The sequence below is a fragment of the Vidua chalybeata genome, chromosome Z (assembly GCF_026979565.1).
Source record: "Vidua chalybeata isolate OUT-0048 chromosome Z, bVidCha1 merged haplotype, whole genome shotgun sequence".
In the NCBI taxonomy this organism is placed as follows: Eukaryota; Metazoa; Chordata; class Aves; order Passeriformes; family Viduidae; genus Vidua; species Vidua chalybeata.
The window spans coordinates 47,308,257-47,452,435 of NC_071570.1; the positions used below are offsets into that span (position 1 = coordinate 47,308,257).

Consider the following 144,179-nt stretch of genomic DNA (forward strand, 5'->3'; position numbering starts at 1 on the left):
GCCCACATGCTTCCTCTGAAATGGAAACACAGGTATCTCCAGCGTTAGTAGGGTAGAGAATTTTGGTTAATTCCACTTACTACATCTGATCTAGCTGATAATCACTACTAGTGGTGCTTTTAATTTATGATATACAATTGTGTTAATGGCTACAAATATAAAGATCACAAGAATTCAGATATAAATTGAACAAAACACTTGGCAAATGTGTAGTCATTTTATGTGATATATGTTCTGTGGAGTCTAGACTCTCTAATAGCTTGAACACTGAAGAGAGAAACTCAGTATCAACAACTCTTAGTGCTCTCTGACACTATGGAGAGTCTACTTAACTGTTAATAGGACACCTTATTTACCTAGGAGAATTGCAAATGAACATTTGCTAGGTCGAGGGTTTTACATATTTGTCATGACATGATCTTTCACAAGCACTCAAAACTGGCAGGAAATTTTTTTCCCCTTTTTTTGTCACTGAAGAGGAGAGAGCATCCCCAAACATTAACTTGTCTCTTGTCTGTGAAAGGCAGAGAATGTGGGGTTTCTCATATTTTCAGCACCTTACTGCTCCATTATTATGATGACGCCAAAATTTCATGCCAAGGGTCAGAGATTTGGTTGTAGAACAACTCAAACTTTGGCCTTGCCCCACGAAACAGTCTGTGGTTAGCTTTCCTCATCCCTTCCCTCTGATCTGTGTCAGTACTAGAATAGAAATTTCATCCACATGTCTTTGGGTTTTACTGTCTCTCAGACAACAGGAAACTCATTGCAGACCACTTTGTTCCTAGACTAAGAACTGTACGTTTGTATAAAAAAGTATCAGTTTGCTACACAGTGAACTGTGCTACAAGACCAATGTATTTGCCCCAAACTGCCATGCCAGAAAATAGCTGGGCTAAGAGTCATTTAGTCAAACTGCTGGGACTGTTGAAAGTTCTGCTTGACAAGGAGAAAATTTTCCATGTTATTGCAAATATTTATTGTCTTTGTGCATCAAGTCCTTCTTTATAGACTAGAGAAAATAACACACCAGTCCAGAGAAGAAGGATTTGAATATTGTGTTAATGCCAGTATTTGCAATTCCTCCATCAGAACAGGTTTCTTTAGTTTCTTGTAATTAGTTGCTAAATTTAGCATGCCACAAAACAGAACAGTAGAACCATCACTAGTACAACACACCTTCTATTATCTTTTATGCTTCATAATTAAAAAAAATATTTTATTTGATTAGTTTACATCTCCATTTTTTAGACCACCTGGAGCATTTTAGAGAGGTGGACCTCACTACAAACTGTTTGCCCATTCTACCATGTTGAATGTCACTGTATGTGCTGGCACAGTATTAGAGTTATAATTGACAGGTGCCTCTAGGGGTGGGGGGAGGGAGCACAGGCAGATATTTTTACAGAACTCATGCAGAGGTAGCAAGATAAGCTCTGGAGGTGAGGAGGCATGAGCATGCAGAGGTATTGTCCAGAAAAGAAAAAAAGAGTTATTAATATGCCAGGTCTATATAATGATGTTTAATAGCATGTGCAATGTAATAGTTTATGCAACTGCAATATATGAATATAATGCAAGCATGACAACAGTATTTACAATTATGGTGTAGCACTGTTCAATTTTAAGATAACTAAGAAATTACTTTGATGATGACAGTGGGTATCTACAACAGCCTTTGCAGAATGCAGTCATGGAAGAGTTAGCAGTACCCTGCTATGGGTTATGATTGCTGCACCCAAATTGCTGCATTTTTTTGGTGCTAAAAGGTCTGCAAGATCCTGGTTTTGTTCATGAGCATCCCTGTTGATGGCTTAAGGTCTCAGGATGTTGCATAAGGCCAGGGTAATCTGCTAAAGTGCACAGCCACCACAGCAACTGATGCTCACAACCTGGTGGTAACAATGCTGGCCCTCTTCTGCTGACCCCACCCTTGTCATCCTTGGTTTTTCCATTTAACTGCTTAGACAACATGACCTGTAGCTCTCTGGCCTTCATTCACTCAATTTTCTGGATGGATTCATCATTACTGAGTCACTTGCTGAGCTGATCCAAAAGTGACAAATCACAACATCTTCCTATTACCATGTCTTCATCCTGCAGCTCCTCCCCAGGGGAGACCATTCCCTGAAACCACTCAGAGGTCAGAAGTGATCTCTGCTTTCTTTGCTCTACACAGCCTAACCATGCCATTTTTACACTTTTTGTCCTAAGTCCTACAAATCATGTTAAATGAGCAAAAGAATAAATTTCTTCATGACAATATCAGCAGTTTAATTGTTGTCTTACAAATACATTGGTAAGGACAGTAGAACAGAAAAAAAAATTTACTGTGATAAAGACAGAATAAAATAGCACAGCTTTGGAGAAAAAAAAGCATGTAATTTAAGCAAACAGAAGTAATGCAAAGCACAACAGGATGCCAGCTTAGCTTTGCAATGCTGACAAAGCTGAAGTTATGCAAAGCAACGATATTGCACTTACTCAAAATGAGAGTTGAGGAACAGCCACCTAAAAAGAACACTGGACATTGAAGACAATCCCCAAATAACCATATAAGGATTTCCAATAAGGGGTGCAACTATGTAAAATAAAGTAACACACATACATCAAGTAAGCAGGGATAGCCAATGAGTATGTCATCAGTGCGTATGATAAAAACTCACAGTTTTGAGCATTTACCCTATGTGGCAAGCACATTTCTCTCTCTCTCAGGATTTTTTATTGAGGTGCACAGAGAGAAATGAAAGAGAAAACAATTTCTATTTCTGCTCCTTGTTTTTCTCTTGTGGAATGTATTCGGAGAATTGTTTACCCAGAGTGAGCGCTTGGTTGGACCATGGTGGATTGTTTGGGCCTGATGGCCAATCGGATCCACCTGTGTCTGGACTCTGGCGAACAGGGTCACGAGTTGTGAGGAGTGAGATATGATAGTTAGAGAAAGTAGCATGTAGTATTTAGTATCCTCTTTTATATAGCATATTAATGTATTATAACATAATTATAATAAAGAAATCATTCAGCCTTCTGAAATGGAGTTAGACATCATCATTCTTCCCATTGGGTTCGCCGACATCTACAACAACCCAATGCTCAGGGTACTCAGTTAGAGGAAGGATTCTCTGAGTGACCAGCACACTGCAATAAAGAATGCTGCTTTCTAATACTCAGAACTGTGTTTGAAAGTTTTTATCTGACTGATTCCTATATCAACGTTGAGGCTTTATGGTTAGGCTGGGACAATGATACATTAGTATATTAGTTTTTCACCACAGACAATTCTAAACCTGTTTCTTATGTTAACATAAGTGAAGTTACATTAAGGTTTTATTGTGTGTCAGTGGTACTCTCCCCTGCTGTGAACACAAACCCCTACAGACATTGTGTTTTCTCTTCCATAGTTATATAAAGATTTTTGCTTTCTTTGATTCTTCCTGATATCATTTGCAATTTACGAAGTATGTCACCTTATGAGCTATGTGACATAGCATGGACATTTAAAGTGGGCCAAGTTTTTTTTTTTTTTTTTTTTTTTACTAAATATTGATAGTAAATCTGATCCTATCTAAGTGGTTGCAGAGTTGGGGCTGAGCAGGGCAAAACACTGACAACAGAGTGTATAACTCATCAGGCTGGTTTTGCTAGGAGAGGAGATGGTTATTATTGAAGGTTCTGAGAAGGAGAACTCAGGATGCAAGACCCCCATCCTTGTCACTCCTTCAGGGCACAACTGATTGAGTTCACTGGTGCTTTTCATCTCACCCAACCAGAGCCCAATGAGGCCAAGAGCACTTCAAGCCTGATTTCAACTGCTTTTAGGTTGTGTTTTGAATGAACTTAATGATCTTTTCTAACAAAAAAAAAAAAACCCCACTCTTATTTGAATGGAAAATATCTTCCATTAGATCTTAATAGGAAACAATACTTGAGCAATGGTTTCCCTGTATATGACCTTTCAGCACTCACATATTCATTTTCTTGTTCTTCCAAGGCTATGGGAATGAGTAACATTCCAACCTGTAATCAGTAATGATCCCTCTGTGAAGCTAAATACAATTTCTAGAAGAGCAGCTGCCTATCTACTGCCTAGTAAAATATATGCCATGTATTATATCTAATACATTACATTATATAATACAATCTAATGCATTTCATTGTATTATACAATATATTGTACTTACTACAATATGTTGTATCATATATTGTATTGTACAACATATTGCACTTAATAGAATACATTGTATCTTTTTCCAGGTGTGTATTTATAAAGACATTTTGAGTTTTTCTTGCTAGTATTTCTAACAAAATTGTAAAATAAAGAACAGTAAATTTTCCCCAAACCCTTTTTTTTTTTTCCATCCCACTTCTGCAGAAATTGAATGTTTGGTCCAGGTAGAACCTGTAATTTAGCTGTTCCATGGCTCCCATCAGGTTTGAGTCACATTCCCAGAGGGCACCACAACTTGCATGATTGACTCCCCCTACTGCCTAGCTGTCTTTTGAGTAATGTTATGTCTCCTAGCCCATATCACAAAAAACTCTTTTTTCCCTGGGAAGCTGACTCTAAAACATAAAATTGGTGAAAAAGGTAAGGTATCTTAACACACAGCAGAGTGGAAAGTTAGGCCTATGCCAAAATATATTCTTGATTAGATTTTAAACTACATATATGCTTCAAACACTTGGTAGCTTAATGAGGTACCTTTGATGGAAGTAGCCATTTTTTCAGTATGATGATTTTGAGCTTTTTTTTTTTTCCCCACTTTTCAGTTACAGAGTATTGTGGCCTTAATGTGTTTTAATTACACTTGTGTAGAAATATCTCCCTACAAAGATAATTTCTTCTTGGGAACACTGGTATTTGCATATTGTCGAGTACATTCATTAATGTATGTATGTGCCCAATATTTAGAGAAGACATTAGCTGATCATTAATAATTTGCTACATTTACTGCTAGTTTGGTTGAATTTATGCCAGCCTTAACAGAATGAGCTGTCACACAGCATTAGTCACTTTTTTTGCATTATGTTGATGACAGAGGGAGTAGAACTTCTGGGAACTATCCAAAACTCTATTAGTGGTGGTGGCAGGCTTACACGTCTTTCAAATACCTCCAGGGATAGTGACTCAACCACTTTCCCTGTTCTAGCCTGTTCAAGTGCCTGACCACCCCTAAGCAGAGAGATTTTTCCTAATAGCCAATCTAAACATCCCCAGGTAAAACCTGAGGCCATTTCCTCTCATCCTGTCACTTGTTACTTGGGAGAAGAGACCAACCCTCATCTCCCTACAGCCTCCTTTCATGTAGTTGGAGAGAGTGATAAACTGTCCCCTGTGCCTCTTTTTCTCCAGGCTAAACAACTTCAGCTCCCTCAGCTGTTCCTTATAACCCTTGAGCTCTAGACCCTTCAATGCACTGGCTCTTAAATCTGAATTTACTAGTTTTTTTTTTAAATTATATCCAGTACTTTATAATTTACAAGACTCAATAACCTCAATAACTAAGCTGTCAATAAACTGGATAAAGTCAGCATTATACCAATACTGATCCTCTTTTACCAGTTTGTAACTTGTCTCCACCAAGAATTTCAACCCTTAATCATTGAAGTCTTACTAAAAAATCTTGGTAGTAACAACCATATATCTGTGTCATGTAGGAAGACTTCCAGATCCTCCACATTTTCTTGAGCTTTATGCATTAATATGGAGGTGGCATATATTAATTGAACATTTTGCTTGTAATAATCTTACCATTCAATTATGATGATATTCTTCCTTCACAGTTCTCAAGCTCCATCAATGAGATGAAATATTTTCTGCCTGGAAAAGTCATTCCAGATTTGTATACAAAAGTAATCAGAGTATCAACTGGTAATTATGAAATGAATGTTTTAAGTAAATTTATTGGGTTTGCACTGTCTGGTTTTGGTAGTGGAGGGGCTACAGAGATATCTTCTATGAGAAGCTGCTGGAAGTTTCTTCCATGTGCCTGGAAAATCCCTGGTGGCTCCAAAGATGGACATGCTGCTGGCCAAGGCTGGGCCAATTAGAAATTATGGTAATACCTCTGTGATAACACACTTAAGAAGAATTCAAAACCAAAAGGGGTTGCAGTGTTGGAATTTTGACTAGAGGAGAGCAGAGAGAGAGCCTGTGAGAAGAATAACTCTGCAGACACCAAGGTCAGTGAAGAAGGAGGGGCAGGAGGGGCTCCAGGCACTGCAGCTGAGATTCCCCTGCAGCCTGTGGTGCAGCCCATGGTGAAGCAGCTGTGCCCCTGCAGCCCATGGGGATCCACAGGGATGCAGAGATCCACCTGCACACCATGGAGGTGCCCATGCTGGAGAGGGTTGATGCCCGGAGGAAGCTGTGACCCAGTGGGAGACCTGTGGAGAGAGGGGTCCTGCCCCTAGACTGGAGCAGCCTGTCCTTGGAGGACTGCACCCCATGGAAGAGTGACCCACGCCGCAGCAGTTTGAGGGGGACTGGTGCCCCTGGGATAGACTCACATTACGGCAGTTCACAGGGAGTTGTTGCTCCGAGATGGAGCCACATTGGAGAAGCTAATGGAAAACTGTCTCCTATGGGAGAGTCCCCACTGTGCACCAGGGGAACAACTCCTCTTTCTGAGCAGTGGGAGAAGCCTCAGATGATGAACCAACCAAAATCAAAATATTTTAGTCAATTTCCTTTTATGGAACAGTTTTCCTTAAAAAAGTTTTCCTTAAATAGTTTTCCTTAAGAATTGTTTATCTCCTCATGCACAAAGTGACATTACACACATTTATGAATAATAATAACATCTTACATTTTACAAACTTTTATCAGGAAATACTAATTAATCAACCAAACAGCAACTACTCATTCTGTTTTGCATTATTATGATGTTGGCATGCAGCTAAGACGGACAGAATTCTATTGGAGAGATGGACAGAATATTTAAATATCAAATACATTTCTTCAGCCTAGTCAGAAAAGTTGCTCTGCAATAAAAAACATTTCCCAGGCTGAAATAATTGCCAGGTAAATTTGTTGAAAATTTGTCAGGCAGCAAGTAGTTTATTTGGAATCGGTATGATCAAATACCTACACAATGTTAACACAAAACCATGAAGTCACAGAAACTATACAAATTAAAATTTATTCCAGTGCATAATTTCTTGGGGAAAGCTTGTTGTACAAATGTATTTGCCACAATACTGGAAATAGAGTAAGGCATTGTGCATCAAATTGTTATCAGGAAATCTGGGGGTTTTCCGATTTTCTTTGGAGTTTACTTTATTGTTGTTATTATTGTTGTTTTTTTCTAGACACCTCAAAATAAATGTGGAAGAATTCATGAAGCAAACTGGAAATATAAAATGAGATTAGAAAAACAGAAGACTAAAATAAAGGAAAATGGGAAGAATGGTTTAATGGTGGCAATGTTTGATGGTCATCATTGCATGGTGATGCTATGTTGATGGTTGGACTTAATGATCTCAAAGGTCTTTTTAAATCCTAATGATTATATGATTCTGTATGATAGGAACATATGATCTGAGTTTTACAATGAAAGTGAGGGAAAAAAGTACAAAAAGTAATGAAATGTGCTAATAGAAAATAAAAAAGTAGCGGGGCTGCCCAAGGATACATTTTTCCTACTTTTAGCTTGTGGTTTAAATCAATAAGAAAATGTTTTCAAGATTTTCCATTTTATTTTATGTTGTCCAGTCATTACATCCTGGAGACATGAAAAATATTATCACTGTTCAGAAAGGGTACCAGTTGCTCCTTTGGCCAGAATATAACTAACTAAAAGAAACCTGAAGAATGATTTTCAGTAGGTTTGGTTTTTTTTTTTTTTTTTCTTTAACAATAAAATGACAGTGCTTTACCCTTCTCCTTTGGAAGAAGACATTGGAAAGAATTGTTTATTAACTGTCTCTCCCTATTCTACCCAGCCACATGTTTTCATAGATCTCAAAGGAACCAGTATCTTTGAGACTTCTGTCCCTCTTGGATTGGAATAGCATTGAACAGTAATGTAAAAAGTCAATAGGAGGAGGTGAGAAAGATGAGTGCAGATAAACAGAGAGGCATAATGGTCAAATATGTCCAGTTGTCTCCAGGAAAATCCCCTAAAATAAGTATGTGGAGCAATACTTAAAATTTTTCTATCCCCATATGCCTCCTTGCTCTACTTTGTAGAGAAATGTAGAGGCCAAAAACTATTGAATAGCTACATTTGTCTGTAAGGATCACAAGACTCTTCTCTCTGTACAAAGTGCAAAGATCCTTTCACAATAATGAGCACATGCTCTGTTTCCATATGTCTTGTCATCTTCCTTTATGGTCCAGGACATCAGAGCACATGCAATTCAGAGCATGAACTCATAGCAAGAATACTTTGCTTCCTATTCAATTTCTTAATGGCTTAGAGAGATAACTAAACAGAAGTTTCCCCTAACAAAAATATCAGCTAAAAAATAAATCAGATAATTAGCTCAAAGTAGCTCATCAAATTTGCTGTGTATTCTAGTTGCTTGTTTTGCTTCCCTTCCATAGCCAATACCTTTTGTCTCATATAACAAGCTGTTATTATTAGGCTAATGTCACTCAAAAGTCTGACTCAGCTATTAATAATACTAAAGATAAAAGAGCACTTACTGCTGGCTTTCAGATGGGTTTTAAGTTATTCTGCTCCCACTGAGTCAGGAGCTCTTTGCCAAGAGCTTTTGAAATCTTCCACTTCTGCCATTTGAACTTGTGCCTTTTTCACAATAGTAAGCAGCAGATTCAGACCCTCAGTATGTACACCCACACACCATGTCCTGCCTGCTCATACATCAATTTACATTTACTTTGTTATTCTGCCAACCTTTCTTAATTCTACCAGTCATCCTTCCTTTCTGCAATTTAAATGAGTCATGGAATCCTTAGACCTGTTGTAGCATAAGAAGTTTTCTTACATTCTTGTTGAAAATGGTTTCCTGAGAGCCTCACTACAAGCAGTGACTTTAAGTATTTTCTAAATAAGGTCTTGAGAATTATTTCTGTAAATGTGTCCTCATTTAGCAGCTGAAGTACCCTAGCTCCATATAATGCATCCCCAAACAATATTTTTGTGTTTTAGCTCCTCCCTTAATTGATAAAATGTGGCATATCCTGTTTCAGGACTGGGAGAAATGCTCTTCAACCACGTGGTCTCTTAGACTGTAAAGCTCTGTATTTGGTCTGGCTGAGATAGAGTTAATTTTCCCACAGCAGTCCTCACAGTGCTGTGCTTTGCATTAGTAGCTGGAAAGGTGTTGATAACACAGCAACTGTGTTATCTGTGGCTGCTGCTGAGCAGTGCTGAGCAGTGCTGGCACAGCACCAGCCTCTCTTTTCACCATTAGGCTGGGATGAGCAAGACCTTGGAAGGGGACAGAGCCAGGATGGCTGACCCAAACTAGCCGAAAGAATATTTCATATTATATTATATCTGGTCAGGAATACAGCAATACAAGCTAAAGGAAAGGAGGAGGAAATGGTGGGGCAGGGGGGGCAGGGGAGACGACATTTTTTGTTACGGTGTTTGTCTTCCAGAGCAGTTTCACATAGAGAAGTCTTACTTCCCAAGAGGTGGCTGGACATTATCCACTGATAGGAAGTAGAACATAAATCTATTATTTCCCTCTGCTTCCACATGTAGCCATTGTTTTTATTTATTAAACTGCCTTATTCTTGACCCATGTGATTTTTCCATCTTACTTTCTCCTCTCCTCCAGTCCTCTGAAGGAAGGAAGTAACAAAGTAGCTTGGTAAGCACTTAGCATCCAGCCAGGGTCAACCCACCACAAACTCTTAATTTTGTACAAATTTTAATCACAGATCTTCTGTGAGCATACCTAAAGGGGTCTGCAACATGTTTCTGCATTGTTCGCTTCTAGACCTCTGCTTTTTCCTCATGACAGGACTAAACACACAAATCTTCTTTACAGCTGCCGAGTTGTACACAGGTAACAGCTTTTCAGTTTGCTAAAGCTTGCTAAACTCAAATGCTCCTTCTTTACAGTAACAAGACACATCAATCATCACAGCATAACTCTCCCCTTTCTACACCTAAAGATTTCTATTAATTGCTTAGAAAGGCAAGTTGATCTTGTTAAATAAATCTACTCCTATTAAATGAGAAAATAGGGAAAACAAGACATTTTTAGAAGCATGGTGGTGATGCCATGGGGCTCAGAAACCTCTTAAACAATTTATCATGGGTGTTTTTAGGCTCCTGTTTCATTCAAGCATATAAACTCTGGAGATTATCAGTCTTCTGCTGCTTCCCTTCTGCTTTCCAGAGTTGTTTGAGAATTCTCTGAAGTAATTGAAATTTAAATCTGTCTTATGCATTGTCCCAGGGACAGTTAGGGAAGGTTTGGCAAAGCTCTCTTACATCTCTTGGTGTAGATGGTTGGCTGACTGGGGAGGTGTAATGAGTGTACAGCAGCATCAGGGTGAATCCTTAATTTAAAATTAGTTCAAAACTAGGATTTGGATGACTACTACTTGTCATTGCTTAAGGAAGCTTGGCGTCTGTAACTTTGGCTCAGTGGAAGAAGTATGGGATTGGGAGAGATGAGACATGGGATTCTGTTTCCACATTTTCATTGCTCAAGTATCTTCAATTCCTTCTGTCTCTCCTCCCTGCCCATTTGGATCGCCATAAACAGTAAGCTCTTTGAAGCAGAGACCATCTTAACACATTCTGTGCAATTACAAATCACTGTCTCAACACTTTTTCTCATCTACACAAAAGATTTTCCCTTTTGAAGATATACTGTGGCTACAGCACAGCATACTTTCAGAAGAGAAACCTCCTACACATCAATATTCTTGTTAATCCTGTTCATCTTATTTAGCAGCTAAAGAAAACCAGAAAATTATGTTGATCCCAAGAACCCTGATTTTTACCTTATAGTTTTCTCTTAAATCTTGCTCAAAGACAAATAGTGAAAATTAGATGGATTTTCTTCATAGACAAAATTTCAGCTGCTGAAAACTACTTTTGTCACACGAGCATCTGATAGATGTTAAATGCACTCAGTGCAGGCAGCTGAGTGTGCAAGCTGCAGTTCAGGCTGCAGACCGAGCTCTGCTGGGACACGAGCCCCAGCCCAAGCACAATGCAAGAGGCCATGAACTGCCGACCCTTTGCACATCAGAGAGCACAGGGACCTGTGGCCTGGCCGAGTGATGGGACACTGAGACACAGCAGGAGCCAAGGGCTCCGGATGAAAAGGGAGACTTTAGCATGTTTAGAGTGTGAAAGTATAGAAGCCCAGGAGTTCCTTTGCTCAGGGTCCCTCCTCAGAGGCACCGGCTCAAGTTGTCATCTTGTTATTTAGTTATCGAAACGAGATTAAACTGTTTCAAGGATCTTGATATGTGAGACTTTGTTATAGGAAACTTGGGGTAGAGACGGTGAGGAATCCTGGTCTGAGTGTGAGCGGGGGGCTCTAGCTGCAAAGGGGCTTCAGTCCCAGCTCAGGTGGTGCAAATGTAATGGCCAGAGTGGCTCCTGGGTGGTTGAACAGGGAAGCTTCCTTAGCATGGAGATTCCCTATTACAATCAAAGAGTTTTTTCCTTGTGCCCTGAAACTGGATAAGACTCAGATGCCTGGGCAGTGATGTCTCAGGATGTACCTCGGTGATTGATTGAGAATCAGAGAATACTCCTGAAAACTGATCTTAGGAAATTCTTTCCCATCTTTTTGCAGATGTGCAGACGATGGCAGAACTACTTAGTGTGATACCACAGCTCACCTGCTCAGGTTTGCCAAATGACTCACACTGTAACAGGGACAGCATGAAAGTTACTCCTGCAGCTCTCTCCATTAACTGATCACCTATTTAGAGACATGAGCACCAGCTGAGATCTTCAGTATTTTGACACACCGACCTCTTTTTTTTTATCAACCCTTTAGTCCAAAGTTCATTCATAAGTAGTTTTACCACCTCATTTGGGTGTTGTTAGGAGATGCATTTTTAAAATATTGTATATTTCTAAACTACAATAAGATGAATGTCATAGACAATAGATACCAGCAGACATCAACTCATTACTCAAAGCATTACCCCTTTACTCAGCTAGAAAGTATATGTTTTCTCATCAGGGGGTTTATGTTACTCCTCTTATGACACTAGATCAATTTAGATCAACTAAAATATTAGGCATAAAATTTTAAATACCTCTTTAGCTTCCCTCCAAATATTTTACAATAGTTAGTGAATGAAACTGTATTTTAACCTGACACCTTCTTATCTCAAGCTTCCTCTATTATTTTGGAAGATGGCAATATAAAGATGTTTTAAAAGCCTCTTTTTCCATTTAACATGCACAGAACTAATATTTAATTGCTATTTAAAGCTGAATGATGAGCTAGAAGGTGGCATACACCACAGTTTAGCCAACATTGCTACACAGGCTACTTTAGCAAAGAAGCCACCCACACAATAAAAAGAAGCTATTCTGCTGCTACAGGTAAATCACCTTGCTGAAGGACATAATCTGTACCTGCAATGGACACACATGTAAGAGTGTTGTGGGTTTTATTTGGCACAGAACTACCACATGTTGACTAGAAGCACTGGCAAACCACAGAACAAAGCCTTAAATGCGCACAACATACCTCCAAAAAGGACCTGCTGGACCAGGGATCTAACCACAGGGAAATGGTACTGCAAGCCCACTAAATGGAAGCAGGCAGAGGCATGAAAAAGATGAAGATCTGGTCCCATCCAGAGCACAGCTGTGTGGGATGGGCATGTAATAACTGAAGGATGCATTAGGTCAGCAGTGAGTACCTGCATGCCCATGGCCAGGAGGAGGCAAGGAAGCAGTCTCTGAGTCACTGTGCCTCCTGGGCCAGTCTCATGGGAAGCATTTTACAATTTCCAGGACCTAACTTTTAGTCATCAAGACCATTCAGAAGTGATGCCTGAGCAGAGCCAAGGAAGACACCTAAAGTCAAGATGTAGTCAAAGAGGAGTTATGTGAAAACAAAATCCAGATGGGGCTTGAATAACCATACCTCGGCATAAACCAATGAAATACTTAGGCCACTCTTTTTCACTCTTCTCCTTTTAATACCTGTGTGGTGGGAGCTAAGCTGACATGTATGTCAGAAAAAATGCTGGAAGTACAAACATCTGGTAGAAGAGCAAGTTCCAGCCGAGCCACATGGGAAGGCAGCTTTTACTCTAGCTACCTACATTTGTTTTATAAGCACTTCTGTGCACAGGTGATATGGATGCACTCATATACTTTGTGAACAAAAACTAATTAACATCTTAACACTAGCAGACCAATGCAGCTATTAATTAAAATAATGCTCATATTCTGTAACCATTTCCTACATGATCTGAGATTCCCTTTTCTCTGTAGCATTACTGAAGATAATGGGGACTTTGAGTCATTACATTACAATCAGGAAGAAAAGTATGACTGCATAATTGCAGTTTGGATTTTATTTTCTGAGCTAGCTTATGTCAGTAATGTCAAAAGTCAAGTTTCTGAATTCCACTATCTTATCTTGCAGATTTGACATACCAGAGCTCACAGTGTGTGTTTCTTCGCATGGATGCTTTCAGAATTATTATATCAGTAAATTATCTGTAAGATGAAAAATTCTCTTTTGTAAATGCCAGAGTTGCTCTGTCTGTGGACTGTGCAATCTTCATTGAATTAAAGTTATTTAGTGCACAAGAAGCATATCTCAGCTTTGAAGATGATCAGGTCATCTTCTTCATGGTTCCTCCTTGTGAAAAATATCATGCTAGAGAAGCATTTTTGTTTTGCGAAAATGGTCCCTTCAAGATACTTCCACTTGTTTCAAATTAGGGAAAACCCAACTGCTCATTTTACAAATGGATGGACCAACATAAAGTGTTACAATCCCACAGCAGAGTCAGTGTAAAGACAGATGTTTTCAGCTCCTGCTAAAGGTATTTTGAACTTCCTCAGTTATCCTTTTGTGGGCATGCTTTTGAGGCTTCACAGACCCCTCTGCTCCACAAGATATCTGTAGAAACAATAAACTAGCAGTTTAGGTAGTGGATCACAATAAAGAGTTGGAAACTTAAGTTTTTTCCTGAACCTGACTCACATGCTTACACACAGTAACCTTTAAGCTTATTTATGCTTTAAAAGTTATTCTTCCCAACACCAAACATAAAAATTATTTTTTTTTTTTTTATGTCAGTTGAAATCACAAACCATTATTTTGGGGACAAGGGTCAGAAAATTGTTTCCAGTATACAGGAGCAAAGATGAAAGCTACATGGAATGTGAAAGAGAAAGACAGTTTCACAGTAAGAGCAAATGGCAAATAGGGACTTCCTTTTTGGGTCAAATTTTGTCTGACACAGAATACTCTTCTTTTAATGCATGCAGTATTCCATCACTACTGAAAACATTCTGTGAACTTTTAGGGCAGAAACAACAAAGCCTACAAGCAGTACAGCGTAATGGGAACTCTTGACAGTGAGATTGGCATGAATAAATGGAGAAGGTAAACTGGACTTGATTGAAGCTTTATTTTCCCTTCTCTCATGCAAATACTGTTTCTTTGAAGTAACATTAGCAAAAGCAATTCAAAGCTCAGCTATGTGTACACAGCACTGTTATTTCTTCACAGAAACTTTTGTTGTAATAAAAAAAGAGTAAGACCTTTTACCTTGATACAGAGCTTTTCGTCTTCAAAGCATTCTCACAGATACATTCTAGCTAATCTGAGCACCACTTAACACAGTTAAGGTTGATTACCATCACGATTCTGACTTCAGGAGGGACAGGGTTTAAATTACCTATTTTCATCCAAAGGTTCTTTTGTATTTTTGGAATGGTGTAATGTGTAAATGATTTTTACACATTATTTTAACTTCAGCTAAGGAAACACTGCCCATGAAACAAAGCCAACAGAAATACTGAGAAATCAAAGCAGAGAGATTCCAAGTAATTGTGCATTTATTTTCTTTTTGAAAAAATGAAACATCATTTAACTGTTCCTTTTCCTTCAGATAAATGGATTTACAGTTCATCATTTAGAAAATGAAGTACAAAGTGCGATCTCTGGGAAAATACAAAGCTATCTCTTTATTTTATGGTGTTTTTTTCTGTAATGCCACAAATGGAATTGTGAACTGAAAATGCAACCTCTCTAGAAATCCTGTAACAAGTGTCTTTTTAATAGTTTATGTTCATTGTGTTTTCCTGAACATTCTGGTTTTGTTGGGATGGTGTTCAATTACCTGCTTCCAGTTTCAAATGGTTGCTGCAGAAAGCTGACTACTCACAATGATAAGGGAGTGTTAAAGATTTCTGGATTAGGGTTTCCTGATGAGCAGTCACTGAACTGGATTCCACCTCTCAATCCTGTAACAGTATTTTAATTTTAAGCTATTCAAAACTGAGATATCAAAAGCATATGGTGTACAGAAATGAAAGCATTTAAAATGTTCATTTCACAAAGCACTGTTTCTTACCTGTGACTGATCAGTTAAATAATTTTAAAGGCTTAAATACATGTATGTCTTAATCTAGGTTATAAGTTAAGTAATGGGAACTCACTAATTGTTGATAAACACCTCACTTGAAGAAGTGCAAAATTTCATATTGATACAGGTTTTCCTTCTAGTAAATTGCTAAACTGGAATTCACATGGTGTTAAATGTGAAAAGGTACTTCAAGAGTGCAGTGTTTTAGCTCCTTTTCTAACTCTGATTCTAAGCTGTCCATCCATTGTCTAGACTGTGCCAAAACAGTTGCTCAGACCAGCCATCTTCAGAAACTCCATCCAATGAAGCTTCTTTTGAGCTTCCAGCTCAACATTTCTCCAAATACCTTTGTCATTAACAATCCATCGTGAGCAGCCTTCTCAGCTTGCTGCTCAGTGTTCAGATTTAATGTGGATATATGGAGAGCATTACGCAGAGCAGTACTCCTACAAAACACACAAAGCACCAGAGAATCCACAGGTGTGAAGCTGGGCATTTTAAAGAGGAGTAAGAACCAACTTTTAACTTCCAGTCCCTGAGAGTGCAAATAGAGAATACTTTTCTAAGTATAAATAGTTAAATAGTTTAAGCAACACAAACTCTCATACGCATATGTATTTGCAAAAATATATATACAATATATTTGCAAATAGCAAATACATTGCAAATATATTGCAAATAGCAAATATATTGCACATAATTTTGGTCAAAAATGAATACTGCAACACAACTGACACAGCTTTTTATAAGCAATTAAAACAGAGGAAAATTGTAGGATTAAACAGAAAGAATTGCAAGAACTATTCATTAAAAGATTCTGTACACTAAAAGCAGAATATATGCCTTCAACAGAACAAGAAACGCGTGGTAAATTTGAGTCATATTGTGGTATTACAGCTACACACTGAAGCCATAAAAGAAGTTAGCTACAACTTCACCTGAAAAACTGTAACTTCAGCTGAAGAAGTTAACATGTAGCATCATTTATGTCCTTCTTTCTCTCTTTATATCATGATTTTCCAAAGTAAATTTGTTATCAGTATGCTCTACATTTTGACCTGCAGTAAGAAAGTTTCAGCCTTTGTAACAAACATCCCAGCAGTGCACAAAGATCCCTAGCACACAGGGAACAAAAACCAAAAAGTGTTTAAAAGTGTTTAAAGCTGCACAGAGAGCACATTCCAGGTGAAGCATGAGTTCAGCACTGCTACTGCCTTAAATTATTGGGAGTATCCCTTCCTTTCGGTATACGAGGAACTCCCTCAAGATCTTAGCAGTTAAAATGTAGGACATATGTCCAGTGACAAATCTGAGCCTGCCTTGTCTAACAGATGCGCAACAGTTTTTTAACAGGCAGGTAGCACTAAATGGCATGTGAGAATAGCATGACTGGGTGGATAAGGTGTCTCCAGTCGATAAAGTTGCTTTAAAGAAAATATATCAAACACTTGTATGAGCAAGTACTTCCAATTAACAAGATAGTGGCTGTTTTTGAAAGCTATACATTTTATGAAAATATATAGAGATCTGTAATACCTACAGAAATAAAATGCATACATATATAAAAACTATTGATGTGTCTCAAAATGTAGGATTATGGTACAGTAAAACAAATGTTCTCCTAAATGTACAGACTGGTAGCAACAAGAAAAATACGACAGATAGGAAATTTTTAATTATTAATACACAATAAAAGTGTTTATCTTTTTCTATCACTTGAAGCTCTATTTAGCTTGGAGAACCAAACATGTGTAAACTTTCTATGTATGTGTACTTCAAAAATAACTATTTTTCTTTTTTGCAAAATGTGCTCTAGTTTCTTCTCAGACATCTTTTTGGATATTGAAAAGACAATATCCAAATTCCTTAATAAGAAATCCTTGAAAAGACAATATCCAGTATCCTTAATTCAGAGCACATTAAAAATCTAAATTAATTAGATATTTTAATTTAAAACAAACCTCTTTTACTTAGTTAAAAATATTCTAAATTAGGAATTTTCATGTTGGTTAGAGCTAGAATTTAGGTCTCATTTTGCCGTTTCTGGCAGTCCAAGACTAATTGGCACTTTTTGGCTTCAAGTTAAGTTTTTTAGGATGGTTCAGGGATTTTGTGGTGCAGTTTAGCTCTACCTCTGTTGGCAAATTCAAGGATTTTAACTGGGGGGGAAAGTCAAATAAACCGCTGTGTTTCCAGGATATGGAAAGATGGTCTGACTGAAATATAGACCCTCTGACAATTATGTTTTCAGAGAAGCCGAGGCAGGGCTTGGCAATCTGAGCACAGAGTTGCACCTTTAAGTAAACAAACTATTTTCATCACATCACCCACAGCACCACTCCGGCTCCACGCAGCGGAGGCTCCCGAAGTCGCCGCGGAGCGTGCAGGTCGGAAGGATTAAGAAGCAAGCAAGACGGCCTTGCGGCCTTAAGCACGACATTCCCCTCACGGCCCGGTGCTCCCCGGGCGCTCCCACAGCACGGGCGGCTGCTGCCCCCTGGCGGCTGGAACGCCCTTCCCCGGCAGGCTGAGCGAGGCCCCGGCGGCACCGCCCCACCCTCTCGCCATCATGGCTGCCGCCGCCGCCTCGGTGCCTGTGAAGGTAAGCGTGCTTCCGCCGAGTGGCGCCTCAGGAGGGCGGAGGTGGCGTCCATCGCCGCCCGCGAACCCTCCCTGCCGCCGTCTCGCGGCGGCTGCGGGAGCGAGATGGCGGGGGCCGTGCTGCCGCCCTCTCGGCGCTGCCGAGCGCGTGCCGAGAGGCGCTGCCTTCTGTGCTTGCTTGCTTCCTTCTTTCCTCCTTCCCTCCCTCCTGCCCGCGGTGTCTTTCCCCGCTTCCTGCCGCCTTCCCACCCTCCTGCTGCGCCGCCTATCGGGAGCGGGCTCGGGGGCGCGGCGGTGCCGCTGTTGGGGGCGGCGCCCGCCCGAGCGCGCCGTCGCCCAGGCCCATGCAGGGGCGACCGCGGCCGACCCGGAAGAGACGATTTTTTTTTTTTTTTTTTTTTTTATTATATAATATTTTTTTTCTTTTTTTTCTTTTTTTTTTTTCCCTGGAGAAATCTCCTTTTCCGGGTATCTGACCCGTGTGCGGTGTGTTGGATTTGTCAGTGAGAGGGATAGTGGCGGGTCTGTAGCTGTGGGCTCTGTTTTTAAACGTGCATGGAACTCTAAGCTTTGGCAGAAGTAAGGAGTGCGAAACTTCCTCTCTTAAGACTCATTTCCTGCGTGTTTGAAGAGCTGCTTAGAGCGGTGATAGCACCAGGGGCGGGCAGGCTCAGGCTGAAATTTGACTTTTCACAAACTGTGCATTATTTTTCTGCCATGAAATAGAAAAATCCGAGTCCTTTTGGGTGTAGAAAATAGAACCTGTCTTCAAAGTACAGATTTATTCTCTTAGGTGTAACTTATACACAGCTCGAAGTTTATCTCCTTTTAAGCAAAATTATTCATAATGCCATGCTCGTCCCTTTCTCAGTATCCCCAAAACAGAAGAGAGGAATACAGAACGGTTTGTTGGTGGTTAGTTGTCAAAAAGACCCACAGGTGATCATGCCATGTTTAAGACATGTTTAAGACATGTTTAAGACTTGTTCATGATGAACAAATGTAGGCTGTTACTGCACTGATACCTCTATGCCTTTGGTTTAAACCTTGGAGAAGTTCACCAAACACCACATGAAGAAAGGCATACACTTCAGTGTGATTTTTACTTGGACTTTGACAGGGAAATGGGTTTGATTTTTGTAGTTACTGCTGTGATAACTTTTTGTTAGATTTCACTTCTGTTGCTCTTCATCCCATTGTTTGAGATTCACTCTGTTGTAATGCCATTTTACTTGAGATTTAATTCCAGATAACCTTTGATACAGGGTCCTTAAATTTTGCAAGTTATATCATTTGTGTCCCTTTGTAGGATGCAAAGTCTAGAATGGAGAATACAGTCTTACATATTTCCATTCTTGAAGTCATTCCTAGGTGTGAGGTCAGTTCTCTGGCATTTGAGGAAAGGCGAAACTTGTTCTTCCTTGGTCACATCCTCTCTGCCTTCCCATATGTTCAACTCCTGGACTGGTAGCTTGGAATAGAAGTCAGTGCCCCTGACGAGGGTGTTGTGGTTTAGACAGGATGCTCTCCAATTTACTGTTCCCACTGAAACCACTCCAAACCACACATCTCCCCATCCCCTGCAGCAGAATGAGAGGAGAGTTGGAGGCACAGAAGGTGAAGATCATGGGTTGAGATAAGAACAATTTACTGGAAACAACAATGAGAAAAGAAAACAAACAGTAACAACAACTATATGAACGAAAGAGATGAGCAGCTAATATGCAACTGCTCACCACTATGCAGAGCCCAAAAATACCCAATTGTCATGCTACCCTGACATGGGGACCTTTCCCCTGTTTTTGGAAAATGATTCAAAGTCATGTAAAATAACCTCCAGGTCCTAGTCAAGGCCCTCCCAGACTACTGCAAAAATTAATCCTGTCCTGGCCAGAGCCTAGAGCATTTGCATTCATTTTGATAATTTACTAGGAGGTTTGGAAAGCAGAATTTAGTATGGAATCAGATTTTTTCTGTCTAGTTCCCAGATACAAATAGTATTTCTGGAGATGATGTAAACTGGAGGAAAAATAATTATCAAGTAGAATTAATTTTAGGATTAGAGCTGCCAGCTCCAAATTGACCTTACATGATCAGAGAAGCAGTTACTTCAAAAATCTCTGCTGCCTAACTTTCCTTCCACTGAAGTAGCTCTCCGGTAAATTATAAGTGAACCCATATTTCTCTAGCCAGTGTTGCCTCAGGTGGTCTAACAGTTGTCCAGACTGCCACTGTGGTATGCTTGCAGTGGGTAAGAAAGCAGAATAAACTCAACATAGTCTAGGTCTTCTGTGCTTTGGGTTCTGCACCATGGGAGCTGTGAATATTTTGCAGGTTCATTGCAGTCTGCAATTTCTGACAGCATGGCTAGTGGTATAAAAGCCTACGCAGGAACTGAACAGTGCAGCCAAAGTACATATTGATGCTGCTGCAGCCCCTGGGTCATGGAGCCTGAAAACAAATTTGAGAGCAACCATTCCAGGCCTATGCTGCCACAGGCCAGGCATGCTGCTTTCTGTACAGGAACAGTCTGCTACTGTGATGGATCTGTGTGTTTATAATAACCTTAAAGCACTGCAGTTCAAAAGTAACTTTTATATTGTGCATCTGTAGCTGCTCTCTCCAGCATTGCATATTTTTCCTCAGTCCCAGCAACTTGTACTTTGCTAGATGTAAAAGCTCAGTTCCCTTTTGAATCCTAAGTCATAGGATGTTAGTAAAACAAGTGTAATACCCAGCTAAAACGAATAAAATGGCTGAAGGAACCTTTTTTTTTTCCCTTAGATTGAAAAAAATAAAAAAGGCTCCATTTTGGTCCTGTCCTCTGACAATGTAGCAATCATCAGTGTTTACTGAATATATGCATGAACAGTGTTAAAGATAGTCTTCTTGATTGTGAGTTTTGTGGTTGTTCCTGTTGCATACCTTTCACAATTCTTAAGGCAATTTGTTATTAATCCTAAAATGTATAGTAGTTTTCAGGATTTTCATGAGCAATCCAAGTCAGAACCTTTGTGATAGCTAAGCAACACGAGTAACACGGGAACAGACCCATCAATATTACTGCAAAGAATGGTCTAGGTCTTCGCTAAAGCTTGTGTGTGTATTCAGGGTCAGAGCATGTGGGTTAGCACTGCTGTTTTTCTTTGCACTTCTCCTCGTGCTCCACAGAGGGGGTAGCAGAAGGAAGTAGGAGGCCGGTTAAAACTATCTCATGTATGAGCTTTTATACCACCGGCTATGGAAAACTTTGTCAGAGAGGTGTTTATATGTAAACAAGAACACGGAGCCTCTGCTTGTTGAAAAGAAGTGTTTAGTGAGCCAGTTAATACAGTGGTTGAACAGATGGGGTCTCTACGAATGTAAAAGTAAGAAAAAGCTGAAGTAAGAGGCAGCTCTCTGTGTGTTGTGGAAGGAGGGTGTTGTATATTCAAGTCTGGAGGTTTTACTTGAGAAGTTTTCAGTCTTTGTGGTAATAAGTTACGTCAGAAAGGTTGATTTTGATGCAAATCAGTCATTATGTGTATTCAACTTGAAAGTGATATGAACTTTGCTACAGCTGATCATATTGAAGACAAAAAAGCACTCATTTTCTCTATGTGTGATAAATGGTGACATCACTTTTAAGTGCCATTACTAAGCATTCAGTTGTGAAAAGCTTGACAATAACAATTCTGTCCGAAGAGTTACAAGTGTTCTGTACTCAAGAAAAATCTTGACTTGATTGAATATCTAATTATCCCTAGAGAGACAAAAACCAAGTTACTTTTCAATGGTGAACTAGAAACAAGAAAAATCAGATGCATTTTTCTTAGCTGGAATATGCAATCATAGGCAAATCAAAACACAACAGGGATTTTAGTTGGGAAACCTCTTAGATTTTGTTGAGTCAGCACAAAAGACTAATTTTTTCCCCAAAAGTTTTCTTTCTTTTGGAGGTATAATACCATATAGAAATGCCTGTGTCTTGGTTACAACTATAGTAAAAATAATTTCCCCTCAATAGCTGCTCCAGTGCTGTGTTTTGGATTCAGAATGAGAATAGTGTTGATAACACACTGATGTTTTGGGTTTTGCTGAGTCATATTAATCCTAAATCAAGGACTTCTTTTTTCCCTGTCTCATGCTGTGCCAGGGAGGGAGTGGAGGGGATATGCAAAACTGGGAGGGAGCATAGCTGAGACAGGTGACCTAAACTGATTGAAGGGATATTCCACACCATGGAATGTCATGCCCATTATATAAACAGAGGGAGTTACCCAGAGAGTGGCCATTCTGGATTTGGGAATGGGGTCTGGCATTAATCAGTGGGTGCAGAGAAAGGGTACTGTGCATCACTAGTTTTTCCCTTTTTTATTATTATTACTATCATTTACCCTTATTATAATGTTTTCCTTTATTTTCAGCTATTAAACTTTTCTTATATCAACATACAAGTTTTACTTGGATTCCAGTCCCCATCCCACCAGAGTGTAGGAGGAAAGAAGCAGAGTTTGAGCAAGTGGCTTAACTTCCAGCTGGGCTCAAAAATATGGCAGCCTGATATTCAGTATGGTGGTTATATGTAAGACTTTTTGTCTATATAAACAAAAAGCCTTTGTTTTAATGGGCTTTCTACATGTATTTCTCACTCATTACAGGCATTCCCAAATAGTCTTAACTTTTATCTTGGAAATAAATATTTAATGGCACATCTTTGTGCATTTTTTCATAGCTTTTTTTTTTAATTTGGTATCTTAAAGAGGAGAATCATGGGGAAGAAATTGGCAAGCTAAATACAGTTGTTTAAAATCAGGTATTTGAAATTTGCATTCTGGAAAAGTGTAGTGGGCATATTATGCTTTGTTGATCTGTTGTCTATCCTCATCTTGAGAAGAAGATACATTTTGTCACTGCCTGGTTAGTTTTTTAAGCATGCTGTTAAATGTGAATTGCAAGAAGACTAATATGTACTTTCTGTGTAAGATTGGAATTATCGGTGGAACTGGCCTGGATGATCCGGATATCTTAGAAGGAAGAACAGAAAAATATGTTGACACTCCTTATGGCAAGGTCCGTATAATCTTTTTATTTATTACTGAAAGTTTTTGCCAATTCTCAAAATGTTTGTATGCTTTAAGAATTTTCAGACTGGTAAATGAATGTATAAAGGAGGTGCTGGCACAACTGTTTTTAGTTGCTATGTATTGTGGGATTCTTACTTTGTAAAAACAAAGTATTATTGCAAAGATGATGTGCAAAGGAGACTATACCTCTTCTCATTTGTAGATTGGATGAATTTAGAAACTCACTGCTGAATTTACAATCAAGGGATAAACCCTCTCTTTCAAATTTGTACTGGTATGTGAACTGTATATCTGTCACCTTTCTGAATTGCAGAAAACTCTCCTTTGAGGTATATGAGACACAATTTTCCCTGTAACTAATGAATTATGTTTTACATGACAATATAAGATCATGCTTATAACCACATAATTTGAAAATTATTTAAAAATTAAGCTCTGAAACTGTGTTTGTGAGACTGGTACACCTGAACAATTCTCCTTTACATTGCTTCTGTCCTTTTCCTTAGCAGAAGGGAGTGCTGGCTAGGGCTGTTGCTCTAGACACAGCACTGGGTGTGTTTTGAAGGATAATTCCTGGCACAAAGTGTTTATAGTACAAACAGACAAGACAAAGGATGAGGGAGATTTATAGGCAGGACGTCAAGGGGGAGTGATGTTCTAGTTGTCACACGAAGCTCATAGGAGAATTTGTTCTTAGGTAATCATGTCGTAGGACATGGGGAGTCCAGGTGCTTTATAACTGCCATTGGAATTATATCTTACACAGTCTACCAGTGTATGCTGGTGTGCATACACAAAAATCTGGTATCTGGAAACAAGTGCTATTTTGTGACTGGAAGCTTGCCAGAAAATTCAGTAGTATGGTGTGTGATTGAAAACCGAATCCATGCCTCCACTCAAAAATGGTTTAAAATGGAGTGTAAAGAGCGAGAAGAGTTTGTATCCACACCATTAGGAAGGGGAAGTATGTTAAAGGAAGTGAAAACATAATCAGAAGAATGCATTTGACTTTGCCATCCTCTTTCAGAATTAGTTAACAAATTGTAATAGAATGAAGGAAACTTACTTCCTCTGTTTTCTATACTCTGGTTTCCAAAAGTAGTGAGCTTTGGTCTGAAGGAGAATCCACTAGCTAAACCAAACTAGTTGCCATTGCATTCCCTATTTCTTGAGAATCATGGATGTTCATCACAGCATGGATATGTTTGGAGACTGCTGACAAAGCAGAAGTAATGTATGCTTGTTGCAGATATTAACTGAAGCTTTCCTGTCTAAGACAGATGGAACACTTCTCCCTCACAGGGTTCTGTTCAGATCAGAGTTAAGGGCACAGTGGCAGCACAGCATTTGAAGGTCTGTTCTGTCACAGCATTGAGGTGCCACAGAATTTGGGGAATGCAAATTCTGCAGTGCAGTAAGTGGCCTACATTAGGGCTCAGTATTCCTGGGAAGAGTAGGAATACTTTCAGGATGGCTCCTGCACAAAGGAGTGAAATTATCTTCACCAGCCATGCACCTTTGGTCAATATGGAAGGCTTTTTTACTATTATTTTTTAACTAGTAAGTAGCTTATCTAGTGGGGTTTTTGTTCTGTGTTCTTCATAGAATGCAACATAAATAGCAGAAAATTAATGTTGGTGCCTGTTGTGGATAGTGACAGACCTTGATCAATGAACTGCCTGTGTCTGAGCCTGCATGTTATGCATTTAGCATAGACAGAACTTAAAAGAGCTCATGAATATTTTTTCTTTGTGTGAGGAGGATGAGAATAGAACTGAGATACCATGGTATGAATCCAAGCCTGAATTCGAAATAATGTCCTGAGTTGAACTGGGACTGTTAAGCTGACCTGAATGGAGTCAGGTCAGTCAAAGAACGACAGCACAGCCAAACAGGAACCTTTTATCCTTTTACCTGAAATGGCTTGTCTTCCTTCTTTCTCTCTGTAGATCTGAACTTCTGATAATCAGGCCATTGACCTGATGTTTTTTTATGTAGATTTCCTCCTGTATAGAATCACATTAACTTCAGCGACTGAATGCAGTTTCCAGTTCAGCAGCTGATGGATTAGCCTTAGTGTAAGATGTGCAGAGCTTAGTCCACAAGTTGCAGTTGCACAAAGTACAATGGATTTTGATTGAAGCAGAAAAAATCCTCAAGTTCAATTAGTATTATTAGGTGGATCAATATTCACTTGCTTTGCTGCTGAGACTGTTTAGTATTCAGGAAGGACGTGTTACACAACCTACCACTCATTTTAGAACTACATAGTTGAGAGGAACAGCTATTGCTGAATGGAAGAGGGCAGTTCTATTTTTTTAAGTGTGCCTGGAAAAGTTTAGAAGTTTATGGTTTCTTACTATTTTTTCCTAAAGGTATGTTTTGTTCTTGATTGTTACTGGAATAAAACCAAAATAAGACTTTTCTGCCATAAAGATACTTTTTCATAGAGCTGTGAAATCAGTAGAGAGATAATCTGCCTGAAATTTTAAGAAGTAAAGGGCTTAATTTAAATAAATTTTGGAACTTTGTGGTCTTTGATTTCCTGGGAGAAACATCAACCTATTTAGTTCAAGCAAAACTAGGAAGAATGAGAATGAAGAATGAAGGAAGGAAAATTGCAAGGCATAGTTACTAGAATGTATGTCCATTTCCTTCTGTCAGGTAAAAATGCAAAGCATACAATTCCACTTCGCTTAAATCTTTAATTCTTAAGTTTCTAGGCAAGGAGACTTCTGCCAAAAGATGTTTGACTGAAAAGCTTTCTGGAGTAGATGTTCCTTGGGACCATTGACATTTGACAGCAGCAAAATAGATTTTTGTCTAATGAAAAATGCTTTTTCTTTTAAAAGATAAATAATAGCTTACATTTTCTTCATACAGAGTCCTTTAATTGCCTTCTGCTTTGGCCTTGTTGAATAGTAAGAATCATTTAACTACAAAATTTAGCATAGGGAATGTGGGAAAAAATGAAAAGTTTAAAGGAAACTATTATGACAATTTTTTGTTGTTCTCTATGTTGGCATTGGTCCTCTATGATTATCAAGTTACATTAGTAATAGTGAAAATGCAGAACAATAGTTTTTTAAAAAACTGAGTAAGCTTACAGCTCTTAATATTCCAGCTGTCTTTTCTCCTTGTCTTCCACCATTTTCAGTACATCAAAAATTTGATATTCTGTGGGAAATATCCCACAGAATATATATAATGTCCCAAAACCTTTTGAGATACTATCTCCAGATATGGAAAATATTAGTCTCCTACAGGATAATAGATGCTGTTCCAAGCAATTTTATCTTCATCATTGAATTTTGAAGCTCCTAAAAAGCTTTGTTCAGAGTATATTTTCAGTTAGATTCTCTTCCTTTCTGTATGACGGATCTTGATTCTGAATCACCTTCCTTGGTGGGCACTCTAGAAAATTATTCTAGGGGCTCCGTGTTTTTTTCAGGTCATAAATGTATCAGGCAAACAAAGCAGGGGGCAATTCCACCTTTCAATTGAGTGTTTTTTTGCTTGCATCAGGAAAACCTGACTGTGTAACATAATACTTAAGCTCATCTTCTACCTCCCCAAAACAATGTACATTGTTTGGTTCCTAAACTAGCTCACAGGTTGAATAGAGGCTTGCAGAACCTCTGAAGTATTTTTTCATCATGAGTGTTCCGTATTCATTCTGTTTTCTGTTCCAACTACCCTCTGAGGTGAGATCAAGGGAAAAATGAATTCTGTAGACACCACATGAATGGTACTTTGTGCATCTTTACATTATAGGCAAAGGGGATTTATTCCAATTGTTTGTTATTGTAATAATTTGGGATTAATTGCCCAGGGTTCTAGTCTTTCTTTTCTGTTTGCAACAATAAGTAATATATATAACAATATAGATCTGACTTGTATTTTGTGAAAAGAGGGAAGTAGTTAAAGACATTTATGAAATTTTAATGTTTGAGATTTTTATTGGACCTTTTATTAAATTATCCTTTTTAAATACAGTATTAGAGCTTTGACTTCAAATTGTTCCATTGAAAGTTTTTATTATTTTATCATCACTCCTGGCTATGACTGAGATAATAGTAGAGAGATACAGCACTTGGAAAGAAGTAGTGGGAGAAAGAAAGCAGAATGGAAGTATACATTAGCTATGTTACCTGGTTAACACATAGTTTGAAATGTCTGTTTCTATAACTTTATGCACATATCAATAGTTGGTCCAGCTATTCAATCTCTTTATGAGCAACCTGGATGAAGGGATAGAATGAACCCTGAGCCAGTTTGCAGATGACAGAAAACTGGGGGGAGTGGCTGACACACTTGGAGGCTTTTCTGCCACTCAGAGGGACCTTAGTCTGGAGAATTGGGCATAGAGAAACCTAATGGGATTTAACAAGGGCAAGTTTAGAATCCTGCACCTGGGGTTGAATTCCCACATGAGGTGAGAATAACCCCAAGTACCAGCACAGATGGGGGCTGACCTGCTGGAAAGCAGCTCTGTGGAGAAGAACCTGGGGTGATGGATGACAAGTTCAGCCTTGCAGTTAGGAGGGCTAGCGCTGTCCTGGTGTTCAGCAGCTAAAGTGTGGCCAGCAGGTCAAGGGCTGTGATTCCCCCTCTCCCTAGCCCTGGTGAGGCTACGTCTGAAGTGCTGTGTTGAGTTCTGGGCTCCTCAGTACAAGAGCTACTGGAAAGGGTCTGGCAGAGCCATAGAGGTGATTCAGGGTCTGGAGCATCTCTCTTAAAAGGAGAGACTGCAGAAGCTGGGCCTTCTTAGTCCAGAAAAGAGAAGACTGAGAGGTGATCTTGTCAGTACATGTAAATATTTTAACAGTGGGTGCCCAGCGGATGATACCAGACTGTTTTCAGTGGTGCTCAGTGACAAGATAAGCAGTAATGGCTGTAAACTAAAACACAATATGAGGAAGAATTTCTTTACATTGAGGGTGGCAGAGCACTGGAACAGGCTGCTCAGTGAGGTCATGGAGCCTCCCTTGCTGGAGATGCTCAAACCCCCACCTGGATGTGTCCCTGTGTAACCTGCTCTAGGCGAGCCTGCCTTGGCAGGAAGGCTGGACTAGCAGATCTCCACAGGTCTTTTCCAACCCTAACAATTCTGTGATTGTGTGATCTATATTTAATGTCTTTTAATGAAGCATGATGCAGTATCTACAATTCTTTTATTAAACTGTCCACTCATCATTTAACAGTGCTCTCTTTGTTCCAAGTATTTCTTTTTCTCTTCCATTTTTCTAGAAATCATGTGCCAAAAAGATTCGGTGTATCATGTGGAAAATGTGCAGAATGCATTTTGTGGAAATCAGTGCAAAGGTGTCAGCCAGACTCTTACACAACCATCCTGAAGCCTTTTGAAGTGCTGGGATATGAGCAGATTGGGAAGGAAACCCTAGCTGCAGCAACTAGATTTTGAAGCCTGTGAATTTCAAGGCTGTTGTGTTCTTTCTGCATCATCAATGTATGCCAGAATTCAGTGGCGTTCTGCGATGGAAATGAATATCAAACTACCCCAGTTCTTTTGAAAATTGGTATAAACTTAAATCTACCTCTTGGAATAAACTTAAATCTGTAACTTATAAAGCAAAGAGCTCAGTCTTTAATCTGCTGATCTTTTTAATACGAGGCAAGAACTTTTACTGGAAATCCTCTTTAGTTTTTAAGAGTACTTTTGTAGTCTTTTGGAGACTTAAGTCCACAATTTTAATAAGTGCTTATTACTTAACACAACAAATGTGTGTAAACAAAACAAACTCCCAAATGCTAATTTTTGTGAACCTTCCTTATTATGGAATGTTGCAATGGCAAGTTGCTGTGGCCACTAGACAGCAAGGCTTTTGCCCTATGTGAAATTTCACTCTTAAAGCCATGTTTGTTTGAGAAGAGTGTATGTAAGGTAAAGATTAAACACTAAATCATTTAATATTAAATTGATACTTGGAAAGAAAAAAAAAAAAAAGAAGGCAGAATAACTACTTTTTTAAACATAAATGTTCTGGAATGTTCCCTTTTTTAAAAAAGAAATAGTAGGTGTCTGCCAGAATTTCAGCCTTGGTGATTGAGTAAGTTATGGTGCTTTAGAGAGCTTTCTCTCTAATTAATTGACTAATTACCAAAAAGAGCAATGCAATAGGAAGTAGAAAGTGGTTTTTGTTTTTTTTTTTTTTAGAAATGGGTATCTTTGACATGGGGTTCCCATATCACTTCACTGTCAACCTCTGCAAATTTTCAAGTGTATAATAAAATCAACAGCTGTAAAATAAATGCTAATTGAAATCTTGCATTGAGCATTATAATTTTATTTCTTTTCTATCAAGTAGCTGGCAGCAGAATATTTCTAAGTGCAAATGTGTGAGTCAAGACACTTGCAAACTTGTGATCAGTAAATAAACCATGGTTTTGTTAGTAGCTGTTTTAACAAAAAGGAAAGCTATAGCATAGTATATTTCAGATCCCTGAAGGCCAGGAGCAGAACACAGCCCACAGAGCAGTTAATTTCTTGTAATGACGGTTGATGACTTGGAGGCTGCCTGTCATGGGCAGGATGACCCGTCTCCATGGCAAGGTACACATTCCAGCTGGACAGCTAAAATCAAAATGCTCTGTTGTCCTAGCTGGTTGGTAGTCAGGAAGATTGTATTTTCTTGTTGTGTAGCTGTAAGAGAAGTCCCTGGGCTGAGCAAGTACAACACTGCTTCTGCCACTTATGTACCAGAATTTCTCTGTTATATCACATTTCATTCCCCAAAAGCAGGACTCCCAGCAGCAGGGAAGAGAGAGTTTTTCAGGAAGCTAAGGTTGAGTGAGGGATGGGTTGGAGGAATCCATAACTCTTCACACCCTACTGCGAGCCCCAGTTAGAAAGGGGACAGAGAAGAGAATGTCGAGTGTTATGGGAAAGCACAGATTAAATGGGTTTTATGCTGGAAGAGGGCTTTAGTAGAGAATGGCAGCTATTTAGCAAAAAGAAGCTGACGTTTACAGGAAAGAGTGAGTCGTGCTAACCAATTTGATGGTAACATGGATGCTACTATTTTTGTGTTTGAAATACTCTTTTGTTATATTAGAAAATATTACAGTTTCAAACACCAAAGTAAAGAGTTGCAATGTTAATTTTTGTATGAACTCAGAAAATTTGTGGTAATCCTTCCTGTTTCAAGTTTGATCTTCCTGTTCCAGGCTGTTTTACTAACCTTTCATATCAAATGGCACAGCTGAGCTCAAGAAAAACTGGTTACAATTGTAACAGGTATTTTTCTTCTGTAACTGTTGCAGTTATTTTTAGGTAGTAAAAGTTTATAATGTGATTGTCAAACGGTAACTCATTCTTATGTGCTTGTGTTGCAGCCATCGGATGCTCTGATTTTGGGAAAAATCAAAAATGTGGACTGTGTGCTCTTGGCAAGGTAAATGAGCATTTTAAGGGGGTTTGTATTGTACATCTTAAAGTCTTCTCAGAATTTTTTCATTCAGTGAACTGAATTTCTGCTCTGACATCATCTTGCTCTCTGTGGTTGCTAGCAAAGTCCAGCGCACATTTGGGTTTTTTCATAAGCAAGTTTGATGCTGCAAGGACTGAGAGTATTAAAAATGCTGTCTAGGTTAGGTAAAAAAATCTAGTGGGAGGTATTGCCCTAGTGAGAATGGCAGCCTGCAGGGCCACCTGCTCTAATGGTGGGTAGGTGATGCTGATAACCTTACTAATCAATTCATCTGCTCACTATGTTTGCAGATTTCTTTTGTGAAACAGAGAAAATGTCTGCTTCCAGGTGAACTATGCTACCACTGTAAACTCCTCCAAATCATTCCCTTAGATTATTGAGTCCTCTTGCTGTTACAATAATTGCTTAGGGGGCTGCATCCCCTGCAGTTCTCCCTCCCTATATAATTTTTATTCAGACATTTTTACTATACTTGAAGAGACTGTGGAAGCAGGATCTGCAGATGAATGTGTGGAAATATTACACTGGTGTAACCATGGGTGTCTAGGACCAACATGCTACTGGATTAAATGTAAGAATACTATCACAGTTTGTGGCACCTGGGCAGAATGGACAGAGCAGGTGCTGATGATAGGGCCTCTCAGCAGGCCAAGTCAAGGTAATTAGTCAAGCACAGGATCCATCCAGGGAATCCAGGCAGGAACCTTAGGAGGTGAGATACGAGACTGTAGCATGTGTCTAAAGCCCATCTCGCTCTGGAGACAAACTACAACATACATCTGAAGTCTGTGGGGTAGACCAGGCTGGGTACTGGCACACTGTGACATAGCTCAGGCCAGAGGTGAAGACTGGGGCCTGAGCTTGGAGGCTGGAGCACCCAGGCTCACAGGCATCAGGAGTTTCTGTGGAGGCTCAGGCTGAGACTGGCCAGGGCACTTAGGACCCAGTGGTGGACTCAGGGCCCTGATTCTTTTTATTCCATTGTTTTTCCATTAAAGCTGCTGACTGCTAACATCTCTGCAACTACACTTTTGTCTGTGGTTTTACTTTTCTTATCTTTCATGGACTTTGCTCATGTATTTTATTACAGCTGGATAACATTTTTCTCATTTTCTCAAATGAACTGCTACACTGAGTTCTCATAGCTGTACTGTTTCAAACTAGTCTTTGGACCAAAGATGTCTGAACAACTTGCCTGTGGCTTATCTTCTCCCTGGCATTTATGACCATTCATATAGAAACCTCACAAGTTTACTTTTAGTGCTAAGGTACCTGTAAATTTTTCTTTGTGTTTTGGCTTCTGAATCAGATTGGAAAAGAAGAGGCATGTATATTCTATAAGAAGTTTATGACAGCAACTGCAATAAAGCAATAGATCTGTGTGCCTAGTAGCTTATCAGAAATGCTAATGACAGCATGGGAATCCTGACTGACAGTGCTTAATCATGTTGTGTGCAGTTCCTGAATGATCAAATTCTTAGGGTTTTTTGGCCTCTGAAAAAGATCAGTTGAGAAATTAAGTTCCTTCTTTTCTCTTACATGGCTGAAAATCATTTTCTAATGTGTTTAATCATGTAAGTGATGTGCTTCTGTAGCAAAGACAGAGATAGCACAAAAGCTTGTGCTTATAAGACCAAGTATTTCCTGTCTTGGTGAAAAAGAATACTGCATCAGTGTGAAGTCATACTTTTAATTTATGAAAGCTGTCAGATCACTTAAAGATCAAAATGTGATGATTCTACTGTTTCCTTTGGAAAGATGACAGAACACAATGTTCTGTGATGTGCCACTCTTTGTGTAGGAGAATACAAGCAATGCTTCTGGGCAGAAAATTTGTGGAGGTGTATATAAATTTTTCCTGTAATGTTTGGAAAAGGGGTTTCAGAATCTATGGAACTGACTTAGAAGATTCAGAGAAAAATGCTTATTTTTATCTAGAGGTTGCTGGTGTATATTTGATTGTATTTTTAAGATTATTTTCATTACAGTCTTGAACTTAAAATTTTGCATTTGAAAAGAAAATTATACCACTGCTTCTTAAATTGAATTCCAGGAGAAGCTCAATACATTTAGGAAAACAAAATATACCAGAAGTAGCTGAAATGGTCAGTTCCACTTCCAATTTTGTTAGGAGAAGTATGTTTCCTGAAATTCTCCTTACTTGAGAGAAGGAAGGCCATTTCAGTCTGATTTATTTTACTCTCTTGCTTCGTGTATCTTTGCAGACATGGAAGGCATCATACAATTATGCCATCAAACGTCAATTACTGTGCCAATATCTGGGCATTAAAAGAAGAAAATTGTTCCCATGTATTAGTGACTACTGCCTGCGGTTCATTACGAGAGGAAATACAACCTGGTGATCTTGTTATAATTGACCAGTTCATTGACAGGTGAGTAAGAAGGAGGAGAAAGAGGAGGAACAGGGTTAAACCATATAATAGCATGTTCATGTTAAGTTAAGTTTTTGTAAAGGAAGATGATAGCCTCAGTTCTTCTGTCAAAAAGTAAGATTCATACAAGAAAATATGATAGGAAATGGGAATGTGATTATAAGAAGTTCCATTTTAATGGACACAGAAGTACTAGTCTTTGAAGAATGGCCGTAAATGAGCCAAAGTGTAGCTCTATGGGAAGATTGTTCAGAAGTAAAAGAGATCTTCCATTCTCAGATGTGGGAGAGAAACATGAATAAAAGCACAGGCCATCCCAAGCTTTATGAAGAACCTGAAATGAGATGGAGTGGTACAAGAAAGCATAGTAGGAGTCAGCTAGGTAAATATATGTCATAATCATGTGGTCCTGCAGAAGAGAGATAAATGCAACACAGTCGCAAAAGAGAGGAGGTTGTTTTAAAACAAGAATAGACACTTACATATCTTATTTTTTAAGAATCATAAGGAAATAAATTTGTTTCCAAAGTCTGTACACCAGCTGGGCTTTTCCTCCTTGATCATCTGACTAGAAAAATTCAAGCAAAGCTGAGGGCAAAATAAAGCTACATTTAAAGATCACCAGCAACACCAATAATTCAAAGATCTGGCTGCACATTTTAAAGGTAAATTTACTTTTAATACTTGGAGGAGTATTATATCTTGAAGTCTTATTTCAGTATTCCACATAGTTTGAAGTATTTAAAATGGCTTATGCAGCTTCTTTGGGCATTTGTGGTGCTGCTGGTAGTATTTCAACTGAAATTATTGAAAATTCAACTGAAAGTATTGCCAACTGAACATATAAACGTAGATTTGTTCCCCACACTGCAGTGCTATTCAAATTTTGACTTATTAACTTTTTTTTTTGCATGTGTAACTGAAATGCTTTTTTTCTTGTAAGAGTAGGTTTTAGGTACAGTGTATCTAAATTACTAAGTACCCTGAAGGGGCAAGCCCTGTATAAAATGCTTCTTGTTATACTAGAGTTGATTTATGGGTGAATGTGAGCTATATCGCTGACAATACTCTTTTTTTTCAGTATTGATACTGATTTATGTAGGAAAGATATTAAACAGACTTGGGGACATGGTTTGGATGATTGTAAGTCAAGCAGCAGTTATTTTGACTGCATTATGACCTGACAGACTCCTGGGTAAGTGACAGGAGCCTCTGTTTGCCATTGGTGAACCACACCTGGAATACCGTATCCAGTTCTGGGCTCTACAATGCAATTTGGAAATGGACATTCTAGAGAGAGCCCAGCAGCAGACTATGAAGATGCTAAAGGACTGGAGCATCTCTCCTAAGAGGAGAGGCTGTGGCAGTGAGACTGTATAGCCTGAAGAATACTAGACTCGAGGGGAATATCATTGATGTGTAGAAATATCTGAAGGAAGGGTGCATAGAAGAAGCCAAGCTCTGTCCAGCAGCACCCAGGATCAGAGGCAGTAGGAACAGACTGAAACACAGGAGGTTCCCTCTGAGCATCAGTAAACACTTTTTACTGAAGGTGACTGAGTACTGGCACAGGCTGCCCAGAGAGGTGGCAGAGTCTCCATCCTTGGAGGTACTCAAAGCCATCTGGATATGGATCAGGACAGCCCATTCTAAGTGGACCTCCAGAGGCCACTTCTACCCTCAACTGTTCTCTGATCTCTGTTTTCATTTAGAGTTTATTCAGATGGTCACCAGTAATAAGTTATAGCCTATTTATGAACAGTGTTTTGTTTGGGCAAGTAAGTTTCCATTTTGATATAGGCAAGTGGAAACTTTTTGTGACTTGTTTAATGGCATCAGGAAACCAAAAAGCTTCTCAGAAAAGCATGTGAAAATGTTTCAGTGTGGAAAATTATATGTAATATGAATTTTTAAATCATCCCCAAAGTACAATTTAATTCAGAAAACTGATACATTGTAATAGTCTGTCTCTTTTGACAGCTGAATTTCTGTGTCAAATCTTTTTCTCATAATGTTCTATTCCAGGGAGTGTTGGACTGCCAGGTCTTTGGAGATAGAGTCTGCATTTAGCCCTTCACAGCAGTCTAAGAGTGATTGCATTATATAAGTCACTATGCCAGCAGTGCTACTGATGGGAAGATATTTTCATGGGACAGAATATTTTAATTGTCCACCAAAGTCTGAAAAGATGGAATTTTTCTGAAATACCTTCTAATGGACAGTCAGGGTCATGCAAACAATGTTAATAGTCTTGAGAAGATGGAACTGGTTAAATTTGCAAAAACAGTCAGTTATTTTTCTTCAAAGGTATTCTGGCTTCTATATGGTGGTTAACCCATGCCAGGCATTATATAGGAAAGAAGTTGTGGTCTAGGTGGCAAGGCTTTACTCAGGCCACCATTAAAATCAGTGCCTTCTGGTGTCCAGGTACCTTTTAGTATCTGGACTCTCTCTCTCTATATTTTATATATATATATATATATATATATATATATATATATATATATATATAACAGGGAGAAATCTTATTCTCAATTACCCTTATAGGTGTGAAGCAAAAAGAAGGAACAGTGAATAGGAATTGGAGAAGAGCTAGAACTCTACTAGCTAGAACTGTAGGCAGCTACTGTAATTTGCTCTCCTTGGGCATGCACACCATGAAATTAATGACAGGATTGCAATATAAGGAGTTGTGTAGGACTTCTTCCTAGAATAGGTTTGACTTACAGTGTGAAACACTGAATAGGTGTAATTAGAACTGTGTAAGATTTCCAAACTTTTGAGAGCCTAATTCTGCAGGTCATTACCACACCTAGTGTTTGATTCCATATATATTCTCTGCTTTCTTTATGCTTATTATTTTGTGTATTTAAACAATAAAACATACATTTTATTAAATAAATATAAAAATACATATATTGTGTTCTCCTTGCTTCCAAATCCAAAAATAACCACTTGCTACTGTAGGCTGCAAAAGTTGTTCTCTTCTTTTAAAAGGTACTTTAAAAATCTAGGATATTTTTTTCTGCCTTTGACTCCTGTTAGTAAATTGCAGTACTGTTAGTCAGTTGACTACATCAGACTAATTGAGGGCTTTAGAATACTTTCTGTTTGGTTTGCTGCTGCTATTTGCTAGGAAGAGAAGTAACTACTTACTTGAATGACTCAGCTCAGTTGGGGAGATGCAGAAATTAGCTTCCTGTAACACCTGCCAGTTTTATTGTTTCAGTTCTCTGTGTCACAAAACCAACTACAATTACTGCAATATTGTCAAACTTCATAAATTTTTTGGTAGAATTTTCTTTCAGTGTCCCTGAAGATGCAGAGCATACTGAGCCTGCTTTTTATACACATATGCCAGTCTGAATTTACATTTTGTCTTTTAATTACCAGTACTTTGATAATTCAACACTGCTGGAAGAAGGGTGAAGGTGATGATGGAAATGGTAGAGGGCTGTTTGTCACAGATGGAAATGACTGGTTTGTTCATTTGTTTGAGTTGTATTTTGCTTCCTAGAATCAGTCACAGTCAGAATTGCCAGAAAATCTTTTGATACTGTGATAAAACCAAAAAGAAGGAGCAAAAGCCACCTTATTGTCAGATTAAAAGTGTAACTGTTGCTGTAGGTACAGGGGCTTAATGGGGTTTAATTTCCAGGTGGGTTTAAACTACAACAGATGGAGAAGATAAATTATCTAAGTGCAAACACATGTGGTCTATTGTTCAAAGCATTTATAGGTCTTACTGTTGTTACTTAGCCCCATGCAGTTTGTATGAATGATGCTAAACATAGTGGGATTTCTTTATGAGGCCATTTAATGATGTAGCCATTCTCTTCAAAGAACACAGAGTGTCTGAAAGTCAGATATTAATATTTATGCATATGAGATCTTTCCTTGGGCTTTTCTGATTGAAAGTGTCTGGCTAACAGCATCTGAATACCATAATGCAAGAAATGGATTGTGGCTTTTACCATTTCCTCCAACTCTAAATAATTCATTAGCAGACAAAATAGACAAGTGTGAAAAACTGGATATATTCTATTTGCAGTTTTTCAGTATCCCATAAAGGAATAATTAATTTTAGTGTTTCAACTGATTTTAACAGCTGTATCCCATTTTCCAGATGTTTTTAATTTGTCCATCCTTTCCTGTTTTATAATCTCATTCTTAAGAATTGGTGATTGGCAGTACTTCACATTCTTAATGCATCCTATTGATGAATTTTTTTTGTTCAAACCTACTCTAACATATCAATTGTATTTAAAACCTTCTTTTAAATATTTCCTAGTGACTTTACTGGGGAACTGTTATAAAAAGTATTACCAGCAGATACTTTGTCTTTCAACTGGGGATTGAATTTGGCTACTGTCTTTATTTTCCCCTGTAAAGCACAATATGTGACATACTGCAGGGAAGAAGTGAGTGTCTAAGAATATTATTCCAGATGGTTTGCACCATCCAATTGGGTGGGTGCACCAGTGCCATTGGGTGGATTAGCTTGAGGCAGTGCTTTTGAGGGTGAGGTGATAGTGGGTTCCATGTGTTCCAAAATGGCATGCTGAATGGTGATTTCAACATGGTTTGACCATTTCCATCCATTGAAAGAAGACAGAAAAAGGATTATTTTACTTGGAAGCTAGAACTACATGTGTGTGTGATCTTTCTGAGAAAATGAAGTTCTCAGAACATCCTATTTCAAGGTTTTTTCTAGTTGAATTCACACTTCCTTCATGCTGGAAGCTATTTCTGTAAATTCCTATCCTTTGGGATGTAGGAATGCAGTGATACAAACAAGTTCTATTTTGACTAGTCTTGTGGTAGTTGAGATTTTATTCCTTCCCTTTCTTAAAGCTTACTTACATGTTTTTCCAGAGGTTACATGCCTGACTATTGAATTAGCTGGCTGTTTTGCAGTAGAATCGCATCACAATAGGGCTGTTTGTATTATTTAGGAACAAATCAGCATTTCACTGTCTTGGTTAGCAAAAGATTTTCGTAATGAATTGACAATGGACTAGTGAAGTAACAGTTTTATAGTGTCCAGCTCAATTCTCAAAGGTTTGTACAGAGGCAGAACAGGATTACAGGTGGTCACTAATATAATTCTGATTTTTTCTTCTGCTCCCAGGGATGCTGTGTTTTTTGATTTGTATCAGTTTGTTGCTTTCTCTTTCTGTTCTCTCTAAGCAAGTTTCCTGCTTTTCTAGGACAACTAAAAGACATTGTACTTTATATGATGGACAGCATTCCACTCTCTCAGGAGTATGTCATATTCCAATGGCTGAGCCTTTCTGCACCAAAACCAGAGAGGTTAGTGAATTCTGTAATAGTATTAAGAAATATTGTTTTTATGGCACTTATTTGTGATAGTTCAATTGTGCATTCTTAGAATATAGAGGCAATATGCACCTCTTTATCCTATTTCTCAGATACATCATGGTATTAAGGATGAATGTAACATTTAGAAAGCATGGGAAGTAAAAGAACTTGTGTCTGTCTTCCTAAGTCAGTTGGCAACGTATTTTCCCAGAGTCTTAATAACAGGACAAAAGATTTTTGTTTTAATCAGGTAACCAGCCAAGAAAGCAATGAAGTGAACAAAGCAGATAGGATTAGAAATTAGTTCAATTTTTTTCTGAATAAAGCTGCACCTATTGTAAAGGCACTCTATGTACTCAAATATTTAAACAAGTAGTGTTTAAAGTAGTGTTTCACAAGAATTGCAGTATTGCATTTGTGCTTTTGTGTATTGTAGGGGTGGGTGGTGGTGGAGAGTCAAGGCTTAGGATGTTAAGCATGGAAACAAGCCAAATTGTATTTGTTTTGCCAATTGTATTTATTCATACTTGTTGCTCTTCGTGGCATCACTTCAAGATTTTCAGGCTTCTCAGACTACAGAGTATGAAACACGTCTCTGTTTCTCAGCACCTTTATAAGCTTCTGGGAGGAGTGCATCTGATTAAATATATCACCTTAGTGTATTCCTAGAGTTGAAGAAAAAGGAAGGTGAAGATTAAACTGCATGTTTTGTGGTGTTGTGGAATGCTCTGATCAGTAGCTGCAAGGAGGTACATTCTTCAGAGGAACAGGAGTACTTGCAGAATCAGTCATATTCATCTAAGAGACCTGCTCTCTACAATCAAGACAAAGTTGAATTGTGAAGCAGGTGGCTCACATAACCAGACCATGTACAAACATTTGCATTACTGAGCTATTCTGCTTTTGTCGCCAATTCGCTTCAGCATCATTATGTGCTATTTTTGTTAATTGGCCACACTGTGGTTTAGAGATACCCGCACCGGGAATCAAGGTGTTTTACAATGAGCTAAAGATATTTTACATCTCATGAAGAAACAAACCACTGCATATTATACATATGCATGCTTTTGCCCTTTTTTCAATGAACAGTAAATTATGCAAAATTATTGCATTTTTCTTACTTTTCTTTCAAAAAGAGCCTAGCTACATGCTCTTACCAAAGATTAGTAGGTATTTCGTTGCTTTCTACTGTGAGCATGGTGTCATGTTGCAGCAGATGCAAGGAGTTTATTAAGAAATTGATTAAAAAGTGTTATTACTTTGGTGATTGGCAGTACTTCACATTGTCATTTTTTTTAAATGTAAGTACTCATACATAAGACATTTCCTGAGACTGCAGGAAACAGTTTTCTTTCGGCTGGTAACAAGCTAGAGATGTTATTTGGGTTTTACATTTTTTGAAAAGCCAGCAGAGAAATGTACCTTTTCAAACAGAGAAAAAACATTTAGGTACTTCCCAGTCTCACATGTGATCATTATCTCATTAGCCTGTGCATTCTAATCAGCCTGAGAGATGTTTTAAAGAGCATGTGGGTTTTGAGCTCTTTGTGAGACTGAGAAGGAGTATTTTCACTTTATTTTAAAATACCAGATAAAAGTGATATAAATTTTTTCCTGAAACTATGTCTGAAAATTATTCAGCACAGTTTATCCCAGTTCAGAGGAATTTCATAGATAAGTGCAGTAATAATAATTAAAAAAACACCAAAATTGTGAATGTAATATATTTAAGGAATTTTGCAACAAAACATCTGAAACCTTCATATTATACTGCATGTGTGCAAATACATTAAAATTATCTGGTTTAGTTGGTTTATGCATTGTAAGTTAAATGAGAATCTAAATGGAGTTTATCTTTTCCTCTAAAAGTTTTGAATAATATAGGGTATCTTGGGTACTGCTGCTACTTTTAGAAACTGAGGCCCAACAACAACTTATAGGCAGTAAAGTTGGAATTTCGTAAAGAGTTTCATAAAGATACTGCTCATGTGTGGTTATGTCATGTCAGTTGGTCTGTTGATTTATTAACAATGCAATTAACTGGCATTCCTCTAAACATATATTCAGAATTAATAGCATCCATAAACCAAAATATTTGGTGTGATTAATACTAGATCAACTTACAGCACAGAACAACTCACGGAATATTAAGGGGTTATTAAGGACCTTGAAGATATCTAGCCCCAACTGCCACTGCCATGTGCAGGGGTACCTTCCACTAGAACAAGTTGCTCAAGGCCTTATCCAACCATGCCTTGAACCCTCCCAGTGTTGCGGCATCTACACGGGCCTGTTCCAGTGTCTTACCACTCTCACGTTAAAAAATTTCTTCCTAATATCTAACCTAAATTTCCACTCTTAATTTGTGGCTGTTACTCCTTGTCTTATCACTACAGTTCCTGACAAGGAGTCCCTCTCCACCTTCCCTGTAGAACCCTTCAGATATTGGAAGGTTGCTATGAAGCTTCTCCACAGCCTTCTCTTGTCCAGGCTGAACAGCCCCAACTTTCTCAGCCTATCTTCATAGGGGAGGTGCTCCACTGCTCTTACCAATTTCATGGCCCTTCTCTGGACTTGTTCCAACAGTTCAATTTCTTTCTTACAGTAAAGACCCCAGAGCTGGATGCAGTATTCCAGTAGGGTCTCGCCAGATCAGAGCAGAGGGGCAGAATCCCCTCCCTTGCCCTGCTGCCCACACTGCCCTGGATTCAGCCCAGGATCCCATTGCCTTTCTAGTCTTGGAATGCTCATGGCTGGGTCATGTTGAGTTTTTCATCAACCATCACACCCAAGTCCTTCTCGACAGGGCTGCACTCAATACTTCTTCCAACCTGTAGGTGTGTCAGGTGTTGCCACAACCCAGGTACAGTGCAGACTTACCCGTTTACATGCATCTGCAGCTTTATGTTGTTGTGCTGCTCCACAAAATCCAGGACTGAGGAACATCGAGCCCACAGCAGAAGAAGCAGGACCGAGCTGGGCTCTGGTGGCAGCAGCAAATTTCCTTTCCAAAACAGCAGTTCGGACCATCCTCCTCTGAAGAAAGAAAGCTAGCAGCTGCCCCAGCCCTACTTTACCTGTCCCACTCCCCTGAGCCTGGCCAATTATTTTGTTTTTCTTCAGTACCCTGTTTTTCCTTAAGTACTCAGTCATTAAAGTTTCCTAGCAACTTACAGGAAAAATTCTGTAAGTAAAAAGGAGCAAAAGGAAAGAGACCTAACCTCCAACAGACTACATGCTATATGTCCAGTATACAGCTCAGCCACTGGCATGGAAAATGTGGTAATAATTTCTGCACAGATTCCCAGGGTACTCTTTGAAGTATGTGCTTGTAAAGTTTTACTTTCAAAATAGAAATTTCTTACTACTGTTTTCAGTGACTCAGCTCCACCATGTGATAATGTAGTGCTCAGTGGAATGCTTTACCTGCAGTTCTGCCTGCAATGTAGGCACAATCTAAATGTGCAAAAAATTCTGTTTCCCAGTTTTCTTGGTCTGCATTGAAAGCAGTAATCCAACTGATACTAACACAATCAGATGAGTTCAAGTTCATTCCTGTTGGTAGGACTATTCATTTTTCTTGTTGGGTGAGGAAAACAAAACTCATCTTTAGTTTTGGACAGCTGTAGTCATATGAAATATATGACTACTCTGCATAAAGCTAACTTCTTTTGTGTGCAAGTTTTCGATGGAATGCAAAGGCAGTGCACGAAGGGAATTATTTCCTTTCCTCAACATTGGCATGTTTTGCAGGTTCTTATTGAGACTGCCAAGAAGCTAGGGCTCCAGTGTCACTCCAAGGGGACAATGATCACAATTGAAGGCCCACGTTTCAGCTCTCGAGCAGAAAGCTGTATGTTTCGCAGTTGGGGAGCTGATGTTATCAACATGACTACAGTGCCCGAAGTGATTCTTGCAAAGGAAGCTGGAATGAGTTATGCTAGTATTGCCATGGCAACAGATTATGACTGCTGGAAGGAACATGAAGAAGCTGTGAGTGAAACTTTTTTCCTCTGTTTTTGCCCTGAGGGATTTGGATGAAAATGTGTAGGTTTTGATCAGAGATGACATACTGTACTAAATGTATTCTTAATTACGTTAGAATCCCTGAGTTATTCTTGATGAATTATTGTGAAAGTAAAAATAGAGTCAATTGTTGCTATTACATTCATTTTCATGAGCCTGCCTCACTACTAGCAAACCTTGTGTTTCTCATTGTCTGAATCAGGGGGTCTGTGGATATGAAGCTCATGAATTCTGCGTGACTTGTCTTCTTTGTGACTCAATTGGTCTGGTTATTTTCCTTTTGCAGCTCTGCGCAAAACAATGTATATGCTTTAGTTCTCCTATTTGTTTGCAATATACAAGTATAAACCATACACACACAGAGGAAAAAACATTTGTACTATCTAAAAAGACTAATAATCTAAGGCTTCACTTTTACACTTCTGAGTTAAATTTATTTGGGTGTTTAAAATGTGTGCCATCAAAATTGAAAGACACCACTCAGTTGTATTGTATTTCTAGGTTTCAGTGGATAAAGTTTTAAAGACACTGAAAGGGAATGCAAATAAGGCTACAAGCATACTCCTTACTGCTATACCTCAGATAGGCTCCATGGAATGGACCAGCACCCTGCACACTCTGAAGGTAAGTATGCGAATGAGGCAAGGGACAGTGTATGTGTATGTGCACACACAACACAGGTGTATGTTACAGGATGTTTTTGTTTAAATCAAAATGTTTCAGAGTAAACACTTCAAGAAACCAAATTTATTCAAGAAGGGCAGACAGATTCTACATGATTCTTGCAAGTTTTATTGCCAAGATCTAGCTTCAGTTTTACAAGGAGTTTTGGAAAAGGTTAAAAAAAATGGATAGCTATATATGATTGATGAAGTGAGACATCAGCCATAAGATGTTCATAAGATACAAATAAATGAGATACAAAGTAAGATACAAATACGTATGTGAGTATCCAATTGAAACCCTGATTTTGGATCTTAGCACTAAGAAGAATCAAGTAGAAGAGACTGAACCAAACCAAAAACATTATGCTTACTTTAATATGTAGAACAGGAAGAGTCTTAAAAGATATGTGTAATAACCAATTTAAAATTATTAGAATTGTGTTCTCTGTAGGTTTTAAGTCATAGATGCATGAAAAAAACTAGGGAAAAGAAAACTTTTTAAAATATATTGGCAAGGGAATTCTTAAGCAGAATTTTTCTTAGACAAGGTTTACTTGTGTTTTTTATCATCAGTATATCACAGGCATACTTGAGATTCTTTTATGGATATAACAAAGAGGGGAAAAACAATGTTAAAACAGTTTGGATGTCTATCCAGCTTCTCAAAAAACTTTTTTTGACTGGGTTGAGATAAGGACCAGGAGAGATCATTCATCAAATACTGTCACAAGCAAAACAGGCTCAGCTTAGAGATATTAATTGAATTTATTACTGACAAAATCAGAGCAGGATAATTCCACTCCTGGCTTCTATGAATATTTAAGAAATATTATCAAAATTATATATATATATATACAAAAATATATATATATATATATATATATATATATATACACTCAACATATAATCCTTAGTTAGAACAACAAAATCTACCAAACTAAACAGAAGAGAAAATTCTCTACACTTAATCTAAGGTACAGTCACTACACAGAACCAAAAAGATAAATTACACAAAAAATCCACCCCTAGATTTTCACTACAATTACAATACAAATTTCCCACTATCATTCTACTCAGTTTGTGATTTAATACTTGTTTTGCCCATTATTTCTTCCACTTAATATCCTTAAGTCCTCATGTTTGCCTGCATTCTCCACCAAAAATGTCGGAATTTTGACAGTGGCCAAATGCTAGTCCACCCATGAAAAATCATTCACTTGTTCTTCTCTGCTATAGTTGAGCAGAGGAGAGAGAATGAAAAAGAAATTAAAAGGCTCATGGGGTGAGATAAGTATTAGGACAAAACACTCTAAGGGCAAAACAGGCTCAAACTTTAAAAGGTATAAAGAAAAACTTTATTAACATAATTAAAAGAGGATAATGAGAACTAAAACCTTGAGAACACCTCTCCTGCCCTACCCCAGCCCTTCTTTCCTTCCCACCGACAGCAAAGACACACTAAGCATGGGGGTTTTAGTTTTAGAGTTTGTCACCTCTAAAAATCTTCAGTTTGCTTAGGGAGGGGAGTCTCTTTTGCAATGCCATGGGATCTTTCTCACAGGAAACAGTTCTCTGTGAACTTCTCTAACATGGTTCTAATTTTCACAAGTAGCAGTCCCACCCAATCTGCTACAACCTGAGTCTCTCCCAAGGGCAAACAGTTTTCCCACAACTGTTTTTGGTGGGCTATTCTTGTTCAAGGGGTATAGTCTTTTAAGGATGAGTTGTCCTACTTTGGAAGCAAGACTCCTCTTCCTCTATCTCTGGAAGCAAGGGTTCTCTCAGTTCATGCCTCTGTTCAGATCACAGATCACAGCTTTTCAGCATCCACATGCTCCAGCGTGAGTACGTTTTTTCTTACAAGCTGCAGGTGAATCGTGCATCCCCCATGTACTTCATGAATTACAGGGAAACTGTTTGTTGTATTATAGTCCTCACCATGGCTTGCAGAAGAATCTCAGCTCTGATGTTTGGAGCATCTCCTCCTCCCCCTCCCTCCTTTTCACTGACCTTAGTGTTGCTGTGCTGTTCTCTTCATGTCTTCACCTTTCCCTTTTCTATGACTTGGGAGAGAATTGGTGTTCATAGGTTTGTTTGTTCTCAAGTTCTATCAATTGAAAAGTTCTTAAAGAGTTGTGCTGAAAGATTGATTTTGTCCGGGCTCTGCATCAGGGAATTGCTTGCCATGCCTCTCGCTGCTGATCATGTGGTCCCCACCGGCACCATGTGGGCCGTGCTGGCCACCACGGTGCCAGCTCCACTTAGTGCCTCTCTTTGTGCAGGGTGCTGAAAAGGAGAAGCTGCTGCTGCTGCTTCTCCCATTTTGTTTGTAGTGCAGCAGGCTAGAAGTGGCCAGGCAGGCAAAGTCCATTGCTGGCCGTGCCATGATGGCAGCAGCCATGTGGCCACTCCTGGCCCCAGCCACTCCAGGTCTCATCTGCAGGGCCGCTCCCAGTTCTGGCTGCAGGGCCGCTCTCCGCTCCAGGATGGCCCCTCCCGGCATGGTCTAGTGGACCTGCCAGGAAGGGGACCGGTGGCCCCCATCACCACCCCTCCAAGCAGAGGAAGAAAAGAGAGTTCCCATTGTTTTGTCTTTCTTAAATATGTTATCATAGAGGTGTTACCAGATTTTCTAATGGGCTGCAGGGCCAGAGCTGCTTCACAGTGGGCTGCACCACAGCCTGCAGGGGAATCTTGGCTCCAGTGCCTGGAGCACCACCTGCCCCTCCTTCTTCACTGACCTTAGTGTCTGCAGAGTTCTCACAGAGTTTTCTTGGTGTCTGCACATGTTCTCACTCCACTCTTCTCTGGCTTAAATTACAACTACACAACCCCTTTTAGTTTTGAATTCTTTAGTGTTATCACAGAGGCATTACCATAATTTGTAATTGGCCCAGCCTTGGACAGCAGCACATCCATCTTTGAAGCCACCAGGGATAGGCTGTGCTGGGCATGGAAGAAGCTTCCAGCAGCTTCTCATAGAAGGCACCTCTGTAACCCCCCCTGCTACCAAAACCAGGCCACACAAAACCAATACGTTGTATCAGTGATTCTCATCTCTAGTTTAGTCAATGTCATGAAGGGAAGACATATTAAGTAAAATGCACCTCATCCACTTCTTAAGCATAAATGGCCGGGTCAGGTTTGTAGAATTCTAACCCAAATTCTTGAAATTAGTCTTCTGCTAATTCTTTACTGAAAAACCTATTTTTCTTTAGGAGTGCCTGAATTATCTTTATGAATCTTCCTCACCTGGTTATCTGAAACAGTTATTTTAATGTTCTGTCTGTACATATGACAGAGGTAACTGACTATTTCCTTTCCCTTCTGCATTCATTAGGAAGTTGTATCATTGGATGGATAAGGGAGGTACCAGAATCACTGTTGCTTCTTCCCTCCAATCCATGGAAAACATTTTCAGAGAATGGGGCTGCACTTTTTAATACAGATGCCTATCTATACAGCAAACTCAGAGTTTGAACAAATAATATAAAATGTGCTAGATATTCCTCAGGCATTTTTTTTTCATACTGGCATGAAAGGAAATGGTTCCCAAATATATTATGCTGCTTGAGTACTGATGAATCTGCCTTGGTTTCTGGCAGGCATATTTTAGTGAGCGGTGTCCTTCTGTGTTCCTTTTTGTGATTGTCCTGAATCTTCATTGGGAGTGAAAAAGAGCTGGCACTACATTTGCAATATTCCCCTTTAATGAACACCAGCTGTTCTTTCAGTTCATTGTCAAGTGCTTCTTCCAGCTTAGTCCCCTAAGTACTGTTTGCTGAAAAGAAAATGTAATGCACCAGAGGAAGGGTGACTCTGTCCTAATGTTGCTTCTTAACTCTTTTTCTCTTAAATATGTACTGCCTCATATCAATGATGAATAATGAAATAGTTTCACTTACAATTCTTAGGTGGTTATATTCTTTACATATAGGTTTGAGTGATAGTGTACTGAGAAAGAGAGTTGATCTGAAGGCAGTGGAAGAGCTGGAAACAGGCAGTGGGGATTGAATTTTTATATCAAGAAAGTAGGAGCGACAAATGTTCATGATTTGAAAGAACAAGAACTCTGGAATAGTGAGAAATTCTGAAGCTCCAGAGGCTTTGGAGGCTTCCTTTAATTTTACATAGGAATATCAAGAAAGGCTACAAATGTTCCTGTGGGGAATTCAGTGGTGATAAAGCAGATGAAGGATTGACAAATGAGAGAGGCAATTTTGCAGGGAAGCAAAGAGAAAGACATATGTATATGCCTCTGTACAGCTATGTAAGTGAACCATAAAGAATTTTTTAAAACTATTGTCTTGTAGTGTACTTCAGTGTATTTTATAGTGTGAGTTTTGAAGGCTGGATGGTGGAGTTTTTTGAACTGTTTTGGAGCTCTTTTCCTAGAGCTTGAAGGCAGCACGTCTTGCATGCACTGTGGAAATGTGTTAAGGAACACAGACAAGGAGCAAGCTGAGTAAGACTGCAGCTGGACTGTCACTACTATCAGTGACAGCATATATCCAAGCCATAGCTGTGCATATCAAATGGGCAAATGTCTGGTTCAGTGTTGGGGAAGCTTGTGAAACAGTAAAGCTCTGTATAGACACAGATTTTCTTTTCCAAGATCTGTAATCAGTCTGCTTTGACAGGAGGAACTTCACCTGGCAGGAGAAAATGTGCTATCAGTGTCTGCCCACCTGTATTTCTCTGTCTCCTTGTGTGGAAGGATTAATCCCAGATCAACACACATGCCAGTGGTGTCACCTCTGAATCTCGCAGTAATCTCGAGGAAAGACTTTGGTGTTGAAACAAAATATCCAAGGCCTGGTTTTTGTTTTTTTTTTTTTTTTTATAAAGGATAGGCTGCTTGCCATTGCTTCTATTTACTCTATCATTTAATCTTTGATATGTCAGTGAGTGTAAGTGTACTTTGAAAGTTTCTATTTTTTAACTGGCTAAGATGTCTTTAGGGCCAGTATTTCATGGCTTTCTTGCTGTAAAGAGATAATTTTCCAGTGTCAAGTTAAAGCCCTCACTCTTTCAGAACAGGGTATGACCACATGGTATTTATGTCATGTGTCAGGAAACACAGATGATGCTTTTGATCACAGTGGTCCAACTGATTTCTGATTGGTGTCAAGGAAATTTCTGCATAGGCTGGTCAGTCATGGGTGATATACAGCTGGGTATGCTGTTTACTGAGAAGAGTTGTTCAGTGAGGTGAGACTTACTGACAGTTTTTGCTTTAATCCTCATGAAATTGTGGCATTCAACATCCTATGAACAGCAAGTAAGGCAATTAACAGTACAGTTGCTGGAGTTCAGGTAAGCATACTTGTTTTCAATCAATGAATTAGTATGTATAATCTCATAGGAGATAGCTCTGAAGAGTCATGGAGCTCCAGAAAGTTGGCAGTTCTTTAAGGGCAGCATTCTCCAAGCACAGTACCAATCCACAGAAAGACCTTGACTGAACAGGAAACAGCTCTAGTGCAAAAATCAGCATTCAAGGGTTGGAAACAGAAACAAGTTGCAAAGAGAGAACCCAGATTGAAGTGCAGGTATGTTAGGGATGCTTTCAGGACAATGGGAGCTTGTTTATAGTTGACAATTGGAAGATTTGTCAAAGACAGCAAGAACTGCAGCCAATGCATTGATAACAAAAACTTACCATGTAAAACAGGGGCTCATTGCCCATAAGTAAATGAATTGGTGGCAGCAGACAATTTCATATGGGAACTGATAAAGTAGAATTTTTTTAATCTTTGCTAAGAAAAGTATGAGTTAGGAAAAAACTGTACTATAATGGTAAAAGGAATGTCCTGTTAGAACTGTTTGTTTTTTTTTTTTTTTTTACAGTGTAAGATCAGCTTGTGGTAAGGTGTCAGAGCTTTTGTGAGTGCTTCTTAGGTAAATTTCTTAGCTCTGCAGGGAAACCTGCTGGTACTGCCTGCCTTTTTCTTGAACTTCTGTACTAGCCTGTGAGAAATGTATTTGTCAGATCTCTGATACAAGAAATAATGCTGTATTTTGAGAGTTGTGGTAAGTGAATACTCTAGGATAGTTTAGATTGGGTAAGGTATCTGTCGATGTATTTCAATGCACTTCATCAGGGAGTCACTTGGGCATTTATGTGATTTGACAGGTAACAGGTTGAAGGGCATCAAGCTTAGTATTTTTTCAGTCATTTTTTCTAGTCTATCTCAAACTGAAATTTACATTCCTAAGTTCTCTATATAAAACTCTAATCTTGTAAATATCTTTGAGTAATTTTCTTCCTCAAAAAAAATCTCATCAGTGATACTGGTCAGTGAATGTACATATATGATCACAGTATATTGGCTCAGGTGAGTAAAGTGAAGGAGGAAAATTCATCAAGGCTTCACTTCAACTGTAGTTCCATTGGTCTACATGCAGGGGTACTTGCAGGACAAGGACATCTCACAAAAGCTGAGATTAAAATGTTTCTCAGACCCTGCCCCTGAATGTGGCTAATGTCAAAGTTGCCTGTCCCTACATAACTTGAGTATTTCATTCACTCAGTCAGTGCCATCTGGCTGGTTTCTGTTCTTGATAGCTGTACTTCAGAAATTATAGAAAGTCATGTAGAGGTCACAGAAAGCATGCTGCACAGTTTTTGATTTGCCATCTGTAAGCCCAAAGTTCATAAATTAATGTTTTTGTAATATGTTTGTTCTTCTCCATACCAATAAGCCTAACACATAGCTTTGCAAAAGTTGTAATGAAAACTCGTTGTGTGTGTATGGCCTCCTTGTAATTATATCAACTTCTGTGTTGTTGGAAAAAATTGGAGATACTATGCATGTGGAAGGATTTACACAATAGTTCCCAAATGGAAGCTACATAATCTACTTTTACAATGAAAAGTAATTCTCTCTGCATTAGCAAAAGAAGCATTTATCTCCTGTGACTTTGTATTTCAGACAACAGCGCAGTGTTCGGTCATCCTGCCAAAGCAGTAACAACCTGGATGAACCTTGAAGTTTCAGTGCTTTCAAGGAAGAGTGGATCACTTTCGAACTTTCAGAGGTCATAATATCTTCAACAATTGTTACAAGCTTAAAAGAATGGACTAAACATTGACTGATGATCATGTGTAAGGCTTCTGTTAAAATCTTTGTTGGTTTGATCACATATAAGATGGTAAAAATTAGATTTTGAGTATGTTTTCAACTATAAATAGCCCTACTGACAAACTGTATCCAACAGAGAAAAAAAAATCAGTATCTTTTTTTCAGTGGTACCTTTTAATTGATGGTAGAAAGTAAAGTCTAAGTAATATTGTTGTTACAGTTTCATAAAATAAGGTCTAAGAAAGCAGATTCACAGGCTATTTGTGTTGCTGTTTCTACCTCCCATCTTTTCCTTCAACAAGGCACATGGTTACAGTTCACTTCAGAAACATAACAGAAAAACTGAACAAACAATTTCAAATTAAAATTATACTATTTTTATACATTATCCATATTTTTTATTCCAGTGATTTTTTTTAAAGCAGCGTATTACTTGTTTTGTGTGCTAGAAGACCTGGTGGTTCTGTCAAAGCAGCAGTTTTGTAATGAGTTAGTGCTGGGGACTGAAGTAATGCCTAAACCAAATTCGTGCCTGAAGATATACTTACGTGACTTCCAGAACTGTACAAAAAGTACTTTGCTGACAGTGTCCCAAACATACCCATTTTCTGCTTTATTGAACAGCTCCGATTTTAGTTCCTGTATTAATTGATGAATGTGCTCGAGTAGTTTGAATGTATGCATTTCAATTTTTTAATACAGTTTTATTTTAATAAAATAACCTGCTACTTCTTGTCTAGTAAATAAAACAAATGAAACATATGCTTCTCCGAGATGTGCGGAAATCAGGGGCGGGGGGGCAGTTTATTTATTTCTAGTCATTATGTCTCACAATGATTTTTGCCATTCATGAAACAGGTTGGTGATGATACCCTGTAAACAACACTTTCAGAAAGACACTTTTCAGAAAATACTTTGTTGCTCAGAACTTTAGGTTCTAAGTCCCTGAACAGCAGGGATTGCTGAGGCAGAGGTGGATCAGAGTGCAAGGAAAAGATCAGAAACATGAACAGTAAGGATCCTCATAGTACTATAAAAAAAAAATACTAATCCAAAGGAAAACAGAAGAAAGCAGGTACACAAGCATTTTAGCTTCCTAGTGTTCTTCTGTTAGACACCCAGTCTCCTACTGTGAAAGCCTTTAGATCTGGATGTATTCTTCCTAGCAAAGCCAGTAGAGGTGCTGGGGTACTGGGGAAGATAGCTTAACCAGTTTTCTATACTTCCTGGTCTTTTTTTAAGAATTTGGATTGCAGGACCCAGAGCTTGAACATACTTTTCATTACCTTCCACTAAGCCAAATCATATATCTGGCCTTAAGAACAGTTTCCATTTTTATCTTTCTTCCATAGGCGCTTTTGGTGAAATGGATCAGAGCAGGGAAATTCATATCTGAGTGTTCTCAGAGGAAGGTTTTTCTGGGTGTCCATTTTCAATCCCCTTGGGCTTCTGTTTTTGCATTTGGTAGTGACATATAATGGTAATTGTTATGCTAATTTTTTTGGCTTATATATTGGATACTTAGTGTCACAGGAGAGTGGCACAGAGGAGGTCCATAGGTAGTGAGTTCTGTTATACATTTCTGTTACAAATTCTTCATACGAAAGACTAGGTGAGAACACTAGATAAGAATGGCTGCATCCAAAGAGTTACAGTCAATAGCTCAGTGTCCAAGTGGAAACCAGGAGCAGATGGTTTCCCTCGGAAGTCTGGGACCAGTACTGTGTAGTATTTTCATCAGTTAAGTAAGATATTGGGATTGAGTTTGTGGAAGGCAAAAGCACCAAGCTGAGTGGTGAGTGAGGGAAGGAATGCCATCCAGAGGGACTTTGACAGGTCCAAGGAGTGGGGCCCAAGTTCAACAAGGCCAAGCAGAAGGTGCTGCATTTGAGTTGAGGCAAAAGTGGTGGAGATCAGCCTTGTGGAGATGAACTTTGGTGTGCTAGTGGATGAAAAATTGAACATGGGCCAGGAATGTGCATTCGCAGCTCAGAAGTCCAGCTGCATCCTGGGCTGCATCAAAAGCAGATTGAGGGAGGTGATTTTGCCCCTCTGCTCTCATGATACCCTACCTGGAATATTGCATCCAGCTTTGGGGTCCTCAGTAAAAAAGATGTTTTGGAGCAAGCCCAGCAGAGCGCCACAAAGATGGTCAGAGGGATGAAGCATCTTTCCAAAGAGGACAGGCTGAGAGAGTTGGGATTGTTCAGACTGGAGAGGAAAAGGCTCTAGGGAGACAGAACATGGCATTTCAGAACATAGAGGGGGATTATGAGGAAGAGGGAGAGAGACATTTCACCACAACCTGTAGTGACAGGACAAAGGGCAACAGTTTTAAAGTGAGTATATTTACATTGGATGTAATGATGGGGCTGCTGAGACAGTGAAACAAGTTGCTCAGAGAAGTTGTGGATATCTTTGGAAGTATTCAGAATCACGTAGACAGAGTTCTGATCAGCCAAGACTAGTGGAAGGTTTCCGTGCCTGTGGTGAGATGATTTGGCTATATGTCATTGATGGTTTGGGCTGGAAGAGACCTTTCTATCATATTTACTTGCTCTGTCAACACAGGCTTGGTACCTAATGGTATCTCATGCAGAATTTGTATATAAAGTCCATAAAACTCTGGTAGTGTATAGTGTGTTTTTTTTTTTGCAAAGTTCAGTGCAAGTGTACATTTTATAGTCTGAAATATGTTGCAAGTAATTTATCCATAGGACTACAGACAGAGGTGGTAATTGGCAGGAAAAGCATAGGATAATGTTTAATTATGTAAAGAGAGGACCAAATATAAGTGATTTTGATGGTCTTTCTAAACAGTCTTAAGAAATGTATTTATTGTAGGCAGATCTGCATGTGTAATAGGATGAAGATACAAATTGTATGTATTGCATTACTAAAACCAAGTAAACATTCTAACAAAGAATCATGGCCCTTTCTTGGACTCAGAATGTGTCTGGTTTCACAAGAATGAGACAGCGATGGGCAGAGTACTTCACTGATAAAAGTTGCCACACTTACTTTGAGTGTCTCTCCATTACTTTTTTTTTTTTTTTCCAACTGTTTTTCAGTTCATTTGCTGTGAAGGATTTGGAGTACTGCCTTCTGGTGCAGTATATTGATATTGGTCCTATATCCTAACATCAGAATCAGTGTTAGCAAGTACCATTTTGACGCTCCTAGAAAATGGCATCTTGGTCTGGTAAATAGTTTATCAGGATATGGGATGGTAAATTGTGGCTTTGCCTAGGTTCCAAAGTGTGGCCTTCAAGCTTGACTGGTATCATTGTGTTGTGGACAGGCTTAGAAAGAAAACTTTAAAATAACAAAAAGGAGGCTGGTTGATTAAAAGTAAGCCTGTTTATTACAGAACAAACAACTGGACGCTAAGACTCCGGCTAGTCCAGAGACTTTTTCAACAACTTAGTAACTAAATAATTGCAACATACGGGTACTTCCATGGAAACCGGCTCCGAGGAGAGGAAAGACGCGGGTGTTGGGCACCCCAGGCCTTTTAAAGTCTCTCTTTAATCAGCTGATTGGAGCGCTCAGGATCCACGCTGTGATAGGTCCATTTTCTAGTCTCTGATTGGCTTATAATTTGGGCCATCCTGGACCAATCATTTTGCCATTCTTGTTGTTCATTGGCTGGTCTCTCCTCCAATCTTGGCTCGAGTTGTGGCCATGCCTCATGATGTAATGTATTCTGGAACTTTCTCTGTCATTTTATGAAGCTTACCACGGGTTCCACCCCCCTCCCCTTACACATGTACAACCACACTTGGCTGTTAATATAACTGTTCCCAAATTTGTTACCTGTATCTATAGCATTCAATCCTAATTGTAACTTGCTACTTATACATGCTATACCAACGCTAATCACATTTTGTTACTTGTATCAACAGCACTCAATATTAATTACAGTTTATTAATTGTATTAACAACATTTAACCTTGCATACATTGTTAACTACCTTCCCCAAAAGTTTAAATTTTATTTTTGTTCATAACAATTGCTCATCTTACAGAGATTAAATGGTTTTGGGTTTGTAAGTAAGACATGTTATACACTTCTGGTTTTACACTAACATGTCTTACACCAAATGCTGTCTCCTAGAAAAATTAACAAAGCTTTCATTAGGAAACCTATCTCCTTTCTATGTGAATGTTTCACAGACCACTTAAAAACCCCTTCTAAACATCATTCACTTCAAGACAGGTACATAAATAGTGAGCACTGAAGTAAATGAAGTAGCTTCTCTGTGCATAAATTACAGGCATTAAAACAATGAAAAGCTTTTCTGTGCATAAATTACAGGAATTAGAACCATTAATAAAGTGTTAGCTATTGGAGTTTTACTGTAAGTTTTCCAGCTTCTTGTTCTCCAGCGGAATTGTCCAAAACTTACTGATTTGTACAACCTGAATGCTGTCTTGACTTTGGGTTGAAGAGAACACCCCCAGAGCTTGCAGGAACTGCTGAAGAGCAGATCAGTCTGCTTCTCTGCAGGATATGCTTTGGGGTAATAGAGAAATGCAGCTGGGAAACAGTGAGTATGTAAGAAATAACAGCTCAAAGCATAATTTTCTTTCCCACATACACAGAGGGGAGACTAGGTGAAACTGAGTGCTTGCAAATAGCACAGATACACAAAGCAAGAGACATGCCAGTATTAAGCAAGGAGCAGGAAACACAGTAAAAATAGCCAACTGTTTTCTTACTCGATTTTCAGCTGGCGGCCAAAGGCAGAGATTGGAACTCGATTAAACATCAGATCTACACAGACCACAGCCAGAAATGTCACAGCAGGGTAAGTTCAGCACGCAAATGTCATACAAGAGAAGACATACACTCACTGACAGGAGCTTTTGTCCAATTGTCCCTTCAGAGACATTCATGAGGAGTTCTGTTTCATCTTGGCACAGGTGTCCCAGGCAACAGAACTTCTTCTGCTTTGAGTGAAGATACTTCTCTAATTGGACTCAGTAGGATTCAGCTCCCTTGTCTATATTCCAAGCCCACACTTAATTGTACAATGAGCACTTGCTCTCTGAGTGTGGACTTGCCATTATCTCCTACCCCACTCTTCACTAATTGTTTGAATGTTGTATTTTGTTTAGCCCAGCTATCCATGGCTTTCGAAGTCTTTTTATCTTCAATAACATCTCCCTTTATTTTGCTCAGAGCATCCTCCAGTGTGCATATTAGCAGTATAATGTACTGATGGCCATGCAATACTGTGGGTTCAAACATGGCACAAAACTAGACCAGGAAGCAGGCCATTAGATTTACTGATTTTCTTCTTTTTTTTTGTTTTCTCTAAAGCATTCTTTGTGGCCTACCATTGATATATCTTGCTAACATGAGATTGTCCACTCATATCTCATTTTCACTTATCTAAGACTTAACACTCTTTCATGCTAATATCCAAAGCATATCTGAGAATTTGCATATGTGGCATATGACATCAGAATTGAGTTTTTGTATTAGTATTCAAAACAGATCTGAGAGCAGTTGGTGTTCCCAGAATGAACCAGCAAGAGACTATTTTGTCTATTGAAACCAGCTGAGTATCAGTAAGAGTAGAAATTAATTCAGGAGGTGCTCAGCACTGGGCGGGATCAGCCTTCTAAGACGAAAATTCTGGCTTAACTGTTTTAACGGCTGCTTCTTCTCCCCACTGTCATTGCAGTGTTGGCTGAAGCAGGACAGTGTAAAAGAATTGAAATTAACATTTGATCACACTTTTGGAGAAATTTGCCATTGTTTATTTAGATGATTGTCAATTTCTCCACCACCTTTCATATGAATTGGCTCAGGCAATTTGTGGTGCTAAGACCTGTATGATTAAGCATACGTGAAAGTATGTTTTCAATGTGAACATTGGGGTGGGTCTCATAGATGAGACCCAGCTGGAACTAAGAATAGTGCCTGTTCTAAGTGAAACATATTCTAGAGGACACATGAAGTCTGTCCACTTGTTTGATTTCCTACAGTGTGGTTCCTCTAGCACAAGAAGGAAGACATTTCATTTGAAATCTTTTAATTTGACCTTAGAATCGTAATAGTTAGTGCTTTATAGGAAGCGACTTTTGTATGGGCTTTTATCAACTGTATAAGAAGGTTCTGAAATACATTTTTTGTGTTTTCATAACATAGTCAAACATTAAAATTGTTCTTTTGCATCTGCCTCAAAGTAAACCAGCAAGATAAGCTAGTAGGAGGATGGTGGTGGTAGGAGTTTCTTTCCCCTTAATTGCATGTGAGGACAGTGGAATAATCTCTGTCCTTGGATCAGTTCAGTACAAATTCTCCACTCCATGGTGTTACAGATACCTTGGGTTGACTCTCGTTTTCTTCTCTGGCCCTTAGGCTGTTTGCCAGCAAACAAATGTAAAAAAAAAAAACAAAAACAAAAACAAAAAACCACACACACAAAAAAAAAAAAAAACACACACACAAAAAAAAAAAAAAAAAAAAAAAAAAAAAAAAAAAAAACACCACCACAAAGCCAGCAATGTTCAAGTCCTTGTTCTGTAGGCAAGGAATGCCCTCTCACCCACTCCACCAAGCAGGGTCTGCTGTCTGATTTTAAGTGCCACTGCTTGTCAGCCACATGCATTGGATTTCTGCAACAATTAGTGTTAAGAAGCAAATCAAAACCATTGGCCCAGGCTGACATGGAGTGGGGTAGGGATATGTGTCCCTGGTGCATCCTTGCAGGCACAGGCAGCCATGTTTGTCTCTGCTTTCCCCAGGCACCTCTTTCTTGAGCTGGACCTGTGTCTTTTCTCCCCTGTTCTGGATACCCTCCTCCCAGGTCTCAGCGTGCCTGTTTTCTTACCTGTAAACAACCAGCACCATGAAGAGAAAAAGGTGCTGATGCTGCCATTTTCCCCACCTGAGAGGTCAAACTCTCATATTCTAGATTGCCACGCAGCTCCTCAAGTAAGAATGCTTCTGTTTAGAAATCAAGAAGGAAGCTGCTTCCTGAAAGGAGCGACTGGTTCTTGTTAGCCACCCAGGCGCAGGGCGGGGTTTTCCTCCGGCGAGCGGCGTGGTGATTAAAGGAGGGCTGTAAGAAGGCGGCAACCCTCCTTACATAGAGTGGGCAATCGGGCGTGGCACGGTAGTTTGTACGGCAGTTCGCGAAGCCAGGGTTGCTGCTTCCTGGTAGAGAGGTTTTGCTCTTTTTGTTGGTGGTGGTTTTGGAGGGGTTTTTTGTCTGTTTTTTTTTTTTTTTTTTTTTTTTTTTTTTTTGTTTGTTTTTTTTTTTTTTTTTTTTGTTTTGGTTTTGTTGTTACATCAATGACAGCAAAAGCTACCTATTTCAGTTGTAGGAAGTAGGGTATGTCTAATATCATGATCTCTGCTGATGGTCTAGCTAAATGTAGATTGTCCCCTTGGTCCTTATTTGCCCGAATCTGTAGGTGTAAACAGGGTTTCTCACAGCCCATTGTCAATCCTGAACTAACACTCAAGAGCAGTGGCAGTCATCTGTGTACCTCTCTGGGAAGCAGCCTGACGCCTTTAGTCACAAGATTCTTGGTTTTCAACTCCTAAGGACCACCTCTCCTTTCACTACACCTTCTTGGACTTTCTCCAGAACGGAAACATTTTGTTTGCAAGTGTTTCTACCAAAAGCATAAAGATGCTTACAAATATGTAATAAGAGATGGGAATGTGGAGATATCAGTCCTCTGGGGACCTTTTTTCCACAAAGAAAAGGAGTGTGAAGAAATAATTAATTACTTCAGTGAGTGTCGGTTTAGGATTCGTTGAAATCTGATTTTAAAAAATAATTAAAATAAAATTACTAGGTATATAATCTCTTCCCTGGGGGTGATTGCCCTACCAGGGCACTTAAAAGACATAAATGTCTTCAGAGGTTCCCTGTCCAGCACTTGGTACTTTGGCTTGCCTTTTCTATCTTCAAATCCTCCCTTTCTTCTGTAAGGACTCTGAGCATTTCCGTTTTCTTCCTGAGATTTAAAGTACATGAGGCTTATTTTCTGTGTAAGTAGACAATGAAGTTAATATTATTTCCACACCTTTGTTCCAGGCTAGGTGGGATGATAACTTCCTTTTCTGAAATAGTTACTGTTTTTCCTTTTTTTCCCCTGAAGCTTTCAAAGACTTTGAACACAGGATTTAAAGACTGTAGACTCTTAGACACAATAAATCTGGGTGAATCTGGAGGGGATGTTGTCTGTTTTAAAGCTTGGGAGTCATGTTCTAAAAGAGTAATTTTTGTAGTGTGTAATAGCAAACTCTGCTTTTCTAAGTGCCATTATGCCCGAAGGTATTTTATTAAAGTTTGACAGAGGACACCACAATCGAAAAATATCCTGTCAAATTATTCAGATGCTGGCATTCACATGCAATTGAGGTGTGGTTTTTGTAGCTCACAGCACTGCTGGCTCCTTGTCCAAAGAATGAACTAGATTTTCACCACCTCTGAAATCACCATACATAACTCCATGCCTAGAACTTTCCATCCCCTTCAGGCAACTTCCCAAGGAAGTTCTGGGCTTTGGCAGCTCTGAGGCCAAAGCCTCGGGGAAGGTTACACTTTTTTTGGCACAGGTTTCCCGAGTGGGGAGAGGCTGGTGAAAACCCCGTGGGCATCCCGGTGTGAATGCCACTCCCCCTGCCATGTTTCGGAGGGGACTTCCGGGAGCTGTGGCCCTCCTTCCCACGGGATGGGCAGCCTGCAGGCGGGAGGACCGGCGGCAGGGACCGGGACAGCGAGACCAGAGGCTGGGATGGATGTATGAATGGATGCGCTGCCGCCGCGCCAGCCGAGTTCTGCCAAACACCTGTCCTCAGGTTCCAGCTCGAGAGGCTGAACTGGGCTCCCGCCCGCCTGGAGGGTCCGGAGAGAAAACGAAAAACTTCTTCTCAGAATTACAGACTATTCTGAGTTGGAAAGGGAGCCACCAGCATCGTGGGGTCTGACTTGTCCTACTCGCCCTGCCCCAGATGAGTTTGCTCCCAGACGAGGGTTTTTTGGGTTTTTTTTGTTTGTTTGTTTGTTTGTTTTGGTGGTTGTTTTGGGGTTTTTTGGGGTTTTGCTTTTGTTTTTTGTTTTTTGGTTTTTTTGTTTGTTTGTTTGTTTTGGTTTGGTTTGGTTTGGTTTTTTTTCTTTCTTGAGAGAGAGGAATGATTCCCCATGCCTTCTACGCTCCCACTTCTAAAAACAGATCATAAATTATGCAAAGGAGGTACAAACAAACAAAAGAAATAAACGAGTTGGCTATTTTTAACTCTGTGTGTATGTGCTTAAATAATGCATATCTGGGAAAAGTCCTGGTATCTGACCTGTCTGATTGGGCTGTGCATCTCCATATTTATTTGTGCAGACACATGCACAAAAATTGAAAGCAACGAACAAAATTGAAATAAATAACACCATGCAACTAAGTAATCCTACTTGCAGAACCATTAAATCCTCGAACATGAGGAGTGAATTATTTTTAAGCCAGTCTTTTTCATGTTTTATTATAGACTAATAGCAGCTATTTAATCACAAATATGTGGTATGAACAGCGGGTAGATGATAGAAATTACACAGGAACACAGAAACCAAGAAGGGTGCGAAAATCCAGATTTATAAACAAACTCAGTAATTTGTTATTGTTTCCAAATATGGAGACCCAAAAAGCTGTCTTAAAAATAAGAAGCTCGTTGTCTGTATCTTCTAAGAACGTGTGGTCTCCAAATGCAAAAAAAGATGCAGTAACCAATTGTCAGTTGTTTTCTCACACGAATTTCCATAAATACAGCTACACAAAATGTTTGTAGTTATCAAACTGTAATGCTGATCAGCGTTAAAATTGTTACATCTTGGTGTTAAAACTTTATGTTGCGTCGGCTGGTGAGGGGAGAAGCTCTGGGGATTAATTAAATTTGTGAATTACATGGCTAAAATGTTCACTATTTTGGAGAGCAACAACATAAAAGGATCTCAAGGAATAACTAAAATACAAAGCCTTGCAGGGCAGTGAGCAAGCCAGTAAGGGAAACATAGCGTTCTCACTTCTCTAAGCAGCTTTATTGTAAAAAAAATAAAAAGAGGAAAAGGTGAACATTTAATATTTTTTTTCCCCGCTAAAGCACAACAGAACCATCTGGCGCTTGTGCTTTGCCCTCCGGAGAGCACGAGAGGGAGAAGCAGGAGCGCTAATCTTGATTGTGTTTTAGATTTTTTCCTCTTTTTCTCAGGAAATAGAGAAAATCTCAGCAAGTGTCTTCTCGCAGAAGCGGGAGCCGGAGGGCTCCGGGACGCACAGGAGGAGCGTCGGGATGGACGGCCGGAGGCGGGTCAGCGCGCAGGCTTCTCGGCGGCCCCCCCGGCTCCCGGAATGGGCGGAGGACCGCGCAGGTACCGCTCCACCGCTCCGTGCGGGCCCCCCGCCGCCACGTCGAGGGGCAGGCGGCCGCGGCCGTCGGGGAGGTCGAGGCGCGCCCCGGCCCGGTGCAGCGCCGCTAGCGTCTCCAGAAAGCCGGAGCGGGCCGCATCGTGCGCCGGGAGGCAGCCGGTGCGCGGGTCGGGGCGGTTGGGGTCGGCTCCGTGTCGCAGCAGCAGCTCGGCCACCCGCGGGCTGCCCAGCATCATCACCTGCGGGGAGAGACAGCGTCAGCGCCCCGAGGCGAACACCTCCGGGCCCCGCCTCCACGGAGAGTCCGGGGCCCAGCCGGGGCTGGCGGCGGCCGGACCGACTTCTCTTTTGGGGAGTAATCCTGCTATGTCGGCTTCTTGTAGTCATGACCTGCACACATTGTGACAGCCGTTTGCGATTATCCGTACGGATCCCTTCCAACTCGAGATAGTCTATGATTAGATGATAAATTAAAAATATTAGCTAGTGGTTTCCAGCTAGATACAATACATGCGTATGTTCTGCTTCACATTTATATAATTTATATACGCCATGGTATAAATGGTACTTGTCATGTGTGTATAAGCATATATACGTACACACAGGTTTACACGCAGGTACAGATGCAGGTACAGCTCTGTGTGTGTACAGATATATACACACAATACAGACGCCGTTTATGTAATTATATAATAAATAGTGCATTTATCTATATTATGACTATATTTAGACATACACATATATTAAAAATACATTAAATATATTTACACATATGAAGAGTTTGTAAATATTTGTATGCTATGTATACACACCATGTATTTTGTGACAGCAAAGGACCTGAGGGATCTTGCATTAAGGTTGCTGTCACTTAGAATGCATTATCGATTTATCAACGATCAGCACAGCAATGGGGCAATGCAGCTGGGTGTGGCTCCTTTTGGCATTCGATGTGGATATTTTCGATTTTTCCACTCCTGAGTTTCGGACCAAGATGTTTTTTCTTTTTTTTTTTTTTTTTTTTCTTTTTTTTTTTTCTCTCTCAGTTCCATCTTCTTCTCAGAGGTGTGAGAGCAGTTGCTGAACGCTCACAAGCAATGCACCAAACTTAACTGATGGAGAATTCCATCTGATGGAAAATTCCAACTGATGGAAAACATGTTACCTCAGCTGGTGAGGGGAGAAGCTCTGGGGATTAATTAAATTTCTGAATTATATGGCTAAAGTGTTCACTATTCTGGAGAGCAACAACATAATATGATATTGATACTGTCTAAATGACAAATTCCTAATGACATTCTGCTTTTTTATCAGTAGCAGAAACTTTCGGCAATGCTTGATAATACACAACTGAACAAAACCCAAAAAAAAAAAAAAAAAAAAAAAAAAAAATCAACCAAGACCCGAAATAAATTTGTACATGGAGTTTTGCTTCACTTATTGTCCTGGTCATTTTCAGTGGAATTTTAACTGCCATGAATTGCAACTTAACAGCTTGAAAAATATATTAAGACAATAGGCTTTCTATCAATTTCTTTATCGGGACTTTGGTTTGTGCACTTCAAATAATTGGGTTTATTTATAGTAGAAGTGCGAAAATACTTACAAATGTCATAATATATAAATTCCCGATATTAATCTTTTCAGAAAGAAAAAGAGGGTCCACATATTCGAGTGTCAGCCATTTTGCAAATTGCTGACAAGTGAAAGAGAACTTAGTCTGAAATGAGGAAAGATAATTTATAAGAGTTCAGAGATTCTTTTCATCTGCAATTTGAACATAAAACAGAAGTAAAACGAATAACTTTCTGAGAGCCTTTCTTAATACACTTACGTAATACACTTATTCAGAAAAATGTTTTGTTTTTCGTATAAAGTTTAGCTAAAAATAGCTGTTTGGCTTAGCTGATTAATTATTAAATATATTTAATCTCCACGTGAAATACTTGTCACATAAAATTTTTCATGTAAAGTTTTTGAAGGGACAAAATAGCCGCGGTTAATCATTAAATATCTCTAGAAATAATAACATCTCTAAAATATAGCAACTCGAAAAATTTTTGTCATTTTAACTCTAGCTTAAGTCACAGTATATTAATTGTTCAACAAACATTTTAGAAATGTCTACTTAAGTATGTTGTAACTCTCAAACAGCCTGGAAAGCAACTCTACGTACTGGTACTTCTAGCATCTATTGATAAATACTGCCACTATTGATGACTAGAAAATATTAAAATTACTACTACTAAAAGAAAAAAAGAGGTGACTACTATATACCTAGTATATACTATAGACTACTATAGACTCCTATATACCTAGTTTCAAGTTACAATTTTTACCAGCACAGTTTCTAGTTTCTTTGTTCGTGAATATACCAGAAAGGGACCCCACTTCGATTTCCTTGGGGAAAAAAGATCTGTTCGGGCTGTATTTTAAAAAACAACAAATTTGCTCGAAGTGCAGGTGAGTCCCCAGACCTATCTGGATAGGTTATCTGGAAGCGGATTTTGCAGTCCCACTTTTCCTTTTGAATATCCCTTAGAAAAATCCGTTTGCTGCCAGCGGTTCCCCACTGAACTCCATCTTGTGCTTACAAGACGGCTGAACTTAATAAAGGGCAGATTTGAATGCAGATAGCTGCGGCTGGAGTACGGTTCCGATCATAACAATAAAAATTCATTCTAAACATTAGACCCTTCCCCGCCGACGTGGCAGAGCACAGCTTCCCCCTTGTCCCCGCACCCGACGTACTCCATACCTGGAGTGGGGTTCTCCCAAAGGCGTTGGTCCCGTTGGGATCCACGCCTGCTTGAAGCAGCTTCTTCACCTCTTTGTGGTCCCCGCGGGCGGCGGCGCTGCACAGGCAGTCGCCGTCTCTCCGGGGGGACCCCTCCATCGCCCCCCCGCCGACCTGAGGTACACGGCCGCCGCTGGCTTTCCCTCTCTACTGGCTGCGATCTCGCCCGTCACTGCGACCCAAGTCCTCCTTTCCCGGGGGCAGCGACCGCCCCCTCGCACCCCTTCCCCCTCCTACCCCTCCCGTCGCCCCCCAACTCCGGGCACTCCTCCAGCGGAGCGACGCTGCGGTGTCCGCTCTCCCTCTCCCGCGGCTCACAGCAGCTGAGGTAAAACACGCGCAACCCGCCCGGGGCGAGGGGAACCGGCAGGGTGGCGAAGGACCTCCGGGTGGCGGCAGCCTGATCCTCAAGCATGGCACCTCGGAAGGCAGCCCGGTTTCATCCCCGCCCCAAGTGCGAGCGGCTCTCGCGGGGAGGGGATGGGAGCGGTGGAGAAGGGATGGGGAAGAGGAGATGGGGGTGGCAGTCTTGCGTCCCCAACCTCTCCCCTTATGGGGGCGGGTTGCGAAGGCAGGGGAGCGGGGCTCAGACCCACGGGGAAAAAGGCTTCCACGGCAGCTGCCTCGGCCGGGGCAGGTGGGGATGCTCCACGCGAGTATCTAACGCAGGCAGATCAACGACATGAGGAAGGGACGAAGGACCTGTACTTTCCCGGGACAGAGAGTGACTCTTTGTATGAGTGATGGCTCTGTTTTCTGTCTCCGAATGGGATCCTGCCCTATCCCTCCGAGCGGTGGGTCGGGAGTCCATCCCTCCCTCCTGTGCCTGGCGAGAGCTGGCGGACCGGATGAGGAAGGGAGCCGTGCCCGCAGCAAGTCTGCGACCAACCTAACGGCAGCGGATAGAAGAGGATCGCTTCAGCCGGGCCCTGCCAGAGCCTCCCGGGAACAGGAAAACCGCAGCGAGAGTCTGCCAAGATAAAGGTGCAGCTCCAGCCGCGCAGCCGGAGTCTAGGCAGAAGAATCTCGCCTTGCATCCATGAAAGATCTTCAAAATCCAAGAATCTTGCTCCTCCCCTTGGCTTTCCGCCAAGCGTCTCCCCGCTGCAGGCCCAGACTGACGCACTCCTGTCACACACACCCCTCCGCCCCAAGCGACCCCCCCCGCGGCCGTCGAGTGGGAGCGGGTGGTCGGCACCCACGCTCCGCGCCGTGAAGTTTCTATTCTGCCATCTCGAAGTTCCGGGCTGACCTTTGTAAGAAGCAGGGGGAATAAGGGTGTTTTTCAGGGTGTTGTTTTCCCTTTTTTTTTTTGTCTTTTTTTTCCCCTCCCCCCCACCCCTCACAACGTCAGTTCCCTAACCTCCTTTTTTTTTTTTTTTTTTTTTTTTTTAATTTGCAAGAGACCGGTGCGACGCCGCAGAATGAGTATCTGCTGTGCAGATACGACCCCTAAAGAGCTCTGCATAGCTAAAAGAGAAACACGGTGATTTCATGTCTACATTTGCTATTAGCCGAAAGCAGAGACATCCTCGGATGGAGAAATAAACACAGATTTAACCCTGAATAGACAAGTCAGAGGTTCACTAAAATGTCTTCGTTTAGTGGCTTTTGGAGCCACCGTTGTGAAGTTTCTGGGACAAGTGGCATTGCAAGATCAGGGTCCAAATTTTGAGGTGAGACCCTCGCTTGCCAGGGACTAGTGGTGAACTCCCACCACATCGTGTTTTTTTCTACAGTGCATGGTGCAAAACAGCCCTCGGGACAGATAGGCAATTTAAAACAAATAAATAAATAAAAATTTAAAATTAATAAATAGTGTTTTAAAGAGTGGATTTTAGAAGTCTATAAAGTCTAAGAAAGTAAGATGACCCCCCACCCAAAAGGCAAAGTATCTTTCAGCTCTTCTTGTGCTCTCTGACACTAATGATAGCCACGTAGAGATAAACCCAAGGAGAAAACCTCATTGGTTATGTCTGCCAGGTGTCTTAAAATTTCAAATCAGTAGTGATGTAGCAGTGTTGCAGGTTATCACAGCCCAGTCTTTCTTTCTGTGAAATGGTATGATTTTATGCATATTTATGTATTAATATAAAAATACATATCTTTTTATGAGTATATAAGCATAAAAATTGGTGGGACTCAATGACCTTGGAGAACTTTTCCAACCTAGTTAATTCTCTGTCGAAAAAAAAAAAAAAAAAAAGAAAACCACACTCACACGTCAATGTATTTGCAAATGAAGATGTTACTTCGAATCAGAGGGCCTGTCTATATATCCATCTCCATCTTCACTAAATTATGTTAAAAGCTAATAGTGTAAAATAACAAATACTGTCCCATTATTATGTCCCAGCATTATTGACCCTCCAAATAAAGTATCAAACTACTAGAACATTTTTAAGTCGCAGCATTTTAAGTTATATGATTGAAAGAATGTGATTTCCTCCCCCTCTAAAAGCAAATCTTATGTTATACAATTCTAGTACCAAGAAAGGACCTCAAATTAATCAAAACATAACAATACAGAGTCATATCTGAAGTTAGGGTAATAAAGCAGCCTATGCTAGTGTGTTTTGAGAAAGAACCTTGTATTGCACTTGTATCTTGGAGGAGGGAAGGGAATCCACCTTTTACCCCCAGCAAACCTTACTGCAAAGATATTTTCATTAAAATATCTTTGCAGTAAAAAAGTAGGAAAAAAAAAAAAGAATCATGTTAGGAATTTAAAAAAGTAAAGAGTTTAGAGAGGGAAGCAGTGTCCCTATCCTACATTTCTGCGCTTATTTAATTTTAGAATCATTATTCAACCATACAGATCTTTGACACTGAAAAGAGATCCATTTTAATACTACAGTACAGTAATCCTGAAAATTCTTCTGAGATGTTTTGATAAGAGCATAAAGGATGGAAGAGGTAACTTTCAGTTAAAAAAGCAGCCATCTTATGCCCTGTTTAAGGCTTAGCAAGTATTACCCTTTCAACAACAACAACAAAAAAATTCAAAACATTTACGTTTTATCTAACAAGTATTTGGATAATAGGTTCAGTGGTTAATCAAATACTATAAAGAGACAAATTATAAAGAACATAATATTGGGATTTCCTAGCTTGTAAAAAAACAGGTAAAAAGAGCACAAGAGAGGTTGGGGTAGGAGGTGCAATGGAGAGGTTTCATGGAAGTAACCTGTTTTATATCTAAGGGGAGTGGGTGAAACAGTTGTTCTGAGTTACACTAAAAATGAAGCAATACCCATTTAGATAAATAATTTAACATTGTCGTTCTTCTCTTCAGTTTAAAATGTCAGAATATTTGTAAAGATATTTATCCTCATTGCACATATTGGTTAAAACCAGGAAAATCTATCACTTTAATTTTAGTCATTCAGAAGTTGTGCCATGGGGGTTTCTATTGAACTTTAAAAAGATTGAAAAATTATCCTGAACAAACAAAGCCAAAACCAAATCACACACAAAAGCTCAAACATAGCTGCAGTAATTATGAATAAATACTTCATAGAGTATATCTTACAATCTGAGTTCTTTAGGATTGGAAAGGACTTCAGAGATAATACTTCCAATCTCACTCCACCGCCCTGCCTCATCTGCCTGGTCTCAGACACTTCTAGAGATGAGGTAGCCACAACTCCATTTTGTGTTACCCTAGACAGTTACAAAACTATCCCTAAATACTGTTTTTTAATAGGGTTTTTTGGTTTCGTTTTGTGGTTTAATTTTTTTTTTTAATTAAATTTAACACACACATCCCAGGACCTTCGAAATGTGATTTGCAGTCTAGAGCTAACTGGCATTTTAGAAAAACTTATTCTCCCCGATTAAAAGCTCAGGGAAAGGGAATAAAAAAGTAGCAGTATTTACAGCAAGTGTGGAAATACAGTGAGAAAATAATAGCCACACTTTGGATCCATGTGGGATTTTTGCCCTTGCTACAGAGAGTTTACTTCGAGGTGATTAGCACCCTCATACTTATGTTTGCATTTGAGATTCATGCTTTTCAGGTTGGACAGAGTTTATAGTTTCTTTTTCCCCCATTTAGTGTAAAATGAAGAAAATAGGCCTACTACAAATGCAAAAAATGAGGCAATTTGGAGGCAACAAAGAAAACTGTCTATAGTTTCTGATTTATATATTTATAAATATATCCAGAAAGTTTTTATATCTGCGTGTGTCTTCGTGTACGGCCCCACACTTTTTATTCAAATAGCATTGGAAGCAATCTAAACAGAGAGTGGAGCTGGGAAACTCTGAATTACTTTATCTCCACACCCTGTGTCCTATAGCTTGAAAGGTTAAAAATTTAATACATCTATTTATACATGTATAAAATAAATGGTTTCTATTTTTGAAGTAATTTTGAGGCAAATATTTCTACTTCCACCTCTGTTCTTTCTAGACTGTGCTCTGTATTAGAGGAGGCTGTGGAATGCTCTAATAACCTTCTATGAGGATTTTGCAGAACAATCTTCAGATTCTCAGCAAAATTAATATTCACTTTAGCTTCACTGTACGTCTAATTATAATTGTTGTTTTTATGTGTGATAATCAATGCTGCAACAATCCAATTTTGCACTCTACAGTGAGGAAAAAGTCTCTAAAACTGCCCGAGCCTCGGATGTGTCTCAAGGCCTTTCATACGAGTGTATTATAATTACACTTTCTGACGCTGCTTGGCCACTCTGACCCTTATTTCCCATATTTTTGTAACAGCAAGGGAAGGAAAAGTAGGCCACTGTATTTCACTGTCGTTTGCAAGAGTGGAAAGTAATAGACGGTCGGAAAACAGTGGCCATTTTCTCTCTTCAGAGCAATAGCTATCTTTCTTGTTTGCAAGAAACTGTCTGAAAAGGATGGGAAGGGGTAGTGGGTTTATATTTTCGTAATAAAATATACAGAAAACTTCTCAAAAAGTAGGAGGCAAGGCAGAAATAAGTTACAGTAACTTTTCAAGAACCGGACATTTTCTACTGCGTAAAAAAAAAAAAAAAAAGACAAAAAAAAAAACACAAAAAAAAAAAAAAAAAACACAAAAAAAACCAAAAACCCGCACAGAAACACCCTGCCTGTAGAAATCTAATGTGTTTCCCGGTGCCATCTGAGCATGCGGCGCGGAGGGGTCCCCGCGGCGCTGCCACCGGCGCTGGGCCGCCGTCTCCCGCTCCCTCCGCCCCGTCGGGCCGCCCGCACTGCCCCCGAGCGGCCCCGCTCCGGGTGTCCTACCTGGGCCGGGGGCTTCCGCGGCGCCTCCGCCGCAGGACCAGCTGCAGGGCAAGGCGCCTCGGCCAGCGCCGCCCCAGCGCCCCGAAAACGCGGCGGAGGATGCGCCAGCCCAGCGCCCAGGCCCGGGGCAGGCTGCGGGCGCGGCGAAAGTGGATGGTGCACCTTATCCGCGGGGTCATGGGTGCGGGGATTCCGCGGGCGCGTCACGCTATAAATACCTCCCCAGCCGGGCCCCACCGGTGAATCGGCCCTCTCACCCTCCATTCACTGGAGAGGATTTTCTTTCTCCTTTTTTTTTTTTTTTCATTTTTTTTTCTTTTCCGTTTAACTAATTTCGACTCTCCATTTCACTTCACACCCCCTTCGCTCCCTACCCCTCCCCTAAACTCCTCCCCGCTCTAAACTACTCCCACGATGATGGCTCCCGCTTCGAAAAGCGGGCGAAGGAAGGTTGGCAGCGGGGGATGGGGAAGATCGCCGGGGAAGAGCACCGCCACCAGACAGGCGTGGGGACCGGCCAATCGCAGGGCGCTCCGAGGCTTTCAAACAAAGCCTTGACGACATCTCCTTGCCCTCCCCCCGCTCTGCCCCTCCAAAAACACCGCCTCCCGCTTGGTTTGGGTTTTTTTCTTGCTGTTCAGTTGCTCTCGGACCTCACTCCCCCCGGGAAAACCCCGACGGGAAGGGGGCCTACGGCGGCCCGGAGCGCCGCGCTGGCTCTCGTGAGATCCAGCTAGCGGATCGCTGCCGCTTTGAAAGCGCGGGCCAGTGTTGGCTCGGGCGAGTAGCTATTTCCTTGTCACATGGCCATTTAAACGCGACGCGGGAGCGTCGCGTAGAGAAGCGGGGGAGTGGGGGGCGCCGGGACGGGGGAGAGAAAAGAAAAGAGGATCTCTATTTCCCCGCGCCGGTCACCGAAACGGGTAATGAACGGTTCCCCGCCCAGCCCCCGAGCCTTCTCCCCGGTCGTGCTCCGCGGTGTCGGACCTCTTCGCTTTCCTTTTGAAGGACGAGGTTTTGGAGCGAGACGGGGGAGCAGCGGAGGGTCGGCCAGAAGCCCCTGCCCACCTGCTGGCACTCCCCTGCCCATCCGGCTCCGGAAGCACCGGTGAGCTGCCGAGACCCGCGACAGACGGTGCTGAACCAGCTCTGCCGCCGGGCAGAGCGTCCCTGGGCGATGGAGGGGGTTACTGCTACCTCCCTGTCCCACTCCCCACCCCAAGAATTCTTCTGCTTGCGCTGCCCCCCTCCCAGGTGCGGGGTACCTCCGTGCGAGGCGTGAGAAGAGCAATGGACCGGGAGAGCGTCATTTCTGCTGGCGCATCTTCCCCCTCCCCGGACATGGCGGGGCCCGGCTCGGATGGTCACGGCTAGAGGCGGCTGGGAGAGGGATCGGGGCAGCTCCGGCACTGCGGGGAGCAGCGGGAAAAGCGCCGGGTGGGGACGCAGAGTGGCAGTCCCTGGGAGGGATGGTGAACATAAGCATGTGCAACAACCCCCCACAACAAACACCTCCTTCTCTCGGATGGAGAAATGTCAACAGAAAGCACGGAGTAACCCTAACAATGCTGATAAGGAAAAGGAAAAAAAAACCCTTTTCAAGTCCGATTTCAAGCCTGGGAAACTGGAAAAGCAAATTCAGCCATTTCGAAATGAAAGCACCTTTCGAGAGAAGCTTTTATTCACTGTTATTTTTTCCTCCTCTACTCCCCTGATATGACTACTGCTTCCCGACCGTCAAGGCAAAATTCAGAGAAATGAATGCCTACGTAGCTGTGGGGTGCAGGTGCCGGAGCAGTGGTGAGAGGATGGACCGACAGCTTTGGCAATAGAAACCGAATACCCACCAACGCTGAATGCATGGCCGATCCGGGGCTCGTCGTGCACAGGGTGCAAATCCTGCTGCAGAATGGTGTACGTGTGCTCGCACATGTACTCGATTACAGTGGCAATATTAAAAATAAAAATTGCGAGTAACTTGCTGCCTTAAACATAATGCTTTTAGGGTTTTCTTGGTAAAGTGTATTGCTGCTGTTTGTTGTTAACTGTTAGTATTCTTCTTTTCAAGGAGGACTCCAAGCCCTGGAGCTGCTGCTGCTGCCAGCAGAAAAGGTGCCTGTGGAAGCTCCCGCAGCCAAATGGGATCTTGCCGGTGATCCTCATCTTTCCACGGAGTGAGTAGTCCCCACCACGGTCCGGTCCTGGGAAGAGGCTCCAGACCTACTCCGCGAGGCAGATTTATAACAATTAGGTATTTAGCCTTGCTGGGTTTTAAGGGCATGCTCTACTTATTTGGTGCGGTCAGCCTAGCAATTTTGTGTTGTTTCCCTGCCAACTTTATGGACAATAACAGTAGTAATATAATATTACTATTTTTGTTGCTATAGCTTCATAAGCCTTAATGGGAATGCTACAAAGTTGAAATCAAATCTGGTTATTGGAGAAAATGACGATTTAAAACAGGAATACTGGTCCAATTGAGGATGGAAGTGCAGTTTAATAGAACCTCACTGTTCTGCAGGAGTGTGGTCAGGCTCTAGCTTTCCCCCATCTCCACATCTGGTTGCAGCTCCATTCTGGTTCCCATAGGCACAGGATGCAGGCACTTAACTGCAACATCCCCAGTGTTGTCCTTGGTTCAGCTATGCCATGTTTTAGGGCAGAGTGCAGTGCAAATTAATAAGGTATTATAATCAAATATTATATGTTTTTATGATGTTACATGTTTTCTATTTATAGATATGTATAAAATATATGTTTTAGGCATTCTTGTGAAAAAGTGTGAATATAGATAAAAGATAACATTAATGCTTTGTACGTGTTTTAGACACATATAATTTCATTACAATTAAACCAAGAAGGTAAACAACTAAGCATATTACATATAAAAATAATTATTAATCGAATATATCACATTGATGCATAATCATAACGTTTTGTATATGTGTTTTCTATATGTGTATCATATAGAAAGATATGTGTATCATATACATAGACGCATTATATACATTAATGACATAACTAAATATTTTATAGCATGACAACAGATACAAAATAATTATACAGCAAGCATTATATGAAATTACATTATAATAAATAGCAAATTCCAACACGTTACAAAAAAGGCATATACATTATTTTTCATGTTTCTGTATGAGATACCTAGGGATTGGATACTCAGTAGGAATGCAAAACCAAGATAAATATTTTCCACGTTTTCTACAGATAGCTCTGCAAATTGCCCAGGATTAGCGCTGGGGTACGAGAACTGAACTCTGTCATTGCTTCGCCTGGCTTCCCTTTCTCAGCCTCTAAGGTGCAGGATGTGTGAACACAACCCCAGATGGGTCCCAGGGAGCGAGGCAGGGTCTTCCACTTTTCTCGCACTGGCTGGGAGCACCGTCCCTGCCTCACCACCCGACTTGCTGCTCTCTGTGCACTACCTCAAGCACACCTCTCTGGGGGCTTGGGGACTCGCTGCGGTGAGACCGGGTCCCTCCGCCTCCTCCTTCCACCTCGGCAGAGCCTGGGCTGCAGCTGTATCTTTTTTCCTGGGGTGCTCACATCCAACTCCTCTGCACCGAAGCAGCCAGTGAAACATGTATCAGCTGTCATATAATTAATAGATAGCCCCCCTCCGGTTCCCCCACCAGCAGCAGAGTTGTTTCAAAGGTTTTCTTGTTTCTTCACCAAATGGGTCACCTCGAGCATCTTGGGAAGCACTGGAGCTCAGATGTATAATTTTTAATTTTTCGTTTATGGCTGCCTTGGTTTCATAATCACATGATTTTTTAGATGTACTATAACTCAGAAAAGGTCACTTGCAAATTGTTAAAACAACGAGTACTTCAACTAAGGATCATATCAGGCTTGCAGAGATACAAATTTCTCTTTATTTTATCCTTTCAGGTCTTTTAGTTGCAGCCTACACAAGGAAAGCTACGGATGTGCTGGGAATACATGTACAGACATGCACAGCATCCTACGTGATTTTAATAAGGTATTTACCAAAGCTGCAATCACACCAGGAAGCACTGATCCTGCTGTCCAGCGGGTTTTGCCAGAGAAAGGCAGATTGGCTTCAGCACCCCTTCAGATTGCTTTAACCAAAATCAAACAGGGAGCCGTTGGGACAGGGAGACCCTGAAACATCTCCCATCTTCTTCAGATGGAGGACTAGGAAGTGTGAGTGGGGAGCCACTGGGGAGCACAAAATCCAGACGCGGCCCCATCAAAGCAGAGGGAGGGTTTATAGTACCATATCTCTGTACAGGGATTTTCCTTCATATTTAATATTCAATATTTGCTATTTAATATTTTCACATTTAGTATTTTCTTATTTCATATTTCATACTTCCTACTTCATATTTCTCTTCAGTATTTGGACTCTTGTGTGAAAAAGGGGGCCTGCAGAGGGCCATAGCATTTCCAGTGTAGGATAATATACGGTCATGAGCAAAAAATATTGTCCTTCGTGCATGCAGCAGGGAAACGCCATCCGGGGTTATTCACAACATCGCATGAGTACTGTTCCACTTGGTGTCTCCCGACTTGGGAGCGGGCAATAAGTATGGGGAGGGAATGGTCCGGGGTGAGGTTAGGCACAGGGCGGAGGGTCGCGCAGGTACCGCTCCACCGCTCCGTGCGGGCCCCCCGCCTCCACGTCGAGGGGCAGGCGGCCGCGGCCGTCGGGGAGGTCGAGGCGCGCCCCGGCCCGGTGCAGCGCCGCTAGCGTCTCCAGAAAGCCGGAGCGGGCCGCATCGTGCGCCGGGAGGCAGCCGGTGCGCGGGTCGGGGCGGTTGGGGTCGGCTCCGTGTCGCAGCAGCAGCTCGGCCACCCGCGGGCTGCCCAGCATCATCACCTGCGGGGAGAGACAGCGTCAGCGCCCACCGCAGAGCTCAGACTTTGTCGCTCGGCCCGGAGGGAACGGAAATCCACAATGGAAAGGAGAAGAAAATCCGCCCGTGAGGCATAGAGATCGGCTCTGCACGTGCCACGAACGGTGGAGAACGTGTACCCGTCGGGGGAGTTGTGCCGTATTGGTTAACTCTCCTTTACACACGCTAAGTGACAGGAGAGAACAGGTGGGGACCCTGTCGGGGTCGGGGGGTGTGGATGCACACTGGGGCTACTCCGCGACAGGAGCGGGAAGTCGGTAGGCTCGGAGCAGACGAACCGGGGGAAGGGGCTCGTCCTTCTCCCGACGCGCTCCCATAGAAACCCAGGTCAAGTCTCAAGTCGCTTTGCACCGGTCCCCGCGGAAACGTGCCGGCGCAGCGGCTCGCGTGGATCGCTGTTGTTCCGCTCGCATCCGTGACGCTTCTCCAGAGGGTCCTTGGCAAGGGGAGACGTGTAATGTACGGAACGCACCGTGTCTGCGGCGCCGCAGCCGCGCTTCCCTGACCGTCAGGGGGGAATGAACCTTTTGCTTCACCCGCGTGTCCAGGGCAGTACCAACGTGTCCAGCAGCCCTCCGCATCGGTCTCACCTTTTTCTTAGCTGAGCTTCCTCTAGCGCACCCAGCAGTCTGTTCAGCACAGGGGATAAGTCCCTGTCGCGAAGATTGGGGGAAAAAAAAAAAACCCAAACAAAAAAAGTTAAAGCACTGCAGGACGGTAACAAATACCTGTTTCGAGTAAAATGCTCCACCGACATTTTGACTCAGAGAGTGTTTTGCAAGCACTGGCAGCAAAATTTAAATATAGCTTCTCAGATAATTCCAGTTTCGTTTTATTTTGAAATTTTAAGAAAAAGCTGGCTAGAATTACCTCGAAAACTACCTTTATAAGGGTAACCTCTTCTACACGTCCGGGTGCTATGTCTACCCACACGTTCAGGCGAGTGTAAAATGTGGGCAGACTGAGCCCCACAGGGATTGCTCATTGTCTACTTGCAGCGTCAGCTGGGCAAGGCTATCGCGACTGGGTATTTTTGTTCATGAGAGCCACCGAATATCCTTTTTTTTTCATGGGAGACAAAAAATACAGCCATATAAAGCAGAAGACGAGGTATAACGAAAGGGAGATTATTTCTGCAAACATGGCATGATACATTTTATTGCATGTTTATTGCGAGATGAGCATTTAAGTTCTCGGATTTGAGTCATCTTATCTCAGTTGGTCCAAATAAAGTAAAGGGTTGCTAAGACCAAAATCTGCCTGATGCGGCCGTCACCGGAGAAGACTTTCTTCTTCCCAGAGAGGCGAGAAGAACGCCTGTGCCACGCCGCCTCGACAGCAGCCGAGCACAGTGACGGGGGGCGGTCGCTTCCGGGGTACCGGAGGGTCCGCTGCTGCCCCGGGGCTGCTGCCGCCCCCCTCGGGCAGGGCGCGGAGGGCCGCTGCCCTCGCCCAGCTGCCAGCAGTCCGCCTCCCTACCTGGATGGGGGTCCTGCCGTAGGAGTTGGCGGCGTTGGGGTCGGCCGCTCCGTCCAGCAGCTCCCTGAGGCGCTGCAGGTCCCCACGGGCGGCGGCGTTGGCCAGCTCATCCGCCACTGCGCCTCCCGCCCGCCTCGCCATGTCCCGGCCCGCCGCACCCCGCACGGCGCCGCAGCCACCACTCCGCCGCCCCGCGCTGCCCGAGGCTGGCGGCGATCCCGGCCCTGGGGAGCGCCTTGCCCATGGGAATGCCAGGCCCACGCCCCCGGCGGCGGCCCCGGCCCAGAGGTTCCCGTGCGGTGTTGTCGCCGAGACCGCCTCCACCTGCGAGGACGCGGCAGAGGCTCCCGGCTCTCGTTTTCTCCACCCGGCTGGTGCCGCCCGGCCCCTCTCGGTGCCACCGCTGGCCTCACCCTGACGGGGCGGAGCGACTTGCTCAGCTCTTCGACGACAGAGAGGGCCGGGCTCCCGGGTGGGCGGCGGGACGGGTTCTCTCTCAATCTTTTATGTTCGCCTATTATTTTATTCTCCGTGTCTCTCTCCTGAGGGCAGCAGCGTGTAAACCAGTCCCTGACCGCCACGAGAGGAGCAGGAGCAGAGGAAGGGGAGGAGCAAAAGTAGCAAATAACTTTTAACGAGAGCGGGACATAAGGAGAGTGGCCCCAGGACCGCGGGCCTAATGTCACCAGGGCCACGACCCCCCAGCGCTGCCTTCTCGCCCTCTCGGGACTCCCATCGGCGCCCGAGGCGCAGGAGGGGGAGGTGGCCGCCCCTCCTTGCCTTCCCTCGGGTGAGCTGCGAGCTCCCTTCTCTGCTTTTTTAGTTGGCAGGGTCACTTAGTAAGAGACAGCGGACTCAGCGGTGCCCACAGCCTATAGACACGAATCACGGCTGCAACGTCTCCACCCCACCGCCTAAACAGTCCCTTTTTTTTTTTTTTTTCTTTTTTTTTTTTTGCCCCTTGAAAAAGTTACAAGCCAAACAAAGGCCTCTGGCAACAAGCAAGCTCTGCGCCAGGGCAGGGTTTCAGCGCTCGCCTCCCGGCGGGACCCGGCGGGCCGGGGCGGAGCGCTCGGGGGAGGGCGGTGCCGGCAGCACCACGGACAGCTACCCCGCCGCCGGGCTGCTGCCCACCGCCTCTGACCTTCCTCCGCTCCGCGGTACCCCCCGCCTCCGGACCCGTCCCTAAAAGCACCCTTTCTAAACGCCCCGCATGTACGCACGTGTGAAGTGCGATGTCGGGCCGTATAGGGCCGCCCGGGGAGATAACATTTGATATGTTCCTAAAACAGGAACATTTGATATGTTCCTAAAACTGTAGTGGTCTAGTGCCAAATTCTTCTTCATCATTACACTTTGCTACGGCTTCTATGTTTAGATATGCAGAAATGAGTGACGTTTCACTCACCATAAAGAGCTTCTTGATATAAATTGTTGCTTCTGGTTAAATAATTGAGCATTTAAACATGATCTTGTGATTTCCTTGTGTTTGTGTTTGGTTTTTTAGTTGGTTGGTTGGTTTGCCTTGTTTTTTTGTTTTGTTTTTTTTTTTTTTTTTTTTTTTTTTCCTTTACTAATGAGTTTTCCATTCAAGCACCAGATGCCATACAAATGTGAAAATAAAGATAATTCAGGACTCCACATTATATAAAAGGAAACAAGTGGAATAGTTTAATCCATATACCCTGGTATGTGGATCACTGTATGATGGAAACACCCAACCTGTGAGCAGTATAGTTAAGCCTTGAAAAGACTGCAAGTTGATATTTACAGCAGCAGCAAAGAGCAGTATTGTAGAATCAGTTTCACAGAGACAGTGTATTGATCCTGATTCTCAGCTACAGGACAAACAATAAAGAAAAAGGATTCTGACAAGACTTTGATGCCAGTGATACATCCATAAGGTAAAAAAAAATCAGTTCACGTGTACAGGAATTGTGTGAAAGATATAGGTGGGGCACTTTATTTTAGCAAAGAAAAATCATGGAAATTATATCTAAAGAAAGATAAGTTTTCTACTTATTTGTTTAATTTGTTATTTCAAGGCTATGTGGTAAATAAGATAACCAAAATATTCCTTCACACCACTTTCAGAAAAGGTTGGCATTTCCTACCAACCTCATTAATTAGCACTGTCAAATATATATGAATGACAAATTAAGGAGTCCTTCATAATTTTTCCTGCAATCAGAAAAACCTACATTGTGCCATTAGGGAAGACTCCCCTTCAACAAACTCATAAATGTTCCCTTCTCCCTTTTGCAAATTCATAAATGTTCATTTTCCTGACCAAGAAAGGAAACCCTGTCCATTAGCAAAACCTGAGATATTTTTGATGGAAACTGCTTGCCTTGGAGCTGGAATCTCAGATAGAGGTTTCCTTTTGTTCTGAATACGTGTTTACTGTCTGAAGGACAATTTTGCTGTCCAGTAGCTTTAAAGAAGCTGCTACACAGTTGGAAGTGACGTCTTCCTGTTTCAAAGTTAGTATTGGAGAGGTAAATTGTACAATCATGACCTTAAAACAACTGTTTAGGGAAGTGTCACACCTTTCTGTGCTGCAGGTTTATTAATTATGTGTATGGACAGAGACAAAATGCTAAATAAATACAAATCTCTTGGCAAGTAGAAAGACCTTGCAAGCACTGCAACAATACCATTTTCTACAATCAAAGGAAAGAGAGACATTGAGAGATTCAAGAAGATACTCAATTGTACGCATAATGTGGAATCAACTTAGAATCGATCAAATACAGCAACCTAATTTTTCCTGGGGAGGAAAAAAATATCGGCAGTTTGTCCCACATATGTTTTCTTCTAACTGACACCTTTTAAGTAGTTACATTTGGAGTAGAAGGTTCTGTACTTCCCTTAGCTGGGTCTCCTTCTCTGGGAAGTGGGAAAATAGATAGCACTAACATTCCTTTTCTGGATCAAAATAAGTATGCAAATAAACCAAAACAGGAAAACATCCTGGTTTTGCACTTCTTTCAAGTAGAAGTATAAAACCACTAACTATAATTTAATTTGTCTCTTTGTTATAGTATTGGCAGTATTTTGGAAGTTTATTTTCTCTTTCTTACCCAGCTGTTCTTTATGTATTATTTCAAGGGACGTGGACATCAGCACTACAAAACACTGCATAGACACCCTTCTGGCAATTTTATGGCTATTTGTCCAACTATATTTGCAATGAGCTCTCTGTGTGCACTATTACTCTTACTGAAATTTTAAGTTTTACAGATGAAACTTGAAACTTTTTTTTTCAAATTTACCTTGAAACTTGTTCCCATGTTTGGTCATCATGTTGGATATGTCATTTGCTTTTTTGAGGCTCTTTGATAAAACATTCCCCCAGGACAGCCTAATCAGTGGTAGAAAAAGTACTCTGTTAGAAAACCAATAGCAATAAAACTAATAGTGCCTTCGCACCCCCCCCCCAAAAAAAAACCACAAAAAACCCTTAAAAAACCCAACAGAAGCCTCAAAACAACCAACCAACAACCAACTAAACGCAACCAAAAACCGCAAACAAAACAAGCAAAACAAAACATGCTTTAGATTATCAAACTGTAACTCCAAGTAATTAAGGTGATTGTCCTAGATTGCAAGGCAATGAGTGTATTCTATTTGCCATCTGTTAGAGGTGCGGCAGTTACCTTCTGTTAATTGGGCTTTTTAAATTTTAAAAATTTATCTTTTCCATAAACCAATTCTCCCTCTGGGGAGACATCTGCTGTTAAATTACATAATCCCATTGTGAGATGCTCCGCCCAGAGGGAGGAGCCAAGCATTCCTACCTGGATATAATCTGAGATTTTGGGACACCAGAACAGCCTTCCCACTGTATTCCTGGAGAAGCAGCTGCCTTTTCCACTGGATTCCCAGAGGAAGACCAGGCTTATCTCCACCACCACTGGTTCTTCAGAGGAAGACTACACCCTTCTATAGGATCACTGCTTCAACAGAACCACACCTGACACTCCAGGAGGACTGCAGCCACCATTTCAATTGGACTGCTACCAACACCTGGACCAACAGGGTGTCAGGTTGTATTCTGACTCTGTCAGTGTTGTTTTGGTTCACTGCATTGTCTATTTTATTTTTATTTTCTTCCCTAATAAAGAACTGTTATTCCTGCTCCCATATCTTTGCCTGAGAACCCCCCTTAATTTCAAAATTATAACAATTTGGAGGGAGGCGGTTTACATTTCCCATTTCGGGGTTGGGTCCCACCTTCCTTAGCAGACACCTGTCTTTTCAAACCAAGACCGTAACCTTTAACTTGTCTCTTAATTTTATCATCTCCCGTGGTCATATTTGAAACTTGTTTCATAAATCTAGGATCTTTCTTTTACCTAATCACACAGACCCATAAAATGTCTATCAAAAAAACAGGGAACAGGAAAATGTCACTGCCCAGACTTGTAAGCAACCAAGACATGAACTCAGACTGGCAGGGAATCTGAATCACTCATTGGTACACAGGAGTTGGTTTTATAAATTTTTTCAAGGCACAGTATTTCCTTGCATGGTAATTCTCACTATGTGACCTATCCCATGTTGCCATGTCAGCTTTCTAAATGTCCTTCTATGGGTGATCATGCTCTGTTCACCCATCTGTCACCTTTGGGCAGGCTCCTCTCCCGTAGGGATCTGCCCAGTGGCACCTCCAGCCAAGGTCAGGTGCAGACAGGCCTCTCTGTGCTGCTGTGTGCTCCTTTGTGCTGCCATGTGTCTCTGCAGAGGCATCCCACAGCCTGCAGTGCAGCTCCTATCTCTTCCCACACAGATTGGTCACACCAAAGCACATAAAAATTCATCAGAACAGTGAAACATTGGCTTGACTCTAACCATGGCATTCTTCCTTCAGAACATTAATTAAGTGCTGGAAGTAGGTGTTTAGCTGAAAACAAGAGTATTTTCAAATCCATAGGCTCAGTGAGTAGATAGAATAATAAGTGTCTTTTAAGTATCAAGTATTTTAAGGCAAGCTCAGCAAAATCAGAGTATTTTGACACAATTGTTTTAAAGTAACTTCAAATTTATAATTTGGCAATGCTGGAATTCTTGTGCATATACAATCTCATCCAATAGAATGGCATATTTTATAAGACATACATAGATTACGTGGTTTTAAACAAAAAAGAGAGCATGATATGGTTTCAAATGAAAGTGTTTCTACCTGAGGAGATCTCTGTTGTCTGTGTTTTATCTTTTTCTTATTAGACTGGTTAAGCTGTAAGATTTCTGTCATTAAAACTCCTTTTTGACTATTTGCATTTTTTTTATTGTAGTGGTAAAGCCTGTGAAAGCCTTGTGTCATATTGCATTTTAAATTTCTTATGTAAACAGCATTTTCTAGAAAAACTTTGGTAAGACTACCTGTCAAAGAACAATGATGTAAAAATGTAGGTTGAGATATTTTTGTTTATGAACAAGTACAGTTTTCTTATGGTCAAGGAAGCACTGTGATTCTGGAGATTTTATCTGCAGAGTGATAGCAGACTCCTCACTGCTTGCAGCCTTAAGGTGCTCTCTAAAAAGATGAGTCACCTGACTAGCCTTGTTTCTCATGATGTTATATTTCATTATTTCTCTTCATATTTCTGTTTAGCTTGGTTAAATATAGTCACTGTAGCACTACAGCCTTTGGTGAAATTAATCCAGCAAAACCACAACTATCTGTCTGTGAGCCACAGAGGATGCTCAGAATGAGGAAAAGACAATAGGTTTACCAGCCTGTGTTGGTGTTTTTGGGGAAAAAAAAATAAAAGCAGCTCAGGATGATTTTGGTGCAAAACAACCATATTTCAGGGACAGGAATAGCTTCTGATTCCTTCATTGCTTTCCTGCAGAGGCTGAGTAGTTAGCTGTGCAGCAGCTGCTGAGCATAGCAGGAGTATGTACCTAATCTGCTGCTTTTGGTGCTCTGTGGATGCTGCAGTGCAAGCTGCTGTGGGTGGTACAATGAATAACCACATGCTGTTGTGTTTGATTTGGGACAGCCTATGATGGCTGGTGTCAAGCACATTTAAACATGTATTTCTTTTCAAGTTACATATTCACAAAAGGCCACAGCTTAGGAGACAAAGGTGTTTTGCTTTCTCTTGCCTCTGGAATGGCACTGTGCCCTCCTGTTGTAGGATACTTGCACATAAGTTACCACTCCTATAGTCTCAGGTACCTGAACTACTGTGCAGTCCTCTATAAAGCTGTCCCAGTTTTATTTAAGTACAAAATGTGATTGAAAGTTTCTACTGAAAAGGAAAGATGGTTTTATTTACAATAAGGGAAAGCTGAGGTTTGTTTTTGTTTTCCTTCCCTTTCAGTTACTGATTTCTGTTGTGTTTAATGCACCTTCCATATGCTGTGTAATCTTGCAGTGACCTGTAATGTACTAATGCAGTACATCTGCTTGATTGTGCTAGCTGCTCCCTTCAAAGTCTAACATTTTACAGTTCAGGATCCCTTCTTATATTACTCACACAGCAAAACTTCATTATGTGGAGCACAGCTTCCTATCTGATTCCTCAGAGTAATGAAGGGTTTCTGCAGCTGGCAGGACAGCCTCCTTTGCAGAGGAAAGCCATTAAATCCCAGCCTAGGAACTGCTTGCAATGTCTTAATTCATCAGGCTTGCATCAGCCCTTCTGGTTGGGCTCCAAAGCAGTGACCGTACCAAGCTGAGGCAGAAACCTTGGATGCAGGAGTGTACCAGGTGCAGTGCTGTCCTCCAAAGAGTGGGTTAATTTTGGTTGGTGTCATTTTCAGGTCTCTACAGTGTGTATCAAGTGTGTGATTTCCTCCACGTGTGCTGAATGTAGATCTTCCATCCATCCAGTTGAATGTGAGGGCTTCTGACTAGCAAAGTTTTATGTGGATTTTGAAAAAGCAAATTTTAAAAGATAGAAGAGTGGTTGCTTAACAGTCAGCACTGAGAAACTGGATAATCTTGGAAGACTTCGAGAATTGTTCCTTATAATCTTAAATTCATCCCTTTGCATATGTACCTATATGGCACATGATGTTGATGACCTGTGGCCACCCTAGGTGCTATTTTATTATAATATAATATATATTATGTGCTATTATATTATAATATAGTATATAATTATATATTATATATAAAAATATATATAATAATATATATTATAGATACATAATAATATATAATAATATATATTATGCATAATAATATATATTATAATATGTATGAATATATATTATATGTATTATAATATAATACATATATATTATATTACTGGTCTTGCTTCAAGGTGAATAAAGTTTCTAAAATAAATATAATATGGCTGTTTGCTTATTTGTTTGTCCCTTCTCCCCACAACCCCCTTTCCCCCCCCCCCCCCATTTTTAACAGCGTATATTCAAACACCAGTAGTAAGCACCAGGACTTCCAAACACTGAGGAAAGAGTACAGTGAGGAAGTGATTAACAAGATTACTGCAAGGGAGGAACTCACAGTAGAGAAGAAATGGGGTGTGTGGTCAATGTGACATTCATCCGTGGGTAATGCCTGCAACAAAAGGGATACTGTTTTTAATGGATGAGTGGAGTTTATACCTGTGACAGATGCAACCACGTGCCATATGGGCTGCAAAAATAGACCAGGCAGGGGCAGCACATGCAAAGGGGCTTGGCACACTCCAGCTCCAACAGACATGGCTTCTGCTTTTGGGGTTGATGGTAAGCAGGCCTCTCCATATCTGTGGGAGATGGAAGGTTGCTCTGAGGCAGCCCTGGGGCAGAACTAGGCTTTTCTGTATTCTTCACACAGTTATATTTGAATATACATGTTTTGTAAGACTGACTTTAGCAGTCCAACCATTTTCATACCCTACCCCTGATTTCAAAGCCAACTGCAATTTTTCAAGCATATGCTTCTTGAGGAAGGCATTTACTCTTTGCAATCATTGCTTTTACCGGGGGATAACAAACACGGTGTCTCATACCACGCCTGCTGCCCTGCCTCACCCTGCGGAGTCTGCTCTGCCGGGGCAGAAGAACTGCCTTTGTTGTTGCTGTTTTTTGTTTGTTTTAAAATTTGCAACAGCCACTAGAAAAGCTGCCAAATGCCATGTCGGAGGCGGGTACGAGTTTTAGGAGAGGTACGTGTGCCATCTAGAGGAAGCGAGGCCGCCTGAGGGGAGACGGTGGCGACTGGACACGCTGCGCTGTAGTTTTGGAGCAACCTGAAACGAACATGGGGATCCGCAAAAAAAACCCCAGCACTCATCAGCGATTGAATCCCTTTAGGAAACCTCAGTAAATGGCGTGCTATATACCTCTGTGTTTGCAAAGCTTTTGCATATCCCTACGAAAAAAAACACCAAGAATGCTGTATTCTTTTCTATTTCAGTAAGAGAATACCTGTTTGCATATTTTAGTAGTCCCGGCATTTAGTAATGCTGTCTAGTTCCTAGGATGCAGCAAAAAAGAGCTCTGACCTGGCAAAACTAGATTTCATCCTTCCTTCTTGCCATGTCTTTTTTGTTTTTTGAACCTTGCACAATCTGAGGCTTCTGGCATGTATCAGCTTATATCAGCAGACAAAAAGTTCAGTAATGGTTGGTTGTGAGGGTGTTAGCATCTTGAAAGCAAGAGACAGAAACTCATATCCTCATTCCCTGTACCCCAGATCTTGAAAGGCAGGAAAAAAAATCCAACTTTTTCAACTAGGACCCATGCCAGCAAGATGAATCTGTGTATCTGTGTGATGTGCACAACATTTCCTGTGGGTAAGAAACCTTCATATACTGCAGGTGTGAATCTTCAGGCACTGTCACAACTGTAGAGTGAGGTTTCAGTGTGGCAGTCATTGCCTGACAAGGTCAGTTCTATATTTTCCTATCACATGTTTTAATGAATTTACCTTGTTATAGGAAATTGTCCCATCCCAGGGCCTTATATTAAAGTTGAAGGAGGAGAGAGGAAGTTATGTCTTGTTAATTTGAAGTCTGCTAAGCACTCCTTGGAGACATGTACAAGCTGAGGCACAGTGAAATTGATTTGTGATTGTTGCTGCAAAATGTACAGACAACCAGCTGCTTGTGTTAGATAACTTTCTCCTGAATTTGTTGTCACATAAGAAGATTTCTAAATTGAAATTATTGTGACTCAGTGGCTTTAAAAAACTGAAAATTTTCCCCAAAGCTCATGGTCATATTGCTTGCAAAAAATCTAGAATAATAGTTAATATGCAGTACAGTCTATTCACATTTTGAAACCTATCATGAATTCTCTGATAAGTAACTAGTACTAGGGGATGACTAACAAGGATTGTGTATATTTGGCTTGGTTTTTTTCAGTGACCTCATTTGAATGACATGAGCCTCACGACAAGAGTTCCGTTCAAAAGGACACTTTATAATGTCTACTGGTTGTTTGATACCATGAGTTTTCCAAGTGTTTACTACAAATCATAAACCAATTAACAACAAGGAATGTGAAGTACTTTGTCCTGTAGGTGCTTCCCTTGTTCACCATCAGAAGCTGAGGAAAGTGCAAAAACAGAAGGGCAAGCTCAGATGACAACTTGTGACTTGTCTTCTACTGCATGATACTTTCTAACTGGCGTAAATGTGATGAAGTTTCTCCATCTGCGTAAGAGGAACAAACAGCCCTCCTGCACCCCCACCAATTTACTCTGCCCTATTTAATGAGGTCACTGTCCACTGAGGCAGGTCAGATCTGCAGCTGCTCAGTATCACCCTGTGCAGCAACAAAGGTACTTGCAACCTGAGATATTGCACAGCAACAAGAACCAATATTGGGCAGCTGTTCTTGCAAAAGCAGATACTTTGTGATAGCATCCTGGCATTCCAGGACATCTCTGCACAGCATCAGAGATGCATCGCACAGAGCACAGACATTCTTGCACTACCTTGGAGCAACCTGGCTTGTTTATTGAAGTCAGTGTGAAAGTGCTTTTCATTGCTAAGTATTTCATTATGCTTCTGCTGTATTCATTGCTTCTCATACCCGTATGAGGCAAAAGCCATGTACAGCAAGTCTGAGAGCATGTACACACAACTGGTGCCTCCCTGTATGCAGCATAGAGTCTGTTTTCTGTTGTGTGTAAGGCAGACGTAAAGTTCAGCTTCCTGCTGCAGAGAAAAATACAGCCTCCCCAGCATGACAACGTGACAGATTCACTTCTTAGAAGAGAATATAGAATAAATTAACTTCTTAGAAGATGAGTGGTCTAGTCACAAGTAAAGGAGTCATCAGAAGAAGAGGAGGTGGCTACAACTCTGTATTTCTTCCCAGAACCTTTTTGTCAGATGGCATTGCAGATGGAGTCACCTCTGAGTCAGGTTTAATATTAGAAATTAGATGGGGAGGTGGGGGAGGGGAGGTGGGGGGTTGGGGTGTCCCTTTCTCTTTTTAACAGACAGAAGGCTTTCCACACAGGGAAATGTGGTTCTTCTATTAACCCATCCTGGGTTCTGCATCAGCAGTTTTCAACTCCATCACTTTGATCCTATATCTTCCTGGAGAGAAGACAGTTTTGACACTGGTCAGTTCATTATTTCCAAGCAGAGCTCCTGGTCCAATATGGAATTTAACAGCCTAGAGGAGGTACTCACTAGGAACTGAAGTTGGACTTTGGTTTTATTTTGATTTGTAGTAACAAAAGAGACAAAGCTCAGCAGAGAAGTAAATTAAATTTACATTCATTTTGAAGTGTAAGTAATGCTTTCTATTTGTACCATGTTTGGTTTCAACAAGCCAGACTTGTTTCTGCAAGCAAGATATGTGGGGCCTTGTAGGACGGTAAGAAAAAAAAATTGCAGGAAATATTTTTTGCAAGATCAGTGGCATAATTACCTCTAGGTCTGTGTGCATCTCAAAGGTAGATTCATAGCTGAATATGTATTAAGTAAAACTATTTTCAAGGGCATGCCACAGCTCCCATTTAGAATACACAATGGTTGATCTTAAAAACCCCAAAATTCACAGGGAAACACCATAAAGAAACCAATGCTTTAAAGCAGCTTTACACATACAGACATTGTTTCTTTACTTTCTATTCTGAAAAAGAACCTATTGCATATTATAGTAAATAGGATTAAATATGAAAATCTGCTGTGGACAAAAATATTTACTTATCTCTGACTGGTAATGTTTAGCATCATGGGGTGGTTTAAAAATGATTAAGCATTTGAGGAAAAAAACCCTTAATATTATACACAGTGTATCTGCAAAGTGTGACTAAAGGTGAAACATTTTTAAAATACCTCTGATAATGAAAAGATTTGTTGTAAAATATGTCTTAAATGGCTTGAACAAAATACTCATTGTATGTGCACAAAACCGCTTTATTCAGCAATAATTCTTGGATTTAGCCCTTGATAGGGTTGAGGTGCAGGAAGAGTGAAGGATTTGACAGCAGGGGAGCTGGAATCCATAACAAAAACCTTTTTAACATAGGGCCATAACCACAATGTGATTTGGAATGGGAGACCTGAATTTGGTTATTTTTTTTCTGAATGCCTGGAGTTACCACCACATGTGCTAATATTCTCATAAAAACATCTTTAATGTGCAAGATATTGAGGACAGATACTGCACCACCAAACTGCTTGGCAGGTTCTACCTTGAGATTTGAGAGATCCCTTTTGTTATGTGATCACACAGCACAGGGTGTTGTCTTCTCTCCTTTTGTCAGCAATTATATCCTATTGTGTTTCCTCATTCTTTGCTGATTTGTACATGCTCAGGGCTTCTGGAAAGTCAGCCTTGGAAGCACTCAGAAGAATGATCAAATACCCTTACATTTTTGGAAAAGCTGTACATACCAGTTTTGCTCCTGATTCCCCAGAGTGAGAGTCTGTCTCACTTTTGCTCATTCATACTCTGAAAAACATCTGAAAACAAAGAACTTAAAATTTGTCACAGTGAGTAGCAAACAAGAAAGAAGTTGCTTTTTGCATGCTTAGTTTGAAAGTCATCAGTTAATTAAAAAAAATGTGTTTCTGAGCTATGCATTAAAGCTCTTTTAATTTTTAAAAACTTTCTTCTTACATAATCTTGTTCTGAAACTGCATGCTTTTATCTCTCATAATTTCTTATCTTTCTTCTTTTTGCCATTTTCTTTTTATGGGACACATAGAGCTTCAGCCGGAAGGACAGAAACTTCAAAAATTAGAAACTAGATTATAGATCAAAAAAGCCCTAAATATGATTTGGGATAGCAGGTTTTGGCCCTTCTTTCCAGAGAAACTACCTTACCAGTGAAACAGAGATTTTTGGAGTTAAGTTAACAAAATTAATTAAGCATTTATAATTTAGCTTGCAGAGTTATGTATGAAATTTTAACCTTTTACTTAAGAAACCTCTGCTGGTACAAAGGGCATAGGAAAATGCAAATTTTTGAAGCTTCCTGCATAAAGAACAATACCAGAAGAGGCAAAGAACCCAGATAAAGAAGCTCCTCTGTCTCCAAGCCTATCAAGACTGACAGACGTACTCAGATAAGCACCAAAGGACCGAAAGCGCATGCGCAGAGAGGAAAAGTTCAAACGTTCAATCGTGAGGAAGACCACAATCTTCAGCCTCAGGACCACCGAGAGACCCCCCATATGACCACCATAGCAAACCACAGGTGCCCAGAAAGGCGTGGACTTATTTAGCATAAGAGGTGAGGACAGGCGGGGCCAGGGGTTAAATATGCATAGAAAAGTTGTGCAATGTATTACATATGGAACATCTTTGAGAATAAAGGTGTGGGTCAGACTGAGGCTCAGGGCACAAGTTTTGGAGAGCTATCTCACTTGTGCCGGGCGCTGACATACATACCCACTTCATAACTACACCAGGTTATGGAGTCTATTTATTTATTCCACATATCGCTTCAGCAGTTGCTTTAAAAATCTCCCAGTCCAACTTAAACCCCATTTTTTCATCCATTTTAGATACACCTGTAGTCCAGCCAGGATTGTTAAAAGCTGCATCATTCAGTGGGCAGATTACAACATGACTTACACCAAACCCACCTTCTTTATCACTTAAGTGACTTCAGTGGAGGTGAGTGGTACTTTTTGTGCACCTTTGTGTTACTTACTGGCTGATAGACCCCAATTAGAGAGATGGGAACTCGTATGTTTCCTTGTTTCTGTTGGCACCTGGGATTGCAATGATAGCTGAGTAAATACTGTGACAATCTTGTTCTGGATTGCTAGTTTTGATGTATGTATGTGCCAAGAAGAATCAGTTACTGTGGTGAGTAATATGTGTCAAGGCTGTGCTCGTGGGTAAAGTGGAAGTGGCAGTGTCACCACAGAATGTCATGCAGACCATCAGTTGGTGTAAACCATGGTGGAAGCTAACACAAGCCTAGGCTAATGAGGCCAGCCCAATGTTTCCCACTTTCAGATTTTATATATCACCTCTAAAGCATAAAGTCTGGGAAGTCTAATTCCATTTCTCTGCTTTTTCTGTTTTTAAAGTGTCATAGACATATTTCTATGTGTCAGGAAAGGCATCTTAAATAGAAAAAAGACACCTTCAAAACCAACACATATGGTAGGGGCTTAGATCATTATTATTTGTGGGTCATTCTACTTGATGAAGAGATAGCAATTATATAATAATGAAACAAAGTCCACCAGTTGCTGGGTGAAATTCAAGTCTTGCAGACTACTCTTTATCTTTCTGTAACCTGGTGAAAACTGTGGTCCTGTGAATTTGGAAATGCTGTCAGACTTCCTTAAGCAGTAACACACATGCTGGAGGGAGATGTACATCATCTTGACACAGCCCACTGTGTTCCTGTTTCTATACTTCCCAGAAAGACAGCTGGCTTTCATTTCCCAGCTTTTCCAGCTGGCTGACATTTGAAAATGAACATAGTAAGGTGTCATGGTTACTTCAGTGCCAAATTTATGTTCTTGTGATGCTTGCTTATACATTTTTTAGACTTAGAAGTTAAGGTTAAAGACCTTGGAGGTCCTTAGCTGTTCCTATCTCCCAATCCCTAGGTTCAATGAAAGTGCTTCTGGTACTGAAAGAAAAGGCTCCATCAGGAAAGAAGACAGGTTCTTATTTTCACAAAGTGGAGCAGTGGCAGTGGGAGAGAATGAAATGTTTCAGGCTATTTAACTTCTAACTCTGTCTCTGATTTGTGGGTAAAATAATGGATTTTTTTTTTACATGTTTAAGGATCTTAATGTGGCTATGATTTGTAAGCTGAAACAACAAGGCATTAAACAATGAGAAGACACTGATGCCCTGTAGGAGGGGTATGAACAACATGGGGATCAGCAAGGGCCAGCTTGAGTTGAAATAACTTCTCATATATCTCTACAGACTAAAGAATTCTCTTCCATAAAAGAAAATTTAATGCAAGTTAGGACAATAGAAAGGAACATAAAGTCAACAAAGTATAAACTGATTAGTAGAAATTCTGAAGTATAAATGCTTATAATTACAAGAACTGATAGTAAGGTTTTTTAGTACAGCAGAAAGAGAGAGATTGAAAACCAGAGACAGACTTTTTTTAGCTTATTAGAAGATAGAGAAACCCTGATACTGTACATTCATCCTTTCATTTTGCAATGCTTTTTCCTGAGTAAGTTTATAGACATATACTCCATGCTTACTATCTTCAAGTAATAGAGATATTGTGAAAGACAATTCCTACAAAATAAATAAACACTCTGTTTAACTGTACATGTCAGGTAGGAAGACAAAAAAGATAGACAGGGGTTGGCACTGAGTTTCAACTTGAGTCTATTCTTTATTCTGTAGCATTAAACAAACTCCTGAATTAATTTTGTTACTTGTATATACTTATTCTCCTTTCAGAGGAGTTGTTGGAAGGATTAGCAAGGGCTTTATAAGTATCTTTGCTCTTTCTTTCTCTGTGTTGAAAGGCATGATTATGGGAAAAGATAGAGTCTTATCTCAAGAATTTTTTTCCATAAATTTCCATGAGGAAATCACAACCGTCCCTAATTTTCTCATCTATTGGGAAGTCTCCAAACACCATTGGAGAAGTAACCAACAATTTAGCAGTTTCTGACCAGATTTATTCCTGAGCTTCACTGATTTATCTGGTTTGTTTCATACCATAACTGGGTTATAATTCTTCATGCAGTTCCTTATGAAATAATTACAAAATTCTTACTACAAAATAGGAAATAGTCTCTTAGGTTACAGAACTCCAGATGTTTCTCTCAGAAGATTTAGGCATGAGATCAGAGGTTCATATGATGGGGTCTCAGCCATCAATCACCACACTTCCTGCAATCTGCAGCACCTGGGCAGTTTTACTGCAGTGCTCATTGGTGTACTGCTTTGCCTTGGCAGTGGTGGCATGCTAAATAGAATTCAGTGGGACTAACTTTGTTGTTACAGCCACAACAAACACAGGATTAAGGGTGTGCGTTCTTAATCCCTTCCCCTGCAAAGTTTTGAAAATGATAGTCATAAAAGGACTTGGAAGTTTCGGTATTGCAAGCTCTTGCTACCCATGGGTTCAGCATAGGGAGATTTTTTATTGTGCTCTTCTGTCAGAGAAGGGGTTGTACAGATGAGCCAGGCTGCAGTGTTGATTAACAGGTAAATGTGGAAAGAATGTGTTATCAGTGCTGCACGTATGTCATGAGGCAAACATGAAAGAAAGGGAGGGAGGTGCTTGTCAGGTGATGCTACTGGAGAAGTTCAGCAACCAAATACATCTCAGCAGAAGTTACCATGGATTAGTATGTACCAGCATGAAGAGCAAATCTTACTTTTTCTCTTCAGCTGCCGTATAGATGTACCTGGCACCCTTTTTTATCTCCACAGAATTTTACAGCACTGTGAATTTTCCTTCTTACCTGGTATCTCAGTCATCATACCTGAAACAATTAGCATGTCACATGCTGAGCTTCTCCTACTTATATTGGGTAGAAGACGGGGCTGAAATCCAAAAATTTTGAGGCATATGTTGAGGCTTAGCCATATAAATATAAGACAAATCAGATGGAGACAAATTTAATGGAATCACATAACCATAAAATGATTTGGGTTGGAAGAGACATCTAAGACTTTGTAGTTTCTTCTCCAGTCAGAGGAAGGGACACCTTCCACTAGACCAGGTTGCTCGAAACCGCATCCGAACTGGCCTTGAACATTTCCAGGGAGGAGGGATCTACAATTTCTCTGTAGATACCTGTGCCAGTATCTCACCACTCTCAAAGTAAAGAATTTCTTCCCAAAAGCTAAGTAGCTGAGGAGCTACTCTCTTTCAGTTTAAAGCCATTCTCCCTTGTCCTGTCACCACATGCCCTTGTAAAATAGTCCCTCTTCAGCTTTCCTGTAGCCCCTTTTAGTTATTGGAAGGTGTTACAGGGTCTCCCTGGAACCTTATCCTCTCCAGGCTGAACAATCCCAATTTTTTCAGCCTTTCCTAGTAGGAAAGGTGCTCCGTTCCTCTGATCAACTTGGTGGTGTCCTCTGGACTCACTCCATTAGGTTGATGATATTCCTTACTTAGGGGGTCCTAGAGCTGTAAGCTCTGTCTGGTTCTCATGTCTGGTCTCATGTCTGATTGTCTTACTAACACTCATTTTAAAATTCGATGAAGTCTTAAGTTGGAGTAGCAGGATGCAGAACTTGAAACAGCGCTACAAATTACCCGAAAATAGACCCAAGTGCAAAAATTTTCTTTTACATTTTAGGAGCAAAATGGTGACAGATGCATTTTACATGTATTCAAGGTAGAAGGTCATTCCTCTATCAAGGTTTTATTTGCAATGTTATCTAACTTGAGTTTTGGGTTGCACATGTGCCAATGCAGTCATAATTTGCCTCAGGGGCAAAATGACTAAGATGTGCACCTGAAAAAAATAGAAGCTGATACAAGACTGATAATAAAATTAAAGGAACACATATACGAGCAGATCAACCATGTAAAATATATCTGATTTGACAAACCCAGCATTACTGCTTTTAGAACTGTGTAGGGGAAATTTCTGTGAAGTGTTTCCTGTGAACCTGATGAATGGTGTCAATTTATTATTATTCACTTTCAGCTGCTATGCTAACCTAATTTATAAGAACTGTGTTGGGTGAATACCTCTGGAAAGGAAAGAAGAATATTCCTCACTTCAAAAGCAACCGAATGTGCTCAGGGAAATATAGTCCCAGACACTGAGGGATGCCTTGATACCTGTCTAGACCCAGAGGAATGAGCAGGGAACCTTGCAGCAGAGGTCCTGAAGGGAGAAGGATACATCCATAAAGTTCTAAAGAGTAGTCTAATGGTGAGCTACTTGGAAGAAAAATGTCACAGCAAGTTCACCTCAAAGCTCTGGTAATTTTGAAATTTCATCAGAGAAAGGGCAGCTGAGACTGGTAAGACTGCATTCTTTCAGATCTTCTTCCTATGTTTACAAAAGAAAAATAATTGTTTCACAGAAGAAAGCCTAGTCATTGCTAGGCCATTGTGTTAGAGTAATGCTCAGTCATTACTGGATCCCAGAGCCACCTAAACCCCTGATGAAAACTTCACATGGTCAGGTACCAGATAGGCAATTCACCAAAGCCAGTGACCTGGTGAGGCAGGAAATATCTGGAAATATCTGCAGAGGAGGAAGTGTCAGGAGGTAGAAGACTCTAAAATCTGCCAAACAACTGGAAAAGCACATCTCTTCACAGTTCACAGCCACAGATTTCTCCTGGAGTTAGACAAAGAAGCAGGGTTATGTGATACCTTTTAGGTTCCATCTCTCTTCCTTCTCTGTCCAAATATTGACCAGAAGTGTGAAAAAACACTGTTCAACTTTTTCTTACTTCACCTGATTTTAACTGAATCTTGAAATAGTTATTTTTCTTCCTTAAATATCTCGTTTTTAATCTTCTCTTCTTTGTTCAAGATATGGAGAATCTTGATGCTGTCCCAACCTATGCTCTTATTCTCACTTGTGATACTGTGCCATATTTTGCTTCTTCAGGAAAAGGGTGAAAAACTTGAAAACAGTGGTTTGCATCTCTATTTTTCTACTTTCCTTGCTTCTGTGAAATTAGCATTTCAGTATTAAATACTGACTAACATTTGTATTTAAGCTGTGGTTTTTTCCTGATGCAAACACCCACAGTTTGCATGCCTCCTATAAAGACACAACTTCATCCCTTCAGTGCCACAGCAAATCTGTTGTAAGACTGTGTGAGGGAATTCTTGTAATGTTCCTGAATATGTATGATTAAACATGTCTACCACAAAAGAGTTAACTTTCTCTTTCTCCGTGCATATGCTACTTCTGAATTATTCTGACGTATAATTCCGTACTTATGCGGACTTACAGAAGTCTGGGTTCATTTTTGCTAAACTGATTTTTGTTTGCCTTGTTTAAGAAATTTGGGTCCAAAATCTTTGCTGACTATAGAGTATCAGAAAGGAGGAAACACACCTGTTCATGTTTTCTCTAAAATATTCTTCCCTAAATGGCTTGAATAAAGCTGCAGAATTTAATGACAACAGAAGGAAGGACTCACGGGTACTGTAAACATTCAGTGTTGGCTTGTGTTACCTGATGAGAAGACTCTTCTGAGAATAAACTATGAGGTAGTCTTTTCATTTGTCTTTGTTCTGAGAGAAAACCAGATGAAACATTTCTCATTTGTTTGCTTTCTGGGTATGTCTACCACTGAATCAGTTTATATGTTTGTTTCAGTTTTAAGAGTTAAGAAGCTTCTAGTGATCTTTGCAAAATTAAAACTTTTGCCTGATAAAAGATACTTTTAAAACACATAAAAGAGGTATGTATATTTCGTATATATCTTGCTGTGTATATTTGCACAGCAAAGTGTGAAACAGGAAGTTGCAGATGTGGATAGATTTAAAGGGATTTGCTCTTTAAAACATTGAATGGGAGAACTCATGGCCTGTTTTAGTCATCCATGTCTCAGTGAAGCTATCACTCACTACAAAGACCATAACCAGATGACCAGACATTCTCTTTACAATGCAGTTATTCCTCTCTCTTTCTGACCTGTGCCCCACACACAGCACTATCAATGTGGGACAAACCTGCAGTGCCACTACCCCTTCCTCAGGAAGTTCTTTACGTAGATGCACTTTCTAAGCACAGGACACTACAATGTCCACACTGCTTTTGGTAGACAACTCTAAAAAAAATCATTGCTTCTCAGCTGAACCACTTCACCATCCATCAGGCTGTTATTCCTGGTGATGTGTTTGTCAAACAAGGGTTGGTGTGCCCAGCTTCCCTGGCACTAGGTCAGTCCTGGGAGAAATTATGAGTTTGAACCACCTTATTTGAGGAGCTATGCAAACACAGACATTGTTTTGAGTAACTGTTTGGGCAGAAGAGGAGAGATATGGGTGGGAGGGGAGGACATGAGAAGTAGGAGCTGGAATCTGTGGTAGGAGTATACACAATGAGGGCAGGAAGGCCAATCACTTCCACATCTCTGCCAATTTCAAAAAACTCTAAAAACTCCCACTTGCTGCTTGTTCCTTGGGACTGTAAAATAAAAAAGCTGTCCCAACCTCCTGTCTCCAGAAGCCATATTGTCGGAGCTATGGGCCACTATTCGTGTTTTTGGATTTCCCCAGTACACATGATTTTACACATGATTTTCAAAGGCCATGCCATTGAAACTGAATGTGTTTAGCCCTGTCAGCGCAAGGAGCTGTTACTGCATGGAGCAGACACGTGTTGATGAGGTTGATCAGATGAGGGTTGACCCATGGCCAGCCTTCTGTAGAGAAGGCAGCTTCCACCCTCCTGTACTTCAGCTCTCAGGCTCTCTTAAAGAATCACAGGATCACTAGGTTGGAAGAGACCTTCAAGATCATCAAGTCCAGCCTATGCCCAAACACCTCAATGAAGCCATGGCATCCAATCTTCTTTTAAACACATCCAGGGATGGTGACTCCACCACCTCCCCAGGCAGACCATTCCACTACTTTATCACTCTTTCTGCAAAAAACTTTTCCCTAATACCCAACCTATATTTCCCTTGGCGCAGCTTGAGACTGTGTCCTCTGGCTCTGTCAGTTGCTGCCTGGAGAAAGAGACCAACCCCCACCTGACTACAGCCACCTTTCAGGGAGTTGTAGAGAGTGAAAAGGTCACCTCTGAGTCTCCTTTTCTCCAGGCTAAACACCCTCAGCTCCCTCAGCTGTTCCTCACAGGCTTTGTGTTCCAAGCCCCTCACCAGCCTCGTTGCCCTCCTCTGGACATGCTCAGGCATCTCAATGTCCTTCCTAAACTGAGGGGCCAGAACCAGACACAGCACTCAAGGTGTGGCCTCACCAGTGCTGAGTACAGGGGAAGGATAACCTCCCTGCTCCTGCTGGCCACACTATTCCTGATACAGGCCAGGATGCCATTGGCCTTCTTGGCCACCACTGCTGGCTCATGTTCAGCTGGCTGTCAGCCACTACCCCCAGGTCCCTTCCTGCCTGAGCACTGTCCAGCCACACCGTCCCCAGCCTGTAGCACTGCAGGGGGTTATTGTAGCCAAAATGCAGGACTTGGCACTTGGACTTATTAAACTCCATCCTGTTAGACTCTGCCCATCCATCCAACCATTCCAGGTCCCTTTGCAGAGCCCTCCTACCTTCCAACAGATCAACACGTGATCCCAGCTTAGTGTCATCTGCAAATCTGCTAATGAGAGGCTCAATACCCTCATCCATGTAGTCAGTAAAAATATTGAACAGGACCGGCCCCAGCACAGACCCCTGAGGGACACCGCTGATGACTGGCCACCAGTTGGATGCAGCAGTGTTCGCCACCACTCTCTGGGCCCAGCCATCCCACGAGTTCCCAACCCAGCAAAGAGTGCTCCTGTCCAAGCCGTGGCTGCCAGCTTTTCCAGGAGTGTGCTGGGAGACAGTGTCAAAGGCCTTGCTGAAGTCCAGGTACACAACATCCACAGCCTTTCCTGCATCCACCAGGCGGGTCACTTGATCATAAAAGGAGATCAGATTGGTCAGTCACGACCTACCCCTCCTAAACCCATGCTGGCTGGGTCTGATACCCTGGCCATCCTGTATGCACTGTGTGATGACACTCAGTATAAACAGTTCCATTACCTTACTGGGTACTGAGATCAGGCTGACTGGTCTATAATTACTAGGATCTTCCTTCCCACCTTTTTATGGATGGGCGTCACATTGGCCAGCTTCCAGTCATCTGGAACCTCCCCAGTGAGCCAAGACTGCTGGTAAATGATGGAGAGCATCTTCACAAGCTTATCTGCCAGTTTCCTCATCACCTAGTTCATGTGGTATAGTCTTTTAAGGATGAGCTGTTCTAGTTTGGAAGCAGGACTCCTCTTCTTCTACCTCTGGAAGCAAGGGTTCTCTCTCCCTCTGTTCAAGCCTGTCACCAGATCACAGCTTTTCAGCATCCACACGCTCTAGTGCGAGCACCTTTTTCTTATGGGCTGCAGGTAAATTGTGCATCCCCCATGCACTTCATGAATTACAGGGAAACTGTTTGTCGTATTATAGTCCTCACCATGGCTTGCAGAAGAATCTCAGCTCTGATGTTTGGAGCATCTCCTCCTCCCCCTCCCTCCTTTTCACTGACCTTAGTGCTGCCGCGTTATTCTCCTCACCTTTCCCTTTTCTCTGACTTGGGAGAGAATTGGTGTTCGTAGGTTTGTTTGCTCTCAAGTTCTATCAATTGAAAAGTTCTTAAAGAGTTCTGCAGTGCTGAAAGATTTGATTTTGTCCAGGCTCTGCATCAGAGAATTGCTTGCCATAATTCTTGCTGCTGACCATGTGGTCTCCACTGGCACCATGTGGTGGGAGGATGTTTTAATCATGTTTTAATGATTTAATTTCAAGAATAGCTCAGTAGGCACTGAGTCTCCCATAGAAGAGGACTGTAAAACCCAGAAGAGATCTAGTCAGCCACCATGGTGCCAGCTCCACTTAGTGCCTCTCTTTTTTCAGGGTGCCGAAAAGGAGAAGCTGCTGCCTATGCTTCTCCCCTTCTGTTTGTAGTGCAGCAGGCTAAAAGTGGCCAGGCAGGCAAAGTCCATTGCTGGCTGTGCCAAGATGGCAGCAGCCATGTGGCCACTCCTGGCCTGCCACACTGCAAGCAAAAGGGCAGAAGGATGGCAACAACTTCTCCTTTTTAGCAACTTGCAGGAAATGGAGCCAGCACCATGGTGGCTGGTCAGCAAGGCCCACGTGGTTGCTTGTGGTGCCAGGATGTCCTCCTCACAGCATCATCTCGGCAGCCACATCAGAAAGGGTCCCAGCCCTGCCAGGAATGGGGCCTGGCCGCCTCACTGGAAAGAGGCCCCGGCCCCACTGGGAATGGGCCCTGGCCCCGTTGAGAAGTGGCTCGGCAGTCTCCTCAGAGGCAAGGAAAAACGAGAGCATTCTAAAATTTTTCCCTTTCTTAAATATGTTGTCATAGAGGCGTTAATAGCTTTTCTAATTGACTTAGCAGTGTACCTGTTCTCAGAGCCAGCCAGTGATTGGTTTTGCCAGGCACAGAGAAAGCTTTTAGCAGCTCCTCCTAGAAAATCACTTCCATGGCTGGCTTCTTCCCTCCTCACCAAAAAACAAGCCATACCAAAACCAACAAAGAAAGAAACCAAAACCTGCAGTGGTTCAAGTGCATGCTCCCCAAAACATGGTCTTCATATGCAGGGACCAAACAGCTTGTCTTGGCAGTCCTTGGCCTAGCACCTTCTTTCAATTGCCCCAGTCCCACCTATTTGTGATTTTAGGAAAGAGAGGCCATTCACACCATGTACCAACAGCGTAACATGCCATGAAAATTTTGGTGGCCATGGAGACCTCTGTCTAGCCAAGGAAGAATCTGGACAGAAGGGCACAAATGAAGTAAAATAGATTTAGCTGAGGCTTTTGGGGCCAAAATTTGCTCTTGGGGATTCAGGCTCTTCTTGCAACATCTGGTTTCATTAGAGTGCAAACATTAAAAATGTCCTGTTTTAATTATTTAATTTTAAGTTGAAAAGTCTTCATGAAGAATAGCTCAGTAGGCACCGAGTCTCCCAAACAAGGGGTCTGTAAAACCCAGAAGAGATCTAGGTTCTGTTAATGCCAGGAAAGAAAATATTTTTACACTTACTGGAGTCCTTGATTTTTAAAAAAGAATTAACCATAAACCCATAGCTATTCTACTCTAGGTTTCTAAATGGTTAGTGCTATTTTGTTGTAATATTAGTTTAGGTGGCTGAGTTAAAGCCAGTTAAGTTCCCTCTACCTGTGTGTATTTGATGCAAACCTCCCCCAGGAAAGCATTTGCAGAAGTGAGAGACTTTGCTCTCTCATAAGCCACAGAACCTACCTGTTTAGGGACCCAGCTTTTTATTCTAAAAAATTTACCTTTCCAATGGTCTTCTCCCTACAAATTTTAAGGAGGAGGAAAACAAAGCATGAGGAAGCTCTACAGTCTTACATATTACACAATTTATGTCCCACTGCAGCAGAAGTGGTATGAGTATTCTGAGATAAATATGAAGTCTAAACTATTCAGAAATCTCTTTTCTAGAAGGAATGCAAGTCCACTGACTTACGCCCACTCTCAGTTGGCTCCATGACCAGGGTGGAGCTTGCATTTGTTTATCTGTTAAAATAAACAAAGCATATTTTGATGGACCAAAAAGTCTGAAAGCTTGTGGGGTCCAAATCAGTGTAATTGAAAATACTTGCTTGCTTAAGAAAAAAGGCAATTAAACCTCAAAATTTCTAGAGTAAGCCATACTAAAGAACATTACAGCATCTTTTCACTGCTTTCACAAGGTATACATGCTGTTCTCTTAAGACACTAGTTTTCATAGAACTACATCAGTTCTTATTAGAATTGATTCCAAGCTCTGTAATTAAAAGATAAAATCCTGAAAACTACTATTTGTCACATCCTTTTCATTTTGGCAGTTACCCACTACAATTATAAACATTCAGGAAAGTTTTAAATAAATGAAGTTCCTGTGCCTTGCTAAAGCTTTGAGAAAATTCCTAAGTAAAGATAATTGCACTAGATTTGATATGGAAATGAAAATAAAATTTTGGTCCAGGAGAACAATTTGTCATTGTGGACTTCATGCCACACTATCTTAAAATATATTTCTGAGGACAGAGAGGGAAGAATAATGTTGAAATAGAAAAAAATACACTCCCAAAGATAGAAGAGTAGAGAAGATATGGTAACATCAATCTGTGTGACATAAAATAACCAAAGATTTTTTTAATAAAGAGTATAAGTATTATTTCAGGCTATTTGTGTCATCAATACTGTTGTTTCTAAAGGCATGCTTAGACCAAATTTTAATATAAGCAGGACTTATTTTTTTAACAAGGACATTTGTCAGACTGTCTTAGTGTGACACTGCCAAAGCTATAGAGGTCAAAATCAGCATGTTATAGGATATGTTCATCTTAAAAAAAAAAGTAGCTGCTTCTCATCCACAAGCTAAAAAACCAGACAAAAGTGCATTTTCAGGATGCTTATCCTCAGCTGTTACTTGCAGGGATTCTCATATTATTTTGGGTGAAATTCTTACTCCAATTAGGTAACCAATAATTTTGGCATTTTTTTAATGACGTCTGCGATCAGTCATCTACATTTAGGTATTAAAAATTTTGAAAGTTGGAATCCTTGAACTCAAGTGTCATGGTTTCTTGGTTGCTCACAGAAAACTGAATTTAGAGGGCATGAGTGATTATCACTTTGAAAATAAATGTTGCATTTTTGTATTTGAATTTTTGATATCTTTTTATTAAATATGTCTCAAACACATGTGTTTATGTGGACCAATGGGTTATTTTCTTACATTTTCATGTAAGAAAAAGTTTTGTCACTCCTGGCAACAAACACCTTTCCTACATAATTTTTTTCCAGGACAGTCAGCACCTTCAATCTGCAGATGCTATGCTGCCAGCAGAGGTGACCACAGCTCCAACGTCCCCCTCTACTATTGACTCTGCCCTGGCTTATTTCATAGCCCTGGCAACCAGTCTAACACCCTTGGATAAGTCATTACGGGGTGTAAATTGTCATAATGCCATATAAGCCATTAGCACTGGCAGTGAGGCTCTGGCTTGATGTGCCTTAGTTTACTTTCATGATTAAATGAGCAGAACTGGCTGTGCTTGCCAAGTGCATTACACTGGGTAAAATAATGAACAGATGTCAAAGGCTCTGGGCTTCTCCGGTGGGGAAAAACCCAACTAAAAAAAAGAAGGTGCAGGAATGGATAGGAGTGGCGTTATCTTCAGAAATCTTCATAGAGATGGCAGGTATATTATTAGGTGCAGGTATATTATTATGAGCTGTGGTAAACAGCAGTTATGCTTAATTAAAATATTTTTAATTAAAATATTTTAATTTTTATGCCTCATTAAAATATTTTATTACAGATCTAAATTTGAGCCATTCTTATTGAGTAATGGTACATTTGACTCATGTAATTTTTAAGTTGCAGTATTTTATTTGCTCTAGATTTCAAAAGCATTACAAGCTCAAATGTGTGTTGTAGGAGAGAAAATGTCAAACAATATCTGAGTTCCAGTCGGGCTCCAGTAAGACACAAGGTTCTTGCTTATCTAATAAAAAGTAAACAGTTGCAGCTATATTTTGTTCATCACCAGTAGCTAACTACTGGTGTAGCTACTAGCAAGAGACTTATGCTACATGGTCTGAATTACATTTTTTTCCCCTAGGAAGCTATCAAGTCTCTAAAATACAGTATTATTCATACAAACCTAACCCTACATAATGAAAGTTACTTCTGCAAAAGGGCTCCTTGAAGCTTAGATTTTCTTGTTACATATTTTTTTTTATTAATGTGGTTGCATAGATATTTTTTTGCTAAGGTGCAAAAGATATTACTTTCCAAGTTTTAATGAAGAGCTGCCATGCAAATGATAGCAAAAAATTGGGAAAGTAATTCCCTCTGATGGTTTGCATGGCTGCTTACACTCTTTATCAGTCATATGTAAGGAAACTGGAAAGTGGAGGGGCCAGTGCTATGACTTATCTGACACAAGAAGAGTGCAAGTGGCAACAACGCCACTGGGGAGCACAAGCTGTTCTCAACTTGCAGAGATGTGGGGTGCTGCTGCAGTGGGAGGGGGAGGGTGAACAAGAATGGGAGTCCTGGAGGTGTCCTGGGAGAAGGAGGATGGTCTCTGAGGAAACCTGAGGTGGGTGGGGAGGGGGGGGGTCACCACTGGGCCTGAACACCTGGTGGCTCCAGGGACTGCAGTTTTAAGCCTGGTAACAAAAACACAGCTGAAGGCTTGCAAGTGCTTAATTTTAGTAATTGCTGATAAGATTATAATCTCTTAAAGGAATTGTGGTTGTAGGGTCATGGGAGTTTGAAAATTCTTGCTATTTCTCAGAAGGCCAGACATGTTCAGCGAGGATACACCTTCCTCAAAGTCACCCAGCAGCCACAGCAGAAAGCAATGAAATCATCATTGGAGTGAGCTTGTGGAGTGGGGCTGTTTGTTCTACGAAGTGAAAGCCTGCAGTGCTGTTACCCCACCACAGAGAGGAATCACATTCCAAAATAAGAGTTGGGGAAAGTAAAGCACTGCCTTCCAAAGGGGTAGTAGCAGCTTGCAGCAGCTATTCTTTGCTTCCATATTCTACCTTTTACCTGCCCCCTACTCTGGCAATGATCCTGCTGGTGCTACAGGGTGCCCTCTGGTTGCTGTAAGCCCTGAAGGAGCATCTTTCTCCTGCACTAAAAATTAATTTGCAGGGCTGCAGCTTCTGTGAGTAACTCAGGTGCCTCCTTCCTGTTTGCTCTCTCTCAGCCTTGTTATATCTAAATTGTATTAAATCATCCATGCCAACCTTTCTGAAGGTAAGCAGTATTATAATGCTTGACAGGGATTACTGGGAGGATGAATTTTGTTACAGCTGCCAGAAAATTTACACAGTTTAGGGTGGTTAAATTATTGTTTGGCCACATCATTATTAATACCTTGTCAAGGATCTTGGGAAAAAAAATCAACACTTTAGGCAAAAATATATTTCCATGCAATCTGATATATGTTAGATGTCTGCTCTTCTCATAAATCCAAAGAAATAATTTTTGTTATCCTTATTATCCCCACCTCCCAAAATTTAAAAAAGCCCTGCTTGCACATAAACTTCAAAAAACAGAGAGAGAAAATTATTATGATATTTTAGAAAGACTTGAACCAAATGGGACCTCAGTTGAAGAGAAAATAAACCCTAAAAACTGAGAGGTGATTTGATATAGCAACTAAAGGAACATCTATCTGCCCCAGTGAACTGTACAAGGCACATGCATGTTTCACTGGATTTTCTATAAAATAAGTAGGATTCTAGCCCTTGCTCTTGAAGGTTTAATTTCCACCTGTGAACCAGATGGAGAAGGCTCATGGGTAAGGGGGAACACTTTCCCCTCTGGTGTGGTATGAGACATGCTGGAGGAGCCCATCCCTTGCCCACCAGCATTTCTCTCTCTGTACCATCACCTTTCATGCTGCTCCAGAAAAAATGTCCACAGCTCAGGGCATTGAATCTGTGGGAGGGAAAAGCTGGTGAGCACCAACGACAAAAACGATGGCAGAGATACAAGATGGACATGGGGATGCTGTAACCTGCATTGTATCTGCTGCAGCAGAAACTTGGTTAAGCATTTGCACCTCTACCTGCCCCTGCTTTCCTATCCTTCCTCCAGCTTATTTAGAAAATGAATGACTTAGGCCATGGCCTGTCTTGACAGTGTGCATGTGTACAGTGTCTACTTATGATCTTATCTGGGATTGCTGCTCCAGCTCAAGTAGTACCTAAAACATATGTTTAAGAGCCAAGTAATTGAACTCTAAATCTGTTAGTGAATGGTGGAAGTCCCCTTTGTTATACAGCAATCACATCTTCTGTTCTGAGTCAGTGCTTCCACAACAAACACTTAGGGATCTTTGAGAAGTTAAGTCTCAAGTGCAAAGGGAGCATGAAGAGCAGTTTATGCTTTGAACTTGTAAATATGAAATTATTTTGCTCCTGTGCATGTATGGCACAGGTACTTTCCCGGTACTCGACAAATTCTCCAAGTCTCTTGTCAGGGATTTTTTGATAACAGTTTGCATTTCCATAATGTTTGTTTAATTCCTCTCACCTTCCCAGCAGTACTGGACTGGACAGAAGTATTTAAAACAACTACCACTGTGTTTTGTTTTTCTCTAACTATATTACATCTCACATTTCTGAAAAAATTTGAGGGACACCCTGGGGATGTATGTCCTGTGCACTCCCTCAGTGAACTCCCCTTGAGATGGATGTTAAAAACATTTTCTTTGCATTGCTGGTGGAAAGTTGTAGACCCTGGTTTGGTGCCATTCCCACTGAGCTGAGATGGAAACGTACTTATCAATGCCGGCAGTTAACTTATCTCCAGTTTATTAATAAATTACAGTACCAAACCTGTACTGGAAGTTCTGAACCATTGGAATTAGAGCAGGCCACCCAGAAGTCAGGCAGCAACAACAGAAATGCAAATGCTGTGAGGCATTCCTGCTTCTTGTGCTTTGTGCTGCCATATGGCACATGTAGCACAGTCCCTCCCAGAAACTCTTCCGACTTCCCCACGAGGACAGAAACAGGATTTTGACTGGGGAAATGAGGGTATTGTAAGCAGAGTGAAGCTAGTAATGAAGGGTAGCTGCAGACATAATCATCAGTGGAGATACACAGAGGTCAGACTTTCTCCTTGCCAGGAGATGCTCCTGAAAGGGAAAGTTTTTGCCTGTCTTAATAGGGGATAAATGTAATTTTCTCCATCCTTTAGTTTAGAGTAGCAAACTATGGAAAAGAGCTCGTGTCCTGCTGGCAATATATCTAAGTGCTAAAGTAGACAATCTCTCAAAAAAACGTTTTCAATTTGCCATGGAGTAACCTTAAAGTCTGTCTGTATGAGGCAGCAGATGATTCTAGTGGCGAATTAACTGCGTGAGATTGTTTTCAAACTACTGTTTTCAAAACTGTGGATTAACCATGCATCAGGGTACATGACCCAACTTGCCATTACCCCAAAACATTTTGATGTTTAGCTTTCCAGTGAAGCATGCAAAAATGGGTTTGCTGACATCAGAGTACAGTACAAAGAGGGGTGGTCTGACAGGGACAGCAAGAGAAATGTCTTGCATTTTTATGGGCTAATGTCACATCTGGAAAGCTGCTGCCCTCTGGTGAGTCAGCACACAAGAGATCATGCTAGCCTGATCCTCCAATCACTTGGATGGATGAAATATGTGCTGTTCCTGCCAGCAGACTCATTATAACTAAGCCTCTCCCTTTATCAGGGAATTTTGAAAATCCTGCAAAGAGTCCACTAGTAAACTTCCACCTGTTTTTCTTGGCTGTAACCTTGGTTACTGCCACTGACTGTAACCTTGGTTACTGCCACTTGCAGATTTTCTAATCCAAATAAATGTGTGTTGCTTGATGAGCCTTTACCAGCGGTGCTCTCACTGGATCGGGCAGGAATTTTTTTTTTTTTTTTTTTTTGACTGATGATCCATGTGGTCGTGTTCATGCCTGAAGCACCACAGCCCTCTTTCAATATGAAATGTAATGGTGGGAATGATACACCTGGCATGCTCCTCTTTTGGACAGTCTGGATCTATTTCTCAACTCTTTTGCTGATAGAAAAACCAGAAGTTCAGAGAAAATGAGTAAAAAGTGAATTTTTGTGTGTCTCCTGTGATTTGAAATCTAGAAACATTTCTTGCTTATCTTCTAGTGCTGTCTGCCATAGCTCTTGAGATGCCAACTAAATTTTTGTTGTTGTTTCTGAGTATCTGTTCTCTTATTCACTACAGATTTTACTAGTAGGGAAAAATTAGATACTGCCATATCATAATGATTGCAAATATCAAACAAGGTCACATCAAACAGGTAAAGCATCTCTTTGTTGTGGCTTACTTCAAGTACCCCGTTGCTTTCTGCTGCAAACCAATTAGAGAATTACTCAGTCATTGTTACTTATCAGTGTCTCACATGTTCCTTTCTCTTACTTTCCATCTTCTGAAAACATGAAGAACTCCTGCAGAGAGAGATTAAAATAAAAACAAAGAGACTATTGTGCATCTGGGGAGAAAAGTGGGTAATTACCACCATCTCCCAACAGCATGGGCTATCAAACTTGCTTAGTAATTTCTGTATTAACCCCACAGTTGTGCTTCAGTATGTCTGTGGAAAAATCAGTTTTATTTATCAGAAAACTGTCACTGGCAGACAACCAATCCTCATCTCAGTACCCAGTCATCCTCATTTTAAAAACTATACATCATTCTTGTAGGCTTGATTCTGCTCAGTTTTAACTTCCAGCCATCAAATGGCATGTCTCTTTACTTGTTTGATTGAAAGAAGCAGATAGTATCGGAAATGTGCTCCAAATGTAGGTACTGACAGGCTGTGACCAAATCACTCTTTAGGCTTTTGTTGTGGTAGTTGGTGAGATTTCTTGTTTATCTCTTACTGAAATGAAAACCTTCATGATTAGGGATTGTCATTGTGGCTTTTTTTTTGCCAGAATGTGCTCTGAAGCATAGATGTCAGGACTGGACAGAGACTTCCAAAGTCAGTCTGCAACTGGTGTAATAGTTACAGAAATAACATAGAGCTCCAACCTTTGCTAACAGGTATCACAAGCTTCTCGTGAGATCTAGGCTCTACAGCCTAAATATTCATATTCTGAAATAAAAATATTTTTCAGATATATTTTTATTAGTAGTTAGAATTGACACCACCATTTTTGTGTGATTATAGCTTTATGAGAGTTATGTATCTAGTTCTTAGCAAGTCCTTACATAGCTATTTTAAATTGGGTGGGACTTACACATGGGAATTGACTGTTACCGAGAAGCACATTATTCTAGTCTTAGCAAAAAATTAGAATCACCCTCAAATGAGTGTTCAAGACAAATGGGAAGAGTTACTTCCTGAAAGTGACTGTTTCTGAATGCAGAGCTGTTGTAGCCTTATTTCCTGATTTTCAGACAGCTAAAGGTGAGAAACTTCCCACATAATTTTACTGGTCTCTGTTCTGTGATTTGAATAGAATTATACCTTTACATGTAATGGTGTTGTTTTTCTGGTGGGTTGCTGTCAGGGACTGGTGTTCAAGCAAGAGAAACTGAGACTCTTTCATGGGCTGGCAAAGCTTGCAGGCTGTAAGCATGGAGCACACTGACTTTAGATGGCGAGGCAGCTGCTTTTTCCTGAGGTGGCAAGACTTGCAAAGGGATTTCTCAGAAAAATCATTCTCCCACTATGCCCCTCCCCCTTTTCCTGAAAAAAACCCAACAAAACCCACAAAACAAACAAATAAAAGACCACCTAAAAAAACCAACCCTGCCCAGCTGAAAGCTGTCCACAGAATTTCAGGGAACAGGCTATTTTTATTTCACTTGCATCCTAATAGTGTGCCAGGATGACCACTTCAGCTAAATGAACAGGAAGGAAAAGAGGTTGCAGCATGGCATCATCACAAAAAACATTGCTGGCCTGTGCTGTTATCTCCTCAATGGCTGTTTTATAACAAACATCTCCTTATTCATTCTGCACATAACCTCCTGGCTCACTCAGCTCTCTCAGACTTTCACACAGCCTCAAACTTTCACAAGGTCTGAGCAATTCTGTCCAGTCATTCTCCAGATGAGTCTGAACAGGCTCTTGGCAGAGGTGCATCCCTGCAGCTTTCCAGGACGGTTACTGCTCCAGGGCAAAGACATGCACAGGTGTGTCCCAGGCAGCTTAGTGGGGATCAGAAGGGGATCAGGGATGTGGAAATCTCTGGAAATTGGCCTCTGTACCTTGCTTTCTTCACAGTGCCACATACAGGGTGCTTGAGATATTTCTGTTCCTGAAGGAGTTAAGGTGACATGTAGTGAAAGCTGGGTGGTGTTCATACCCACTGAATTTTATAAAGCTGTTCTGCATAAAAAACAAACAAACAAACAAACAAACAACAAAAAAACCCACAAAACACAAACAAACAAACAAACAAACAACAAACAAACAAAACCAAAACCAAAACAAAAACAAACTAAAAAACAAAAAAAACCCACCAAAAAACCAAAAAAACCCAAACAAACAAACAAACAAAAACACCAAAAAAACCAAACCCCACCAGAATTTGAAAGGTGAAGAAAGAGCTGTTTGGAAGCATACAGTAAAGATTTTATTTTTTTGGGACTTTTCTCTACAAGGCTCTTGAACCTCAACACAAAAGAAGCAGTTATGAGTAAATAATGTGTGAAAAATGTGTGTTTGCTTTTCATATTTAGCAATGGTATTAAAACCTTTTTTTACAAGGTGGCATAGGCAAAAGAACCTCCAAACAAACCCAAAACAGGCTGTTTTCAAAAAGAGCTATGAATTTAGTGAAAGCAAACCCTACCTTTACTGCTGTGGGCAGCCTCCTTTATGCTGTCAGGGAATAGCCAGGAAGATCACCTCTTGAGTGGGTAGGATGTATGGAACAGAAACACAGCCCACTCCTTCCTACCAGTGCAGCATGAAACACCTGAAAACTCACCTGCAAAGGCAGGACCACTTCCAGCCTGTGTTGCCTGCAGCATCAGGAAGTTGGGGATGCACACAGTGCCAACTGCATGAACATAGGAATCCTTCTCCTGCCTACAATGTATTCATTTTGTCACAGAGACAAAAATAGAGGTACCATTGCAGACTAGACTTAGAAGGTATTATCAGATTTTGGGATACCCATGTGGTCCCACCTCACAGAGTAGCAGATATCGTTGTTTACTCTTCAGAAAGTTTGTGTTAATGGTTTGAAGAATGTTTATTATTTCATCCCAGTGAATAAATACTTTATTTGATACCACATCAAAGATATTCCAGAGTAGATTTATTTTCATATTGTTTGAGAAATTGCGGTTACAGACCATCAACATTCATTGGGTGTCTATCAGACAGACTTCTATGCACATTCGACAGAAATGCTGGGAAAAAACATGTGAAATTTGCTATTGCTGGCGAAATCCTACTCCATCTTATTAAGTGTGGGTAGCACAAAAAAGTAGATAGTAATAAATACAATATGTGGGTGTATAAAGTAGGCAAGTCTTTAGAAAAACAAAGACTAAACAAAAACCTATTTGAGAATTTACAGCTTTACCAGGTCTAAAAAATTTGAGCATGGCTAAAAAGGGTAAGTTGCTGTTTCCAGGAGTTGGTGGAGACAAAAACTAGAAACTTAAAAAAAAAAAAGAAAAAAACAACAAACCCAAAAGAAACGCACCATAGAAAAAGGTTCATATCCTGTAATTTTCTTAGTGTAGTTGCCATCCAGTCTAACCATTCTACCTGCATGTAAATCACTTCTGTGGCCTGGAAATAGTGTGTGGGGAAGTCCTGCTACTCCTAAATATGAATGTTCACCTCTGTTTTTGGATCTACATTATCCCCCCGTTAAATACTGAGTCTCTGTTGAAGATGGGAATGACTTCCTCCAAGTGCAGGAAGCTCGGGGCAATACTGCTGCAACATTAGTATGAACTGCTAGAACACCAGTTTAACTTAACCTAATTTCTACCACAAAACCAATGGGTTTCAGTGGTCAAGGCAAGAGACTGGAGACAAAAATCTCCTATCAATTGGTGCTGTTTAATGCATAGCTTTGGGATATTTCAGTTAATTTCTGCAGGCAGCTGTGTTAGTGTTCTGTTGAAAGGGACAGGAGGGCTGAATACCTCAGCCTTAGCTTTACCACAGACCTTTGCCAAAAATGACTTGCATGGCATGAGGAAAGTTGGATCAGCCCTAGAGCACCTTGCCTGAAGACTCGCTGCAGGGACTACCTTTGATCTTTTTGAAGACCAGTGCTCATCTGCAGAGAGGAAGACCCCAGGCTCTATGCCTTCAAGGACACCTAGTTGCTGCTGGGAACCCAAAGGCTGCTTTTGATAAAGGATTGAGATTGCAGTCACACACTTCTCTACTGTGTTTGCCAAGCTATGGGTGGTTTCCTGCACAGCAGCTGGTTTTATTTAACCGCCATCCTCGAGTATTCACTCCTCTGCTTCAACACACAGGGACATTTTGCTGTTGCTGGCCTTTTGGATTTCACTCTAAGGACCAGACACTGGAGTGTTAGGTAACTCAGCATCTGACTTGAGGCTAGGTTTAAATTATCCAGCCTTGACTCACATGCCTGAAGTTACTAAGCCAAAATCTCCCATGTTCAGAAGCCCGGTGTTTTGCAAGTATGGAATAAGAGCAAACTCCTTTCCCTGCACGGAATTTTCACTTAGTTTTTCACCAGTATTGAATGAAAGGTGAAAAGAGACCTACATCTAAATCAGCAGCAAGTGCCTGAAAAAGCCTGACAGCCCCCGCCTGCCCCTTGCCTTTTCACATGAGGGAGGATATCTAGAGGAAGATGGCAGAAGACAACATCAAGCAAATCTGCAGCATAGTTCAGATTCCCAAAAATTAGAGGCACAGTCACAGTTCATATTCTTGTGAGAACAAAGGAATTCTTTACAGTAAGGCAGAAACTTGCTTCAGTTATTTTGGGGGTTCTCTTGAAATACTGATTTATTTTTAATACCATTTTCCTGTTGTCTTCTGCCATGGCAGGGTCTGATGGTGTAGTGCTGCAACAATCCCTGAAGAAGCTGTCCTGAAAAGGACTGCCCAGGTGCACAGGCACCAGTCAAGCTAGTGATTTCTAGCTCTTTGTGAGGTGACATGGAGCAAGAGACTTTGAACACTGTATGGTGTTTCACAAAGAAAGCCTTTATGAAGTGCAGGGCGCTCTGTGAAGGAGGCAGTGACAGCCAGCTCCCCGAGCAAAGAGAGAATGGGGTCTTTATAGGAGAAAGCAGGGGTGGGGAAAACACAGTAACAAATTGGGTGCAACTTTGGAGGTGGGGCGAGGGAAGCTGAACCAGTAGGTAACAACGTATTAAGATATGTGGAGCAAGGCACTTTGGGTGGGAGCATTTCTCACCCTAACTGAAAGTCAGTGGCTTAAGGATTGGCTCTCCAAGGGAGCGCTGCAACACATTCACCAGTGGGCCTTTCAGCCCCAAGAATCTTCAGCTTGTTTTCTTAGTATCTTTAAAGCTTTCATAAAGACAACATTGTGTCTTCTGTTTCATATTCATATAGCACTTGATATTAATTTACTTCATATTCATAAAGTACTTGACTGAGCACATAAAATATAGCTATTTATTTAGCTCTGAAGAAATTTGTTAGGATAGGTAAGGTAGCCTTTTGACTCTATCTCTTCCATCCTCTCACACCCTGATATCAGGGGTTGGAAATTGCTACATTTAATGAAAATGGGGGGTGGTTTTGGCTTAATATTGAAATGTCAGTTTCATTGTTATTAGACAAACCTTTTACATGGGACCTAGTATCGGGAAAATGAACATAGAAATGGTTGCTCAGAAATGTATGTACAGGTCATTTTTTTAAGCAGAAGATTATTTCACTAAAAAGTCTACCAAGAGCAACCTGAAGCTGACTTACTACACTTGAAGTTATTAGAAGAGATTTTTACCTCTTCTCCCACCCTCCCCTTCAGAGAGGTTTTAGTTTTCATTGGCCCCGCAAGTTTGGGGAAGTGACAATATTCCTTTTGTGTCAAGGATAAGAGTAAAAATCTTAAAAATATGTTCCTAACCATGTTTCTGGAGGAGATTAACTGAATTTGTCCCAAATTCTCCCTGTGTGAGTGATAGGAGAAATTCAGTGCTGTAGTAGGTTGTTGGCTCTTGACACAGGAGATGAGTCATTACATCATTCTGGCAGTGAAAAACTAAATAATGAAACTTGGAATTAAATAATCAAGGAAGGATTTTCTTGTTGTTTTTGATGACATACTCTTTTGAAACATGAAGTAGTCCGCTACCACTGGCAGCCTGTTTGTAAAAGCAGGTGACTATGGGTGGGGAGTGAAAAAGAAAATCTAACAGGTTATTCACATGGCATTTTCAAATCACCTCCTCAAGCCCATTAATTTTAACTCTTGACCTTTGAAACATAGCCCACAGAAACTACACCCTGACTCTTAATATTTGCAAAAGGGGGGAAAAAAAGAATGCCATACAACTCTTCTGAATAGAGAAGGTGATAATCCCTGACCCAATGGCTGTGAAAGTAACTGTATCCTGAACTGCTCTTTGAACACCTTCACTCAGTGTCCTGTCAATAGTCAGCATGTGAACAGTTTCTGCAAAGCCAAGTGCATTGCTCTCTGCATAAATCTGTGATTGTTTCAGGTCACCCTTCCCCAGGCTCTCCTCCCAGCCCAGGTCTGCAGCATCCTTGTCTCATTCATCACAGACCTGATTGTAGTTGCTGTCTCAGTCAGCTGTTCTTTATTCAGGGAGGAGAACTTTAGATCTTTACAGACACAGAGAGCCAGAGTGAAAATGGCTGTGCAAAGAAGATCATCTTATGGCTAGAGATAAGTGGGAAATGTTCAGTTAGATACTTGCCTTGGTTACTTGTGGGGCAGAAGAAGAAATCTTAAGTCTTTTGGCATATCTGCTTTCAGGACTACAGGTCTCTGTTTTTCTATGTACTTTGGCAGGACATAATACATATGATCAGCCACTGTTCACAGCCTTCTCTTGAGGCCCAGGGAAGTTTGCTTTGTGTCCAGGCCAGAGATGGATGGGCAGACTGCGGCCGGACCTGCAAACTCTCAGTGAACAATGGTTCTGAAAACTGGTACTCAGTGACAACAGATGAACAAATTTTCCTTTTCTGCTTTACTCTGAATGAAACTGAAGGGACAGGGATTATTCTTTAAAAATATCTTGTTTGAAATTTGGGGAGATATAGCCAGACCTTCAGGTTTTCAGGTTCTGAAGAGCATGGTCTTCCATATAGCAGTCACTCTTAGGACCTCCCTTCATTTAAATATTTAAAATAGATTGCAGTCAGTCAGTATACTTGTCATAAAGATCAGCACTGGAATTAAAATGCCTTTCTGGTTTATTAGCTGATAAAACATTTCTTGGTTCCATAAACTGAATTACAGTTACATTCTCTGTATCAGCTGAGAGCAGGCTGAGAAGACAATGAGCACAGGAAGGAGATTGAACTGTGAGCTTTGGTTTTATTGCATTGAATAATCTCTTGTCGATTGTTTGAACCTTTTCCCCTGCCCCTAAGCTACAGACTGGGCAGGGATCATTTCTGCATGCAGGCATGATTTCTAGGTGTAGCCCTTACACTCAACTGTCTGAATGGCTGGGGCTCATCTGCAGAGCCATGGCAGGTAATTCTGCCAGTAAGTCTGCCAGGGTGTGCAGGAACAGCCCTTTTATTTGAGTTCTTCAGAGTCAGGCAAACACATTCTGATTATGAGTAACCAAACAGTAAGTTACAGCCACCCTCTGCAGCAAGGAGATGTTTGCATTTCAGAAGGGTATTAAAAAAGTAATTTGGTTTACACCTGTGATGGGTTATTTCATGCATCATTTATTGCTTTTTTGTCTAAGGTGAGAAGCTTAATAGATTTGAAACATTTCTTGAGAGTATTTGAACTCAGCAAAAACCTCAAGCCTCTTGTAGAGAGCAAAATACTGTTTTCTCCATATGAACGTCAAGGCAGAAGTGCTTTAGAAATATTTGAGATGTGAACATTAATCTTTATTTGAAATGCCTACTGTGACACACAGCACTTGCTGTGGATTCGGAGAGAATTGTTTCTAGAAGGCACTCACAGGTTTGTGTGTCACACATGGGCTTCTGAGGCCATGCGGAGGTATTAAAATGATCATACCTGGAAAAGGTCAAACTGCCAAATGGTACTAATATTTTCTTGAGTCCACAGACTCAGGTTCATGTGGTAAAGATGATGAGGAAGATGTGTCTCTTCTGAATCTCAGTCATGGATTACATGTTTGAAGAAGTAATTTCAAAAGTGTCAGAGTAGACAAGCAGATGGTGTAGCATTAGGAAGGAGAAACAGGATCTCCATGAGGCTTTTTTGGATATCCTGCAGAGGCAAAAGCCCAAGCCGAGTGAAGACATGGGGGACCACAGAGTATCTTAGAGAGCCTTGGGATGGGAGTGGCGGAAACCTTGTGCTCTGTGTCAGCAGCAGACAGACTCTATTCATTCCCAGGCCTGCAACAACGAAACAAATATCTGGGATAGAGGCAAGGAGGAAGTGTCACAGCATTGATCAATGTGTCTCTTGACAATGCAGATGATGAGATAAATGGCAGTCTTGGAAATATGGCAGTAATACCAGACTGGGTGGGGCAGTCAATGTGCAAGGACTGCTGTGCAGACACAGCTGAATCATACAATGGGTTGGAAGTGACTTAAAGGTCATTTGGTTCTGAGCCCCTGACATGAGCAGGGACACTTCCCTCTAGACCAGGTACCTCAGAGCTCCAGCCAGCCAGGTCTTGAACATTTGCAGACATGAAGCATCCACAGCTAATCTGGGCAACCTGGTCCAGTGCCTCATCACCCTCAAAGTGAAGAATTTCTTCCTGGATAAGTCCAGAGAAGGGTCACTGTGAGGGTCAGGTTTGGAGCATAGGGCATTCAAGGGCAGGTGAGGGTCACTGGACTAGTTCAGCTTGGGAAAGAGGAGGGGATGGAAAGAACTTTTTCCTGTCTACAAATGCCTGGTGTGAGGGAACAGAGAAGATGGACCCAAACACTTCCCAGTGGTGAGAGCCAGTAGGATGGCATGCACTGAATATGACCTAGAACATGGGAAATCCCATTACAAATTAGGAAAAATCATGTAAGAGATCAGGCACTGAAACAGAGCCAAGAGAGTGTGTGAAGTCACTGACCCTGGAGAAACTAAAATTTGACTTGACAAATCTCTGAGCAGCCTGATCTAACTGGACCTACTTCAAGCAGTGACATAAATAATTCCAGAGGTCCTTTCCAACCATGACTATTCTATGATTTCATGAAAATAATTTTGAATTAAAAATAGCTACATTTTAAAAATAAATAATTCACTGCCCATTTGTTCAGTACACAAAATGGAATGGGTTTTTTAATGTGCTTTTAAAAGTCCAAATGTTACCATCCCTTTTTTGCAAGTTTTCTTAATTATGCTTATATATAAAAGAAATTGGTGGGACATTAATATTATTGTACTTTGTACACTGTTATCATCATGTGTTATTAAATGCAGTGAAAAATTTCCATTTAAGTTATCATGCAATAGTTACATTTTAATGATCATATTTAGGACCATTAGCCATGTATTAGAATGTGACAATGCAAGGTGCTGCACAACTCAGGTCCAAAAAGACAGTCTATACCACCACAGGGAGATTCTAAGTTCTATAGAACAAATGTACTTACATTTTGGACGGTCTTCAAGTGTTTTATTTGTTTGGGTTTTGTTTGTTTGTTTGTTTCACTGAAGTTTGGGACAAACAAGCAAGAGGGAGAACTGATGTGAACTGTTGGAAAGACATTTTGAGTAAGGGAGGTCAGAAAGCAATTATGAAAAGTTTCAGATTATATAGGCTTATTATGTCATAAAAAACAATAGTAGAGTGCAAAGTAGTGGAAGAAGCACTACTACAGTAATTCAAAAATAACTACACACAGGCATTATTTAGCCTTTGACTTATTCACTAACTGTCTTCAACAGTTTTTTCTCAATGTACTTTCTTCCATATTTTCTCCAAAATAAGAGAAGTCATGGGGGATTTACAGTAAATGCCCCTACCTAAGCCTGACCACTGCTACCTGTTACTCATGCTAAAGCATCTTTCTCCATTGCCTTTTAATTTCCATTCACCTAGAAGACACACATAGTGACTAACAAGGTTTATTTTTTGCTATTTTGTGTGCAGCCTGAGATTGCCTTGTACTTTAGCATTGCCCCACTCACACAGGTGAAGTGATTCAGCTTTGCAACAAACTGGTTCTCTTTTCTGTAACTAGACTCCCCATGTCACAGAGCAAAAAGGGAGATGATGTATGATCATCTTTTTCTTACAGCTCAGTGGCAAGGCTCTGATGAAAAACAGATGCAGAGAACTTGCCAAAAACACTTAACAAACCAAGCTGATCTTCCCTTGAAAGCTTTCCTTCATTCCCCAGGAAGAGCATGCTTGATTGTAAATTGCAGTGTCTTTCATGAGGCGCTTTTGCACATCACTGCTTCAGAAGGGCTGTTCTGATTAGTTAAGTGATAGATCTCAAAGGCTTAGGGAAGGAAATGTGTGAGTAGAAAACAACGTATAGCTCTTGTACTCCTAACTGGGTAATTTTCAAGCTAAATAAGAATATTTCAAGTTTTCTTTCTTCCTCTGTCCCCCCACCCCTCCATACTTTCTTAAAAGTCAATACTTGTATTCTGAAAGATGGTGGCTTGTTTCTTTTATAAATCTTGGGATTTTACAAATCTTGGGATTCAATACTTCAACTCCTGTTGGAGTATTGAATATCTAAAATGGTTTAAATGTATATAAATTCGTGTTTGCTATATGTGGACTAGAGAATATTTTCCACTGGTGACTAAACAACTTTAATCCTGTTAACCTGATCGTCTGTAGGAGTCACAATTACAGAAAAGGGAAATAACAGCTAAAAGGGTAGACTGTATTTGGTGTTGTGGTGGTTACATGTGTGGCCAAGGCAGGTAATTCCCATAATTTTTACAAAGTTGCACATTCCTTATAGCATCTAAGGCAACTTAATGCAACTGTATTTACCAGATGGGAGGCAACATAAATAAAAAGTACTCCCACCTTCCTTGTTCTTAGTGCCAATGTTTACAAATGATAGAGCAGTAGCAATAAATGAAACAAAGAGCTGCTGTCACATTAACTTCTGTATTTGTCCATGAGTAGTTACCATGCAGATGGAACTCTCATATTTGTTGATGGAGTTACACCTGGCAGATATTTCTTTTGCGTTAGCTGCCATATCATATCTTAGATGTCATAACTACACTTAGAACAGAGAGGACACCTAAGGCATGCGTGATTGGTGTGCAATGGTGTCCATGCATCTTTGTTCCTTGAAAACTTGTTCTGTTGTTTATCTCTAGCCTTTTTTTCCCTTAAATTTCAGACAAATGAAAAAAAAAAAAAAAAAGTGGTTTTAGTTTTTTTAAAACATTTTCTCATCACTTTTATAAAAAAAGATATTTATTACTATTCATCTTAGAAGATGTTCTTGGCAATGAAGCTGCTCCAGACAAAATATATAAGAATTCTGTAAACTGCTGAAGGAGAAAGAACAACTTGGACAAATATTATGTAAAGGACAAATATTTATTTTGTGTTTGCTTATACCCTTGTGTATGTACACATGATTTCTGGTAAATTCCATTCTAATTGTGGTGGGTACAGTTTTATGACTAACTTTTCATTGATAAGCTAAGTGAACTAAAGAGCTGCTTTGAGTGCAAAGTGCAAGACCTCTAATGGAGCTAAAATCTAGGGGGTTTCTGTTATGGAATAGGAAGGGTCTTGGTTACAAAATTCAACTGTGGATTTTGTGTACCACAGGTCAGGTCTTTCATTTGTCTGCAGCTACCCATTCTAGCTGTCTGTGTTTGTGGGTGTATAAATATAAAGGGTTGTTTGCTTAGCCACTAGGAAGGAGATATTTCATGTATTTGAATGGAGTCCCGATTGACAATTTGATCCTTTGGCATTGGAGGTCAATGTTTGAGAACTGCATTTGGTCCAGACAAGCTATTAGTTAAATTTGTTACTAGATATTTTTCCTTGAATCAGGTACAATACCAATACTGGGACACATCCATTAAAACACATAGTTTTTAATTCTCTGCTTTCCACCCACTGCTTGATAGCATTGTGTCCCTTGTCTGGACAGACAGTATGAGTCAGCTCACCACCTTTCAGGGCAGAATTGCTGGGAGGGAAAACATTCCACTGAAAATAATAGGATGCACTGAGTGAGGCACCATTTTGTAATTTTCCTTAAATTATGAAGCCTTTTCCTAAGTGAATGACCCTTATACGGTAAATGTGTGCCCCACTCTTCTGACCCTGGGGTGTTCAAAAGCATCATTTTCAAGCATGTTTGATATTAATGGAAGATTAGATTATTTTATTTTTAATCTATAATAAATAATGAGTCTGAACACAGTGTGTATTTACTTCCTGCTCATTCCTGAAAGGGGGGATTTACCAGACAGCCAGCTGTTCCAGCTGTCTATAATACTTCCTTTCTTTATATGGTAGCTCAGTTCCTGATGGAAAATTCCTATTGCATGCAATCAGAAAGAGACTTTCAGTTGTTTTATGTACCTGTTCCACCAAATTCAATAACCAGTTACAGTCCTCCAAGTTGGTAGTGGTCTTTAACAAAACTCATCATATACTAAATTCTATGAACTTGAAATTTGTGGGAAGTGTCTAGAATTTGACTTGATTCTGGTCCATTATATGAGGCAGTTTTCAAGAGGTATTACTCTGAGATTATTCCCATCCCACAAAGAGGAATTAATTAAACATGGATGACAGGCAGGAGGACATGATTTCTGATCAGAACATTAAACAAACATGGATGACAGGCAGGAGGACATGATTTCTGATCAGAACATTAAACATTTCATGGAGGGGTGGGGTCTTCTCCTGCTCACTCTGGTACTGTGTTCTTGATGGGCCTGCTCTTAGAATCTTTCTCCCAGTGAAAACAGACCTTGTAAACTCTATGTAAGTGCTAGCACTGACTGGGTTGTTCTGGAAAGAGAATTCATTCTGATCCAAGAGATATACGAACTGGCTACTGGGAACAGGAAGCAGCACTAGCACTTCTTGACCAGTGGAGATGTCTCAAGGGAATAGCTTCAGAGAATGCTCAGCTGGGCTTTGTGCATGAAGCTGGAAGTCTAGTTTCTTCCAGAGCTGTGCAGGTGTCTCGCATGCCCATCCTCTGGGCATGAATCAACAGAGAATACATATTAAAGCTATGCCTTTATGATGTGAATGAGCACCAGAATGACTCAGAGGGGTGTCAGACTCCTTGTCATTGGTATGGCCTGAGGGTAAAGCTGTATGAAAAGCTACATGTTAGGACTCCTCTGAACTGAAAACATCAAGTGGTACAAATTCATCACATAAACTTATTCTGATGAAAATGTATTTAATACAAGGTGCTGCAAATGAGATTTTTCTTTATTTTCTTCAATCACAATGCCATTTGTTGTCTGCTATTTGGTTTAGACATATAATTTCTTTTAAGTCTGTTAGGTAAGGGAAGCCTAGATAACTTCAATACTGGCAAAAGTTAAGTTACATGGCAGTCAAACTCTGATTAGGTCTCTTGAAGAAAGACTTTTTTATCCTGTGTCAGAATTTTACAATTTAATTTTCCCTCCTCAGATACTCCAAGGCTTTTTGCGGAGAAGCAGGAACCCAATTTAGACATGAAGGAGTGGCTTATCTTTGAGAATCACAGAATCACAGAAAGAGTAAAATTCGAAGGGCCCACAGTTAGTCATCAAGTCCAACCTCTGGTCAAGCAGGGTCATTCCAGAGCATTTGGCACAGGATTGCATCCAGACGGCTCTTGAAAATCTCCAACAAGGGAAACTCCACACCCTGTCTGCACAATCTGTTCCAGTGCTCAGTCACCTGCACAGTAAATAAATTGTTCCTCATGTTCAGGTTGAACTTCTGTGCATCAGTTTCTGCCCATTGCCTCTTGTTCTTGCTTGCTGCCCAGCTCCATCATCTTGACACTGTCCCTTCAGATACTTACAGATATTGATACGGTCCTCTCACAGTTGTCTCTTCTTGAGTCTGAACAGACCGAGCTTGCTCAGCTTTTCCTCATAAGAAAGGTGCTCCAGTCCCTTAATTATCTTTGTGGCCCTCCAATGGACCTGCTCCAGTATGTCCTTGTCTGTCTTGAACTAGGGAGCCCAAAACAGGACACAGAACTCCAAATGCAGTCTTGCCAGGGCTGAAGAGAGGGGCAGGATCACCTCCTTTGACCTGCTGGTGATGTTCTTCCTAATGCATCCCAGGATCCCATTGGCCCCCAGAGCACAGTGCTGGTTCATGGACAGCTTGTTGTCCACCAGGACCCCCAGGTCCTTCTCTGCAGAGCTGCTTTCCAGCAGGTCACCCCAGCCTGTGCTGGTGCCTGGGGTTGTTCCTCCCCAGAGGAGGAACAATACTCCCTGTTTATGCCTTTGTTGAATTTCAGACAGCTTTTCTCTGCCCAACTCTCCAACCTCTTGAGGTCCTCCTGAAGGGCTGCAGAGCCCTCTGGGCTATCAGTCACTCCTCCCAGCTTTGGATCATCAGTGAACTTGCTGAGGAAACATCTGCCCTCCACCCAAATCATTGAAGGATAGGGCAAACAATGCTGGGCCCAGTATGGAATATCAGTGACAGACCTCCAACTTGACCCTGTGTCACTGATTGTGACCCTCATTCAGCCAGTTCTCATTGTCCAGTCATCCAGTCCACACCTCCTGAGTTTGCCTATGAGGATGCTGCAAGAGACAGTGTCAAAAGCCTTGCTGAAGTCAAGGTAGACAATACCCACTGCTCTCACCTCATCCATCCAGGTAATTAACTAATTGCAGAAGACAATCGGACTGGTAAAGAATGATTTACCTTTATTGAATCCATGCTGGTTCCTCCTGATCATCTTGTCATCCATGTGGATAGAGATGACCTACAGAATAGGCCACCAGGTCTCTCAGGACTTGAGGTGCATTCCCATGGACCTGTGGATGTCAGGTTTGCTTATGTGTTCTTTTACCCGATCCTCCTTGACCAAGGGAAAGTCTTCCTTTCAACATTCCTTTACCCTGTCTCCTGGGTCAGAGATTCCTGATGCCTGGACATAGTGAAGACCAGTGTAGAGAAGGTGTTCGGTAACTCTACCTTCTCTGCATCCTCTGTTAGCAGGGTCCCTGTTCCATACAGTAACAAGCTCACACTATCCCTAGATTTCCTTTTGTTACTGATATATTTGAAGACGCCCTTCTTGTTCTCCTTGACATCCTCGGCCAGATATAAGGCCTTGGCCACCTTCATCTTATTTCTGCTTACTCTGATAACCTCTCTGTGTTCATTCCAAGGGGCCTGACCCTGCTTTTTTTTGCCTGCGTATTTCCTGTTTACACTTGAGGAATGACAGAAGTTCTTTATTCATCCACAGTGGTTTCTTGCATCCTTTGTCTGATTTCTTGCTTATCTGGGATGCATTGTTCTCATGCCTTGGCTGAAGGAAGAGCTGGTATATGATTTTCAGCAGGCAGTTTCTGTGACCTGGCTTTCTCCAGTTGCCTGAAAACTCCCAATCTACTGTTAACTAGGTAATAAGTGGTGAAAGGATTTAGAAGTGGAAGGTGGGACCAGAAGACAAGGATTTACAAGTCGTAATAGTTTCATTCCATCCAGCAACAAAGCACCAGACATGGCCACCTGCTACCTGCCCTAGCAGTGGGATTGTGGAGAGAGCTGTAAGGATAAAAGCTGGAAAACTCATGGGCTGAGATCAATTCAGTTGCATAGAAAATGCAAAAGCTGCACACACAAGCAAAGAAAAACAAAGTTATTCCCTACTTCCCATGGGCAGACAGATGTTTTGCAATTCCAGGACAGCAGGGCCCCATCACGCCTCACAGTGACTTGGGAGGACAAATGCCATCACTCCAAACGTCCCCTCCTTCCTCTTTCTTGCACCTAGCTTTAAATACTGAGGAGGATGTCAAATGGTCTGGAATGTCCCTTTGGCCAGTTTGGGTCACCTGTCCTGGCTCCATGTCCTCCCAGCTTCCCATGCGCACCCAACTTCCTCACCAGCTTGGCAGTACAAAAAACAGAAAAGGCTTTGGGTCTGTGTAAGCCCTGCTCAGTAATAACAAAAATGTCTATATATTATCAACCTTGGGTTCAGCCCAGATGCAAAACACAGGCCCTTGACCCTGCGAAGAAAGTTAACTTTACCCCAGCCAAAACCAGCACACAAGTGCACTTACCATTACTCCTATTAGAACAAGTAAAAAACATTGCTATATACACATTCTACCTAACATTTTGTTTGCCTTAAACCAGTCCATAGTTCATTTAAATTATAATTAAAAGAGTTTTATGTGTTATCTCTGACTGTCCAATTACAAATCCTACCCCTATTGTATCAATGATCTCTAGTGGTTTTAGTAGTTGGGCCCCTTCTCCCAGGATATTAGCCATATATTTAGAAATTTGCTTAGAAGTGGAAGTCAGCAGCTGGCCACACAAAAAGATGACAAGCTGCGTGTCTATGGAAGTGAAGTAACTGCATACATATATGTAGGTGGAAAGTTGAAAGCAAACCTATCACCAAGCAAAAATGTGAGGCAGTATGAATGTTACCTTGGTTTGCAAGCTCTTGGCACAGATCAATCTGATTTACCCCCTTCAGCCTCTGTAGTCAATCACAGTCACAACCTTTGAAGCAGCACTCATACTGCAGAACTAACTGGAGGTTGTTTCAGCTTTGGAAGGCAAAATTTTTATCATACAATGAAACTGCCTTGTGATAAAATCCATTATATTTAGCCTTGGGACCATACCAATGTTCTGGTCATTAGTACAAGGTCTAAAAAGATTATTATAGTGAGCACACAATTTTTTTTTTTTTTTTTTTTTTTTTTTTTTGTGAGTCATTCACTGCTGGCAAAATTGACATAGTTTCAGCATCAACCCTTCTTCAGCACTGCCCTGCCTACACACACACTGTTAATGACATTCCTGGGGTTATTTTCCATTTTATTCACAGTGGTGAATGACAGCACAAAATGACCTGAAATGGAGAAGCCTATGTGGGCAACTTGTTCAGATATACTTTATGGAAAACAGACCACTTGAATAGGCTGCATTCACCTTAACAGATGACTTCTCCCTGCACAGTGTTACAGTCTCTTACAGAGAAACAATTATGTTTCTCCAAAGAGGCAGAGTTTATTTGAAAGGGAGAAAATGCCTACATGTCTTTTCCTTAATTTACATAATGAAAAAAGAAAGTTGAAGTAATTGTTAACTGATTCTAGCTTGCTGAATTTTTCTTAAATTTATGTTGATGGATTTAATAAGACAGTAAAATCAGAAAAAAAAATACATACCAGTATTTTACACATGCATACAGTCTGGAGGGTAACTTCTCAGGAAATAGTAAAGAAAAAGATGCTGTGTTCTTCCAACCTCAAAAAATTTAAAAAGGGAAGAATATCAGGAAAGTGCAGTGGTTTGTCTCTAAATCACACATTTAGCACATTATGACCCATAGTTTTATTTACAGCATATGTAATGGCATTACAAGTCTGTATATTTCAAAAATGAAAAAAAAAAAGAAGAGATGAAAAGGAGATGACATTGCAACCTGTCATATTTTCCTTTTTTACAAGTCTTTTAGTTGCTCCAAATTTATTCAGGCATCACATGTTCTTGGGTATATTCCATGATCTTATGAGAAATATCAGGCTGTCACCCACATATGGACACCATACCTCCTTTCAGAATTTCCTGAAATATTTCTGGAAAACAATGTTAGAGAACCTGCCTTGTTATGTCTTAACCAGGCAGATGTCTGCCTCACTGCAGTAAAGCTGTAAGACAGACTAATTTGTACAACACTAGAACAATAGATTTTAAAATATAAAGACTTGGAAGTCTAAACTTCAAGTTTAAGAAAGATAGTTTATAGGTACTAGACTCCAACAGGCATAGGCCTATTTTCCACATAATTTTGATAATAGACTACAACTTTTTTCCCCGTTATTAATTTTCAGAACACATCCAACATCTGCCTACCATTATTATTTTGTTTTGGTCAGGGCTGTAAAGGGATCATGTGTGAGGTCTTGAGAGTGTGCACCAATTTGGTATGCAGTTTGAAAGGTCCTGACACCTAATTTCCATAGGGATGAGGGAAAAGCTGTAATCCTATAATCTGAGCAAATGTCATTGGCCAATTAGTTTTGGAGGCAGAGGGTTATGGTTGTGCTCTGTTGAAATAGCAAAGATGAGCATGAGTAGGTCATGGTGGCTATTAACAGAGAATTCTCAAGGGTCTCACCAGTGTCTTGGAGGAGAGAAGGACTTTAGAACAGAAGTTGATTCATCAATGTCTAAAGGCAGAGTTTCAATGGGGAATAACTTGACACAAAGCAGCTGATTACAAGGAGCAGTGATCATCAGCTAAAGAAAAACAGTGCTTGAAGGCTGCAGTTAAGCTTTTAAAGTTAACCAGCTTAGAGTTGTTTTGATTTGTGATTTATGAACAGCTGAGATTAGTATAAAAGTAACATCTAGTTACAAGATGGGAGGAAGACAATAGCTTAGTAAATTATTTTTAATAGACAACCAAAAAGTTGGCCATTAGGCCACAAACCAGAGACCAGCCTGGCTGATCAAATGAGAGCCCTGGTATAAACAGGTAACTTCTATCCAACCTAATGGCAATTTACTGTCATGAACAGTCTGGTAGATTACAGTAATAAACAACAGTATATATTTAATTTTTTGCTGTACTGTAATGTATGAAATAGCAGAGAATATATCACCAATATAAGGAAGAGCAGTGCAGCTCAGCTGTTCAGAGCCACTTCCCCATCCACTTGCAGCAAAGAAATGTCTGTCTAATAGGCTCCCTTATCAGAGCCACACGTTCCATGGGTGTCTCATATAGGGCTGGAAGGAAGAAGAGCCAAGGCTGTGGCTCTCAGAAGCCTTTCAGGACAGAACTATGTCCATATGTTACTTCACTGTGTGAGGCTGTTTTCCTTCCTACTAAACACAGAGGCTCTGAGACTCAGTGTCCAATGATTACCTTCTCCAAAGCTGAGCTAATTGACAGCTGACTCAACAAAGAGTGGTAAGAGTCTAGCTCTTACCAGCATGAGAGCTGCTTAACATCAACACCTGAAGCTGGCTGCAGCTGGTAAAAGCAGGGGTAGCAATGTGCAGCTGGAGACTGCACCTGTTCCTCAGTTATACACTCTCCCTAATCTCAGACAGGAGATTACTATATATTTATTAGTAATAAAACCTGAATTTCTCTTGCTGGTCCTCTGAAGATGGGTGAGTACACTTCTGCTGTCTAAAATACCTCATGGGTTAACACTCAATAGTAAAGTCAGGGTGTTTGACAGAGATATTGTCACTTGAGTGGCTAAGGTTTTTTCACCACCTTTCTCCAGGTATTAGGTATTATAAAGATTAAACCAGATTTTCTTCATGCAGACAGATAGAAGAACAAACCTTTCCCATAGTCAAGGAGGATCTGCAGAATTACATTAAAATGCTAAGGATTAAGTAAAATAACAAAAGGGGTAGGCAGTTGAAAACTGAGCTAGATATGGTCAAAATGTGTGTGTGGATACGAGGAGGGAGGGCACTGCTATTCTGACTGCAAGACAGTAGCCTAGTGGCGCATGAAAAAGAAGGCAATGCTTCAATACATGCTCCATATTGTCAACTCAGGGACTGTTGCAAAGGCAAAAGCTTGTTTATCCTCCCTTTTAGACTGTGTGTTGACTACCTTCAGAGAGACAGTATGTACTGGACTTAAATGTGTTAAAGTTATTCTCATAATATCTGATATTCTAGTTAAAATATACTTTATGTGTGGAAGCAGAATAGGAACACTTGAGTACCAGAAATTTCAATAGCCGAGCCTGTTATGAAAGTTCTTGAGAAGGTGACATCTTTTTTAAGCATTCAGATTAATATATAATAACATAATTATCCCATAGCCCAAGAAAACTGTGAGGTGACTCAGAGTAGAGAATTAGAATCTCATGAAAACCTGAGCACTGTAGCAAAGCTATGAGAGAATTTTGTCAAGATTAATTAGCCATTTTGGCAGTACCTTACTTACTTAATTTTAAATAAGTTTCTTCTCCTTTATTTCCTGAATGCAGTATTGTAAAGGCTGCAGAGTCACCAGTTAAAGTTTTAAAAGAATAAAGAATTTTTTCCCACCACAGCAATAACTCCAAGTCTAGCAAAAAAAGTGTTCAAAGTGGCATTGATATTCTTAATCAGTGTCATGGCAGCACTGCTGTGTGCATCCTACTGCTTTAGAATCTAATTAAAATTTAAGTTTTCTGTAGGACTGACATCTCAAAAGAAAGAATGTAGCATGAAATAACACATATCTCTTTCTCTTTGCAATACAGTATTTAGCAACTTTGTTTTGAAGGATCTCAGATTATCTCTTCCTCCCTTCCATCCTCTCCCTATTTCCCCAGTTCTGGTTCAAGAAAATGTCTTCTGGTTTAAGACCAGCTTTGAGAATTTGAAACAAAATTTTGTTTTCATCCTATTTTAAGATGTAACCCACAATTTTTTGTATGCCTCCTTTAAAAAATCATTAGTGTCTCAGGTCTTCTGAATCCTTACACATTCTTGCAAAGTTCCATTATTAAAACCACGTAAATATTTCATTACACTTTATTAGCATAGAGGACACAAAAGGGTTAAAAAATTCCACATTAAGTGCAATATGTATAAAAATGAGATAGGCAGTAATTCCTTAACATTTTACTCAGAGCCTGAAGTTCTTCTTCATATCTAAACCTACTGTTTAGAAAAGGATCTACTATGGACTCCAATACTTACTGTTTTGGCAATTACTTTACAGACGAAACTTGGCTTATGGGAAGCAAAATATTTTTAAGGTTAATTCCTGTAAAACTGAATGAGGAGATGGGTGAGTCAAAATAGGTTCTTTCACCTATACACAGAAACAGGTTCAACTCCAGGACTGCAGCTATGAATCAAGCTGTCTAAAAGTCTGTTTTGCAAAAAGTGTGCACCTCTGAAGACAGTAAACAGCTGAGTACAAGAAGGCAAAGTAAATTTATGTCCTAAAAATTTAGGAAACTTTCCCTATGGTGCCGTTCTCGCCCACTCTTATTAAAGGGAGCTCGTCACTGATTTCAAAAGTGACATAGTGAAGATGGCTGTTAAACACCTACCCTTGTTCTGCAAAACTGGATTTTGCCTGCTCTCACAGGAGATAGAGACATCTGTACATAGGTTTGATCTGCAGGATGCTTGAGTGAAAACAACTGTGTTGTCTAGAGATCATAGAATAATTCAATTTGGAAGGGGCCCACAGGGATGATCCAAGTCCTACCACAAGCTTTATACTTAAGTGTACAGGGCAATAATTCAGATTTAATCTTGACTTAAATGAGCTTCGGTTAGGACAGTAAAACTGTTTGATAAAGGCCAAGGAGGCAGATAGGGCAGAATGAGTCAATAGGTCATAAGCTTTTGGATATTGGCGCTCTGCTCTGAGTTTACCAATGATTTGTCTCTGATCTGTGAGAAAATGGTTACATTCAAATAGGTTTATGGACAAGAAGGTGTTTTAAACATAGATTGAGTCTTGCTTTGTCATAGACATTCAGTGTTCACATTCATTTTAAAGTTAGCTTCCTTCCTGGAGTGTATCCCCTCTGCCTTGTACTGGGAAAGATCACTTAAAGCAGTGTTTCAAGAATTAAAACAATATGATTCAGTTTTGCACTGTGCTTCAGATAGTCTTGTAAGCTTCAGCACCTCTTATTTCCTACATCTAAGAGATGTGAGATCAGGGTGGAGATCATATTATATCCTTGTTTTGATGGCTAGTCTGAAGACAAACAAACCAGATGACATTGGTCTTCAGTGATATGACAACAGAAATGTACCCATATCTCAATATAACTCAGCTGCATCTTACAGCAAGCTAGTTTTATGACCGAAAACTGTCCTCTTTTCCAAATGAAAGCTGTATTACCAATTTTTTAAAAATGTTGATGCATTGAAATTATTTCCCTTTAGCTTAAAGTATTTGATCAATTTTGTTAACCTTGTAAGTCAGTGGCAATGTTTATTTGTTAGTATGCTACATTTGGAATTTAGGATACGTTTTAAAGAAGTTTAATAAGATCCATTGACTGCCTGATTGACAAACAAAGGCTTTATAAGCATTCTTTTCATACTTTACAATTGCCAAATAAAACACTGTGATAAGAAGGGAAGACATTTCAGGAATCTATGAAGCATTTGCAATGAGAAAAAATATGTTTTCTGTTTTTTTTTTGCCTGGGATTGCAAGACACCAATCCTCTCCATAGCACATAATAAAACAGAGTATTTAAAAGCTCATCTTGATAACATTGTAGAAGGCAGAAAACCACATGAATTTTTAGTGTTCAGCTTGAGATGGCCCTTAGCTGATGTAAATCAGCTTTTAATTGATTTGTTGTACGTTGCATGTAGGCATGTGTGCTTGTAGGACTCATTTGCTTCCAGCACAAGTATTTGGGAACAACATATGCCAATACATTAAGATTTTGCCTCTGCTATTCTTTCAAATTTCAGGGCTCTGAAATCGAAGACATCCCAACAGAAAAGGATGGCATCCCATTATGGAGAATGCAATTATCATTTCTTGTACATGGGTGCTTAACCTACTCAGTAATTAAGCTCCCATTAGAGGAGCTTGTACATCAGTTACTTGGCCAAACAATAACTACTTCAGAATGAATCATCCATCCTGGGTAATCCACCCATGAGTATTAGGCTCACTTTTCACCTGAAAAGTTTATTGTCAGGCCAGGCAGCCCCCTGAGTGCATTAGCCCAACCCATGTGAGTAAAGCATGAAGCAATTAAAATCACACAGGTCCATGTGACCAGCTGGGATGCACCCAAGGATGGAAGGAGCTGGCTAGTGTCATAACATGTGTGTTCTCCACCAGCTCCATTTCTGCCAACTTCATCTCTGCCCTCTTGGATTATGTAGATTTCTGATCATGATAACGGAAAGATAAAGGTTATATGGATTTTCAAGACAGGCAAGACAGGATGCAGGGATTCACATGCTGGTCAGCCACAGCTCAGTTCCTTGAAAGGTGAAAGAAAAATTCCTCCTGGAAGCCACTTCCAGCCATGGAAAGGACAAGAAGGTGATTGGAAATAGTCCAGTCAGATAGATTTACCAGGGAAAAATGGTGCTCAACCAACCTGATTGCTATCTACAGTGAAAGAGAAGGAAGTGTAAGGGAAGGAAGTTCTACATTTAAGTAAGGCCTTTGGCGTGGTCTTCCATGGACTACTTGTAGCCAGACCAGTGAGATACAGGGTATGTACACCATAAAATGCACGGAAAATTGGTTGGACTGCCAGGTTCAAAAGGTGGTGATAGCAGCATGAGGCCCAGTTAGAAGAAGTATTTTTCAAAGACTAGCAGTGGGACCAGTAAAGTTCATTGCCTTCATTAATGACCTGGATGATGTGTTGGACTGCAGCACTCTTGGTGTGTTTGCCGATGACATCAAATGTGGGTTTGTGCCAAAATGTGCTGAAAGATAGGGCTGCTGTTTAAGCAGAACAGGTTTGTTGAACAAACACCAGTGTAAATGCGATCCTCTGGAATGGACAAAGCCCTGCCTTAGGACAGGCTGGTGCCAACCAGCTGGCAACAGCTCTACAGAAAATGACCAGGGATCCTGGCAGGATGCAATTTGGCCAGGAGTCAGAAGGGCACTGATGCAGCAAAACATTGCAGCAACAAGGGTAAGGGATCCTCCACAGGTTCTCAGCAGTGGTAAGACCACTCCTGGTGTGCTATCCTGGGCTCACAGCAGAGAACAAATGCTAACATACAGGAAGGAGTCCAGTGGAAGTTCCCCTGTGATGGCAGGAACACAGGGCATATGCAGGAAGTGGAGTTCAATGAGCTCATTCAGCCTTGTGAAGAGGAGGGAAAGGGGAGACCAGGCTATGATTACTGCCTCGTGGGAAGGTACAAATTCTACTCAGGAATGCACAGAAACAGGTTTAGAGGGAACAGGCATACGCTGGAATGTGGGAAAACCCCATTAGGGATGAGGAAAAACTTCTGCAACACAATGATGTTAGCAACTTTGGAACAAAGTTCAGGGTGGTCCTTGGAGATATTCAAACATTAAGTTAACAAAGTCCTGGCACAACCTGATCTAACCGGAGCTGTTTCAAAGTGGGAGTTGGAGCAGACTGCCTATAAAATCTTCCAATCTGAATTATCCTGTGATTACTTTTTAATGGTGAATTCCTTCAGCTGAAACAACTCAACTTCTTTGGAAAACAAATTTAGAGGAAAACAAAATTTTTTGTGTAAGTTCTAACTGATAAGAACACCTTTGTTGATAAGAATACAAATGCAGCTTTGCATTCTTTTCCCTGGTCCGGGGCAGCTCTGGAGAGCCCGGCTAAAGGCGCTGCTTCTCAGCCAGACTGGGGTGCTGCCCAGCCCGGGCGCTGTGGCCTATTGGCATGGGCTGGCCGCGCTCTGTAACCGGCACTGGGATGAGGTAAAGAGGTGAAGGAAGGTGCACCCTTGTCCTTGCAGTTGTCTGGAGAAGGTTTATTGTCGCGTGGTGCTGCGATGGAGGGCAGCGACTGCCCCCAACGTCCGCATGGACAAAATGGTGATGGGACCAAGGGCATATGGGATTTCATAGGGGGCGGGCAGACGTGGGCGGAAGCCCTCCCGCCCAATGGGGACAGGCAATGTGGCAATGATGTGGGCCACAGTAACCAACGGGAACATGACAGGGCTCTGGGATGAACAGGGATGCGGGGATGGGGTAACTGACAAGGAAGTTTCAGGAATGAACAGGGGATGGTTACAGGATTGACGTGGGGAATTTCCAGTGGTAGGCAGCCTGGAGTGAACCATCACGGGGGGAACAGGGGTGTACACAGAACTGGCTGACTAACATTATAAAACTCCTAATCTGAATGCAAACCAGGATGCAACAACAAATGTTTTGGCAGAACTGTTTTAAATATATCAAGCCAAATAAATTTGATTAAACTTACAGGTACAGAAATTAGCTTTGCTCTTAGAATAATGCCTTTTATTAGAAGGGTGGTTTTCTCTTTAGCTAACAGCAGTGTTGCCCCAGGATCTGTGCCTCACAGACACCCAGAGGAACAAAGTACCCTTTTAGAATGCCGCCAGGTAGATAGACGAAGGCACATATTTTATCTGCTTATAATGATGTTGGAATTTTGCTTTTAACATAAATTATACCTGTTAAGAAAAGCAGATTCACCTGCTTAGACAAATGGAAAATGCCAACCGACTTCATAAGAAGAAAACAATAATTTTTGCTGTGTTCCATCAACATTTCTCCAATAAGGGTTTCAAACCACACACTGAATATACTCCAGCTGCAGAAGAAGGAACAATGAACAATTTCCTTATCAATGTTTAGAGATTGTCTGAAATTCATCTTCATAAGAAGATGACACTACTCTCTTTTAGACATCTAAGGTAGCAAAGTAATATAACTGAGGCTGAGGAAGCTTCATTCTCCTTTGCTTAGACTCAAGGGGAAGCAGAGATGACTGGATAAGGGAGTAGGCTTTGGGAAAATGCCCACAGCTAAGAAGGATTGGCATTATCCCAGCTTTCCTTGCAAGGGAAAAGGAAAAGCTGGAAAGAAAAATTTTTAAGTGGTTATGATGCTGAGAGTAGCACAAAGGAAAAGTAAGTAAAAAGTTGTCATTGTAACAGTCCACAGAGAGGGGACCTCTTCTGTAGCTCTGTCAACCCAGGTGTCACTGGCAATGAAGCAGGGATCAGCTGTGCTTTATCCCTTCTCATGGCAAAAGGAAAGGATGATTGATTGTTTCCTGAAGATAAACCTGAAACTATGTCTGCCTGTGTAACAGCTATGACCAGTGGTGTATATTAAAAGTTACAGTAATTTATCATTTTGTCCTCGTTTTTGAGTCATAATGGCTGCAGGCCGTATTTTCTGCTATGAATATGTGTGATACAGCAAGAGTTTTAGGGTGCTTATATCAAAGGGACTGTAGTTTAAGGACTGGCACTTTGTCACAGTGGCTCAGCAGCACTGCTGTGCACAGAACCAGAACCTGAAATGTGAGAAGCATACTGGTAAACATGCAAATCTGTCTTGCAGAAAAGCCTTTAGATGTGGATTAGGGCGTATGCTTTTTCTCATTTCCTTTCACATGACACTGCTCCATTATTCTTGTCTTTAAAAGTCATCTATTGGCATAATGCTGTGTATTACTGCATAGTGTGAAAGTCACATCACTCTCACTATTATTTTAATAGAAATACATTTCTGCAGCAAATACTCTTGTTTGAAGAGAATGTCAGAGAGTCAGACAAGGCACTGGCAACACCAGTACAGATTTACTTTCAAGTATTAGCATCCCATCTTCTTTATTACCATTCAAAATAAATGTTTCATCTGCTAGGTTCACAAGTGAATACCTGACTTTTCATCCCAGTGTATGTTCTTACTTAGATTTTATAGAGCAGTTTCAGGGTGTACTTCTATGGCCTTTGTGGACTCTCCAGACTGATTTTACTGTAATACATCTCCTTGTCCTATTAAATTTTTTTTCTTGCCACAGAAAGCTAACCCAGTGTGAAACAACTGAAAAAACCCCTCCAACCCTATCTTGAAGGAAACTGGTAACCCTATGAGAAGCATCTATTTTTAAGACTATGCTGACAGGACATTGTTGTCACAAATGAAAAAGGTCCTGTTCTGCTAAAGAATGCACTGCATCGTGCACATTTGAGATTTTGAAAGGATCTTGAATGAGAGCTATGGTGCTGTTGACCCACTGCCAGCTCCCTCTGGATGCGGTCTCTCACCCTCACCTCACAACCTGTCAGGTTTTCCCATCCCAACCATGCTTGGCAGATGCTGGAAGAAGTGAGGGCTCTCTGTGCCTCTGCAGGGTTTTACCTGGCCCTAGATGCTGCAAGCCTTACAAGAAAAACAAGCCACCTCCATCCCTGTGGCCCAACCACACCCTTTTAAAGGAATTTGCTGTATATGCTGCATTGTACAATCACTGGCATTGACGATTGCATCACAGCGATGTACGCAAAACCAAGGGTACCAATCTCAGTGAAAGTCTCATGTCTTTCAGCTCCTAAGGGACTCCTGTGCACTTGAAAACACACACAGTTTCTCACAGCTTTCCTCCTCCAGGGACTTTTTTCTTACCCTACTTGGGCAGAGGGGTATCAGGAGTTATGGCATGCTGCCTGAGGCATGGAGGCACCTGCAAGTGGGTTTAAAGAAGAGCAAGATAAAACTTGTGCAATGAGGTGCGATGACTCTTTTATATGTTTGCTCCTTGACGTGCACTTTGCAAACCCAGAGGGGTCAGGTGGAGGAGGGCTTAACAGGTCTGACGGCCACAGACAGCAGACCAGCTCACGCCATGCTTTGAAAGAGTGGTGGACATACCAGCAGTCTGCTGAAGCTCAAACAGCACTCCCGTACAAAACTGCCAACAGGAGTGATTCCACCTCAAGCTCCCATTAACACCATCTTTCCACATAAACCATTTTATCTGTATTTCGTATATGGAGGGTGACACACTGGTCTGTTTCTCCTCCTGCTGGTCATCAGTTAAATTACTGCTAACATTGAGAGATCACAGCACAGGATTAAAATAAATTGGAAGGAGTAGAGATCTGGCTACTTGAAGTACAACTGAGAAATACTGAAAAATACCTGCAACAACTTATCTGATTAAAGCAGAGAGAAAATGACCTAGAACTAAAATTTTCCCTTTTTGAGCACTTTCTGAACAGCTCTCTTAAAAGAACAGAATAGAGATGATGATAACAATGATAAATCATTTAAGTTTCTGCATATAAAATGCTCTTGTGCTGTCAGAGAAACAAAAACATTTTTCAGAGTAGCCTTTGCTGTTGCAGAAAGGAAAGGGTTTGTTGGTCACAGAAGTCAGGAGACCTGTGTTTTTATTTCCAGCTGGGCTGCACATTTCCTGTGTGACCTTGCAACTCCCCCATACCTCCGTTTCCCATTTTTTATGTTGCATAATAAATATCTTGATGAAGCAAGGCTTATACTCTGCTCACAGAAACAATTTGCAACTCTTTATTCACATGGTGCCAGAAAAGTCTAAAGTTTCCTTTAATGACTTAATGAGATCAGGAGTAATGGCAGGGGGATTCTTGCCTGTGCAAACAAGGAGTTTGTCACTCTCTTTTTCAGTGACATTTGGGAGGCTGCTTTTGGAGAAGTGTGGTCTTCTTGGCTCTTTGGGGTGCTACAGAAATCGAAAGTTGGGAGGAAGTGTCAAAATTGCCCTGCAGGAGTGGGAGGTGAATGAAAGAAATAGTCCCCAGGCTACTGAAACTTACTAGATCCTTCACAAGCCAGGTTTCTTTTTCAGGCTCTTACCAACACACCCTTCTGCCTTTTTCTGGACACAGAGGAACATACTACCTTTATGCCTTATTTAGTTTCATTCCTCTGAAGTGCATTTTAAGGGATGATGTCTTGCTGTCCATGTGCACTTGTGGAAACTAATGCAAAATTCTACTACATCAGCACAAAACTTTACCTTATTACACGAGTTTTCATTTTGCCCAGGTGAAAACACTTCACTTCCAGGGGAAGGAAATGGAAAGGCATCATCTCATCTTCTCCATCTCAACCTATGCTCCCACAGCTTCTAACCAAACACCACACATAGCTATACTTATGCAATACAGAAGACCTGGTGTGATTCCAGGGATTTCCCAGAAAATTTTTTCCCAGCCTGAGCCCAAGCAGAATCTCCTGAAACAAGTCTGGCAACCTGTGGTATATATGCCAAAACCAATTCAAGGGCTGGTTTCAAATGACACACGAAATAGGAAACCCACTGCCAGCACAAAGCTGGAGGTATTTTAACATGGGAAAGGCATTGTCTGTCATAGCCTCTGGGATTTCCTTCTAGAGAATAGTAGGGTGTATGTGGAGGCTGGTGAGTACATTCTGCATCCCATTGGGATGTGGCTGGGATGTTTCTCCTGCTCAGCAGCATGGAGGTCCCTGTGGAGGTCCCAAGGCTGAGGGATGGGCACAGCTGTTTGATTTAGGAAATGTCAGGCTCTCTCAGCACCTTGGAAATTAGGGTGGTTCACAGAACCCATGCCATCCCAGAAAAACAGAAGGTCATGGCATTATAAATAAAACCTAAGCATCATTCAAGTCCAAAAACCCTCTATTAAGGTCGCAGTTTGTGTTCATGAGCTTTTAGGAATGTCAGACTGAAAAACTGAGTGAAGATGTCCAGCTCATTTCACAGTGGCTTTTAGCTGGTTTAAACAACCTGGCAAGGGAAGGTTTTTTTTTGCATGAATTTATGAGTACAGGAAGCAGTTTAAGAAAGATGCAACCTGTAAGTTCCTGTGTTTCTTCCTCTTAAGCAAGGATCATGCTTAAAAACAATGAGACTGAAGTTCTGATTTGCCTTTTTTAAACTGTGTTCCTGCCAAAGAGTACAGATCACTTCTTGTGCCAGAGAATTAATCCATGAAACCTGGCATTCTCATCCTTTGCCATTAACCCCAGTGTTTCACCATGTCTGCTCTCTGCCACTTAGACACTGGCATTTGTGAAGCCTTCATCTTTCTGGTACACGTGTAGCAAAGATGAAAGCTGGAGTTTGTGGTGAGACCTCTTCTGCTCCAGGAGACACAACTTCTAAAGTGCACACACTGCCTTTGGGGTGTATTGAGGGCAAAATTGCTCAGGGGAGCATGTAGTGTTTTCAGAAAAGCGCTGGTGGGCAGGACACTTTCCTTGGTCTGACACACCCAACCTGTCACAAAGCTCTAGTTAGGACCAGCCTGTAAGTTAAGTGCTATTAAATGGTAGCTGTGGTATTAACACATATCACTGCCCATCTCCAGCGTGGATGTTTAAAAGGCAGATGGTGATTTTGCAGGCAGCACTGAACAATGCTTGAGTGTTCTTGAAAATTTTGTGCACAAGCAATACACAGGATTGAACAAAAAAATGCCTGCTTTGGGCTCCAGTCTCCCCGGTGTGAGAAATTTGCCAGCCAGGAGAGGTAAAGAGCTGGAGTGCCAGTGAACCTAGGCCAGATTTTTCACTAGATATATTTTGGTCAGTCCTGTGAGTTAAGTAGGAGCCCTTGTCAGATGGTCTGTAGAGCACAGCCGTAGAACAGCCTGTGCAGGAGCACAATGGCAATACTGTTTCCCATAGACTAAAATAGTGAATCATGGCTTCCTCTTGCTATTGTTGTTCATGTAACCTTTACAATAATTTATATTTATATTAGTTGCCCTTTGGATAGGTGCATGTGCTTTTTTCTAAAGGGTTGCTAAGGTAATTGATGATTTCCTTATTTCATCCTGTGTTAGAGGAAATTTTACTTCTTAGTGAGCCTGAACTCGAGACTCATTGAAAACAGATACTTGTTTATCATGAGTTACAGTACTTCTATAGTTATCAAGCAGAGGACTCTTAATGTGTATTACGGAGTGTTGATTGTACTGCTTCATTTTAATGGTAAAAGAAGAGCTACTGTAATTTACATGAATTGTTGAATCTCAACAATAAGGGAGTGGAATTTTTGGGATTTGAATCTTTAGAAGTCTTTTGACACTTTCTTATAAAGTTTTACTCGGCCTGTTTGTTTTGCTCTTTTCTTTCCTCTGGTTATAAGCGCAGTTACTGCTGTGCACACAACAAACAAACAAACAAACCCCCAACAAACAAACCAAAACAAACCAAACCAAACCAAACCAAACTACCAAAGGAACTCTGTGTGGGTAGATGGCAGTGTGCCTCTGCTTGACCTGACCAATTCCCTCTTTGAAGAAAGGAATTGAAGTTTTATAAATCAAAGAGCTGAAGGGAAGAATGATTCCTAGTTTTTCTCTCTTCTCTTTCACTTATTCAAATTCAGAGGCCCAAGAACTAAGGGGCCACAGAAGCTGAGCTGCTTGTCTCTCAGCTATAGGAAACTTAATATCCACCTTCAAAATAAATAGCAAAGTTCCCAATGTCTTTGCCCTCTACAACTTTGTGGCACACGACAAAAGCAGAAAAGTTCTCTGGCTTCTGTAAAAAACCCTAACATGTCATCATCCTATATTAGGCGGCCAGCTGACTCCATAAATCCTCTGAGCCCCTGTGTGCTCTGTAGCAGCAGCTGTCTCACCCTGCCTGTGCACACTGTGAGGTGCCTGCTCCCAGCAGCCTGCCTGTGATGTGAGCAAACAGCCCACAGAGCAGCAATGCCCTGGTGTTATGAATTAATTCAGTGCATATTTGTTGTGCCCCCATGTTCATTCCAATTGTACCCCCCTTGTTATGTCTCCCACTGTGGATGTCTCCCCCTGTTCATTCCAGTTGTGTCCTGGTTGTAATACACCCCCTGTTTGCTGCTTCTGTATGTCTCCCCATGTTCCTTCTGACTGTACCCTTGTTGTAATACCCCCCCCTGGTTGTTATATGCTCCCCTATGTTCACTGGTGTTGCATAATACCCCACTGTTACCCCTTGTTAAATCCCTTTATTGTTACCCTCATTCACTTCCTCGGGTATTGCCTTCGCTGCTCCCAAAATGGTGGCCAGAAACAACCTCGGCAGTATGCAAATGAGGTGAAGCAGAACAGAATCCACCAAAAGGGCCTAAAAACACCAAACTAACATGGAAACTCGAGGAACCAAGTGACTAGACCTAGTGGGAAGAGTCCCCCCATGCCATCAATCGAGTTCTGGAGGTCACCACCACCTGAAAGTAGCCGGACCGAGATGAGGACCCTAGTCTACGAGCCACTAATTGTCTTCCTAGGCACGCCCTTGAGGACGGAAGCCCGAGTTCTGCTGTGAAGCACAACTGACCACCTCCTCCTCTGCGTCGCCGAAGGGAGCAGCGACGGTGTGCACGACCCCTCGGGCCCCCACCCAGAGCTGATCACCTAATAAAGGCCTTTTCAAAGGAGCTGGTCTCCTGGCCCTTAATTTACATCAGGTGGGGTGCTCGCCCGGGATAGCCACGCCCACCGAGGCTCCAGGACTGGGACGGCCGCCCACCCTGGGCCTCCGAGGGACTTCTGGCTGCCTGGACCAAGGGATCAGCCTGGGACCACGCGACGCACAGGAGCACCGGAAGGGTGAGTAATTCCGGAGGCGGGCGAAGGGGGTGAGCAAAAGGAGTGTGAGTGAGATGAGGGCCAGCAGCTCGGACCCTCGACGCGATTGTGGACCCCTAGTACCGCGGTTTCGGACTCCCGCGAGGGGGCCGGCCGGGAACGGGGGGAAGCGAAAGGATTGGGTGAGTGAGGCGTCCCCTGGGGATAGTAAGGTTCCCCCCCTGGGCGTGCAGGGGAAAGCCAGGAGTGAGTGGCACGCAGTGGGGCTCGGTCTCCCCTGGTAAGACCGTTGCGGTCTGGGTAGGTCCGGGCGTGTGGACTACCCAGACATTTTGTGTGCGTCACACACATTAGGGGTCTGGGTCGGTCTGGGCGTGTGGACTACCCAGACATTTGAGTGAGTCACACGCATTCAGGGTGCCCCCAGGCACTGCCGGCACCAAGCGCCCATGAAGGTTCTTACTTCCCAGAACCGGGCTGGACGTGCCGAAGGTGGTGTGCTGCCACGGTCTCAGGGAGGGGACTGTAAACCCACGGCCAAGAGCACTGGGGTGGGGAGTCGTTAGGCAAGGACAGGCACCACGCATACTTGCACGCATCCCTTTCACCTAGGTTATTCCGCTGGGGAGGGATAGCCAAGCCGGACCAGTGGACAGTAAAGGGGTTGGGCCCCGCTTGGGTTGATCCCAGTTTCTGGGAAGGGATACCCCCGGGTAACCCCACGGAGTCTCCTGGAACCTTCCTACCTCCGTTCAAAAAATTGAGGAAGGCGGGATACAGTATCAGAACGGGACGGTCTAGTCCGGGGAGTGGACTCGTCGTCCGGCCTGGCGGGAGGCTAGACAAGGGAAGGTCCCGGTGCCTAGGGGAGGGCTTCTGATACTAGGGACCCTGGCGGGCGCCGAAAAGACATGCTCAACAGTCTCTGTAGGAGAGGCAAGGCGCGGGGGTACGGTTAGGGGGTCGGATCACTAGGATAGGCCCCAAGGGGGACGGCAAAGGGGCCGAACCCTAAAAGGTGTGATTGTTAGGATCCACCCGGGTGGATAAGGAGAGAGAGAGAGTGTGAGTGACCCCCCCCCGCATCCCTTTTTCTAATAAAGATCATTCCCTGGTGTGAGAGTGAAGTATTGAAAGTATAAGAAGGGGCTTAAGTTATTTCTAAGGGGGGAAAAGGCCTGTGTTGGAGTTAGATAATTTGTTTTGGAAAGGAGTACTTGAGTTGTTTATAGATTTGTGTTGCCCGTCTGTAAATTTCCGTTTGGGTAGGGGCACCTTAGAGGTTTGAGTTATTGAAAATGGGAAAGTGTATGAGTAGGCAACAGGACTCCCTGAAAGGAAAGGGAAAGATAAAAAGCATCCCCATAGAGAGCCCACTTGGACAACTGTTGAATCAGTGGGACTCTAAAGAGGCCACAAAAACCCTCGACCAAGTTAAGATGATTTATTATTGCACAGAAATTTGGCCAAAGCTAAATTTACAAGGGAAGTGGCCTTGGTATGGGACTAATGACCCCTGGATCTGCTCACAATTGAATCAGTATTTAAGAACTCAGGAGGATCCAGACATAGAGCAACTAACATATGCTGCTTGCTGGCAGACTGCAGATACAGGAGAGGAAAGTGTGAGAATTTGTAAACTAAAGAAAGGAGAAAAGAATAAGGAGGAAAAGGAAGGAGAACAAACAATGGCAAAACCTTGGGATCCTTTGGATCACTTACCTCCTCCTCCTCCAATTTACCCAGCCCTAAACCCTAATCCCTTACCAGCCCCTCCCGCCGTGATCCCATTACCACCTCCTCCTAACACTCCTGTCCAAAATCCTAATCCTGTTCCCGTTCCTCCGGTAATAACCCCAGACCATTCTTCAACCTCTCTTCTTACCCCAGCTTCCTTGCAGGCTCCTTTAGCCACCAACTCAACTCTTCCTCAAACTATTCTTTCTACTCCTACTACTCTACCTCCTCCTAGAGTTTCTAATCTTAAACTAGAATCTTCACCTAATCCTATAGTGTCTTTCCCATCTTCTCCTGACTGTGATATATCTCTAACTTCTTCTTCATCTCTTCCACTGTCACATCCTGCCCCCTCACCTGTATCTATTCCTTTACCCCCTTCTAATTGGGAGTTGAGCCCATCCCCCTCTTCTACTAACAGGCAAGACCCGATAGACCAAATGATTCCAACTCCCCTTAATGATAATCCTACTGATGGCCCCTGTTGCAATACTAGGTCGAGAACATCTAAAGCTGAAAGGATGATGCCTCTCAGGGAAGTCCCAATGGGAGGAATGTTGGGGGGAATAGGATTTGTGAATGCGCCGCTCACCGCTTCGGAGGTTCGGAGTTTTAAAAAGGAGTTAGGAAACTTGATAGAAGATCCCGTGGGAATTTCAAATCAGGTGGACCAATTCCTTGGGCCTAGTACTTACACCTGGGGGGAGTTGAATTCCATCCTCAATATTTTGTTCTGCCCTGAGGAAGTGAGGATGATAAGAGCAGCAGGTATTCGAATATGGGAAAGGGAGAATAGAGTAGGGCCTCCTGGAGACCTTAAGATGCCCCTGGTAGATCCTGGATGGCATCCGAATCGAGAGGAAGGTAGAAGGAATATGAGGGACTACAGGTCTCTTATAATTAGAGGTATCAAAGAATCCATGCCCCGAAGTAGCAATACAAAACTGGCTTTTGAGGGGATTCAAGAAAAAGATGAGACTCCAGCAAATTGGCTCAATAGATTGAGAAGAAATTTCCAATTATATTCAAGCATAGACCCGGACAGTCCAGAAGGACAAGTACTGTTAAAAGTACAATTTGTCACAAAATCCTGGCCAGACATTAGAAGGAAATTAGAAAAAGTTGAAGACTGGCAGGAAAAAAGCATAAATGAACTACTAAAAGAGGCTCTCCGGGTTTACTTAAGAAGAGGAGAAAGCAAAAGCAAAAGCCAGAGTAATGGTGGCCGTTGCTAAGGAGAGTGTTGGAATAAATAATGAACCACCAACATGTTCTCCGAGAACAAATCAAGGGAGGGTAATATCGTCAGGAGAAGGATATGCAGAAGAACCCGGTCTCAGGAGGGAGGGGGGAAGGCTAAGAAGAACGGGAGGAGCATCTAATGACAGGGCATGCTATTATTGTGGGGAAGTGGGACACTTCAAGAGGGATTGTAAAAAGCTAAGGATGGATGAAACAATTGTACGGGAGCAAGAGGCCTTAGAACGGGTCTTGAGGGGTGATGATTAGGGGTGTCAGGGGCTCTATATGTTGGGGGATCCAATGAAAAACCAAGAAGAGCCCCTAGTAAATCTTAATGTGGGTCCCCAAGAAGAGGATTTTGAATTTTTAGTTGACACTGGTGCTGATAGATCTAGTGTTAACAAGATTCCCATGGGGATGACTATTGGGAATAAAACTTGTGAAAAAGAACGGAGAGCAATAGAGGAGCTCAAATTATGCCAAGGGGAACAAGGGGAATGGTTAACCCCAGATGGGAGAAAGTTCTTGAACCAAGCACTAGCACAAAAGGTACTAACAGAAATACATGCACTAACACACTGGGGAACCCAGGGACTATGTGACCACTTCCTTAGAGAAAATATTTGTATTGGAGTATTATACGATCTGGCCAATAACAAAAGGATGTGTCATTTGTCAAAAGATCAACCAAAAGGTAATGAGAAAAGTAGAACCTGGAAGAAGAGGATTGGCTTTAAGACCATTTCAAAATATTCAAATAGATTTCACTGAAATGCCTCCAGTCCAGGGATATAAACACCTATTGGTAATAGTAGACCATCTCACTCATTGGGTAGAAGCTTTTCCTACCAAAAAGGAGACTGCAGAAGTGGTCGCAAAGATAATCCTGGAAGATATCCTCCCCGGTATGGTTTGGTAAACACCATCGACTCAGACAGGGGACCTCACTTTGCTGCTCAAACCTTACAACGAGTGATTGAAGCTTTGGGAATGAAATGGAGGCTACATACCCCATGGCACCCCCAGAGCTCAGGCAGAGTTGAAAGAATGAATAAAACCCTTAAAAATGTATTAACAAAACTAATAGCTGAAACCAAATTAAATTGGCTTAAGTGCCTACCCTTGGCTCTATTACGGATTAGAACAAGACCCCGAGCAGACATAGGAGTCTCCCCCTATGAGATGATGTTTGGGCTTCCCTTTTTATTGTCCCCCTACAGTACTGGTGCTTACCTGGATGGAGAGGAAGCTACCCAAAAATACTTAGAAGCCATTGGAAAAACATTGGAGGGCCTTAGAAAAAAGGGATATATACCCCAAACTTCTCCCCACGATACCAATGTGCACACTATCCACCCTGGGGATTGGGTATTAATTAAATCTTGGAACAATATCCCTCTAACACCTAAATTTGAAGGTCCCTTTCAGGTGTTGCTGACTACACACACTGCGGTACGGACTCGGGAAAAGGGTTGGACTCACATCACTCGAGTTAAAGGGCCAGTAACACCTCCTGACGAAGGACCCAGCTCCCCTGCACTACCCGCAGAACCAGTGGAAGGAACCCCATCCACTAACTCACAGGAGTGGACAGTAATTCAAAATCCAAAGGACTTGAAATTAATTCTCAGGAGAAACTCAGGACCTGAGGACTGAATAAGGACTGAAGGACAGTTAAGGAATCTGTTATGGGATAAATGGAATGAATTTTGTAAACTGTTGCACACTGTTTTAATGGTTGTTCCTAGTTAAGAAGTTACAAGCCTTACATAAAGGTTAAAAGTTTTTTTTATATACAGAAAAAGGTTCAAAGTTCTTCTCCTACTGAGTACTCCCAAGAGGGGCAAGGAAAAGATTAGGGAACAGAGAGAGTGAAGGCAGCCAGTGTCAGGAGACTCTATAGAATATACAGAGAGACCTCGGCCCAAGAGGCAAGACCCGGGGGTGTCGGCATGAGAGAAATGGCCCCTACCGGACTCTTGGAGAAATTGATGGTGATACTACTAATATATGGTACTCTCAGCAAAGGAGAGAACCCCTGCACTAAGTGTTATCACGCCATATACGATGGGGAAGACCTGGGGTCCCTATTCAGAGTCCACACTAACATTAACCCAAGCTGTTTTAATCACTCTCAGTTAATTACCTGTCAAGAGGACGGGAAAGTTTATTGGACCACAAGAAATACTGCCTCTTATAGGCAGCGCCTACTTGGGGAGTGCCCAATAGGAGAAGCTTGGTTTTGTTTCGAAAACGAAGGATTAAAAGACATAGTTAAGGAAAAACAATTGATGTGGAAAAAGGATGATCCTGATATCCCCTTAGGAAAAAATTTGTTCATTGATTTGGTTGAAAGGATAAGCAAAGAACTAAATTTGACTAGTTGTTGGATTTGTGGAAGTACCCAAATGACAGAAATTTGGCCTTGGGAGGGGATTGGTTTAAGCCCACTAGAAATTCTGAGGTGGAAACAGACAAAACCAAAATATGAACTATTGGCATCTAGGGGGAGGGAAAAATGGGATTTAAAATCAAAAATAATAGGGGAAGAATGCATTCTAAGAATAGGGAAGAGGTACAACACTCCTGTAGGGAAGATGGCATGTAAAAGGTATTTATTAATAAAGAATTTGGAGGCCAAATGGGTCCCAAAGGAGCCCCTTACCTACTGGGCCATCGGGAAAACTGAAAAGGGTTGCATATATCATGAAGGATATAACCTTCATAAGTGCACAGAAAAAGGAGTGAACCGCTTTTGGGGAATCAGAGAAGTATCAAAGTTTTGGGAATTCCCAACCGAAGTTGGAGATGGAGTCTGGCAGGTCCCAGAGTATTTATTTTGGATTTGCGGGGATACTGCATATACCAGACACCCGGGAGACTGGGCAGGGAGTTGCACCATAGGGGTCATTAAACCAGCCTTTTTCCTACTACCCAAGAAGTCAGGAGCACATTTAGGAGTCCCGGTATATGATGACCTGAGAAAGGAAGAGAGAAAGAAAAGGGACTTAATTGACATGGGAGGTACACAGACATGGAAAAGCAAAGTGTGGACTCCAGATGAAATCATTCGAACCTACGGCCTGGCCACTTGGGCTCAAGATGGATCCTGGGGCTACCGGACTCCTATTTATATGTTGAATAGAATAATCAGACTCCAAGCAGTGCTTGAAAAAGTATCCAATCGCACAGCACTAGTATTTGAGCACATAAGTGACCAATTGTCCCAAACCAGAACAGTAATCTATCAAATTAGATTGGCAGTAGATTACTTATTAGCTGATGAAGGAGGAATATGTGGAAAATTCAATTCCTCCGAATGCTGCTTGGAGATTGATGACAAAAGTGAGGTGATTAAAAACATTTCTAAAGAAATCCGAAAATTGGCCTATGTGGGGAATCAAGAATGGACTCCCTTAATAGACAGTGACTGGTGGGATGAATTTTGGTCTTTCAAAGGGAAATGGTGGAAAAAGGCTGCGTTTATTACTATTTGTGCAATAACTGGACTGTTATTTTTACCCTGCTTATTTCCCTGTCTAGTCCGAATCCTGACCTCAACTGTGCAAGCTAGCATCCAACTTCCCAAGGCAGCTAACAAAAAGCAAACAAGGATCATGGTGATGGAAAGCCAAGACCAGAAACACGCAGATGCCAAAGAAATATATAACCAGTACAAAAGACTTAGGAAATTTTATTTCCAAGAACCAGAGACTGCAAATTGATGCGGGCATCCGCCCGATCAAATAAATAGAGGGGGGAGTTGTTATGAATGAATTCAGTGCATATTTGTTGTGCCCCCATGTTCATTCCAATTGTACCCCCCTTGTTATGTCTCCCACTGTGGATGTCTCTCCCTGTTCATTCCAGTTGTGCCCTGGTTGTAATACACCCCCTGTTTGCTGCTTCTATATGTCTCCCCATGTTCCTTCTGACTGTACCCTTGTAATACCCCCCCCCGGTTGTTATATGCTCCCCTATGTTCACTGGTGTTGCATAATACCCCCCTGTTACCCCTTGTTAAATCCCTTTATTGTTACCCTCATTCAGTCCCTCAGGCATTGCCTTCGCTGCTCCAAAAATGGCGGCCAGAAACAACCTCGGCAGTATGCAAATGAGGTGAAGCAGAACAGAATCCACCAAAAGGGCCTAAAAACACCAAACTAACGTGGAAACTCGAGGAACCAAGTGACTAGACCTAGTGGGAAGAGTCCCCCCATGCCATCAATCGAGTTCTGGAGGTCACCACCACCTGAAAGTAGCCGGACCGAGATGAGGACCCTAGGCACTAATTGTCTTCCTAGGCACACGAGCCACTAATTGTCTTCCTAGGCACGCCCTCGAGGA

The 144,179-nt window shown here is 41.3% G+C and overlaps 3 protein-coding genes and 1 long non-coding RNA gene across 5 annotated transcripts; 2 read left to right on the forward strand and 2 right to left on the reverse strand.

Annotated features, from left to right (window-relative positions):
* Window positions 1–18,048: 18,048 nt before the first annotated feature.
* MTAP (methylthioadenosine phosphorylase) lies at window positions 18,049–50,888 on the forward strand. 2 transcript variants are annotated; one of them, XM_053932739.1, is made up of 8 exons: window positions 18,049–18,119; window positions 23,084–23,170; window positions 30,541–30,599; window positions 32,861–33,028; window positions 38,239–38,341; window positions 42,104–42,343; window positions 42,878–43,000; window positions 49,977–50,888. In XM_053932739.1, the coding sequence occupies exons 1-8, from the start codon at window positions 18,087–18,089 to the stop codon at window positions 50,013–50,015; spliced, it is 852 nt and encodes a 283-aa protein (XP_053788714.1). In that variant the 5' UTR covers window positions 18,049–18,086; the 3' UTR covers window positions 50,016–50,888. The 2 variants fall into 2 exon arrangements, with proteins under 2 accessions (XP_053788714.1, XP_053788715.1); XM_053932740.1 differs by lacking the exon at window positions 42,878–43,000.
* A 2,914-nt stretch (window positions 50,889–53,802) lies between these two features.
* LOC128781820 (uncharacterized) lies at window positions 53,803–59,392 on the forward strand. Its single transcript, XR_008428520.1, has 3 exons — window positions 53,803–54,344; window positions 54,859–54,936; window positions 58,713–59,392. It is a non-coding gene; the product is annotated as an uncharacterized LOC128781820 (long non-coding RNA).
* Window positions 59,393–59,715: 323 nt separating this feature from the next.
* On the reverse strand, window positions 59,716–66,559 carry LOC128782269 (cyclin-dependent kinase 4 inhibitor B-like). The gene is made up of 4 exons (XM_053932528.1): window positions 66,556–66,559; window positions 65,898–65,950; window positions 63,264–63,377; window positions 59,716–60,747 (listed from the first exon to the last, which is right to left on the reverse strand). The coding sequence occupies exons 1-4, from the start codon at window positions 66,557–66,559 to the stop codon at window positions 60,451–60,453; spliced, it is 468 nt and encodes a 155-aa protein (XP_053788503.1). The 3' UTR covers window positions 59,716–60,450.
* Window positions 66,560–72,452: 5,893 nt separating this feature from the next.
* Window positions 72,453–75,058, reverse strand: LOC128781954 (cyclin-dependent kinase 4 inhibitor B-like). Its single transcript, XM_053931999.1, has 2 exons — window positions 74,918–75,058; window positions 72,453–73,401 (listed from the first exon to the last, which is right to left on the reverse strand). Exons 1-2 carry the CDS (start codon window positions 75,056–75,058, stop codon window positions 73,138–73,140), a joined length of 405 nt encoding a protein of 134 aa, XP_053787974.1. The 3' UTR covers window positions 72,453–73,137.
* Between the last annotated feature and the right edge of the window lie 69,121 nt (window positions 75,059–144,179).

Bases quoted from the DNA above. Each gene is read 5' to 3' on its own strand.
- LOC128782269 (XM_053932528.1), bottom strand. The intron at 63,378-65,897 runs ATACAAGGTTCT...CCCCGGAGAGAC, and splicing joins TCCTCCAAGATACAAGTGCA to GGCGACTGCCTGTGCAGCGC. The intron at 60,748-63,263 runs GTATGGAGTACG...CTCTCCCCGCAG, and splicing joins TTGGGAGAACCCCACTCCAG to GTGATGATGCTGGGCAGCCC.
- LOC128781954 (XM_053931999.1), bottom strand. From the start codon at position 75,058: ATGGCGAGGCGGGCGGGAGGCGCAGTGGCGGATGAGCTGGCCAACGCC. The intron at 73,402-74,917 runs GTAGGGAGGCGG...CTCTCCCCGCAG, and splicing joins ACGGCAGGACCCCCATCCAG to GTGATGATGCTGGGCAGCCC.
- MTAP (XM_053932739.1), top strand. From the start codon at position 18,087: ATGGCTGCCGCCGCCGCCTCGGTGCCTGTGAAG. The intron at 23,171-30,540 runs GTCCGTATAATC...CTTGTGTTGCAG, and splicing joins TTGACACTCCTTATGGCAAG to CCATCGGATGCTCTGATTTT. The intron at 38,342-42,103 runs GTTAGTGAATTC...CATGTTTTGCAG, and splicing joins TCTGCACCAAAACCAGAGAG to GTTCTTATTGAGACTGCCAA.